The 143,134-nt window shown below is 32.3% G+C and overlaps 15 protein-coding genes across 20 annotated transcripts; 5 read left to right on the top strand and 10 right to left on the bottom strand.

Moving 5' to 3' along the window:
• Nucleotides 1–583: 583 nt before the first annotated feature.
• LOC130803951 (zinc finger BED domain-containing protein DAYSLEEPER-like) lies at nt 584–1,992 on the bottom strand. The gene is made up of 2 exons (XM_057668192.1): nt 921–1,992; nt 584–842 (listed from the first exon to the last, which is right to left on the bottom strand). The coding sequence occupies exon 1, from the start codon at nt 1,580–1,582 to the stop codon at nt 1,022–1,024; it is 561 nt and encodes a 186-aa protein (XP_057524175.1). The 5' UTR covers nt 1,583–1,992; the 3' UTR covers nt 584–842; nt 921–1,021.
• Nucleotides 1,993–2,122: 130 nt separating this feature from the next.
• LOC130803950 (probable magnesium transporter NIPA9) lies at nt 2,123–13,931 on the bottom strand. Of its 2 annotated transcripts, XM_057668191.1 has the most exons (10): nt 13,692–13,931; nt 12,077–12,175; nt 8,532–8,661; nt 7,724–7,812; nt 5,231–5,287; nt 5,069–5,127; nt 4,705–4,825; nt 4,163–4,311; nt 2,458–2,725; nt 2,123–2,371 (listed from the first exon to the last, which is right to left on the bottom strand). In XM_057668191.1, exons 1-9 carry the CDS (start codon nt 13,800–13,802, stop codon nt 2,506–2,508), a joined length of 1,035 nt encoding a protein of 344 aa, XP_057524174.1. In that variant the 5' UTR covers nt 13,803–13,931; the 3' UTR covers nt 2,123–2,371; nt 2,458–2,505. The 2 variants fall into 2 exon arrangements, with proteins under 2 accessions (XP_057524174.1, XP_057524173.1); XM_057668190.1 differs by having other exon boundaries at nt 2,123–2,725.
• A 10,925-nt stretch (nt 13,932–24,856) lies between these two features.
• LOC130804532 (uncharacterized) lies at nt 24,857–25,786 on the top strand. Its single transcript, XM_057669000.1, has one exon. The coding sequence runs from the start codon at nt 25,013–25,015 to the stop codon at nt 25,373–25,375; it is 363 nt and encodes a 120-aa protein (XP_057524983.1). The 5' UTR covers nt 24,857–25,012; the 3' UTR covers nt 25,376–25,786.
• Nucleotides 25,787–30,584: 4,798 nt separating this feature from the next.
• LOC130804130 (eukaryotic initiation factor 4A-9) lies at nt 30,585–36,807 on the top strand. 2 transcript variants are annotated; one of them, XM_057668466.1, is made up of 5 exons: nt 30,585–30,746; nt 32,706–32,775; nt 32,907–33,013; nt 33,096–33,526; nt 35,830–36,807. In XM_057668466.1, exons 2-5 carry the CDS (start codon nt 32,708–32,710, stop codon nt 36,463–36,465), a joined length of 1,242 nt encoding a protein of 413 aa, XP_057524449.1. In that variant the 5' UTR covers nt 30,585–30,746; nt 32,706–32,707; the 3' UTR covers nt 36,466–36,807. The 2 variants fall into 2 exon arrangements, with proteins under 2 accessions (XP_057524449.1, XP_057524448.1); XM_057668465.1 differs by having other exon boundaries at nt 30,585–30,750.
• Nucleotides 36,808–53,338: 16,531 nt separating this feature from the next.
• On the bottom strand, nt 53,339–61,807 carry LOC130804110 (uncharacterized). 2 transcript variants are annotated; one of them, XM_057668440.1, is made up of 12 exons: nt 61,436–61,807; nt 61,296–61,357; nt 58,849–58,899; nt 58,712–58,738; nt 58,381–58,485; nt 58,135–58,242; nt 57,201–57,272; nt 57,039–57,089; nt 56,836–56,916; nt 56,621–56,745; nt 54,529–54,733; nt 53,339–54,138 (listed from the first exon to the last, which is right to left on the bottom strand). In XM_057668440.1, exons 1-12 carry the CDS (start codon nt 61,530–61,532, stop codon nt 53,398–53,400), a joined length of 1,725 nt encoding a protein of 574 aa, XP_057524423.1. In that variant the 5' UTR covers nt 61,533–61,807; the 3' UTR covers nt 53,339–53,397. The 2 variants fall into 2 exon arrangements, with proteins under 2 accessions (XP_057524423.1, XP_057524424.1); XM_057668441.1 differs by having other exon boundaries at nt 56,825–56,887; nt 61,436–61,806.
• A 1,819-nt stretch (nt 61,808–63,626) lies between these two features.
• LOC130804230 (chitin elicitor receptor kinase 1-like) lies at nt 63,627–73,668 on the bottom strand. Its single transcript, XM_057668606.1, has 12 exons — nt 72,743–73,668; nt 72,510–72,549; nt 72,363–72,397; nt 72,098–72,244; nt 68,584–68,765; nt 67,524–67,613; nt 66,160–66,253; nt 65,906–66,057; nt 65,743–65,834; nt 64,488–64,626; nt 64,269–64,364; nt 63,627–64,172 (listed from the first exon to the last, which is right to left on the bottom strand). The coding sequence occupies exons 1-12, from the start codon at nt 73,350–73,352 to the stop codon at nt 64,011–64,013; spliced, it is 1,839 nt and encodes a 612-aa protein (XP_057524589.1). The 5' UTR covers nt 73,353–73,668; the 3' UTR covers nt 63,627–64,010.
• A 1,603-nt stretch (nt 73,669–75,271) lies between these two features.
• Nucleotides 75,272–76,408, bottom strand: LOC130804145 (leucine-rich repeat extensin-like protein 3). Its single transcript, XM_057668481.1, has one exon. The coding sequence runs from the start codon at nt 76,273–76,275 to the stop codon at nt 75,664–75,666; it is 612 nt and encodes a 203-aa protein (XP_057524464.1). The 5' UTR covers nt 76,276–76,408; the 3' UTR covers nt 75,272–75,663.
• A 1,651-nt stretch (nt 76,409–78,059) lies between these two features.
• On the bottom strand, nt 78,060–83,947 carry LOC130804396 (U-box domain-containing protein 52-like). Of its 2 annotated transcripts, none has more exons than XM_057668815.1 (9): nt 83,472–83,947; nt 83,015–83,085; nt 81,945–82,066; nt 81,647–81,859; nt 81,020–81,296; nt 80,851–80,952; nt 80,333–80,761; nt 78,836–79,654; nt 78,060–78,348 (listed from the first exon to the last, which is right to left on the bottom strand). In XM_057668815.1, the coding sequence occupies exons 1-9, from the start codon at nt 83,626–83,628 to the stop codon at nt 78,280–78,282; spliced, it is 2,259 nt and encodes a 752-aa protein (XP_057524798.1). In that variant the 5' UTR covers nt 83,629–83,947; the 3' UTR covers nt 78,060–78,279. The 2 variants fall into 2 exon arrangements, with proteins under 2 accessions (XP_057524798.1, XP_057524799.1); XM_057668816.1 differs by having other exon boundaries at nt 83,468–83,621.
• Nucleotides 83,948–85,588: 1,641 nt separating this feature from the next.
• LOC130804074 (aminopeptidase M1) lies at nt 85,589–93,630 on the bottom strand. The gene is made up of 19 exons (XM_057668397.1): nt 93,251–93,630; nt 93,010–93,155; nt 92,390–92,492; nt 91,717–91,903; nt 91,526–91,619; nt 91,277–91,430; nt 91,071–91,175; nt 90,859–90,975; nt 90,668–90,781; nt 89,935–90,117; nt 89,573–89,828; nt 89,362–89,483; nt 89,184–89,281; nt 87,785–87,962; nt 86,994–87,108; nt 86,835–86,902; nt 86,682–86,756; nt 86,245–86,322; nt 85,589–86,132 (listed from the first exon to the last, which is right to left on the bottom strand). Exons 1-19 carry the CDS (start codon nt 93,476–93,478, stop codon nt 85,950–85,952), a joined length of 2,604 nt encoding a protein of 867 aa, XP_057524380.1. The 5' UTR covers nt 93,479–93,630; the 3' UTR covers nt 85,589–85,949.
• A 1,944-nt stretch (nt 93,631–95,574) lies between these two features.
• On the top strand, nt 95,575–96,832 carry LOC130804248 (uncharacterized). Its single transcript, XM_057668625.1, has 3 exons — nt 95,575–95,962; nt 96,077–96,161; nt 96,331–96,832. The coding sequence occupies exons 1-3, from the start codon at nt 95,583–95,585 to the stop codon at nt 96,421–96,423; spliced, it is 558 nt and encodes a 185-aa protein (XP_057524608.1). The 5' UTR covers nt 95,575–95,582; the 3' UTR covers nt 96,424–96,832.
• A 2,107-nt stretch (nt 96,833–98,939) lies between these two features.
• On the bottom strand, nt 98,940–102,220 carry LOC130804247 ((S)-coclaurine N-methyltransferase). Its single transcript, XM_057668624.1, has 8 exons — nt 101,934–102,220; nt 101,264–101,372; nt 100,946–101,170; nt 100,762–100,861; nt 100,569–100,679; nt 100,407–100,490; nt 99,710–99,768; nt 98,940–99,609 (listed from the first exon to the last, which is right to left on the bottom strand). The coding sequence occupies exons 1-8, from the start codon at nt 102,118–102,120 to the stop codon at nt 99,417–99,419; spliced, it is 1,068 nt and encodes a 355-aa protein (XP_057524607.1). The 5' UTR covers nt 102,121–102,220; the 3' UTR covers nt 98,940–99,416.
• Nucleotides 102,221–104,193: 1,973 nt separating this feature from the next.
• Nucleotides 104,194–110,587, top strand: LOC130804117 (protein PLASTID MOVEMENT IMPAIRED 1-RELATED 1-like). Its single transcript, XM_057668447.1, has 2 exons — nt 104,194–106,697; nt 107,330–110,587. The coding sequence occupies exons 1-2, from the start codon at nt 104,482–104,484 to the stop codon at nt 108,327–108,329; spliced, it is 3,216 nt and encodes a 1,071-aa protein (XP_057524430.1). The 5' UTR covers nt 104,194–104,481; the 3' UTR covers nt 108,330–110,587.
• Nucleotides 110,588–110,948: 361 nt separating this feature from the next.
• LOC130804118 (probable WRKY transcription factor 51) lies at nt 110,949–112,668 on the bottom strand. The gene is made up of 3 exons (XM_057668448.1): nt 112,089–112,668; nt 111,509–111,647; nt 110,949–111,410 (listed from the first exon to the last, which is right to left on the bottom strand). Exons 1-3 carry the CDS (start codon nt 112,420–112,422, stop codon nt 111,287–111,289), a joined length of 597 nt encoding a protein of 198 aa, XP_057524431.1. The 5' UTR covers nt 112,423–112,668; the 3' UTR covers nt 110,949–111,286.
• Nucleotides 112,669–126,674: 14,006 nt separating this feature from the next.
• Nucleotides 126,675–139,027, top strand: LOC130804030 (25S rRNA (cytosine-C(5))-methyltransferase NSUN5). 2 transcript variants are annotated; one of them, XM_057668323.1, is made up of 13 exons: nt 126,675–127,038; nt 130,121–130,179; nt 130,329–130,379; nt 132,171–132,306; nt 132,571–132,656; nt 132,800–132,898; nt 133,000–133,053; nt 135,953–136,097; nt 136,285–136,346; nt 136,884–136,971; nt 137,870–137,950; nt 138,064–138,225; nt 138,405–139,027. In XM_057668323.1, the coding sequence occupies exons 1-13, from the start codon at nt 126,783–126,785 to the stop codon at nt 138,626–138,628; spliced, it is 1,503 nt and encodes a 500-aa protein (XP_057524306.1). In that variant the 5' UTR covers nt 126,675–126,782; the 3' UTR covers nt 138,629–139,027. The 2 variants fall into 2 exon arrangements, with proteins under 2 accessions (XP_057524306.1, XP_057524307.1); XM_057668324.1 differs by lacking the exons at nt 126,675–127,038; nt 130,121–130,179; nt 130,329–130,379 and adding an exon at nt 130,399–131,596 and having other exon boundaries at nt 132,196–132,306.
• Nucleotides 139,028–139,168: 141 nt separating this feature from the next.
• On the bottom strand, nt 139,169–140,134 carry LOC130804031 (17.1 kDa class II heat shock protein-like). Its single transcript, XM_057668325.1, has one exon. It carries the CDS (start codon nt 139,830–139,832, stop codon nt 139,350–139,352), a length of 483 nt encoding a protein of 160 aa, XP_057524308.1. The 5' UTR covers nt 139,833–140,134; the 3' UTR covers nt 139,169–139,349.
• Nucleotides 140,135–143,134: the final 3,000 nt, after the last annotated feature.

Raw genomic sequence — 143,134 nt, 5'->3', positions numbered from 1 at the left:
CCTAATAAATAATAGCTACTCTAATTGATATAAGATTCAATTATTTTTAGCAAAACTTACTTCCATAGACATTAAATTGAACTAAGTGTTGAACAAATTTTTTATTTCTTTTTGCAATAAAAAGATTCAAATAAAGGTTGAAAATTATGGGTTGTCACAATGATTTAAGGATTTCCCTTCCTACTTGGAATAAAAAATTTCATACATAACCTCTTCATTTGCATGCAATTCAATATAACAAGGTGGCATGCACACTCATGCATACTTAGTAGGGATGCAAACGGGGAGGGGTGGGGATTGGAATTCCCATCCCCATCCCCATCCCCATCTGTTAATGCAATACTCATTTTCGTTCCCATCCCCACGGCGGGTATAATTTTTTTCCCCGTCTCCTTCCCGATGGGTTTGTACCTAAAACCATCCTCGCCCCACCACCCATCTGGGTATCCATCACCGTCTAATACCCATTTTTCCCGCCCCACCACCCGTCGAATCCCCGCTTAATACCCATCTGTGCCACATCTTTATATTCAATCATTTGAGCCTTAAAACCCATAATACATATCCAAACTCCAAAGTCTCAAACAAACACACATCCAAAGTCTCAAACAATTACATATCCAAAGTCTCGAACAAACACATATCGAAAGTCTCAAACAAACACATAACCAAAGTCTCAAACAAATATACATGTCTAAAACAAAAGTATTTCAACATCAACTCAAAATCATCCAAAGTAAATCAATCCAGAATAATCTAATCAATATCCAATTCCATTTCGCATTCTTCTTCCAACTCTCAACCAATTTTAGCAAAATTCTTGTCCTTGAATTCTCCACAACCTGCAAATACAAATCGTTTTATAACCAAAATTTATCAATGCATAAAAATTACACAATATTGATAGGATTAATACTTACTTTTGAGGGCAGCCCAAATCCAATTTTGAGAACACATTAAAGCTTCAACGGCTTAAGGTAGTAGTCGATTACGATAAGGATCAAGAACTCTACCACTTGTGCTAAAAGCTGATCCGGATGGAAGAAGGAATACTCAAAATATCCCGTGCTACTTGTTGAAGAACGGGGTATGTGCTTCCATTTGTTTTCCACCAATTTAGAATATCAAAATTATCTTCAAGTGGTATGTTAGCATTTTCCAAATACTTATCCAAATCAGATTTTTCATAAGTTTGATTTTTGTCTCGCTCTAGAAATTGTGCAAACTCTTCCATACCAACATCATCACAAGAACTCCCACCACTTGCTAAATTGGAAGGTAGTTGCCTCTTACTTTGAGTATTCTCACTCCTAGACTCATATTCATCAACTAATCTCCTTAATAGATTGCTAATTCTGCTAACCTCTCTATCATACTCATATTTATCAAATATCTTTGCAAAATAAAATCGTATAAGAGCCATTTTATACCTAGGATCAAGTATAGTTGCAACTCCCATCAAACCATTCATACTATCCCAATATTTCTTATATTTCTCTAACATTACTTTCGCCATCTTTACCACATAATCATATAAAGACGGGATTTCAGAAATCAGAAGGCCCAACTTAGATTTAGGCATTTAACCAAATTTAGGGTTTTGAAAATAATTTTTTTTTTTTAAATATAAACCGGAGTTTCTCAAAATTTGAAAATAAATTCAGGATTTCCCAAAATTTGAAAAAAAAATTTTGAAAAAAAATTTAGAGTTTTCCAAAATTTGTACATATCTTGAGACGGGGCGGGCCGGGGCGGGGATGGGGCGGGTATCACCTAAAACCCATCCCATCCCCGTGGTGGGTATAAATTTTATACCCGTATCCGCCCCATGACCCATCAAACCGGGACCCATCCCCGCCCCGCCTGCATCCCTAATACTTAGCATAGATGGAATGAAAAAATAGTTAAATGAGAAAAGACAATAAAAGAAAAGAGTATCATAGTTAATGTAAGCAAACTGAAACAACAAAAAAATACAGCAAAATCCGAGAACGAAATATTTTAAAACGAATCTCATCTTAATCTAAGCGGCTCTCTCGTCTCTAGCAAGAACAATATTTTAAAACAATTAATGTAAGCAATCTATGAGTCATATGATGATATTATACAGATTTGGACGTTGTATCGATCAGTTGACTATTTTCATGCCAATTTTTTAATGAATTGTCACATGTAAGAACAAGATCTTACAACAACTTATAGCCAACATAAACAATCACGACAATGAAGTTAATAATCATCAATACTATCATAGTTCTCACATGGAAATTAATGGGAATTCAGATGTGATATTGAGACATGCTAAACAAAGGATTCTGAGCCAAGGATCCGAAATGTGAGATTTTAAAAACAGCCTTTAAAGATGGTAAACCTGCCAAGACAAAGACGAGAATTGAACCGCAATAACAATGACGCAAAATTAAGACCATAGTACATGTTAAGGAAGGATCTTCATACATGTGAAATGTCGAGACTAATACTGGAATATACAAGTTTGTCCATTGTTCAAGATTTCTCCTTTGTGGTAGACGTTAACAAATGATGCAAAGTGTTTGTATGAATTACGGCACAAGGGTTCGGATCCCTAGTTCGGATTGATTCCGTTTGCTTGGCACTGAAGCTCTTATCCAACCCACTTCGACCGGACCGTTTCGCTGACCCTGGAAGGAAACGCACCAGCCTAGTAGAGCTTACCAACAGAATCACTCCTAAAATTATAAGTAACCTGCAAATGGACGTTGTAATGTTAAAAAGGGTCAGGACCGAAGGTCAAAAGCAAAGGAAAGGCGATGTCAGAAGGAGATCGACCAAAGAGAAGACAAGTGATGATGGGATCTAATTTTCATTTACTAGGATATAACTCAGTAAGAGGATAATAATGGAGGGTCACCATTGAGGGAGGCTAACTTGAGAATGGTCATGTGTTTTTTCTTCAATTTTTGGGCAAAGAAATCAAATTAAAGAAACAATTGAATTAAAGTCTGCACCCTTTTTAAAGGTTCCTGAAAAAGATTTTTGGACAATAGTGAATGCTCACCATGAATGAAAGCTGGTCCTGAGAAACGTCGGGTGATGTTTCATTAATTTTTGAACAAAAAAGAGAAATAAAATTTAACCTGTTACTTAGGTAAGTCGTAAAACCAAACAATGAAAAACGAATCCCAAGATTCAACCTAGCGAATGCAATTCGCAAAGTTCAATGGCATAGGAAAGAGCTCAACTAAAACAATTTTTTCCTTACCTTTTCTTTTCGCCAAAATTTCACCATTAAAATAATTAAGAAATTATTTTATTCAAGTTATGGAAAAAAAGTATGCTTCCATCGAAAACATTTGTGAAATTACAACCCATAAAATATGTTATTTAGCAAATTACTAACCACTAATTTCATTTTTTATTTTTGTAAATTACAAATAGCACAAATTGTTTCTTCTTTTGCAAATTGCTAGCTTCGTGTCACATAAAGCTCACTTGTAATGCTAAACTTTCAAAAAATTTATTGCGATTTCTGTGAAATGTAAAAGGTCAAGTTATTGCATGGGGTACCAATATTCAAAAAAATGGATATAGGTTAGTAATTTACCAAAATATAAGTATATGTAAAATCATGGGTAGTAGTTTGCCACCCAAATTTAACAGATAATAGTTTAAAAATTAATACCATGGTTTTTTTTAACAGTGTTTCACCAATATATTTCGAAAAAGAAAATGATGGACAACGACCACAAAAAGTGAATGCTATGCTTTACCGTTGAACAAATTCCACATACATCAAAAGCTGCAGAAAGATGAAAAAATAAAAAGTTCTCAAACCAAAGATCTTCACAGGACCAGCAAAGTGATTCTGGATGCTAAATGAATTTGCATCTACTGTGTATAAAGTTAAACTTGTAACCCTCAAAGGTAGGCAAGGTAACTTTTAGTGCAAATTGGTGGTTCCCAGCCACATAATGGACCAATTGACCAAACAGTACAAAACAAACACAAAGTATCAACACTTATCCCCCATATCTCACAAGGTCGAGTGACCTGAATATATTCTAGACAATCAATCAAGATGTGGTGGTCTTACTAAAGCTGACTTTGTCACATGTCATTATTGATTCATTAATGGCCATAGATATGAGACGTAAACAACTAATAAGATGGATAAAAGAATTACCATCCAAGTAACAGTAAGAGGCGAGCTCCAGGAGCTGTAGGCAAGTGCTCACCCAAGGCAAACATGCCTGCAAGTACGCCAGTCACAATTGATGCTACAGCAGCACATGTTGAAACCACAATAGCCCTCCCGTGCTTCAAACCCCTAGTCTGTATCAAACATATCGTTAAATTGAAGAATCAAACAAAAACAAAATAAACAATTCTTCCCATTTCCCCAAGGAAAGTCTAAACTAGCGATAGTACGGAGATAGTTTTACAAGCCAAACAAGTACCATGGCACATTATTAAAGCTATGAAATGCCAAATGGGGAAAGATAACTTAAGGTAACTTCTAGGAAGAATATAATCAGGCATTAATTTAAAATGGTAACGACATAAAATGAATTTCAATGTCAAACTTTCATCAAAGGGGAGAAAAAACACCTCCTGAAGATGTTAAGAAGTGCAGAAAACTGATTACAAAGAAAATAAAGAATGCCATTTGAAGATAAGGAAGTAGTATTTGAAAAGTTTTCTCTGAAGGTTCAATTCTGGGGGTACCTGGTACACAAATCCTGTGCCACTGCAGCATATACTTATTGCTACACTAAGCGGAAGAACCATTGTTGAAAACCCCTGCTCCAAAAGTATAAATCCGAGTTTTGATATGACAGACGCCATCCTGCAGTAATACTCCTATGAAGATCAGCATTCACTACCAGCATTTACATTGAAAAATGGCATAGAAAGTAGATCATCACTATATTTTATTATTCGCATAGCACAAAAAAATTCATGTTAGTTCTAAAAAAAGGATCAAGTAAAACATTGCGAAAGACAACTTGGAAAATCGGTGGAAAAAGGCAAGAAGAGGAAAGTTAAATTCTGCAAACAATGGAAAATTGTAGAGAAATGTTAGGTATACCCAAACAGAATTCCAGACTCCAGCCCGTAAATTATTTCTTCAACAACTTCTGATTGCATCTACAGCAGGAAATTACAAAAACGACAATTGAAAAATCTACAGGACAGATTTTAAGGTTAAACAGAAAGGCAGGGTCAGGCAATAAGATTCAAATAACAATACCAATTCTTGCTCTCTTCGTTGCCGTCTGTAAATACGAAGCCATCCATTCAAAATTATCTGCAAGCAACATAGTCTCAAACAATCAGATCTTACCTACACACACAGAAAACACACACACAAAGCCATTGTGATATAAATTGACTGTAAGAAATAAAAAATATCTATTTGCCAACTATTTTTTAAATGGGGTTTGTGTGGCTACTAACAGTAAAAATACAAATTGTGATTGCCGCCACTTACACTACTTTGTCTCAAATGTTGCGAGTTACAACCCTGAAACTCTTCACCAGATTAGAGAGGTTCTTATCAATCTATGCTCATGTGAACTGTAAGATGGCATTAGATCTGTCAATACAATTGGTAGGATAGATTTCGAGTCGTTTTCGAGTTTGCACCAATTCCGACCTTGTGAGTTCGGTCGCGTTAGATTCAGGTCGGGATCAGGTCAACCCAATGGGTATAAGACTTATAGGTTTTTTCTATCATTATTCATTACATTTAAAAAATATATAAATACCAATTTTTTGTTTTCGTAGAAAAATATATATATGTAAAAAAATCAATATACCAAATTTAGGGCTACAACAAAAAAAGTTGAATCAAATTTAAAGTTGACAAAAACACAGTGGACCCCCAACTAAAAATGATGACACGGAACTAAAAATGCTGACGTGAACCGAAAACGTGTCAAAACAATCGTGTTTGATTTCGGATGTGTTTGATCCTCTTTTTGGTTTTTTTGGTCGGATCATTTTCGGGTCACTGGTTGAATTCCAGGTTATAACGCACTACTTTCCAGTCAGGTTCTGAGTCAATTTCGGATCGGGTCAAAAATTTGACATGTCTAGACGGCATCATCATATAAATTATAATTCCCTAACTATTTTAAAAAATTAACAGGATATACATAAGAAATCAAAAGGGGAATTAGTAAGCAATAAATAACACCAATTGATGTGTGTGTTTGTCATAAATTTTGCAATTGATACCATTTTAGGAACTGCATCTAATAATTGTATAGTACTTATAGCTACAATTATATATTTATCCTTTATTTAAAAGCAAAAACGTATTACTTCTCTTTTACTCTCTCCTATTACTATTTTCTCCTCACTCATTTACCAGCTACAGTACACACCCTGCTAATTTCTTATTCATGTTTACACTCTCTGTTCATTGAGTCAAGAATTCACTTCCATGAAAGTGTAATCACTTATCACCTCCTTCACTTCACAATATAGCGGCTCTTGGTAGTTTAGGTAGTTCAGGCTGCAGTCCTTCATCTTTTGGTTCAAATATTTATCCTAAATCAAGGATCATAATTGTTGATTTTGGGGTTTCATTTGTTATAGCTACCGTCAATTTAGAGTGGAAAATTTGGGTTTTTAGTGGCATAGTAGAAGTTGTGCTATTCTTTTTGTTTGGATAAGAGGAATGAAGAAAAAGGGGAGAAGAATTAGTACCCTCATTTAGAAAAGGGTAGGGAGAAGGAAGGGGAGAAGAGAGCAATACGGGAGAGATTGAAGGGAAAACAGAGCTTGAACTTCCCCAACCTTTCTGTCCACTCTCCTTCCCATTCATTCAATCATGTTGTCCAAACAAACAAAAAAAATCCAATGAAGAATAATAAATTAGACAAATGTATTGCTAAAAATCATAAACTTAAGAAATTAGTAAGCAAAACAAAAAGATGTAAAGGTTATCAACACCAATGGTGATTTAACAAGTCCTCTTTGGCGGTCAAGTATCTAAATGATGGTGCAATGAGAAATGTATCAGATGCTCTAGCAGCACTTTATCATGATTTAACAAAGGTTTTGTATTGCAAGTACTAAAAGAGAAGGCAGAAGAGAAATTATGTCCAAAGAGAAATGAATGAGAAGCCATAGCAGAAATTATGTCCAAAAATCTGACATAACAGACCTGTCCGAGACTCAATCCACCTGATGTGTTTTTTAAAATCTGAAAACTTTTGAGTTGCAAATTAATATTTTGGAGTTATGATCAACTATTTTACTCAAAATTTAAGATTTGGGTTAACATTCCAGAGTTAAGAGCTGAAAACTTTTTTAATCCACTAACATAAAAAGTAATATTCAAATTTTAACAAAAGATTTCAATTAAGTTTTCTAGATGTCAAACAACGATAAGAATAAAAAAAAAATAATAAACTTTCAACGTGTTGGTAGATCTCCCGAAACCGACCAAGTCAATTGGTGGCAGACAAGTGTAGGATACAGATAAGCTAAGAACATGGTTTAGCATACATAAATTGCAAACATGTATAAGTTTCATGTTTAATAGCATGTTTTGAAAGCAACCATACTAGAAGAGTAGAAACCATTGTATCAGCTAAGAAAGTTGTAAACAAATTCAGCTACGTTAAAAGCCAAGTATTTGACAAACTTGTTCAGATGCTTCAGGGAGGAAACAAACAGTATTGAAAAGAAGAATTGAGATAGTATCAGTTAGTGCACAGAGCAAGGTACCTACAAACATGATGACTACAACAAAGGCGAGAAAAGGAAGATGGAAGATAGAGATAGGAGAAGTCTGCTGATCTTCACCTCCAGCACCAATTCCTGCAAGAATAAGCTTATTTAACATGTATGAATGTATTACAATACATCAGCAACGTTAAATCTTTAAACTCAACATAGGGGATAGATCACATAGATCAAAACAAAATCAACATAGATTTTCGGTAATAAGGATTACACTATTTTTGACCAATTTGATATTAATCTATAACTAAAAAAAATAACGTCAATGATCATTCACATATATTGTCCTCATTTCATTCATATCCATTGTCATATACTCATGAATCTCAATTCCTAATTATTTTTCACTCATGTTACCCTCGTCATTTTTGGTTAATCTCTTCCTCCTTTAATCTTCTCAAAGTTCCAAGTATAGTGCAAAATATCGCCCGCATCACAACACTTGTATTGTAAAAGTTTTAAGGTTACTTTTAAGAAGTTTTTTCATGTCTTCATTTTAAATTTTATTGTTAACTTATGCATCTTAATTACCCATTTCCCTACAATAATCAATCATCTCTTTTGAAAACCTAACATTTTGAACTATATTCTTACCATATAGTGTTGTCGGTCTAATGACACACATAAATTTCACCTCAATACAGCTTATATTGAGAGTCGATACAGCTATACCCTTTAAAAAAACATAATTCCTCCCAAAAGAAAGGGTTCCACTCCCAACTTCACATAACTTCACTATGTAAAGGGTCCAAGTGAAAATGACTGCTCAAAATACAGTTTATGTAGACTTACATTACCTATTGTGCCAATTCCAGCCAGTGCAATTCCCATCCAATCTAGAACATTCATTAGCTCCTTCAAGTAAAAGTGAGAGAAAATGGAAAGTATAGCAAGTCCGCAACCAGAAATAGGTTGAATAACAGAGACCTGAGATGATTAAAAGTGATTTATAAGTTGGTTCCAAAGGACAGTATGCATGAACATTATCTAGTACAAAGCATAAGGAAGTTTTTTTAGAAAGAAATTTTTTGAATTAACTGAACATATAATATAATAAAAATTTTGCAGCAAGTGCTAGATACCAAGTTGGCAATATAAAATCCATGGAAAGATGACAAAAAAGGCCTACAAAATCTCATTAGCACTTGGCGTGAACAGTAAGCAAAAGGCAACTACTAAAATTTACTGAAATTTCAATGTAATGTACTCTATGGACTATGTGCTTCCTCTATCTTGTAATACTAGTTGCAATATATCCCTTTCTATGAAATTCCTTACAATCACAATTCACAACATTTTGTCAGATGGTATACTTTTTTGAAGAAAAACTTCCCCCTTGTCCCTTGTATTTATAATATTTGGATTGAAGTGGGAAGCATATCCTCACTTAACCACATGGCAATTTTCTCTGATTAATGCTAAATCATCATTTTTTATGTGCTACTAGCTGTATTTCAACTATAAAAAGACAAAAATTGTACAAAAGAAATTGAATGAATAATCAACCTTTACTACAAAATAATATAACCCATTCGTCTCCACAATGTTGCACTTGTTTCTATTTTGGATTATCCTTAAAAAATCGACCTATTCCCTTTTTGCAAATATTTGCTCTCACACCCATATACTAGCATTCAAAGACAAAGTCCAACACATCCTTGTTAGCTTGAGAGTACACCAAATTTAATTATCAATTTCCATAAAATTGGCACCGTCTATGGGGGATTATGGTATATTCTAGTTTCTACGATTGTTTCCAATTTTTACACTATGAGGGACTATGGTGTTCATAGTCAGTTTCCTATGACTCCATTACATCTAATTTCAAACACCTACTAAGTACTAACCCATGGCAGGTGGGTATGGGGCTGGGCGGGTGGATAAGACCTCATACCCACCACCTACCCACTACCCATGGCGGGTAGGACCATAGTGTAAAAACAAGGCAACATCGCATCATGTCAACCGCAATGTAAAGGTTTTTTAGAACGAACCGAGATTTCCCGCGTGGTAAAGGTGTAAAAAAACTGTGTTTTGGACCCTATCAAGGGATATCTTTAGGTTTTGACCAATATTTAAATGTGATGATAAATGCATCACTCCCGTTACCGCATCACCGTTTTGTTATCGTAATCGCGACCGTTACCGCATTTTTACTCTATGGGCAGGACTTTTCATACCCATACTCAACCACTACCCACTAAAATCATACCCATACCCGGATGCGGTGCGAGACCCGTATAATTATACCCATTTGTCATCCCAACTAAAATACTCAAAAAAAACATTAATGTACTTTTTCTTCATCATTTTCAAAGGTGGGTAAAAATATAGCCATTTTTTCTCTCCTAATGAAATGAATCCGTACAAAACTTCTCTGAAGAATCCTTAGTTTCACTCTATAAGCAAAAGTTCATAGTGCACTTAGCGAGTGATTTGGGAGCCCAATCAACAATTTCTCGCGTCTTTCGGTTCCCAAGTAAAGGCTCTTAGAAAATGGGCGTTTGATTCAATAATTTCTCCGAGCAAATTGGTCCCTAGTATTAATTTTCATCTAGGAATAGGCACCCAGAAATTGCGTCTCCTATAATAAGATAGTAAATATGGGAAAACCCTTCAGCAGATAACGACTTCTTCATTGTTGTGGCCGCATTTTCGAATTTGGACTTTCGGTTGTACATGTCCTTAGAAGGAGATTGATTGCGCATTCTGATATCATGAAAGATTAAATAGATACCAATATACTCTAAAAAGTACTGCTCCAAGGTCTTATGCTTGGTACCGTGTGAAATAGAGTATTCTTTTTGTTACAAATACAAAGCACTCTCCAATGCCAAGAAAGTGAAGCCTTAATAAATGAAGCATGTGATATGAGGTGATGTGTCATAAAGCATGTTAATCACAAACAATTGAAGCATGAGATGCATGTGTCAATAAACAAAAAAAAGGAAGGAATCCTCCAATATGGAAGTCGTTTGAGAAAGTGGATCGTGGATAAGGGACATCGATAGTCGATAGGCCATATATGAGTACCCTATTGCAAAGAGTACCCAATTTAAGAGTATGTAATTGGCGAGTACATGATTGGTGAGTACCTGATTGGCGAGCACTATAAGACTACTTTTCAAACAATGATCGTACAGCTTGCGGTTGGCACACAGTGAATTGAGCTAAGAAAATTTATATATCGTATAAATGTTGCTTATATCATTGCTTTATATTTTATTGGATGACGTAACATATGGCATGAAGTGAATTTAAGTCTAGAAGTATACATCCATTAACTTAATCCCTAAAGCATATTGATATGGGGCATGCATAGGCTTGACCTCCATTTGGAGATAATTAAGATATAGATATTTATCTTTTTGAAGTCACACAGGCATGAAGGATGGGATCAAGACTCTAATCCAAAACCGGTACTAGGTAAAAATTGATACAGAGTCAAACCGGTACTTACTGACACCATGAAATCCAATGCTAAGACGTAGTAAAACCACCCCAAACTAGGAAAAATCAAAACCTATACACAGGGACTTAAGTTCTAGAGCAAGACCCACGAAACAAGAGTACAGGACTAGACAAAGTGTCCTAGGGAAGCCTAGGATTCAGACTTCCAAACCCATCAACTATAGTCTTGCGTCTAGTGAAAAATTTGTTTGTACATAAAATAATAGCCCTATTTTATATGTTTGGGCTGAGTCCAAAGAACATAAAGGCCCATTAAGGTTAAACCCATGTCTCATTATATATACACCCTTAAAGGATTGTACCATGGTAACTGCTATTTTGCCTCTCAAAGGCAATATCACCACTTCTCTTTCTAAACACTATATCACTGCATATATAGGTACTAACTTGAGCGTTAAAGGCACCATCCCTCAAGGCAACCCCAGGGTTTTTAAAGTTTTCTTGCATGAATCTCATAATGTTCGTCCTAACATCATATAATAGCCATTAATGCCACCAAGGTATCCTCTTATATGTTTGTTTCTATTTTTTAACAAGAACATGATGAAGTGATTATTTACGCCAATTATCAATATCATAGTATCTTTGGGCATTGATAAAAATAAAGAGTGTTTGGCAATTGGTTTTTTCCTTGGCGTTTAGCTTTTGGCTTTGAGTTGATCAAATAGTCAAAAAAATGTTTAGTAAATGACTTTTAAGTCAATTAAAAAGTTGGTTTTAAAGCCAAAACCAAAACCAAAAAATTACTAGGACTAGTTTTTAAATTGACATTTAGCTTTTGTTCAGATCAACAACCCAACAAGGCAACAACATCTTTAGCCAACACTTATTTGCCAAACAGACCCAACAATTGCTATAATTAACAACTTACCGGAGCAAGAGATAATGCCCTCAACATCAAAAGTGCACCACCAATATCCATCAAAAATCCTGTGACCCAACGTTTATTGAATGCATAGGTCCTAATCACCTACAAGCATAGACAAGGTAAATAAAGAGTAAGACCAAAATTGATTGAGCCATGACTACAAGGATGTATTCTCAAGTCACATTTTAATCAAACATGGAAAATCAAAAAATACTAGATTAGGGAATGAAAAAGCATTTTTCTTGGTGGGAGCTATAAGAGAAAGGCACATGAAAATTTGATGCAAAGCGCATTGCTGATGCTTATTCTAGGATCAACATTCTTTGAGTGTTTAAAAGTAGAGGGCACGTTTAGTCAAAACAATACTTTCTCATATCATTTATTACCATATCAGTAACACAAAGCGACATCAAAGATGAAACCAAAAAAAATTAAACTCTATATCAATCTAAGCATGATGATAGCACGTTAAAGGACAAAAAATTACACTCTAACACCCTCCCGAAGAATTTAGAGTTTTCGGTTTGTTAGTAGTAATGATTATGAAGAGAAAGGTTCCCATTGGATCAAATAAGTTTTCAAACTTACTTTCTAAGGCATGCTTACAATAGAATTATTAAAAAACATAGTGATATGAGATAATATAAGATGGATAATAAGTCATGAAGGAGGTAATTGAAAGAGGAAGAAGCATCAGGGATTCTTATTCTTCATTTGATATTAATAAATAGTAGATTATGAATTTGATCAAATGATGAGTAGATAATACAAGGGTGAGATTGCAAATTCTCCATGAAGCCACATTTCATCATATTTTGGCTATGGGTTATAGATTTAGAACTATAGTCTAATGGCTCATTAGAAATGGTTTGCGATTTGGCGTTAGAGTAATGGCATATAGATAATACTATTATATTTCCTCAATGGAGATAATTGGTTATCAGATGAAGCATAACACACACTACAGCGAGCACACAGATTTATAACTCATTACACAGGGACTGAGATGCACAAATCACATGGGAGAAGTCTCAATAAGAACCCTAATGGCATGGTAATGAAACAATCCATGGTGTCACTTTTCACGAAATTTACCATGTCATTCCCATGGTATAATACTTTGATCACAAAATATTTTCTTTTTCACAATTATATATTACATCATAACACCACATTTAAAATGATAATACATTGAGATAAATCTTATGAAGAAAATGAGATAATTGAAGTATAACAACCATGAAAATTAGGTTCGTCAAAAGATTTTTCCCACAAAAATTACACCATATAATCATTCCCACCATTTAATGCAAATTCTATTTATTAAAAACTTAATTAGAAGATTTTAATTGAGAAACGAAAAAACACATTATCAAATCAATCTCTGATTATCACGGACAAAGATTAAACTAAAGCCCTAAGACTAGATTCAATCCCAAAAAAACAAAAACAAAAAAAAAAAAAAAAAAAAAAAAAAAAAACTAATAATATCTATACAAATATAACCAATTTGAATCCAAAATTGATTAAATGAACCAACCAAATAGAAATATCAGAATTCATAACAACAATGTTGAAAATGTAGAGACAATAAAGACATTCATATCAAAGTAAAAACCTTGAGCTTGAAAGAGAGAGGGGGTAGAATGAGGGTGCCTTTCTTCTGCAAGACTTTTCCGATGTTGTTTCCGGCCGTTGCCGCTAAGGTAAGAAGCACAGCTTCCCACATCTCTCTCTCTCCCTTTGTGTTCTCTCTCTACGAATGAATTTCTCTCTCCTCTGCAGATGGAGATGGTAGATGGGGCGGTGTGTTTGTTTAATGATGTCGTGTGAAGCTGAACAAGGGAGTATAAGACTGTTACGGGAATGGACGTGTCACAGCTAATTTGATGAAATGTCTTTTTCTTTTGCACTGATACTTATCTCTAATTGAGCCGACTCATTATATATTTTTTTAAAAGTTGTAATTAGTTATTAAAAAGATGTAAGTAGACATTTAAGATATTAAAAATAGATTTAGGACCAACTCTAGATATTTTGGGGCTTGGGCGAAATAACACATTAGGGCCTTTTTCCTTTGTAATTCATCAATTATATGGATCATTCTACAACCATTAACTTTGTTTTTTTGACACAGGGCCCTGGGAGACGGCCCCTCTTGCCCACCCCTAGGGTCGGCCCTGACTGTAGATATTACGAATACGATAAGTAAACATTAAGAATAATGTAAATAGGCATTAAGAATACGATAATTATACATTAAACTTTAATGGGCTAAGCTTAAGACATGTCTCTCAAAGAGACGGTATCTCAAGAGACTAGCGGTTTCTTTTGTTACTCGGTTGCTCGCTATCCTTCCAAAACTTCAGCTAATACTTCGTCTCATTCATTTAGCTCTATTAATAAAAGGGAGATTAAAAAATTGGATATTTATAAATAGGAGTACAAATTAAAATAGGAGTAGAAAAAATAACAAATTGAGTAAGACTAAGAGTAAACACAACTTACTACTCAAAGGCACCTCCTTTAACTCATATAGGGATGACATGCACTTAAAATTTAGGAAAAATTACCCTGAATAATACAAACTTTCACTGATTTTCCTACAATAATACGAACTTTCAATTAACCATGAATAATACGAACTTTGATACATATTTCCCGCTGGCATACCATTTTACCTGTTACCGGTAAACTCATTCATTCCTTTAAAATTTTTTTTTTGGCTAATAAAACTAAGTAAGAAAAATTATCATGAATAATACGAACTTTCACTGATTTTCCTACAATAATACGAACTTTCAATTAACTATAAATAAAATACGAACTTTGATACATATTTCCCGCTAGCATAATGAAGAAATGGGGAATTTACCGTTTCTCCAGGTAAAGAACCGGTTAGGTATGCTAGCGGGAAATATGTATCAAAGTTCGTATTATTCATGGTTAATTGAAAGTTCGTATTATTGTAGGAAAATCAGTGAAAGTTCGTATTATTGAGGGTAATTTTTCCTAAAATTTAATTGATTTTACATTGTATATTGTAGCCTTGTGGGTGGATATTTGTAGGTTATGTAAAATCGGATCCTACTAGAGTTTTATTCCGCAATTTAATTATTTGTAATCCGATTATTAAATGCAATATGTAATTGAAGTCCAATTATTCGGATCGACTTGTTCAATTGATCAGAATGGTGACTTGAAATGATCAATATTCAAATTCAAAAGATGATTGATTGTTGGATAACTAAAACTGATATGAGATCAAGTTATAGTTACACGACTTTGAATTTTATCTTAAGTTAATCTAACTGACCACTAGTTCTGTAACAACCCGACTTATCGTTGATTGAGTAAATAGGTCATCACGGGGTTCATTTCCCAAGAAACTAAAATCACACTTCCAAAACTTGAGCAAAAGGGTTCACCAGCTCTTTAACGTAACTAACTCAGCTAAATCTCAAAACAAACAACTAATTAGAACACAAGATAATCATACAATTCTCTACAAATGCAATATAACCAACACAACCAATTCAAATTTACATTTATCCAAAATCCTAATACAAAACTACAAATTCCTACGTGCTCAGCTCAATGTACATCCTTGGAACCTCTAATCACCTCTGCTAATTACCTCTGTTGAAAGCTTGCAGTATGAGGAAAAGCCCCTGAGGATCCTAGGTCGAGAGGTTAGAAAACTCCGTAGCCGCACGATTCCACTTGTGAAAGTGCTATGGAGTGGACAGGATACCGACAGTGCTACTTGGGAAAAAGAGGACGATATGTTAATTAGATACCCTTACTTATTTGAGTGATGTATTTATAACCATTAGTTTGAGTTAGTTTCGAGGACGAAACTCTTGTAAGAAGGGAAGACTGAAACAGTCGTATTATTAGAAGATTTCATTAGTCGTTTTTAACGCCTAATTTTTCTTATATATTTGTTCGTTACTAATTATAATTTAATTAGTGATGGTAGTAATTTGAAAAATCTCTACGATGATTAGAAACTTGTTAATTCGTAACATGATTATGAATCGAAACAAGTAACGTAAACTTTGGAGGTAAAAACTTAAAATTGAGCAACTACTCATAACAGTTCAAAAAAAAAAATTTTAATTATTACCCAAGCATATTATATAACCATGATGGGAGTAAATTAAATATTTCACACATATACAAGTGATTTTTAAACATGAAGTACAAGTCACATAACTTGTTACATGTACAACAATTTTTACCCAAACTTTAAACTATCTTAGATAAACCTTTATTATACCATAATAGACCAAATTGAGGACAAAAAGCACTCCAAACCAGCCCCAAAACAGCAGCCCCTAGCTGTCATACTAGCCCTCTTTTAGCCCCAAAACTCACTTACACACTCCACCAAACTCTCTACCCAAAGCCCCTATTGTTCTTACCCAAAAACACCATCATAACAAGCATGCAAACATAATAAATCAAGACATATTTGCTGTCCATATTTTCAGCTCCATCAACCTTCTTTCACTCTTCATTTTACTCCTTATTTCATCCATAAGCAAAGTTGAAGTTCAATCTTACAATTTCTAGCAAAAACACCTTATTTTCTCATCAAATCTTCTTCAAAAATCCATCTAAAACTTCTGAAAATTTATGTTTATAAACTCAAATCTCCCATAAAAATAATCTTCATCTTAAGAGCTTTCCATAGACACCAAACTTGAAGAAATCCACCAAGTATAGAGTAAGTTATGTTCATTTCTTTATTCCACTAGTTTTTGTTAAAACTTGTTCATGTAAAATATTTTTTTTACATGAATCTTTCTATAAACTAAGATCATTATAAAATGAATATTTTATCTCTAAACTAAGAAAATCATCATTTATAAATCTATAAAAATAGGCCATAATAGAAAGTAAGAAGATGCATTTCTACAAACATATAAATTTTGTTACTTAAAGGATTCAAGTAAAATTATGGGACTTAACTAATTATGTTGCTCAACATAATAAGTATACTCCAAATATGTTAAAATCATCACAAGTATTAGTCTAACAACTCTAACTAGGAAAAGTTAAGTGCATATTAGAAATCTAAAATTATTATTGATTTTTGGATAAATGCAATAGGTTTAGTTGAAGAGTTGGAGTTGAGACTTGAAGGGCAAGGATCCAAAGTTAGAACCACTTCTAAGAACGCGTAGGAGCTTACGTGGGAGCTTACGGAATAATTATATAGGCTTGGAGTCGAGGTATGTCACATGGGGTGATTTTTAAAGGATTTAAGAACAAGTTGGGAAAGTTTGTGTATAAACTTCTTTTTTAAAAAAAAAAATAAATTCCCAAAGTGAAGTTCTTAAATCTTGAAAAATGATGTGAAAATGATAAATTTGAGTATGGAATAATTTATTACATGTATTATTATTGTGGGCATCATGCATGTTGATTTTATAAATTATTGTATGTTTAAAGGCATGTTTAACACTACTTTGTGAAAGTTATTGTGATGGAAATGATTATATGAATTTGAAAACATTTTAAATTCATTTTAAGAGAAATTTTCAGTAGCCATATGTTAAGAAAATTTCTTGGATACTTTTTGTTGAGATTATTCGTTAAATTGATATTTTAATGGATTTTAAGGTGCTAAATACTCTTATTATAAAACATGGTATTAGATGAACTCTTCATCATCAAAAATAATTAATAAAAACATATTATAATGTCTCCAACAAGATTTGGCCAGAATATATTTAGTTTTGAATTTTTTTTATAATTTTTGAATAATCGTTAAATTGTTTAACGGTAAATTGTAAAATGATAAAATATAAAATAATTACCAAACAAAGACATATGGACTTGAAATTTTTATCACATACTTATATGGATAGTAGGTAAAATTGGTAAAAGTTTGGGAAGATTTCGTTGACATTTAAGGACCTTAATAATTTTTACTCGTTTATTAATAATCGGTAAGTTTGAAAACGGTAAAATATAAAATAAATACTAAATGACGTCTTTTGGACATGAAAATTTTATGAGACACTTATATAATCAGTAGATATATGTTAAAAAATTTATATGGATTTTCGTGACCATATATGGACTTAAATAAATTTTAAATCTTAAAATAGCTTCTGGAATATCATATAATTTTTTTTATAATATTTTAATCGGACTCAAATAATTTTAAAGCTATTTTATTTTATTTATCGATAAAATGTCTATACAAATAATAAAACATCATACATGAGTTTTATAAGTTCAAATGGCCTAATAAACATGTTATATGACTTCTGGGACTTTGGTATAATTTTATAAAATAAATTATTAATTATTTACTAATTTATCAAATTAATAGAAAATGTTTATTTATTAAAAAATGTAATATTGTTAATTAAATTTGGGTAAAAATAAACCTATATAAAAAAATTATATTTATATTAATAACCTACTGCCTCATAGTATAAATTAAGTTTAAATTAGATGGTTTATAAATTTTACGGATTTAAGACACCATTTAAATAACGGTAAATACCCAAATTGTCGAAAATAATTGTAAGATCATTATAAATTCGCATAACCAATTATAATCTGATGGGACAACCTTAAATTCATTTTAAATAAGGTATTATAATGACTTGATTAATTTGGGCCTTGTTGGAGAATTAATATGTACTTTGTAAATCAATTACCGATTTTAATACCTGCAAAACTATCTCGTATTTAAGAAAATAGTGTTTTATGAAATCTTCTGTCGTAAGGATTTTATAGACTTATGAATCATATTCTAGTTGTTTTGAATGAATTTCAAAACCCTTTTAGTTATATTTACTTTGAGAAGGATTGAAACGAAACATTTTAGTGGTTTCCTTAAAAAAAAAAAAAAAAAATCATATTGAACTTTAATTACTTTTTGTTACGATGCATTTCCATACATGCTAGTGATGCCCCAATATAATACAAAGGTTATGTTTAATGATATGATTATGCTAAGCATGTTTTACCCATGTGGGAAATATTATGATTTGATTTTGCTAAGTTGCAAATAAAGTATGTTTTGCTATGTGCAAATAAAAGATGTTTATCATATGGAAAAAGTTAATATTTTTGACTTTCAAATGCTATTAAGATTACAAGATATATAATATGTACAAAAAAATATTTTAGCCTAAATGGCGGGTACATATGCCACAGCAAATGTTGTGTGCATGATTAAACGGCTCACCAATGCTGAGCGCGTATTGTTCACAATACCATTGTGTTACACTTGCCGGACATGTCGCGGACGGTAGACCGACTACCAAACGAGTCACAGGATGACTCACAGAGTACCAATGTAAACTTATGATATGAGTTTGAAATTGATTTGGATCCATTGAGATCTTATGATTTATGATGAAAAATGAGAATTTGAAATGACTATGGAGCCATTGAACTGGATTTGAATCATAATATGATTTATCAAATGAAAAAGCATATTTCAAAATGAATTTACTCAAAAAAAAAAAAGGGTTTCAATAACTTGTTTGACGGACACCAGTGTGTTTATACTCAGCCTTTTTGCTGATACTATACTTTGTATGTTTTTCCAATGGTTTTGTTTTTAGAGTAAACCCCTATGGCACCTCGACGGAGAATGGATATGCGAGCGGAAGATGAACCTGAGTTGGAGTATGACTCCCCTTTGTTTAGATCTCGTTATTTTATTTGAGAGACTGTTAGTTTAGATTTAGACTATTTTAAGGATGTCATTTGAACTTTGGACTTATTTCGATTTGGTTGTAATTTTCCTATATTTTGGACAGTTAAGACTTCCGTTATATTGCTTTGGTTTGGTTCAAGTATTATACTTGAATATTGGTTTGACCTTTAAGTAACCCCTTAATTGTGTTGGCAAAAGTAAGCTTCCGCTTGATTAATACTAAATTCCAGTTAGTGTTTGCCTTCATAATTCGAGGCGGTTACAGTTGCTAATAATTCAAATCATAGGTTTAAAAGCAACATCAGTTTCCTAGATCTATGTGCGCACAGGGAATCTAGTTTGAGAGTTGCCCCATAGCTCTAAGACTATGTCGCTCTCAGGTGAAGCTAGTCAATATCTAAATGACAATTCGCTTCAAAAACAGGGAGCAAGGAACAATGTTCCTTAACTCCGTCAATGACCAGCTCGCAAGCCCGATCCATTGACCATATCATAATATCAACATAAGCATTCACAACAACATTTGTCTCAACAATTTCCAATTCAAAAGAGCTTTAGTAAAAAGTTCATTTTCAAGAATGTAGTCTGGCTAGACCCTTTAAGGAACTGCTACTACTCACCAAGAACGCTTCAAGTAGCTAATTCTGGTTCTCCGCGATCACTAGAAGGGTTCCTCGATGATGTCGCCTCTTGAAGCATAATAAATATAACATCATAACAAAGCATATGATACTACAAACTAGATTCATATAACTCATTGCATCTCCTCCTATGACTACATCTTAGTTCACGCTTCTATTCTAATATTTCTAACTACAAAGATTGCGCAAATTCTAACTCCAACCCCCAAAATCATCAAATGTATAAACCTTGTTTAAGACTAGCTTATATTCTTAAAAGATCATACGTCTCCACAATTCCCTTTGCATTTCCAATTCCAACACTTCTATGTTCATCTAGACTCAAAACCAAGAATATTTAAAAAAATCCAAGAGACCAAAACAAGAATGACAAACCATCTAATTAGAAAATATAGCTAATTCATCCAATCACTAATGATTTCCACACAAACTCTAGATTCTTTCAAAATCATCCAAGAACGCTAACCAATCAAAACCAAATCATTAAAGTAGTCTCCTACTAAAATTATAATTCACAACTAATTTCTCACCATCACATAACTTACTAGTAACACATTTCCCATAAATTGTCAATTAAGAACTCATCCAATTTACTCATACAAATTTTTAAGATTCATCAATATTTTAGGGCTTAATACATGGTAAAGGAATATGCAAGTGAAAGTAAGCCAATGAAATCAACCTCATATGAATAAAAACACAAACATTGAGAAAGAAGAGAAAAGAAGTCAAGAAGGGTTTACCTTCTGTTTTGATGATCAGCAAGGAACACAATAAAACAGGCTTCAAAAATATTGATGTTTGTATTGATTTTCAATGCTTAAACAAACAAGACCAAATTTCACTTGTTTTTCCCCATTTCGGCTGGACAGAGACTTGGGAAAGGAAAGAGTTCAATTTCTATCTTGTTGATTTTTACTTCAATGGAATAAAATCCTACAAGGATGTTGATATTGCAGGAAATTCCAATTAAAGATGGCTAGGGTTCGAATCTTGAGAAGAAAATCAGAATATTAAAGAAAAATAGAATAAAATTACAAATAGGAATTGAAAGATTCAAACCTTAGTTTGTTTACACCAACAATCAACAAGAAGAGTAAGGCATCCATGGAACTTGGTTAACTCGAAAATCAATGGATTGAATGAGGAAAAAGACCAAAAACTCAGCCAATTTCAGAAGGAACGACATGAATGAGGAAGGTGCTCTTGGTTCTTGGGTTTTGATATGCTTATACGAATGGGAGGGAGAAGAAAAATGGTTGTCTGGTTGTTTTGGGTTGGTACACGTGAGGAAGAAGAGAGGAGGTTTTTTTTTTTTATATCAATTTGAAAGAAGAGGAAAAGAGGAGATGAATTAAATTGAAAATATTTTATGTCATATGTTTTTAAGATTATTCTCGCACTAATAATTCTCTTAAACTCACTCGTCTTAAATTATTAATTTCACAAATGTTACAAGTTCAACCAACTAGAATCCCGATTTTAACTAGCATTATTGCATCCCCAAATTGAATTCTAATTGGCTCATCTCGTAATTGACCTATTGGAAAACTGATCGACAAGTTGAAAAACTAAGACATATGATATGACATATGAAATTAAGTATGGTATTAAATCGAGATGAAGATTTACTTGAACTTAATTTTTACTTGGACTATTGTGATAAAATCATCTTCTTGAACTTAAAACGTGACTATTAACTAACCAACATTTGATTAAATTTGAAAGATAAATGACCTACTTTGAGTCTTTTACCAAATGTTAGATTAACTTATATGTAATCAAAATTTTTTTTCGTTTTATTTTATCGTCAAGATGTATCAGTGCTCATGTTTTGAGTTTCAATTTTAGATAAGATTTAGTGATTTGATCCAATATTTAACAAAATTATCTCATTCTTAATTAAATTCAATATAATTAAGATGCAACTTGATTTAAACAATAAATGCAAACTCCAAATAAAACTTTACAAAAGCCAAATTTGACTTTAACCTGTCAAGTTTATCAACCTACCATAACCGCAATGTTTTAAGCGTAACTAACTTTAATATTTAAAAACTAGCCTAATTTTCAACTGAATCGAATTATAATCAACGAAGACCCGGAAACTAACAATTGAATGTGTAACTACACGTATGGTATGAAAAATTACAATGGGTAGTGTGTATGAGGTATTATTCATCCACGCACGTGTATCCATTACACATTTACTCTATCTCAATTCATAAACAAGCGTTAATTATCACTTAAGGCTAAATTGCACTTTGCACTTGTTAGTGGTAGTTTAGACATTCTTATCATTACATTATTTGATACCAATCATTTCTTCCTGCCAAGTCAAATTGAAATTTTGAACAAAACTATTTTATTTTTTTTTTAAAAATGTCAAAGTGAGTTTGGGAAATTTTTATCGTACAAAATAAGTGTTTTCTAGTCCAAGACTGAGGTATGGTAATGTTCATTGTTACTAATAGTAAAAGATGAGTTAAAAAAGTCAGCCTAGGAATTGTCCACTGTTAATAACAGGGGGCAATTACTAGGCTGATTTTTTTTACTCAATTTAAGTAATCGTCTGTTTTTATTAATAACAGGCCATATGCAAACAAAAGCTTAGATTAAGGTATATGGCAAAATATTGTCTGCTGTTACTAATAGCGGGTCATTAACATCCAACGTTAACGACAATCAACTAAGTCAAAAAAGTAGTCCATCAACTGTCCCCTGATAATAACAACGAATGATTTTTAGTTTGACTATTTTACTCCATTTTAATAACCGCCCACTATTTGTAATAACAAACATTAGTACATTGCTAAAACACAAACTTGAATTAAGAGACACTTATTGTGGAAAATAAAATTTTCTAAAACTTATTTTGAAAAATTTTTTAGAAAAAAAAATTATTTTATTTATAGAGTGCACTTTATAAATTTCTACGAAGACTACTCTTATGAAAATTGTCTTTCAAATTTTCTTATAAATTTAAATTAATTGTATTATTAGTTTATTTATAGAGTGCACTTTATAATTAGATCATCTAATACACCAATTTCTAAGAAATGACATCTCAATAGTATCTTAAAAAAATTCTTCACCAGCTTTTGACTTGCTCACATAAAAAACGATGATTAGAAATTGGAATAATTGTAGTAGACGATAGAGTTGAGACCATATAATTTTTCCGACAGACACGCAAATGCTGGAATTAGCTTGCTTTTTATTACTTACAACAACAACTAGTCCTATTATTTATTACATATTTACATTAACCAAATTTTTTTCTAAAACAAAGACCAAACAAACATGACGAGATGGACTTTTTTTTTTCCAATATTTTTTTCGATTTGGTAACTCAAAGTATAAATATTGACTAGCTTTATAATTAAATTCTGACTAAAGATAATGACATGTTTTGCGTATGCATTATAATCTGATTTGACCTATTTTTTTCGATATTTTAGGGTTGAGACATTTTTAAATCACATGTCAAAGTTTTTGGATTATAATCTATTCTATTCCATGAAAATAATTAATTTTCCTTTAAATTAATCTTATTTTTATTTTTTCATCATGACCCGCCTTCTTTCATTAATTTTGATTCAAACATTTAATTTACTTTTTTTATTCCATCAACATATTTCTTCCACTATCCACAATATTCTATTTTACCTTAATTATTTAATTTCTCACCAAATACCTAAAATCTCAAATCTAGGGGGACAAGGGAATAATAATTTACGTTTACCTTTGGGTTGAACTTTGCCCTACTTTCTTTTTTAGTCAATTCTATTTAATTTGTCTTATTTTTATTTTTAAATTTTAATCATGACTCATATTAATTTTTTGAATTCTCATCCATTCATTTAACTTACTATTTCATCTCATCAACATATTTCTTTTACTATCCCACAATATTTATTTATATCTCAATTTTTTAGTTTCCCCTCCAAATATTTATAAGAAAAATTTAGTGGGACATAAAAAGTACTAATTTATGTTCAGCTTTGAGTCAAAATTTGACGGGATTACTTCCAATATAAGTTTTGTATAGACTAAATTCACACAATTTTAATATGCATTAGCGTAAAAATAATAAATAATTTCCAATCATCATCCTTATCAAGTAAAAACATGGACTATTTTAATACTCCCTCCATACCAATATAATTGTCACATTTCCTTATTTGACAAAACCGTATCAATTGTCACATTTCTATTTTTGTCAATCTTTTTTATCTAAATATCCTTAGTTCACACAAGTAATTACGAATATACCCCCATATACCTTATTTATCCAACTACCCTTCACTACTTACCCTTAACTAATTACCCTTAACTAATTACCCTTCACTACTTATCCAACTACTACCTTTTTAATGGACCCCACACCACTCTTAATATCCGTGTCCAAGTAAATGGGACATTTCTATTGCGTGGAGGGAGTAACTTTTAAAGCTAGTGTACGCTAAATAGTGCAAAGACTTTCTCCTAACCAAACTCTTTAAACACGTTAAAACCCATGTAAACAAAGACTAAACAAACAAAAGGAGAAAGACTTTTCTTCCTCTTTGTTTTATTCAACCCAAAAGAAAACCCATCAAAATTATGGCTGAATTCAATGGTAGATCATCATCATATGGGCAAACTAGAAACAATTTGCAGCTTGATTTTTACTATGGAAGCAACAACCCCAAGAATTATTGGAGTGATCAAAGGAGTTACAGTTTAGATACATATCATCATGATCATCAATCTCAATTTAATCAAATTCCCAATAATTTTGATAATAAATTGAAGAAATCCAAAACAATATCAACTTCCAAAGTTTGGTGTTTTAGTGATCCAGAATTCAAGAGGAAGAAAAGGGTTGCTAGCTACAGAGCTTATACTGTTGAAGGTAAAGTCAAAAGATCTTTCAGGAAGAGTTTTTCATGGATTAAGGAGAAATTAATTTATGGGATTTGGTGACAATTCTGTCTTTGTTTCAGTTGGAGCATGTATGACTTTTCTTGGGTAAGATATTGAATTTCATTGTCAGCCAACCTTGTATTAAAAGTAGCTATTCTGAAATACTTGCAACTGATTATCATATTCTGTGCGAGAAAGTATCAAAATTAGTTGCATATATAATAGAAGGAAGGAAATATAATTAGGGTTGTTAAAATTATTCTTTTTCATGTTTAATTGTTTGACTTTTGGGTGAATGATGGGTTTCTCCTAATGTAATGCAATTTGCAATGAATATTGTGTGTATTCCTTTTTTTTTCACATAATTATAATTAATTATAATAATTATACTTATACCATGTATAAATGAATACCTTTTTAAAGAACCATAATTGTATTCATCATAAATATGAATATTGAGGTCTTACATTAATCTGAGTTTTCCTAGTTTCTCATATAGTCTAGTGAAGTTTACAATTTGATTAAAATGGTTAAAAGATAACACAAATTCTATGATATTTGATTTACAATTTATGAGAAGGTTAACAAATCATGTGATACTGATATAAATCATGTAATACTGATATAATTAGTTCTATATATACTTCTTGTGTCTTCATGATTATGATTTTTAAGCATTAAATTGTAGGAAATACAATGAAGAGATAATTACTATGTATAACCAGAAGTTATAGTATGAATTGTAAATGAATTCTAATTAAGCAAGCTTTGACATGGTCAAAACTCAAAATTCAAAAAATGTCATCTTTGATTAAGATGTTTATTACCAATTACACCCAAGATGGATATTGGATATGCTTTATCTACTCAATATTTATTCAATGTGATTCATAAACTTCATTTTCATACCAAAGATTTGTACTTGTTGCTTGCTCTATTGTAAATTTGAGAATTTATGGGGATTAAGTCTTTAGTTTAGTTTTTCTCATCCTTAAAGAGTTATAGACTAATTGTAGTCTTTAGGTATGTACCTTTTCTTGATTATCAAGCATCAATGACTTTCTTTGTCCTTTTGAATTTACTATTAATAATGACATTTTACCTTTTAATATATCATTTTAGTGGCAAACTCAAAAAAATAGATACATACTTGTTAAGTAATCTCTCACCCTCTTCACACGAGAATCTGTTCGGATATTAGTGTGGAATACTATGAACACAAGCCAAATGTTGCTCATACTTTAAAGTTAACCCTAATAATTCCACTTGAAAAGAAGGAGGCATGAAATTAAAAACCCATGAGTGACCTAAGAATTTAATAGTATGGGGTTGGCGATTGGATGTTAGTTTCAATTGACCTTTTGACTAGTTAGTAGCATTGCCTTTTTGTTAGTTCAGTTGTCAATCCAAACTTGTAAGTCAATTTTTGTGAAGATGAATGGTAAAATTTAATCGTTGACTATTGGTTGTTGGTTGTTTGTTAGAGAAAAGTAGGCCAAAAAGAACCAATAAAAAAGCTACTCTAGGTAGCCTTTTGGTTTTCGCTTAAAATTAACTTTTCAATTGGACATTTACCAAATACATTTTTGGCTATTTGAATAATAAACAAGTGCAAAAGCCAAAAGCCGATCAATACAAAAGGCTCTCGCTAATAACCTATTTGCCAAACACACTTATATCAAGCAATGCAACCATATGATCAACAATATTATACAATAGCAAATCATCATACCCAATTTTCGTTTAGTTGCAGGGTTTGAGGGGAGCGAAAACAAACAAACTATACTCGTACTCTCTCTAAAGAGAGAGCATGAGGAATACGATCAAAACAAGCCCTCCAAATAAAGTTGTGAGTGAATCTAATAATGCATAAAATATGCTATCTGATTCCAACACAAACCTATTGGGGTTATATTGTTACAATAAATAACCAAATATATAAGTGAGCATAAATAAAATGAGTAATAAATAATGAATATATAATGGTCAACGATAATATGGTAGTGAAAGGTTGACATCTCCAGCTATTCATGTTTTTAGTCAGATTCTTAGTTTGGTGCAACTCGTTCAAGTCAGTTTTAATATGCCCTTTTATGTTCTCCTAAAGTCTTTTATGACTTATCTTCCCTTTTACTATGATATTTTTTACTATTCTCACGGAAGTTTCAAAAATATATTATATAAGTAATATATTGTGGTTAATACTATCTTGTACCAATCGTATCACTATTGTGCCCTTAGACCTTAGTCCAACCTTTGGATTGATAGGAAAAATCAACATTTAGACGTCTTGTTTGAGTTATGGTGTTGCTAGAATTCTAAAGTCTCCCTAGTTATGGAGGGCGCTGTTGACGAATGATATTAGTGGGGACGTGCTGTATAGTAGTACTATATTGTCTACATATATATTCCCGTAACTTAGCTGCATTGATTTTTAATACGAAAATTAATAAATTAATTATTGTGAGTTAAAGCGATGAATATCAATAATAAAATAGAAATTATAAAATAAAAATGTAATACAATTATATAAAAAATAAAAAATTAAATAAATTCATTAAAACAGATTAAAATAAAAATTTTGATAAATTGAACGTGACCGACAAAGTACTACGTTCCAAAAACGTGATGTTGGTCTTTGGACAAACCGTGTGGTTTGAACTTCAGAGAAAGAACTTTTGTCTTATAAATGGACTGTGGACCCATTGATAAGATTCATTGGTTCAACATGTTTGGAATTGCTCGTCGTATAAAATTCATTATATATTTCTTTTAATCCGTCTTACAAATTTTGTTACACTTTATTTTTTATCTTGTTACACTTATTTTTCTAATTTTTATTTATACCTTTAATTTATTTTTTCAGTATAGCTACATTGATCTTATGACTTGTGAAAAAACAATGCTATATTAGAGTTCAAACAAAGTATTTCAAACTCTAATATCACTAAGATCAAGTGTATGAAGTCTTGTGATGAATAAATTACATTTTCAATGAAAGCGATGTTTGTAAGAGAAAATAAAAGACACAAAGATTTAACGAGGTTACCAAATTTAGGCTACATTGGTGTGTAGTATCTCGCTTATATTATCAAAGGAGTTCAAAGAACTCTCAAATATGGAGAATTACAATTGAGAATAGATTAGGCAAGTGTTTAGGCTTGGGGTGTATTTTTGTGGATGTATTTATAATGACATATGAAACCTCTATTTATAGAGGATTATACATGTAATGACTTAGCATACTTAATACAAGGAATTAACTAATAAACAACTCCAAAGAAATACCAAGAGTCAAAAACCGAATTCAATGCTTGATCAAGGCAATGCTTCATTTCTTGGATGCCTCGTACAAGAATCTTCACTCTTTAGTCTTCTCATTAACTACCATTCATCATACCATAATTCTTATGTTTAAGTCACTCTTTAATTCCTCCATAACTTCATGAATTAATTCTAGCACTTAAACACCATCATCAATCATACATTAAGTTACATACTTAACTCACTCATTTAATCCATTCATAGGATTCCCTCTCTATGCTCTTACTAATGCATAGAATTGATTTGATGAATTCAAGATACCATTTAACACTAACAACTTGTTATACTTGCTAAAATAGCTTATAATTAACCAAGAATTGCATTTTATTGTGAAGGTATGATACAATTTTTGCTTACAATAACCAAGCTTCAAAATAAAACATTTATCATATAAAAGTATTTGTTTATTTGAATCACAATCTATAAAATTTTATTGAAGCAAAATCATCAATAATATAATAGACACTAAATATATCAATTAATTTCCTTTCTATAAATAGTAGGAGTACTAGAAAATCATCTTTCATTTCACTCCTCAACTCAATCTTATAAAACAAAGAAAGTATTATTTTTCTTTATTAACTTGTCAATAATATAAATAAACACTAAATATTAAGACGAATCTAACAAACTTCACATAAATATATTATATGTTCTATCTATGTCTAAGAAAACTATAGTTAAACTTCTCTATTCATGAAGTATTTTAGATGAAAAGAATATTCGAAAATAGAGAAAGTATTATTTTTCTTTATTAACTTGTCATTTGTTTTAAGAAAAATTTATCTAGAATAATTCAACCTTTTCATGATTTTCCTACAATAATCTCACCTATTGATTAACTATGAATAATCCCAACTTTAGGGGTATTTGCCTAGAGTAAACATAGACAATCCGTTGACCTGCTATAGTAGGTACTTCATCAAAAACTAAACTGAAAATTGATTTAAATTTAGAGAAAAATTTGAAAAATTTTCATAAAGAAATTTTAAATAGTAAGTCATCCGGTTACCGGGTTAACTCTTGGAAAATACCCATTAAAGTTGGGATTATTCATAGTTAATCAATAGGAATAGGTGAAATTATTATAGGAAAATCATGAATAGATTGGATTATTCTAGGTAATTTTTTCATCTTTTAATATAGAATTTGATTATGAACATGATGATGGCGGATTTGATTATGATCACTGCTTGATTATGTATTTGTGAAAGAAATCTCTCATTGTTAGAAAAAGTAGGCGATTCTTTGCCTATTGATTTTTTTACCAATTTTTAAATTTTCCTCTATTAATTACTAATAACTAATTATTTCTTTCTCAAGCTCATTTTACCCAAGCCTTTAATTATTTTATTAAATCAAACTTATTTATTTCAAAATTTCCTAAATATATTCCACGTTTGCCTTACATCTATCTGATCTAGTTGATAAAAAAATAGCAAATCTTTTGTGAGACCACGATATCTATGTAGCTCATAAATGGATGGTTTACATCCATGCAACAATTGTATATAAGTGTAACAAATTCTTTATTAGGATCGTCTTATCGTGAGTCAGCTTAATATGGGTTGACCTAATTCTATTTATAAAAAATAAAGAAAATTATTTAGAGTAAATCACGATAATTATCTGTCGTTTAAATTTTACTAATTTTTTACTTTTTTTTTAATATAAAGAATTGGGGCTGCTTGTCGCTCGCCTCACAATAAAATGGTTTCATACAAGACTTGCTGATTAAATTTTTGAGTAAAAAAACATAAATTTGTTGAAAAAAATAGATCATGTATGTTCTCATTAATTGCTGATTAAAACAAGAAGTTTATAAGCTAAAATTTCTATTATTAAGCTATTTGTTGACATTAATTTGTTGAAAAAAAACGGAGACTCCTCAAAAGCCCAAACCGACTTTGAAACTAATCTCATTACAAAAACCCAGTATTATAGGGCTGGACATCGGCAATTGGGTAATTAATTTGGAATTACACTTACAACCCTTTTGCCTTTTCTCTCTCCTCAAATCCCTGTTACTTGTTAGAGCTCCTCCACAGCTCTAACTCATCGCATTCTCTCTTCAATTTTTCTCGGTTTATCTCAACACCAATTTTAAGTAGGTAATAATTCTTTTTTTTTTCCATCTGATTAATTCTTTTATGCATCTAAAATATTGTAGATTCAGCGGCGTAGGTTTTTCGTTTTGAGATCTGTTTATGTTTGATTTTCTATGTTTTTGATTTTGGATTTGGTGTGAAATTTGTGATTTTGATGATTATTTAACCAAATAATTAGAAATTTTTGAGTTGTATTGTGTTTTTCTGTTGTACTTACGATCTTTATCGATTCCTTGATGATAGATACTGTGCATTATTTTTATTTTTGTTCTACAATGCTGTGTTTAATTTACATAGATTAAATTATTAATTTTTACAATGAATTTTGCATTACAATGAATAGCCTCCGCTTTGCTTTAGATCATAGTTCTGTTATTATAACTGTGATTCGGATCTACGATTGAATTACGCCAATTCAGTTGTATTAGTGTAAGGATCGTTCCTTAGTAGAATCGCTCATAGGTTCATTAGAATCGTTTAGAGTCGGTAGGATCCGATCATGCTGTTTGCGGTTCTCTGATTGGCGCAATGAATTTCAAATGACTTGTCGTTTCTTGCTTGAATATCGGGATGGAGCTTGTAAGGTGGCGTTGGAAAGCTAACATCTTGAAGTCTCATATGCCGCTTAAATTGCTGCAAATGTATTTGTATATTGGGAGATAAAGGCCTTTCAATTTGACTCTATGTTTTACATAATGAACATGTATTTCAAATCAACTTAGAACTTACGCAATATCTTCTCTAGCTTTATTACTCCTAAACATCGCTACAAATCATACCTTAGGACACTCATTTATTATCACATGTTTTAAATATACCAACATTAAATAGAATCAATGTTTCACTTTAAAGTACATGTCGGATAAAAACATACTAAAACAAGTCCAAAATGCTTGCGAATTCCCTAAAAAAGGATAATCTCACTCATCTACTCACTCAAACATAAATCAAATTAGAAGATTCACATAGGAATCAAATGAGTGATATCGGGTGATCTTGTTCATTATTTTGATCATCAACCTTCATTGAGAACCACTACATTTTTAAGCTTATAAATTCGCATATTTATGGCTGATTAATATATGAATGGTGCGTATTTTATACACTTGCTTTATCTATATATGATACTTTAATTTTAATTAATCTATACCTGATTAATCTTTATTAAACACTTTTTATGTTTATTTTTGATTAAGATATAATTAATACACATTTTATGTATAACATCCTTTAAGAAAATATAAGAAAAGACAATAAACTATAAGTTAAAATAGGTAGTTTAAAAGGTATTGTGAACGCTTTAGGTAATTAATAAATAGTCATTTTTTTTTCTTACATTAAAATGCCTAAAAAATCTCATCAAGCAAGTATAACTTGTTTTTTATGCAAAATTTGTAGGATCGTGCATTATATGATTTGATCCTGAGGCATCTTTTTGATTCAAAGTAGAATCCCATTTCTGATAACCTTATATGTGTGAAATAGTGAAAGTAATTACATTCAAACCTGTAAAAGACTGCACGCTCTTGAATTATATTTCTAATTGTTCATAATTAAAATTATTAAATGTCAATATTAGTAAAATTTACATGACACTAATCAAACGAAATGTATGACCAATGGTACAAGTAGTAGGAATAGGAGGGAGTAAAATATGCTTGTTGGTGTGTTAGTTAGTTGGATGTATTTACGCGATATATGATTAGCTATTAGACTACTTAAATGTTATGTTGAACATGCACTTGATTGGTATTTGGGAGGTTAATGGAAAGTATGTTGGTTATCCTAAATGTGAAGGTTTATGTAATTGTGTGATTGTAGTGGTAGATGTGTCTTGGTTTGCAGATTCATGCTGTTTTTAAATTATGTTGGGACTTGGAATCAATATTTTGTTTCTTTGAGGTTACTGCGTTAAATTGTGTATATTTTGGAGTGTAATAGTTCTTTGATCAATGTAGTCATGGCCGGAAATGCTCCTGAAGGATCACAGTTTGATGCCCGTCAGTATGACAACAAAATGAGCGAATTGTAAGTTCTTGTATCACCGTATATGGAGTTAAAAGAAAATTATCATTCTCTTTACGTTCGATCCTCGAGTTTGGAAGATTATTGAAAGTCATATTATAGTAATTGACACTTTGCTTTGTGATTCAATGTAGACTTTCTGAAGAAGGAAGTGATTTTTTCACCTCTTATGATGAGGTTTATGAAAGCTTTGATAAGATGGGTTTGCATGAGAATCTTCTCAGAGGAATTTATGCTTATGGTAATATTAATCATACATTGTATTTGTTTCTGCAAATTTTAATTTGTATTCAAGCTTAGGTTATTTCTAATTTTTCTGTCAGGTTTTGAGAAACCCTCTGCTATTCAACAAAGGGGAATTGTTCCTTTTTGCAAAGGTCTTGATGTGATTCAGCAAGCACAATCTGGTACTGGAAAGACAGCTACTTTCTGTTCTGGTATCCTGCAGCAGTTGGACTATGAGTTAGTGGATTGCCAAGCTCTTGTTTTGGCTCCTACCAGAGAGCTTGCTCAACAAATTGAGAAGGTCATGCGTGCTCTTGGTGATTATTTGAATGTTAAGGTTCATGCTTGCGTCGGAGGAACAAGTGTTCGGGAGGATCAAAGAATCCTTGCTGCTGGAGTACATGTTGTTGTTGGTACTCCTGGACGTGTTTTTGACATGTTGCGTAGACAATCTCTTCGAGCTAATAATATCAAAATGTTTGTTCTTGATGAGGCTGATGAGATGCTTTCTCGAGGTTTTAAGGACCAGGTATAGTGCACATTATCATGCAAATTGGCTTATCTGCTTTATGTATTTGCAACTTGGCATTGCATCTCTTTTTTCCTCACTTTGAATTTTTGACCTCTGTCTTGTATTTTATTTGCATTTCAATATCTCAATGAATTTGGTACATTTTCCTCTTCCATGTGATAGAATTTTTTGGGAAAATGTAGCAATTTTATTGGATGGAGGAGCGTATGTGTCATTGAGAGTGTCTAAGTTTTTTTCGGTCCTTCTGAGACCCTAACCGTCGCTTTAAAGATGATTTACCCTTACTTTGATTAAAGTTTTCATAGTATATTATGCAAATGTTCTATGCTGGACCTTGTAATTTGTTAGTTATTGTTGTGTAGAAACTCAAATATCTTCCTTTTCTCTGCTATTTATTTCTTTTTAGGTTATTTGTACAACAATAATTGTCATCACGTGGATTTTTTTCCATTTATTTTGGTTTCTTACCATCTTGACTTTGAATTTAATTTTTTTTATATCCTTTTTCACTAATGCCTTTAAAGTCATCTTTGTTCCTTCCCATCCTTGTTTTAAACGTCCTTGGTTCCAATTTTCTAATTTCCTTAACATTTTTCCAGTATTTCATTGTTGCACCTGGCCAAATGATCTTAGGTGTTTCTCTTTCATTCTATCCTCAATAGTTGTGAAAATAGTGTTAAAACTTGGTCGTATCGCATTGCGTCGGCCGCGTTGTAAAGGCTTTCAAAAATAACAAACTGATATTTCCTGCGTTCTAACGGTGTAAAAAAACCATGATTTGGGTTGTATCAAGGGATTCTGTTGATCGATATTTAGGCGTCACCATAACCGCATTATTCCCTTTACTGCATTACCATTCTGTAGCTACTTGCTAAGATCGCGATCATTATCACATTTTTACACCATGGTTGTGACTTGTGAGATCTAAATCTTTTCTTAAATATTTGTTTCTAATTATATCCTTCAAAGTATGTCTACTCATTCATTTGAGTATTCACATTTACTCTACTCGTATCTTCCTACAATGACCTTTTCTAAAAGTCCAACACTCGAAAATTCCAATTCCCTGTTATGTACCGTTGATTTAAAATCATGGAGTATAACCATTAGAAGTTGTTAATTTGACATGTTGGCCATTATTATCTTTTTTTCGAAAGTGTAAGTTCTAAAAGATCTATTATAAGTTTTAATTTAGATATGTTTTCTAGAAATTTTGAATTACTATCATAATATGATTTTTTTTACTTAGCCAACAATGCACATCACGATGCTATTGATAGACGTCGTAACACCGCGATGTGCAGCGTCTGTTAACACAAACGTCTGCGATTTTTTTGCTCTGAATAATTCCTTAGTGACCGCTCTCCTTTTTTGCTACCCGCACTTAAACCTGTACACACATTATTACGGGAAATATATTGAACTGTGAAATAGTAGCTACTATTGCAAAAACACTTAGCGTATACAGTAAATCTAATGTGCACCAAACTATGAAGTGACCCTTTTATTCAAGAGTCACCCCTTTCAAAATGTGGTAATTTGTAGGTGACCTTTGTTATTTAGTGTCCCTGTTCATTTTCTAAGTTACCGTTATTAGAGTAACCCCTTTTGACATAACTAAGGTACCCTCTTTTCTTAATAGCACGCAGTTTTAGTGTCTCATTTCTTACTTTTCAAGTAACCCCTTTTAATGCAAGTGTAACCTATTTCTTGTGTTGGAGTTATCCTAGGAAAATGGGTGCACAAAAGCATTGTTGTGCACCCGATTCATTCTTGACTACACACTAGCACTATTTTTTTAATCATCCTTGAATCTGCTATTAGCATACTTGATGACATTTTCAATTTTATTTTATCCACACCTTTCACCCCTCTTGTGTAGATCCAACCAATTCAGGTCAAATCTGTTTTTTGTTGTCTCATAGTCCTGCTCACTTAATTCCGTTGCTGTTATTGATTCATGATGGCAAGGTGAAACTGTTGTGTTTCTAGAAATTATTTTGCTATTTTTCTTGTGCTTCTTGCTGCATTTATATGTTACTAATTGTCACCGGAGGGTGGAGGCTGTGATGGTGGGCCTTTTTGTTTGCAAGATTTGTATGGGAGTGAGGCAGAAGTAAGTTGATTGGGGGGTTAGGAGTTTTTATGAAGCTCGTCCTGCTTGTATGAGGCCAATAGATACTACATGGTGAGGTAGCAGTCATTTGTGCTAGGTGTTGTAACGTGCTCAAGTTTTTGCATCTCTTTAGGTCTGTTATCACTCGTCACTGAACTAAAAACTATTTCTGACTCTTCAACAGATTTACGACATTTTCCAGCAACTACCGCCAAAAATCCAAGTCGGAGTATTTTCTGCTACTATGCCTCCTGAGGCCCTTGAGATTACCAGAAAGTTCATGAATAAGCCTGTTAGAATTCTAGTGAAGCGAGATGAGCTCACCCTCGAGGGTATCAAGCAATTCTATGTGAATGTTGACAAGGAAGAGTGGAAGCTCGACACTCTTTGTGACCTTTATGAAACCTTGGCAATCACCCAAAGTGTCATCTTTGTGAACACTAGAAGAAAGGTTGACTGGTTGACCGATCAAATGAGAAGCCGTGATCACACAGTATCAGCCACACATGGTGACATGGACCAGAACACTAGAGACATCATTATGCGTGAGTTCCGTTCTGGGTCATCTCGTGTCCTCATTACCACTGACCTCCTTGCTCGTGGTATAGATGTGCAACAAGTATCATTGGTTATCAACTACGATCTGCCTACCCAACCAGAGAACTATTTGCATAGGATAGGACGTAGTGGTCGATTTGGAAGGAAGGGTGTTTCAATCAATTTTGTTACCCGTGAGGATGAGAAGATGCTTTTTGATATCCAGAAATTCTACAATGTCGTCATTGAGGAACTCCCCGCCAATGTTGCTGATCTTATATGATGATTGCTGGTCGTCTTTTGTTTATGCTTCTTAGCAAGAAAGTCGTTTTGTCTGTCCGAGTAGTAAAGTATCAATTATAGTTACCAGTCTTAATTGTTATGTGTTCTCGTATTATTTCTCCTTTCTGGGAATATCTGCAACCTTTCTCTGACTTATGTGGTTTTTCAACTAATTTTTGTAGGATATTTGAGACATTTTAGTTGTACTCTTGGTATTTTAGGTACAGGGAGATTATTACTACCTTTTCTTGTTGGGTTATATCTTTTCTGCTTTTCAAGTGGATTTGTTTTTGAATATTAACTCTATAATTTTTAATTATGTTAAATTTGACGGCTTGAATAAGTTCATTGACATGTATATCAAACTAAATGGGACACTTTGGATGGAATGGAAGGAGCATTTGTTACCTTCACATTTGTTTATTTTGTCTTTGAGCGAATTTGTTACTTTTTTTTCTGGGACATGGAATGCATAATTCTCTTCTAAGTTTTGTTCATAAACTCTTATGTTTTTATTGATTAAATGAAAACATTTTTCTGCCTTAACCCCTCCATATCTTTGCAAGTGTTATATTGGTTTTTTTCGATATTTATCCAATTTATAAGTTAAAATATGATTAGAATTTGTTTAATTCATTTCAATATCAATTTTATTAATATTAAATTTTTATATGCGAAATTAGAATCAAACATAATAAAATATAAAACTAAATGAGACATTTATAGTATACTAGAGGCAATAGTTCTCTACCAAAATTAAATTTTAATAATTTACTAGTATTCATTTACATTTGTAAATTGTAACAAATTGTGGGGGATGGAGTATGTGTTGGTATTTTGAATCCCAAATATCATATTTGCGTATTGCTCAATGCTCCATCCTATTTTTGGCGAAGATGTACATTACTATTAGTTAATTCACACATTCTTATTCAAGATGGTCTTACCCGAGATACTTATAAATTAGAGTAAATAACCTAATTAAAATTTTTTAAAACGAACACTTTGATACTTAAATATTTACTTTAGTTATTTAATGTTTCTCACGTCATTTTACATGAATATTAAAACATACGATCACTTACCATAGTTGTTAAGCCACATTAAATGTTAATTGAGCGTCTTGTATGGACGCGTATCTTGAAACAATGTCATACAAGAGTTACTCTAGTAAATTAGTTCTATTTATATTTGTATAGTAGTCAATAGTCACAACTCATCAAATGATTCTCAATTTAATGTAAATCTTTCATTTCATTATGCTTGCAACTCGACATTCAAGTATGCACTTTAAGAAAGTAATTATATATGATAAAAAATGAATTAAGCTATAATAAACTCATCTTTCTCTAATTGGAAACTAAGGTTCTTTCAAACAAATTTAAATAAATTTAACTATAAGAACCTTATAATTCTTTTTTTAGAAATTAAAACTAATATAATAATTATAATAAACAAAAAAAGCATAAAAGCAAAACGGAAACAGACTAAGAGGAGCAAGACTCAAAAACCCTCAAAACTACTCAACCAACACTACTAGACAAGGCCACAATTAGGGCCCATCTCAAGTCTTTCTCCTCTTCAAATCTTGCCTATTCATGGGTGTACTTGGGAAGAAAGTATTCAAATCCTTCATTGCACATAGATCGCCAGTAATTGAGGCCTAATAAATAAGATGTAGAATAAAATATAAAACCCTAAATATATTAAATGGGTAAAAATCAAATCGACTTGATCAGAGATCAAGTCAGAGCTATGATTTTCGATCCAATTAACTAAATATATTAGGATTGGGAAGGTCAAGGAAGCTAAAATGTTTGACGATTAAAATTCTTATAATTTAGTAAGGAAATTAAAACTCCCAAGTCTGTGAACTACTGTATTATGTGAAGTAGGTGTTTTTGATATGTAAAGTAGGTGTTTATGATATGTGAAATAAATATTTATGATGTGTCAGCCTATCATGTAGGTGTTTACGAAAACAGATAAACACAATTGACATACCTTAAACACCTACTTCAAAAAATCATAAACACCAACTAGTATACACATACCATAAACACGTACTTCACATAACATAATCACCTATATAATAAAAGCGAATGCAACAAGTGAGTTGTTTTTAAATCTATTGGGCCGCTTGTGAGAAGACTGTTTGCCTATCTTTTAAAGAGAGAATTTCTCACAAAAGTTGTAGTAAGTCTCCTGAGAGACTGTCTCTTTGAGAAATAGCTCTCATGAGCCTCAAACCACAAAAATTAATTAATAAAAAAAAAGCTAACTAATTATCTTTTGAACATCACTATGGTGGAGATTTAGGGCATAGAAGTAAGAATTTAGGATATACCAAGTAAGTTTTTTGGGAATACTAAGTAGGTATTGGGGGTTGTCAATAGATGTCTGAGGTATACCAAATACATATTTATGATATACCAATCTGGTATTTAGACCAATTAGGTGTTTGAGGTATATCAGGTAAGGATTTGAGATATAACAAGTAGTATTTAGGGTATACTAAAAAGGTATTTGGGGTTGTTTAGTGGGTGTTTTAGATATATTAAGTGTGGGTTTAGGTATGTAAAGTAGGTATTTGAGATATGTCAAGTAGTTATTATATGATGTATGTTAAATAGTTGTTTTGAAATATATCAATTAGGTGTTTGAGGTTTATAAGAATCAAGCGATTCAAAACACCTACATGACAACTTCAACATGCTAAAAACACTTATTTGACATACTGTAAATCCCTATATAGCGTATCACAAATACCTACTTGAGGTATCCTAAAACCTTACAAAATAAGTGTGCAGTTACACTATATTTTCCTTTTTTACAAAAAATATAATAGACCACTCCAATTAAAGACAATCTTTTCTCATAACAATTTGTGCAAAAATTATTGTTTAAATTTTTAAATGTGAGCTTTTTAAAGTAAAATTTTCAAATTATTAACGTATTTTCCCAAACAACTAAACAACTTTTATGCTGTGTGCATTTGTTCAAGTAAGAAACTCAAAATAACATTAGTATGAGTATTATTCTTCTAGAAGGGGAAAGTCCGTTCATCAAAATTAATGCCTTTCCAAAAAGGGAAGGTCGCATATGTGTCTTTTATTTAGCCAACCAATTGTCATGATTAGTGTAAAAGCCTTGTATTATGGAAAGATTAACAAATTAATCTGGATTATTCTAAATGTCTTTGTCAATGATGCGTGATGAATATATACCCTACTAAACTTTTTACGTTACCTATCTCATTCAGTGTTCTTCAATTGTTTTGTTTTACATTTATATGCTCCAAAAAAAATATGCAAAATCATCATTGTGGGAGGAGAATAACCTCTTATATTCATTCAAATGCATTATCATTTTGTTTTTTTTTTTTAAAAAATTCTAATAAAAGGGTCAAGTTGTTTTAGACTGGAACTTAATTGTCTAATAATTTTAAAGAAAAGATTCTCTTTTACCGTGTTGGATCTTAATTCTTAATGGTCGAAAAGGATTCCATGCAAATTTTAAATCATTTTATAAAATCATTATATTTTTTATATTTTATAATAATGGTTAGGAATATTAATTTCAAATAAGAGGTTGAGAGTTTAACTTTAGCACCTCCTTTTTTATTATTAACATTAGCCCCTCATCTAATATATGACTTAAGATTTGCCACAAATGTTTTACTATCATCATCGGTAATATTTAGCATCCTCGTATCTACTGTATCTCGTTAATAAAAATTATGATCAAGATTTGTGAATGAAAGAAAGACGATAACTCTTTCCCATAAAAAAGAATGTGGCTAAAAAGTCCTTCAATTCGAAAGAGATCCTCAAAAAAAAGTTCTAGTAGCGAAAAAGACCGACGACACTACAAATAAAAAAAACTCAAATTTGACATGTTACATTGAACTGTAGATGTAATTAACTACACCCTGTGTTAGAATTTGTGGTCCATGAAACTAGCTATAAAACATGCAATCCTTGAAGCTCCATACTACTTTACTCAAAAGAATTTTTTTTGGAATGGAGAGATTCCTAACTTGGTTCAATCACCCTTCGTAAGACTTTAGCAAATGAAAGACATTTTGAAAATTGTCTTGTCTCGATTAAAATAAATGTTTTTTTATCACAGAGAAGGTTTAAAAATCAAATTCTCAATTAGTCCTCACCTTTTATCGGCCTATTTTGTAATAAAAAAGTTTGTTATATTTATAATTTTTATATAAATATTTTTTCATATTTTGAGGCTAGTTAAAGTGAATCAAAAACAATATAAACTATCCCATAAAAAAAACATTAAAAAAATTGATATTTGATGCCCCTCAGTCTAGGTTGCCTAATACAGTCAAACACCTTGCATATGTTCAGAATCACTTCTAATTTTTCGGATGGTGAGGAGAAGTATAAAGTTATCGGGAACATAGAATCGATCAAAGGGTAGAATGTAATCGTACTATCCTACAAATAAGCTTAGATATGCATATTTAGTTTCTAGCTATAATTACTCATTTCAAAAGTGTAACAATATTTCTCGAACTTTATGTTTTTAGGAATAAGACGGAAAAATAATCAAAAATTAGTTTAATGGCGCTCAATATCAATAAAGAACTTTTTTTTTTTTATCAAAATTGTAAGTAACTAATATATATATATATATATATATATATATATATATATATATATATATATATATATATATATATATATATATATATTGAATAAATTAGTGAAAGATAATGAATAACAAAAGTAATTCATAGTTGAGATTAAAGTTGCTAGAACAGATCTTAGGATTATCATATTTGCGTAGAATTTTATATTGATAATCTTACCGTTTAGAATTTTATTTCAATTAGGATAGTAAGATCCTATATTACATTGCGATTTTAATCATGATCTAGATCATTCCTCCGTTAACTTTTGAATCGTAGAATCATAAAATTGTAGATTAATATCACAATTCTTGTGCGTAGGGATTGTGAAAATTGACTGTTATGATGTGTAGTGATTGTATTGGCATTTGGTATGAGTTTTAGTCAATGATTATTCGCTATTATATCATGATTTGCTTTTTGATTGGTACAATAATCCTAATATTAGAAATTCCATGATTAATTAATTTGATTTAATAATATAATATAAAGCATACATACTTTATGCTGCTTTAGCGCCGCATTAGATCTCAGCGTGCCTTAGACAACTGGGCAGATTTATACAAAACATGGTATTTAATTATTTTCTTTTTTAAAAAAATATTGTATATTTGAAGTTATAATTAATTTACATTAATTAAAAATAATTAGAACATCTTTATCTATCTTTTTAAACCCGGCTACTTTATTCCAAAAAAGTTAAAGGGGACTTGACATATTTTGATCTTGCAACTTAATTATAAGGTGATTTATTGCAATGAATTATATTTCTATACTTATTTTCCATCCGTAAAACTCCTAATAATTTTTAGTTATATGGGGTAATAATTCATAATCGATGATTTTCATCGCTTTTTTGGCAGAGTTCTAATTGTTTGGGGTCTAATTGATCACATTCTTTCTACCCACTCTTATGAGGGAGTACGGATTTAGTTTGTATTATCTATCAACCCTGATTTTATAAGCATGGTTTACTGGTAGGGGTGTTCTGTTTATTTTTGGGCCCAAGAGCAAAAAAACAAAAAAAGGGCCCTGAAGACTTAAGGCATAACAAAAAATATAATACACTTTTTGTTTTTTATTGTTGATATTTAAATTGCTTTATAAAAAAGCACTAAGAACTCACATTAAAAGGAATATCATGTACATACATAAAAATACGTGTTTTGGGCCCTGATAATTCAGGGCCCTGGGCAGTAGTCCGCTTTGTTCATCCTAATCAACGGGCATGTTTATTGGGTATGATGGTATGATACTATGATATGGTATAATAAGTAGGAATAATATTAAAAGAAATACAGAGAATTATGAGTTAGTGTACTGGTCGGTGACTTTTTTTTTTTTTCACTCTAACTTGTTATAAAAGTTCAATTCTTACGGACTAAACGAAATTTTAAATTCATGCATTTTCTCAAAATTTTAAATTCATGCATTTTCTCAAAATAAGTTTTTACATTGTTTGCAGGTTGTACTCTGTAAAGTGGTTTATGAGTTTGCATTTAGAACATGTGATATAAAAAGGTTATGAGTTTTAAATCAATTGAATTTCTTCCTTTCTAATGATAAAACAGTGGGAGACATACCTAAGCAAATGGATTTGTCATACTTTACAATAATATTTAAACAAGTGTGAGTTATAAGTAAAGTGAGCAGTTATTAAAAATTGCTCTACTTAATTTTAAAAGATTTCACTATATATTATTTCAATAAATTTCTATATTATTGGTATTATTATTAATATCTAAAAAGTTAATTGTTTAATAAATTATTTTCATATAAATTATTTGATATAGTTACTAAACACATAGGATTGAAAATAAATATGTTTTGTAGTTTTATTGTATCTATGTTTAATATTTTGCATAGAATTCAACATTATAGAGCTTTAAATTCATTTATATATTTAGTTGAATTTTGAGTCGGATTGTAGCCAATTTGGATTTTGTTGATTTTAAATTTTTTCGGTCTTGTTATTATTGATATGAATTGGATTTAAATTGAGTGCGAATCTATATCGGGTCAATAGCACATTGAATTCAATTCAATTTTGAATCGAGTCAAATTCCACTCGTTTTTATATTGGATCAGGTTAATATAGTTCGGGTCCAAGTTAGTTATATGTAAGGTCAAATCGAGTATAATTAAATAATAAGTCAAATTGTATTTCAATATCTTTTTTAATTGACTTAATAAGACTAAAGGTTAGGTCTGGTGAAATCGAATTCAATTAAGAATGAGTTATGTTGATTGATTTGGATTAGCTAGGAATTAGGATTTAGCTTTCAAATGTGTTGATGTGAATGGTTGCATTTGTTGCTTGGTTGTTTTTGACTTAGAGGCTATTTGAATTGATCTTTTTCTTTTTTTCTCTTATCTTTCTTTCATATATCATAGGGTTTATACCTTGGATCTTGTTGCACACTTTTGATCATTGTACACTATGGACTGCTTTTGTAACAACGAACTTACTAACAATGATGACATCTCTTTGCATTTTACTTAGTGGAGGCTGTGAGTTATGGATGATCCTTAGTGGTTGATGGTATTTTATTATGCCTTTCTGATGCAAGTTTAATTTTCACCGTCTATTGAAAAAATTGATTTTATCTTTTTTTGTCCGTAGAAATTTTATAGTCTATCTCCAAGTAAAAAAATAGGGGTAATGATATTTACAACCCTTAATGCTATAAATAAAAATTAACTAATTTACTTTATCATTAATAATTTTAAATTTTCAAGAGAATTCAATCTAGATATTGAAAAACAATTAATATTTTATATAATAATTTTAACTTCTCAAAAAAAAATAAATATTAAAATAATTAAATATAATCAAATATTTATTAAAGCAAAAATAATATTAAATTATATAAATTAAATATATTGTTTTTTTTATATACAACCCTAAAGGCTGTATATATTATTTTCCAAAATTTGGGGAAAATCATAGAATTTTTTTCACATTGGTAGTTTTTGCAGGTCTATAATGTCATTGCCATCACATCGAATTCCAAGGTAAAATTTGTAAATTTTAGTGTTTGGACCATTTAATTTGCACGTATTTTTTATATATTTGTGGATATCATATTTACTTTACAATATTTTTTTTCTTTTACTAATGGTTTCTATAATATTTTCTTATCTCATCAATAATTTTATTGTCTTGTAATTTCATCCATTTATATCTTAACCTACTTGTTATTTATGCTATTCATCACCAATAAATTAATATGCATTTAAGGGAATCTAAACTCGTGTCTCTATGACTAATTAATTTAATTAAAAATCTGTTTATATTTTTTGTTAGCATTTCTATCAAGAGGGTACAATGCAAATTCAATATGATACAAATGCAATACATTGCAATGATGAATATTCAATTTACCCTAAACAACTATCCTAAGTTCGTCCTTGTTTACATTTCTATCAAGAGGGTACAAATTCAATATGATAGAGTGAGTATTTTTGTATAATAATGATGCATTCAAAATGATCATTGTATAATAATTATATAAAGATAGATCATTTATGGCCCGTTTGGTTGTCAATTTAAATGGCGGAAATAATAATACAAAGTTAGTGTAATTTTAGTTGGAAATCTCTTGTCAAGTTAGATCATGGTCATACTTGTCTCACTTCAAAAATCTCATTTTCTTCTCAAAATACATTCCATTGCATTATTAATTGCGGATGTGGTATTAAGTGCATGGCAATGGACATTTGTGAACAATAAACATTTTTTTATCAAAATAAAGTTCCTTTGCCGTTAAAATGACATAGTACATTTCACAAAAATTTACACTACAAACTCATTATTATTATTATTATTATTCATTATTTAATACAAACAGCCAAACAAACCGTTAATGTCTAACACTAAAGTCCATTATTCCCTACCATGACCATACCCACACCATTCCTATTGTGTGGTGATTCCCTGCAGTTTGGGGAGTGCTCCCCAAGGCTCCACCTTATCCCACAAAAATGGTTAGTGTTAATCATGATGTATGTATGTATATTTTTTGGATCCATAATAATATAAATTGATGAATTATCCTCCTACCACTTGGAAGAAGATAATAGTAAAAAAATAAAAAGGAGATGAGGAAGAAGGCAGCAAATTTATTCCAGATGTCATGTTGCCCACTAGCTTTGCTCTATATAAACAACACAACCAGCATGCCTTGTCTTCAAAACAACAAAACATTTCACTGTTTCCAATCTAATTAACACTCAATACTGCCCTTTATTTGACTCTTTTTTTAGGGTTTTTTTTTTCTCTTCTTCGTTTGCCCTAATTAGCTTCTCTTTCCTCTTTTTCCTCATTTTTAATATTGATCTCCTATGGAAATTTTAGATCTGTAAGAGATCACTATTTAGGGGTGATTCTGAGCATGTACCTGTTTTTAGGGTCTAAAATATTGAAATCTTTAAAATAAACGGAGGTTGGAAGGTTGTTGTGTATTTTTACTCCCTGTGCGAAAAGAATGGTAATAGGAGGTGACAGAAGAGAGTGAGCACACATGGTGTTTTCTTGCATGATGATTTATGCTTGAAGCTTTGTGTGCTCACTCTCTATCTGTCACCCCCTTTCTTCTCTTTACTCCTTTAAATCTTGTTTAATTTTTTGTTTTATGTGCATGAAAAATTGATATATGTATGTGTTATATCTGAAATTTCATTAGACTATGTGTAATTTAAAAAATTATGATATATTTTTAATAATTCTTTTTATATCTTTAAACACTTAATATATATACTAACGTAATTTAATATTGAAACTTTAATTATTTTTGGAGTCTCGTGCGGTCGAGTATGTTGAACATGGTCAGAAACTCATCCTGTTTTAGTTTCTGCTAGTTGTTTCATTAACAGATCTTATGACTGGAAAGATTGTTGATCTGATTGATTAACCACATGAAACTAATCTTTTTCATTTTTTATAGGGTGAATATTCATGAAAACTCTTCAGTAATTCGGATAAACCAAATTATGTTTAGCTTGATCTGATAAATTCTGATAATTTAATGTTTCTTTAGACAAGATTTGATTTGGGTATTGGTAACTTTACCAACTTAATTAGTTCCATTCATAATTAATTAAAATTCAAGCATAGCCAATACACATATATATGATCTACATATGACCTAAGGCGGGAGACGGATTATAAATTGGCAAATTAATTTTATGAATATGTGCGCTTTTCATATATTTGTCAGGGATGGTTGAGATCCGAGATATCTTATATACTCTAACACGTCCCTTCATACAGACTAAAAGTGTGGATGCGCATAGACGCTGAATATTTCACTTCAAATGAGGGTGGTTGAAATTTGAACCCGTGACCTTTTATCACATTGGCTCTGATACTATGTCAAGGAATCAACTCAACCAAAAGTTTAAGCTGATGGTTGAGGCCCAAGATATATTATATGCTCTAACAATATTAGGTTTTATATGAAAACCTTTTACTTACTCTATTTTGATATACTGAACTATATTACAGATCCGTCAATTAATACTCAAGTATCTTAATAAACTCGCCAAAAGCTTAAGCTGACTGTTGTAGTATTAAAATATATTATGTACTTTATCACGGACCATTTTGAAAGGGGTACAAGTATGATTTATCCGCTATCCTCCTCCTCTGAATTCTGGCTTGTGAGGAATACTACCATACTGGGTTGATGACTCTGACTCTGATTCTAAATATATCACGAACAAGATATATAGATCATGTGGAGTATGATTGTACTCACAATTTTTTTTAGCACAATCTGAAGATTAAAGAGCAGATGAATTAAGATGGATGAGGTGATAATTAACCAAAATTAAAGCATAGTTTTAGATGATAATTGTTTCTGGTCAAAGAAAAGAAGTGTTTACAGTCAAGGAGTTGTCTAGAAGTTGTCAACTTGTCATGGACCATCAACTACTTGTAATCTTTTTAATGGGTGTATGCTTCATTTAGCGTCTAGCTCATTAATACTATCATAAATTAAATTTTCTATTTTTTCCCCTAATTTTTTATGAATATTTTTTTAGATTGAATAAGACTTTTATTTTATTTATCAAAGGTAAGATTAGAGAATTCCTATGTGTAATATTAATTGTCGATAATCGTGAGAATCGAATTTTTGTTATAAGGATGAAAGAGAAAACATTCGACCATTTGGCTAACATGTAACTATGATTTAATATTGGATAAAACCATTAAAATTGTATCATTAGGTACAGATTTATTCATGATGACATGAAATAACCTCCAATAATATGATATTAATTAAACATTCGTATTTTTTTTAATTAGACTTCTGACTTATGTTCATTAAATTTTTTATTAGTTGTGTAATTAATTTAATTTATCTTTTGTGGGATTTATGTTTTCTTGTTGGCTTGCTTTTAAGTTTGTAATTAATGTTTCATCTTTCCCAAAAAAAATAAAATTACATAAACTAACTTAAAGAAAAATTAGCCCTACAAAAAAAACCCTTTTATACTGCAGTCTTCCCCTCTGCGCGCATACTTGGATGAGCAAAACCCTAGATGTTGACTATATAAATGTCAAATAAAAACTTCCTTTGTCCCCCTCAAGTATTTAACATTCATTAATAAGAAAATCATTATTTTTTAATGAGAAAGTCTTACGATGAGATCATCTCTATTAATTTTAAAGTAATTATTTTTATATTTAAATTGATCATCTATAATTTTAAAGTGAACAACTATAACTTTAGAGTAATTACTTGCAATCTTAAAGTGATTACTATTTAAATTCTAAAGTGATCACTATTTGTAGTTTTAAAGTAATCATTTATAATCTTAAATTGACTATTTATATTATAAATTGATCAATTAGAAAAATGAGTTGATTGTATAAGCCCGTCTCAATACGATCTCATATAAAACTTGCTGTAAATAAACAAAGGCAGAGTAAAAATTGACAATTCTTTTAAGGTCCTGTGTGTAATTTCAAAAATTATGATACTTTTCTAGCAGTTTTGTATCTTTAAACACTTAGTATATACAATGCAATTTAATATTGAGACACATAATTTTTTAGGCTCTACACAGTTGAAGATATTGAATATGTTCAAATATTGCCATGTTAATAAAATGTTGATAAATGCGGAGGGAGTATGAGATGATTCGGTCAAAGAAGGAAGAGATTTAACTTAATCTATGGATTGTTATTAGTACTAATCAAAATACATTAACCTAAGTGCAGGTCGAATTTGTTCTCTCCCCCAATAAATTATCAGCACTTTACTTTTTTTTTTTTTTTTTGGAAAATAATTATGGATTGGTACTTTACAAAAATGCATTTTATATTGGAAAATTGATGATGTCATAACCTTTGATACTTTATTGAAAAATATATTTTTCAAGAAACATAGTAGTTGTTAATGGCATAATAAAATTAAAATATTAATAAATTCTTTTATTTTCTTGAAGGATCAATTACAAAGATATAATTCGACATAGTACTATAAATAAGAAATGATAATAGAAAATAAGTAAAAATAATTTTACTTGATATGTTAAGTTCAAATTAGTGAGAAAAAACCTTAGTAAAAATTAAATTTGGTTGAGCATAATACATGTAATAAATAGTTCACGAAAAAATAATGCCATAAATAGAATTAATATTCTCCCTCAACACATCTTAATTTAGATATTGATCATGCAACTTGAAAACAACTTAACAAGCATCATGATCTTGATCACAATATGAACTCCAATAACTTCTAGTAAAGATTTCATTTTCTAGGATTCCAACCTTATTTTATTAATTTATAGCTGGATAATAAGAGAAAATACTAATTTTTATGAAAGAAATGAGGGGTTGAGATGAAAAGAAAAAAATATGTTCATGTATGATTAAAAGAAAGGAAATGAGATTATTGTTAAAAAAAATTGCAAAATAAATGAGATAAACTAAAATAGAAAGTAGGTGTAATTTCATATGGACAAAAGGAGTATCTTCAACTTTTTCTGTATATTTTAGTTGCACTCCTGTTTTTTATTAAACTTCATAAAAAATAAAATTAATATTATGAAAATATGTTTTAAAACAAATAAAACAAAATCACACTGATTATATTTTACATCATACATAAATAAGTATACGCAAAACAAGGTCAATTGATGAACAATGAGTAATTTAAACAGTAACTGTAGCAACTAAACATATCGAAAGTATTAAATTATAAAGCCTAAATGTGAAAAGTATATATGCAAACATGTCCAAACAACTTTATGGTTTGTTTGAACTCTTCGATTGAAGAAGAAAGCTAAAGTGGTCCAGGAGCTATTTCATCCAGTTTTCATTAATTCATGGTTAAGGGTACCTATAATACATGCTTTAACATAAATTATTTATTTATTTAGCTTATAAACTAATGAAAAAGGTGTAAAAAAATTACCCCCAATTTTATTTATTTTTTCCTTTAAATTGCTCATCATATGTGAAAGAAATCTTAAGTTTAGCATGTTTTAACAACATTGATTAATTACCACATTCCTTAGATAAAGGTCTTGAAATAGATTCTCATATAATCTTCTCCTTTTCTCGACCTAACATGTAATTTTAAAAAAATGTTGATTAATTAAACTCCTTACACCCTTTAACATTTGTGGTGGTAATTATTGGAATTAATGAATTATTATATTGCATTCCATTAAAGGCGGATTCAAAATAAAATTAAATGATGTCAATACATTAAGTAGTGTTTTTAAAATATGTTGATTGTAAGGCTTGATTATAAGTAAATCATAAATTCTTATATGAGATCATCTCACTGTGAAAAATGCATTATATTTGGATTAAATAGCCCAATAATAAAAACTTTTAACTTTTGAGCATCTTGTTTTGAGGCTATCTCACCGTGAGACGGTCTCCTACAAAACGGGCTGAAGTATACTATTACGTGTCAAGTTATTAATTCCCTATTTCTATATAGGCAAAATTGTAATAAGTGGGATTATGAGGATCTTTGTTCGCAATTAATTGGAATATTTGTATGTACCATGTATGGAATCTGTTACCTTGCCTGTCGAACTTACAATTGCTTGGAGTCTAATTTTGAAGAATCTAAGTACCTTCTTTAGTTGTTTGTCCTAAATAAAAAGCCTAAAGCAAGGTATCATACTTCAAATAATATTACATTATATATATATATATATATATATATATATATATATATATATATATATATATATATATATATATATATATATATATATATATATATATATATATATATATATATATACATATATATATATATATATATATATATATATATATATATATATATATATATATATATATATACTTTTATTGGAAAAGTTATATCATACATAATCTAATAGGTCTATATTATTCATCTATAAGTAGAGCTTTAACCGTCCCGAACTGCAAAATCGATTGGTACCGACATGTATTTTGACTACTTGAGTCTTGATTTCCCATAATCAACATAGCACGACTTGATATTGACCTGTTATCATCATTCGTTATATAGACTGTTTTTCTCTATGTTTATCCATCTTTTAAACTTTATTATTCAAGACTATATTTCTTATGTTTATATTTATAATATAATTACTGAAATATATTATTTGAACCAAATATCATTATCTTAAGTTTTTTGGATGTAATTATTACGTTAAGTTAATAATTAAAGAATTAGTCATAAATTTAATATGCAAAAATAATGAATTTTATTGTTTCAAAGTATGTATTTGACTTAAAGTATATATACATTTTCCCAATTGGCTGCTTCACCAAAGTGTTAATTATGTATGTTTTTGATTTTAATGTATTATTCTTTTTGAATATTAATTAATACCAATATATACATTTTTACGAAATTTAATTTACTCAACCACATATTATTTTATGAATCTTGACTTATTTTTGGTAATATAATGTTTATTAAAATAAGGAGAATATTGCCTAAGAGGCCAAGGCAAAATCTAGAAGCATGAAAGAATCAAAACAATTCTTTACTTTTTCTAAAGCTTTTTTCTCATCCAATCAAAAAGTTACTACATATTTTCTTCAACTAAATATAAGAAGCATAAACACAGGGAATACCTTGTGATTTATGTTAAGTAATGCCTAATTAAATTAACAAACTAAATCTCCAACCTTACCCTGATAAAAATTCTCTATTTGTTTATTTTGATGGTTACATTCTCTTTTTACATTGTTTTCATGCATAATTCGAGTTTTAGTATCTATAAATACATCTTATAGAAATTATAAAAAATATATTAAAATTCTACATATTAAGACGAACCTAATAAAATTCCTCATGAATACATTTTAAATTCAAATCATGTTTAAATTTGTTTTTCCTTAAATATGAAATATTTCTATTGTAACTTTTAAGACGGAGTAACCAACTATATTATATGAGTACTATTTATTAAAAAATTACTCTTGTGAGAGATCTTTTATCGTTGAGATGACCTCAAAATAAAGAATTTATATCATCATAACTTTATACTTTACTTTATGATAATTCGGCTATTCAATCAACATATAAAGCGCGTTTCATAATAAAACTATCTCGTACAATTAGGTGGATCAAAATGGGTAAGTGGGGATTAAAAGCAATAAAATGAGCGCTTAATAAAAGTAAAAAATGCATGCATGCGTAGGTAGCTTACCAAATAGTATGACATGAATGCATAGGAAATAGGAAGGAATATGGGAATATATACGAAATAGATCATAAATTGTGGACATTCTCTTCTTAGGAAGATATGTAGGCATTTAAAATTATAAGAAACCAAATCTAGCTTATTTTTTAATTGATCATCATGTTGGGTTTGTGTTTCACTTTCTCCATCAAATTATCGACCAGCTTCTATAATGGGAATCATTTTTACAAACTTGAGAATTGGAATGCAACCATTAGAGCACCTAGCTAGCCACCTACACTTTCATACTTTTAGTCTTTTTCTATTATTTTCTTTAGTAATTTTGGGATCTTTCCTTTTATACATTCTAGCAAATTATATGTTTTCTATAGAATTAATAATGTTGGATAATTATGCTTAACACTAATTTTATTCTAATTAACACGAATTCGATAACACAATATCATGGTTGTATCATTATAATTCTTTGCACAAAATATATAACATAACAACATTTCAATATGATGCTGAAAAGCTTGAAAATCGAAAAATTTTCTCTAGTTTTCCGTAATAAAGCTTCAAAATTTATAAAAAAGATGTAGATTCGAAATTCCAAATCAAGTTAAAATTAGGAAAATTCGATTTTAAAGGTACGAACTTTAACTCATTTGCTTTTAAAGGTTTGAACTTTTGTTTGTTTTTTAAAGGCTCGAACTTTGGGGTGTCTCTGCTTTTAAAGGTTCGACTTACCTTTTACTGGTTGAAATGGTATTTTTCATCCTTTTTTTCCCTTCTTTCTTCTTCCATCTTGTACTGGTGATCCCCTCCTTTCTTCACCATTTTTCAATCCCTAAACTCTCTATTTCTTCACCATCTTTCTTCAATTGGGTATTTGTTTGTCATCTTTCTACAATTGGCTATTTGTTAATTTTGAAGATTTTGAAGATTGCTTTTTTATGGATTTTTTTTACCTTGGTTTGTTCATCTTTCTTTCCTTTCCTTTCCTTTCCTCTCTTTTATAACTTCAATTGGTTATTCGTCATCTTTTTTTCCTTTCCTTTCCTCTCTTTTAAAACTTCAAGATTTTAAAGATTGCAGTTTTAGAATTGGGTTTTTACTGATTTTATTGTACCCATGTAAGGTTCTTTACTTTCTGGGTTTTTTTTAAGTTCTCCCATCTTTTATCCAGGTTTGCTCAATTTCGGTTCCTATTCTTTAATTTTGAATAATCTTGAGCTTCACAAAGTCTATTTCTCAGAATTGTTGTTGCTTGCTATTGTTACTGATTGTTTTTTAATCCTGTTTTGTGGGTGTTGTTGCAATTTCATGTTTTTGAAGAATTCGTTTTAAAAATATCATTCTTATGGTGAAGGTGCCATTATTGAGGGATGAAGAAGACTTGGATGAGTAGAAAAATCAGATAAAAAAAACAAAGGGAAGAAAAAGGTAATATGATATTCCAGGTTACCAAAACATGAGGAACGTTTAAAAACGAAGCACCCCAAAGTTCGAGCCTTTAAAAAATAAACGAAAGTTCAAACTTTTAAAAGTAAATGAGCTAAAATTCGTACCTTTAAAATTAAATTTTCCTTAAAATTATCAATGATTTCCCAAAAATTGTTGATGAACTTAAATTATACTAGAACATGAATCGGACTTGGCTCTTTGGAAATACAGGATGCTTAATGCAGTACTTGGGATCTTATCCTTCGAGTTAATCCTGGAGAACCAGGAAGTCATAATGCTTCGGCTAGGGCTTGGACTTTCGCCAAATGGCCATCTATCAACTAGCGTAAACCCAAACTGAGACGCTGCAGAAATTATGGATGGCTCATCCACTCTACGCAAGACATGACAGAGAATTAGAGCGGGCTCAGGCAACTCTCCACTGGCAGAATCAGTCGAAATAAGCTTTGCAGCGGTAGAAAACAATGGTAAAATAGCATCAGAAACGTAGGTTACATCTGTACCGATGATGACATCAAAACCGGTATTATTCTCTTTTTTTATGGCGTCAATTTGTTCCTGATTACCCCAGTTCAGACTTCTAACCAATAATTTGTCGGCATTTCGTGATGAGAGATTTACGGACACATTATGCTCCAACAAGTCGAGTGCTCTTGCATCCCCATCTGTGGAAACGACGAGATTGGCGGATTGAGCAGCAACCATTGAGCATACGCCTGAACAACCACTACCAAGTTCCAAAATCCTTTTTCCTGCGGTGATAGATGAATTTTCTGCGAGGATGGAAGCCATTAGGCGGGCAGATTCCCACAGCATCAAGCCAGTTGATTTGCATGTATGTTGATTCTCTTTGGACAGAGCCTTTATCTTGAAATTGAAGTCCCCGAAACTAACATCGATAACCTAGAACAATATTTATAGAGCAGAAATGATAAGAAGCAACACGAGTTCTACAAACAGTTTACGGATCATCAATTCGGATGGCCAAGAGTGTCCAAGAACACATGAAGTGGAAGAACGTAGAACTCTCTGAATTTGCAACATTTTATCTAAGAAGTTTACTTTTATTTGTGCAATATAGCAAATTCAAAGGGGCAGGGAAATAAGATTTATTTATCACTCATTTCATTTTTTCTATATGGTAATATTTGAATTGTTGATGGCAAGGGAAGATAATTATCATAATAAAGAAAACTTAATAGTAAAGCAATTTGTTCCTTAGAATATTATCAACTGTTTGTGAATGAGACGGTATCGCATATATCAAGCATTATGCATACAATCTAGGCTTACCTCATGATCACAAGTTGAAATATCAAACATTTGTGCAGCCAAGCCAACTGACATATCGTCTTCTCCAACAGCGAGAGGCAGCCCTGCAACGCTCTCCTTGACTTCATTTTTGTTTACACCATCAAGGGTTTTGTTATTTAGATCCTTTTTAAGATCAAAGCCAGTCTTCGCTATTGGGATACGGAACACACCTTGTATCCAGCGCCTAGAATGAGACAAACAGACAAGGATCCAATGAGATTTTACAAGCAGATCAATTGATGTATTGGAACTTAATTACTGTATGGGATTTTTCTGTGACAGCTACAATATAAAAATAATTTATACACAAAAAATGAACAATGCTATTTACATTCATCCAACATTTGAATTCATGGCTGGATAATTAATTTCAAAATTCCATGTAATCAAAACTAGTCAAATGATGTAGATAACAAATAAAAAGACTTTCTCTTTCGTCCTTGTAACAAGGGTTCAATTCTCATCGCCTACACAAAGCATTGATTTCCTCTTCCCACTTGCCCGTACGAGATTCTCTTGCCTTGCTCCCGATTAAAAAAGTTTTTTTATGGCGTCATCAAGGAAGGAGAGTACATGTAGCCTAATTTTATGTAACACACTAGAACTGCATTATCCCCTAACTCCTAAAGACGGGCAAAGAAGTCTATCCAAGCAGTATAAAGATTTTACAGAAGAAAGATCTGTTTGAATTTTTTTTAAGTGTTATGTAGAGAAAATAATCAATGAAGTGGAGCAAAGAGGAAGGACAGAAGCACAAAAGATAATGACAGGGAGGAAATAAGGCTTCCTTTCCATAAAAAAAAAAAAGTTCATCCTTTGAAGAGCTATCTTTCACCTTTAGAAAACATGTTTTCCACCCTTGAAAGGAAAAAAAAAAAAAAAAGAATAACAACGACATTTCGTTATCCAAATGTCATTAAGTGGCTTCCACCTACAGTGAAGTTTGAGAGTGTCGGATGTACGCAATCTTACCCTTATTAACGATACAACTAACCTTAATTTTAAAAAGCATTCCTCGCTTTGCGCCATGCGCGCCACGAGCTCAGACTTGATTGAAAACACCTATGCTAGGTAACGCAAAGCCCACTACATATGCATGTCACACCTTGTGCACCTCTTTGATGGGCTGGGTAGTTAACTAGAACTTGTTTGTTTGAAAAAGAAATCAAACTCAAAATCGAAATTTACTTTAATATGAAGTTCGAGAAATAGTAGCTTCTTTATGAAAAACAAAAAGTGAAGAAAATAGCTTTGGCTATTCTTCATATTCTCATTATAATAGTTATGTGCTTTGTTACTTGGACTTGTGTACTGATGTTGAATACTGGTACTTATCCAAGTGTCGGATACGTTTAAATATTCAATTTTACGCCTAAAATGAAGTGTCTAAGTATCATACCAATGTTCGAGTATCAAGGATCGGACACGAGTATGTGAAGCAAAATGAAGAGTCCGAATAACATAAGTTATGTGCTAAAGTGGTGTTTGCCGAAAGAATAATGAATGTTTTTAAGATTGTTGATACTAAAATATGAATGTCATATTGTTTATGGTATTGTATATATTTGTGTTTTTAAAATTGATTTTTAAACTTTTTAGAGAAAAAATAGGCCTCGCCTACAAAAGTCTCCTGCCTTCTCCATGCGTTTTGCGCCTAGGCTCTAAGGACCTGTCGTGCTTCAGAGCGCCTTGCGCTTTTTAAAACTAAGAAACTAACGAAAAGGTTGTTTCTAATTGACCCTTGATAGCAAACGTCATGTGCAACTCTACATAAAAATGAGTCATTTTACTTTAGTCCATTATGATCCAAAACCAAAGAACTATAGATTTTTGGCCCTAATCTCCATCGAGATAATGGATTTAAAGTTAAAAAAATGGATAATATGAGAAAATCAGATTTGCTGAAATATGTATTGTCACAATTAAGCACTAATCACTATCAAAGTGATATCCAAACAACTACCGATTGATTTCAAAATCAAGCTGCATCCATACAATAGCTAAGCAAGACTTATAGTAGACTAAGAGTAACTACGATTGCATTCTGATAATAAACTAATGGAAATCATACCGATTCATAATCAGTTCACGAGATCGATTCTCTACTTGTTTGCAACACAACTCAATCTCTTCAGTAGCAAATCCATTTTCTTCATATAGATGTTTCAGATACTCCTCAGAAAAGTAGAAAGCTCGCTGAAATTTGTTTATAACAAAAAAATTGTCATTGCACGTTTTGATTGAGATCCAAAGCGTAAGTATGAATAGAACTTACAGTTCCATCACCTCTGACATAGAAATTCTCACTGATCTTTTGATCCTTGCAAGTAAATCTCTCCTGCCACGATTGAAGACAAGTCCATTGAACTGTAAACGCAGCATAAAATAGTTCCCAATTGCAAAAGAACATGCATACAAAAAAGAATGACAATGTAATGGAATCTAAGCAAGATTTGAGAGAATGCACATAAATCAGAAGAAAAAAAAACCTGAGCAAGATCACCAGTGGCATAATCGCGGAAAAGTATAAGGCCATTTGGCTGGAAATGAAAATCAAGCATGTTTCAGATTATAGAGGTATGTTCCGAAATATTAAATCTTGAAATATACTAAAGGAAAACTCTAGAATGTAAAGTCCAGAAAAATTTTACCTTAAGAATGTTTTTGATATTATGCAATACTAGTGACATTTTCTCAGGCGACACTGCAGACAGGACAAAAATCTACTTAAACGGTCAGTTGATTGAGTAGAATATCAGAAAATCGCAACAAAGATATATTCTTTATGCAAGTATTCCCAATTTGGCAAACAAATTTTAGCTCCCAATTTCTGATTGACTAGAAAACTGACTGATACATCAACATCATTGAGATCAGAACTGAAACAAAGGGTACCACAGCTGAAACAAAGGACCATTGTTCAAGCAGCTTACTACTCTCTCCGTTCTGTTTGATGTTCTCATTTGCTACTTGGGTAGTTTCAATTGATGTTCTGGGTATGATTAGCCTTGATCATTCTAACTTCAATATTTTTTAAATGCTTATAGTCCCATTTCCACCAACTTTATTTTAACATTTTCGCAAGGCTTATGTCCCCACAATCCACATAAATTCCACCAACTTTATTTAATGGTTTTTTAGCTTGTGGTCCCTATATTTTTCCTACCAACTTTATTGTAATACTTCCTCTATCCCACTAGCACCTTTCCATTTCTATGGTGTATTTCATTAACATCTTTCCATTTCTATTTAAAGCCATACTTATTTACTTTTTAAGTGCACTCCAATGGTTGCTTTTACCTTTTAAAGTAGTCTTCAACAGTTGCTTTTACCTGTTTAAGTAGTCACCGATTAATCCTACCTATTAAATATCCATCATATGCACACGGGGGTCACTATTTAAGTGATTCTCAATGTTTTCTTGAAACCGTACATATGGTAATGGGAAGTACGCAATGTGATGGAGGGAAACGATTGTTGTCTCCACATTTTATACTAAGCATTTTATCGAATATGTACACAGGAAACATCAAAGACATTAGAGTCCCAAGAGCCAACAAGAGAAATATAAGATTATGTCTATACCATAGTTACAATGTCCACTGAAGAAGGAGCTATCTGTTTGCTCAGATCATCACTTGTAAGATCGCAAACAAATGCATTTATGCATGTCTCTGTGTATTCTCGGTGCGACTGCCAAAGGAAAAGAGAAACAAGTTCCTTCAGCGACAGAAATATAGATTGATATATGTTCGATTGAATTAATTATTGCACTTATAAGTCACATTTGAACTGAAGTCATCAATAACTTTGGATAGCAGTTCAACAAACCTTCACTAAGCTTATGGCTCGCTGAGAAAAGTCACAAGCGTGTACAAAAACATCTTGGTATGTAGCACGTAACGGGAAAATGGTATTTCCAGCCCCACATCCAACCTGTTTGCCAGTCCATTATCATCAAGGTTATCTAGAATGGATGGTAGAAAAAATTCAACAGATTGCTTTATAGCTTTATTTAAGCAACCTATATTTTGCTCAAATAAAAAGCCAAAAAGCACCAACTTATGAAATCATAGGACATATGTAACGAAAAAATTACAAAGCTGCATTCAGAATTTAGTCAGTCAAATCAAATAACAATTGCCGAGAGAGGACAACAAACCTCAAGAAGAACTTTTCCTCCAGGTACCTGTGTTGTGTTGCATACAGACAACATCAAGAACATCAGTAACATGGTTTTTAAAGGAAAATATGTCATAGATGTCAAGCAAATAGTAATATACAGCTACTAGATCTTACGGTAAAGTAACGACCCCATTCTTTATCCAAGTAATGCCGATCCTTGAAGAACTGATGCAATGATAGACAGATTGTTATTATAAAATGTCTAATTATTACAAATGAAGTTTTAATAAAAGCACATAAATATCCATCACATTTCATTTCTTATTGTGACGGCTTGAATATACAAAAAAAATTATGAGAGAATCAACTTCCGATAACGTAGATGCTTGAATATACAAAACCACTCTTGCGAAAAACGAAATTCGACTCGATACGAGCAACGGAAAAACAAACGAGATAAGTTTCGAAAACACTGGAAATGAAACGTTATCCCAAGTTGCACAAATAAATGCAATATTATGTAAAAGCACATAAGCCAAAATATCAAATTTTAAAGCACCAAACTCAAGTATATAATAATAAATAATCATAAACTAATAAAGATAAAATACAATCAATAGCAAGAAATATGAAAAATCTAAGTCCATGGTGTAGCCTATTTCAAACCTCAATTCCTCCAATCTTCAACTTTCAAGTCTTCCAACCTTATAGTAAAATCATCAAGTAGATGCCTTCGAGGTTGATATCCCATTTTTATAAGGACCTTCCACATATATTTGAATGAATAAAGACCAATTTAGTGGCACGAGTAGCATTTAACTGATTCCTATTGATCAATGTTACTTGGAACGCGGAGCACATGGACATTTTCGATGTCCGAACCAGAACGCAGAACGAGACCGTATTGGATCGCCTAAGGACGCGTACAAAATCTTCAAAGAGTGCAACTCATAAACGTCTGCCACCATTGTTAAATTAATTGAGAAGAGGAGGAAAATCAAGGGAAAAGAAAGCTTATGCTTAGCTTTTGTTCATTGTCGCCATTGTAATCACTTCTGTTGTTGATAAATGTTAAGGGTTTCCTACAAATCCTTTAGTGGGCTTGACCCATCTCTTCTTTTTTCCTTATGAAAGATGAGTAAACACATTACACGTGTTCCAATTTTTAAATTTATTTTGATCTTTTTCATTGCTCTTTCTCCATGTTTTTATTTTTCTTTTGGTCCTTCTTCTTATCTTATTCCCCCCTTTTCTTTTCTTTTATTTTTCATCTCTAATCCTCCCCCCCCTCTTTATTTTCTAATGTTTATTACATTTAAACCAAGGAGGAAGCTTGTGGACCGGTGATATAGAATCATAGAATGTAGAAGCTAAAAAGATTGTTTTTATATTCACTATATGATTGTATTATATACTTTAGGTGTAGTAGTTATACTTTACGTTTAGCGGTTATACTATTAAATTCTACTTAATTGGTAGACTATTGAATTTTTTTTTTCAAATCAGAATAGTTGCAATACTAGTGGCTTGCTTCTTGACATCGTGATAACCTTTACACAAAATATGTAATCTATAGCTATGATCAACAGTACGTTCATACGATCAAATAAGATTTAAAAGATTTCCATATAAACACACGAACTCAAATTGACCCATTCGAAATACCACACTTGAAATTCAATGAACACCTGAACACTAGAAATATCAAACATTGCATTAGCTGCGAAGGTTATCACGGTGTCAAGAAACCCTAGCCACTACAGCAATTCTTAGGACTTGTAAAAATTGGATGGATTCCGGGGACAAGTACAAAAGAGCAAATTTTGCCAAGGATCAACCATAATGTAGAGCTAAAGCCTCTATTTGGAAAGAGAAGAACTATTCAAGAGGCAATAGCCCAATAAAATCCAAAACAAAGAAATGGCTGATAATGAAAAAAAAAAACAGAAATAATGGCACTTGAAGGACTCTTCCTCTATTCACTTAAAGCATGCTTATATCGAGAGTAAATATTAAAGGGGAAAATAAAAGTCAAACTATACAAATGAAGGTAAGTAGAGGGTGACTTTGAAAGGGGAGATGAAGGTTAAAAAATATGAAGGTAGAAAGAAGAAGGAAAAAGAAGATAATCAACCTTATTTTGGGATGAACAAGGGAAACATTTACTCTCCATCCTACTAGGGTAAATATTTACCCCAAAATAAGGGGATTCATTCTATATTTCTTATTCTCAATCACTTTACAACTATTTCATACCTTTGACAACAATCTTCTACTCTAATTTCGCCATCTCAAGAAACAACAAGATTTTAACCAAATGTTATGAAGTGTATCCCACCTAGCTAAGGTTTAGGGATTGAATGCAACCCTACCTTTGTTAGTGATAACAAACAAAGGGTTGTCGGTAATAACAAAAAGGTTGCTTCCTATTGACTCTTGTTACCAAACAATTGCAACTTCACCATAACACTAAAATCATATTTCCATAATTCTGAACCATAACTACAATTAGCACAAACAACTACCAATATCAATTACAGCACTTAGTTAACCAAAAATAAAGTACATTATTAGTATAAGTTAGTATCAAACGAACAGATAACAAAAATTAAAGAGCTTACTTTGTCTTGGTGACGCTTATAAAAAATATCCCAGTACTTTTTAGCATCTCTTTCATATTTATCTGCAAAAAGCCCAAATTTAGATCGAAAAAAGGATGCAAAGTTTATAGAAATTGCAAAGAAAGTAGATTGAAAGAAACCTTTCCAAAAGGAAGAAATTCCAGAATTAGCAGTTGGGTATATTTGAATCTTCGTAGTTGGTTGCTGCTCTGCTGATTCAGTAGACTTGGAAGCCATTATTAATTACTATTTGAATTCCAAAAATAATTCCGCAATTGTAAAATGTATTAAAAACCCTAAATTACGAACTGAAAATCAAGATTATGAAGGAATGTTGATGATTTGAGTTGAATATTAAAATTTATACGGCTATTAAAAGGAATGAACTTTGGTCTTTGAGCACCACAATAGACAGAGTAGTTACTAGAACGGGTTGTTGGGTGCTGGCTGCAAATGAGAAATGTTAGAGAGAAGTCACAGCAATCCAACTCCAAAACTGGACATAAAAGATATTTTTAGGTTTTTATTACTTTCAAGCTTGAGTGATTTAAAAAAAAAATTACTTTAACGAGTCGAATTTTGACAAAAATAATTAATTAATGTTGTTACTTGCTGACGTGTTTGACAACATGTGTTGTCATATGTACAGTCACTTCAAAAAAAGTTATCAGTGTGTACAATCACATCAAAAAGATCATGTAGGTCAGTGACAGAAGCTTAGAGTGGGGCCCGACCACAGACCGTAGATTAGGGTGGTATTGTGCTTTTGTTGTTTGAAAACAGCTTGAGGATTTTCGAAGGTGAAAGTATTGTTTGAAAATCGCGTGAATGGAGTTATGGAGAGGAAAATTATGGGTGTCACCGTGTCAGAACTAGGTATTAAGTAAAATATGGATGAATTTGACCAATTTTTTACAAACTACCACACTTATTAGCTTTTTTTTATGAATATGAGCTGTAGGATTTAGGAAATGGAGTTTACGAAAAAAGGAGCTGGCTAGGGTTTTTTAATAGATGCTCGCCCATTTTTATTATTTAGTTTTGAGCCAGCTGAAATCATCTAACAATTTCAACTATTAAGGTTCAGTTTTATTTGGATTCAACTCGGTAGGTGATTAGTTGAATGCAGCTATTTTCCGTTTTATGCTGCTTTCACTAATTGTTCACATATTTAATAGAGCGTATTATAGTGGTGATTACTTGAACAGCTAGTCTTTTGAAAGATTGTCTTTTTGAGAGACATATCTCAAGTCCAACCCATTAAAGATTAATGTTATTTTTAATGCCTACTTATATTATCATTATAGTTTATTTAGTGTATCCTTAATGTCTACTTTTAATATTTTAAATATTTATTTACATCATTCTAAATGTTTACTTAAAACATTTTAAAAAATATATAATGAGCTAGCCCAATTAGAGACTGTCTCTCACAAGAATTTATGTTATTTGAATGCTTGAATTTAAAATCAACTAACTATACACTAACCAGTATTAGTGAGATGTTAGGGGTTAAATCAACTTCTCTTAGTCACTACTTAAATGCTCAAATGAATATTGAAGAAACCTTAAATAAAACCCAAATAAACTAACTTAGTACAAATATCACTCCAATAAGCTTGCCAAAAACTAAGTATTGTTTCTCTTTCAAAAAATTACACTACCCATTGCAATTACAATCCAAATGCTAAGCTAGAAGATGACCACTTTGAAACCCTAGAAATTATGAAGAACAAATGAAGTACAAAGGAAGTATGGGGAAAGAAAGAGCATCAAAATCAATTAAAGTACATCTTTAAGTAGAGGATGGTGAGCTCAAGCGATGCCTCACCAGTCACCACTTTCCAACAAAACACGAGTAGAGAATTGATCAACAGTGCTTAAAAAAACAAATTCGACAATTTACTATCAACGTGTGACATTGCAAGAACATGAGACCAAAATGTCTATTCCTAAGTTGGACAATTTGTTACCTATTAAAATATCAAATCATTTTTTAAAAAGGCGCCTAGATTATAAAAATTTCACCAATTTTTTATAGAATAACGGCCCGTTTGGTACATGATATTAGGGGCGGTAATGGTAATAAAATTAAGTAATAAAAAATTTGATTGTTTGGATGCCTTCAATGGTAATGGATTGTAATAAAATAAGATAATGAAATTACCAAAAATGGCCATTTTTATTACCATCAAACAACCTGGTATTAGGCTGTAATGGTAATAAAGTATTACTGTGGTAATAAAATAAGGTAATGTTGTTTCGAGCTGAAGAAAAAAAAATAATGAAAAAAAAAGGTAATGTATGTAATTATCTAAAAAAATATTATTATTAAAAAAAAATCATTAGATAGAATAATTTAGATACAATAATGCTTTTAGATACAAATATACAATAATGAAACTAAGAGTCATTACCATTTTTTATTACAAACAACCAAATGCAATCAATGGAATATTATCTTTCATTACCATTCTTTAGTCATGCACACCAAACAAAAGAATCTTCATTACCAATTCTCATATCCGTTCCTTCATTACTATTGCCATTATAACATTTCGTTCTCATTACTTCATTACCATCAACCAAACGGGCCATAAATGTACAACATAAACAAAAAGAAAAAAATAAACGGGCTTTTATCTACAATCATCATTCACCTATATCTAAAATGAATAGGTTAGTCATGGTAGCAATAGCATCGCCGGTAATTAACTATCTACCGGAGACACGGCTTCCAAGGCTATGCTCATCTAAGAAGCCTATATCCCAATTTCTTGTGGTTGACGTAAAGGACATTAAAGCAACCACAACTGATCTCATGCTCGGCCGATTCTCAGGATTCTCTTGAGTGCATGACCTTGCAAGTTCTACCATCTGCATACAAACTTCGCATTAAACCAAATATCGATAAAGAAATTCGTCTTTTGGACGTAAAATTTCATTGATGTATGTTAACGTTGGATCAATCACCTTGAGAACAGAGTCGAGAGGGTAGTCTTCCCCAAGACGAGGATCCACTAGTTTGCATATGCTGTTTGGATCCGACTCACTAAGAACTTCCTCAAACTGTTGTAAATAAGAAGATATAAATGATAAACACATTGTATTATTAGACGGATTGATTGAACAAGAAACGAGATACAGAAATGGCGAAAAGTGAATGATAAGCAACATATAGCAATTGTTTACCAAAGCAGCAAGACCCTGTGGTTGAAGAGTTGATCTGTTTTCTTTAACGACAGCTTCCTTGCCTGAAATGAGTTCAAAGAGAACAACGCCGAAAGCATATACATCCACTTTTGGAGAGACATCACCCAACTGCGCATACCTGCATGAAACACAGCCTTAGAATCTCAAGTCATTGATAGTAATGGACTTGAATAGAAATGAGGTCATTACATTACATAATAGTTTGTGGATGGTTGGAGAATAAGAAAAAAGCAAATGAATGATAGAAATGAATGGTTAAGATGGAGAGAGATAATAAGTTTGTGGATGAGATTTTTAAAGAAAGAAAGTGGGGCCATTGCCAAAAAGAGAAAGGGTGCAAAATGAGTGGCACAAACAAGAATAGAAAGAGGTGCAAATTAAAAGGGACAGAGGAAGTATTATCTTTTTTAAAAGTGTATTTAGCTTTAAAAAACCTATAAGCTTTAATTTGGATAAAAGCATAAATTCACATGACGATGTCTACAAAACGAGTCACAACATCGCAAGGCACCGTGTCCACGACATCGTGGCTGTTACCGCAATCATAACGACTTCCTTAATTTTTTCCTCTAAGTATAACACATACATATAGAGTGAAAATATATATCAATTGATGATACAATAACCCTGGAGACACACTAGCACCACTAACCAAAGAAGGTCAAGAAATTATTCAATTAGATCTTCAACTGGTAGTACGACATGAAAAGAACTAACCTCTTGATGGGAAAACCATATATTCATATATTCACCTCCACATGAAATCCCAACAAACCAAAACCTTTTATAGCTAGAGGGTTAAAATAATCAATGGCATAAAGAAAGAGCAAAGTGTGCCATGCATACAAAACATCAACGACATTCAAATCTCTAGGAGAAGGACTTTCAGAGATGTCAAACAAGAGTAAAAGGCGCCTTAATTCATTATTTCCGTATTTACTTGCATTAGACCCAAGATAGATCGGGATCTGTATCACTCAATAACCTACCAAGAAAATAGCTTATGTGACCATAAGAGGAAGTTCACAATTTGTGTTGTTCCTAAACTTCTTTAACTTCTAAAACTTCAATCCGCAAGGTTTGAATTGCCATTATAAAACAAAATTTTAATTGCTCCGCCTGTTACCTTGATGCGTCTAACTATGAAAACTACTAATGAAGAGGCAAAGTTTCAGAGGAAAAGGATGGAAAGCATTCTATTATCCACTAGATACTGAACTAATAAAAAACTTACTCCGGTGGCATGTATCCAAATGTTCCCACCAAACGAGTAGGTAAAGATGCGTTCCCAACCTCTAACAGTTTTGTCAATCCAAAATCTGCAACCTACACAAATAGGACATTGTGAGAAGGTATACTCATGAATAAACAAAAAATGATGCGTTCATTTAAAATACCTTCGCATGGAAATTATTATCAATCAATATGTTAGGAGATTTGATATCACGATGAATGTAGACAGGTACAGTGTGTTCGTGAATATATTCCAGACCTCTTGCTGAATCAAGAGCGATTTGTACTCTAGCATGCCATGGAAGAACAGCTCGTTCTGAGGAACAAAGAAACAAACATGTTGGCGCTTGTACAGATACATTGTTCATGCCTAACGGAAGAAAAATAGGAAGTAAGATTTGCTAAGACGGAAACCCACCAGAACCACGCAAATGTTGACTTAAGTTACCATTTTCAATATATTCATACACCAGAAAAAGAGAACCCTCAACACAATATCCAATCAAGCGGACCTGCACAGTGGCGGATCTAGAACTCAAAATCATGGGTAACACCAACGTGTTGAAGTAAATTAATAAAAAAAATTTGACACAGTTCTGTTTATAAAATGATTAATGAACAGCCCAAAATTTTTTCATTACTCCAAATTGACCTGTACAAGTAAAATATCGCAATAATAATCTCATCTCGCTGCCAGTATAAAATGAAAAGAGCCATAAATGTCATATGCACCGCATTGTACAAAGTTACAAGCTACAAATTACAACGAGATCAAAGTTTGACATAGTGAAATACTTTATCATTCTGAAATACTAGCTACATCACGGTTATTGACACTATTCATCGTTTAAGCTTATTTTATATATTATGGCTTATATGTAAGAAAAAATATAGGCAAGTTGAATTTTGATTGAATCATCTAGTCGCATACTTTCATAAAATTAAAATAATATATTGCATTGCGTAAAAAAATCAAATGTAACCAGTATAATAGAACCAAGGAAGTACAAGGTAAAGATAAAAGGAAAATTATCACAAAAAACATGGGTAGCCTATGCTACCCAATGTTATTGTATACATCCGCCTATGGAAGTGCACTCAATTTAATTTAATGCACAAGTGAATGAAGGAAAATCTAATTAACTTCCTAATAAGTTTCAGAAAAAATTATATTATATGTCGATTGAGAAGCATTTTGTACAAGTGCACACAAAAATATTTGATTACATTTTATAAATAGGATCAAACGGAAAAAAATAAGCCAGAAAGAAACATCTACTATAGTACTATCATAGTAGCCAATACAGCAATGGAGAAAGGATTGGGCTTTGTTCATCCATTAATTGTAAGTATATTTCGAAACAATCGTTCAGTCAATTAATTTTAACATCCAAACATCTCTCTTGAGTAAGACTTAGTCTCATACACAATTCTTACAGCTTATGACTAGTGACTACCTATGACGTTCGGAAAAAATAGAACATGTGATCCTTGAGGAAAGCAGTATTCTGTGCCTGGATATTTTTTTCACTTCTAAAGGTTTTGTATTATTTGAAAATGTGTTTTATGGGATTGGGTGGGCTAAGAAGAAAATAATGCGGGAAAATCAAGTAACTCAGTATTCAAACAAACGGACTAAATTTGTAATAGTGTTATTATTTGGAAACATCACATCCTCTTTTTCAATACTCTTGGTCTACAGGCAATATAGACATAGTCTTCTCTTTATCAAACTGTATTAAAAAAAACTTCAACGTTATTACAGTACACGATAGTGCATACCAAGTTCAAGTGATGAACATGTGCCAAGACCTTAAGTTCAGCAAGAAACTCCCTTGTTGCTTGCATATCCATCTTCTTGATAGCTGCTTTCTGCAGATACAAACGAGCCGCACATGATTAGGACTTCGTAAACTATACACACACACACGCACAAACACACATGGTGGACAAAAAGCTATGCGCCCAAGCCAACTAACAGAAGTCTTAGTCCATCAGCACAAGATAAATATCAATATATATAAATTTCCTTAAAGTAGACACCATTGTCCTAAATAGAACCAATTTAATTTGCATGAGACTGTTGCATTGATAGAACAATACTTTTATAGCTAGTGCAACCTTTTCTTGTGTTGAAGTTAGCAGCTTACTGCTTTAATAATCTTTCTTTTTTTCCCCTGAATTAACTAGCAAAAAATCACCAGGCCAATAGAATGAACTCAACTAAGATAACTGAATTGAATATTGGCACACCTTATATAGCACATGAAAAATGATATACCAAGGGAGGCAAGGAGGAAGAGAGCAAAACAAGGGGAAAGGCAAACAGATTCATACTAGGAAGCCCACATAGAAACATTGACAGCTAACCAGATCAAAAAAATTTTTTTGTTGCTTTTGATAAATTTGCTTCAATCCACTCCTTCATCAGTGCGTTCTTGGTTAAAGCAAGAATTAATCTTAGACGCAACTAGGAATCGCACTACATTTGTCCAAATCTATGTTACTCAAACTTTTTATTTTGCTCCACGTACCCGTGTACGATCCTTGATGCTCGGGGTCTTGGACATTGGTATGTCACTTAGACACTTCATTTTAGGCATAAAATTGAATATTTAGACGTATTCAACACTTGAAAACGGTATCCGACATTAGTACTCAAGTCCAAGTAACATAGGTCCAGATGAATTATTATGACAGGTGAAAAAGCAATCCCTAACATCCAGTTATTATATTACTTCAATTTAAAGAATATTCAAGGAAGGAAGACTTGATAATAATTTTCACAACACTGAAATGTTGACCTAGCAAATAGTAAGTGAAGGTAAATGTAACCATTTACCTCGCCTCTTAATTCCCCATAGTAAACAGCTCCAAAACCACCTTGACCAATTTTGTTAGCCAAGCTGAAATTATCAGTCACATTTGCCAGTTCCTCATAAGAAAACTCCACTAACTTGTCAACTGCTACGCCAAGATGCTTAGGATTGCTTGTCACAGCTTCAGGTTGAACAGGCACATCTTCTACTTAAAATGACGATATGATATTATAAGGATGTTACTTATATGCAAACAAATTAAATTCACTACAAGTATCACATTTCTTGCTCTCATACAAAAGTAATAAAATAGTAGTAATAAACAAGAAAAAAAAGAGAATAGCACATTCAGAGATTTAATAAATATATATCTTACTGCTCAGAATTTGGTTAGTCAGCCAAGGGAAGAGAATTTTGGATTTTAGCAACATGTTGTTTGAAAGCAATTCTGTGGGGGTTCCCTATGGCAACTTACGTTTTTTGGAACATGTTAATCAATAGTAAATTCTGCCTTCAGTCTACACACAAAACGGCTGGGCTGTTTCAGCCACTGTAGTAGTACCTAAGCAAATAAATGTATATCTTGGAGGTGACCAATTCATTTGTTCCCTGGTCAAATTATTTGGTGGGTATTGTGTCCAATATTACACTGAATTCATTCTCACTTCTCAGTTCTCACTCACACATGCATATTACATTTAGTTAGCAAGAGGTAACGAGTCAGCGCCTCAACGGTTTGTTTTGGTTGAATTTTCAAACTAAATTGCAGTTTGGCCTGCAGAGTTAGCAAGAGAAGCCAACCAAGCATGAGGAGAGTGAGTGTGTACTTACAGACAATGAGTCAGTGGTTTATTTTGGTTGCTATAGAGTGTGCACCGATTTGCATGGTGCATGGAAAGAGGGTGAGCACGAAGTATGCGGTCAGTCTCTACAAGGTATGGGTGATCGGATTTGGGTGTGGCCTAATTTACACATTAAATTGAGTGGTGAACTCTTGTTTGATGGCTGGATGGAGAGCGGAGTTGGGTTTGAGCTAGGAAAAGCCACACATGGAGTTCTTTGTTGCCAAGCACACGTGAAAGATAGAAGATAGCTGGCCATGCATACATAAAAATATGCATGATGAAAGAACTATGACTATAAGTGACTATATGTACGATGGAAGATAGATGACCATGCATACATAAAAATGCATGAAGGGTCATGCACATTGACGAGTACAAGTGCAGCAATATATAAAGCTACGGCACGCAAGGTGGATGAAGGTGTGAGGAAAGGCATAATCAAACACCGAGTCAATGCCTGAGAAGTGCTTGGCTAGTGTCATCCATAATGAAACATTTCACCCACATCACCATGATGCGACCATATTGTAAACGTTTTTGAACTAGCTTACACCAAAATACCCAGTCATGGCAACGGAAGCCATTTAAATTGACCAAAAAAGTTGTTTCATAACCATTATAACCATGAATGAAACCATATTTTTATACTAAAAAACAAACATGGAGTGTTTGTTTATTATTGGTAATGTAATTAAACATAATATTTAACTTGTGTTTCTAGGTTATAAGAGTTACTCTCATTGAGATAGCAATTTTTGCACGAGTGAATTCCATTTACACCTTTGAGAGTTGGTGAGTGAGTCGTAGAGTTGTTTGAGAGACGAGTTATTCCTTTTTGCCTACTAGTTTGTGTCCAACTTTACAAGAGAGGAATGAGTTGGGTCCTTTTAACCAATCAAAAAATAAAATAAAATCTAATTTAATCTAAGTGATTCTAGCAAATTCTTTAAACACCTTTAATACGACTATATCAATTGAATTGCCCGAATTTTCAAAGATCTAGAATGATTTAGGATTGAGAGGCTTGTCTTTGCTATCTTGTTCAAATTGAAATAAGATCACTTCGATAATCGGGTTCTACGACGTTAGAGGGGCCCTGAAGGATTCTTCGAGGACTTCAGTGAGAATATAGGATGAGTACTTACTACCTAGGAAGCCCGATTCCAAGTGCACTGTGGCCTTAGCTAAGAGAAGCTTTGCTAGGGTTTGTTTATAGCGTGAGGTCTAAAAAAATGTTCTTCTTACAAGTGTAAATGCAAGGGAATTAATTCACGAATGATTGAGAGCAGAGTTTGCAATAAAATTAGTTGGTTACCTCAGATGTGGAGAATGTCGAAGTATTTATATCCCATAATTAACTTGAAGCAGTTTCCTTCCAATCATGCTAGGGAATGTCCCTTTTGACCCTCGTACATTACCGTTAACATTCTTTATGTGATCTTCACTTTTTCCTAGTTTTTCGTGTAGAGTCAGCTACAACTATGTACTTGGAAACCTCTCGTTGGTACTTAGTTGTGCAATGGAGCATTGAATACTAGGTTTTTCTTTTGCCCGTTTTGTGGAAAATCCCATACTTTAACAGCAAAATCATACCTCTACCACATCACACGAGAATACTAGGCTATATAGTTGCATTGTTCTCTTCTCAATTTTGCATTTAACACCACATATTTTAAGAGATTTTATAGGGATTTCCTAATTAAGTGTCCAGGGTCCTGATCCAGAGACACACCATTTTAATTGCGCGCACTAGCTATGTGTATGAACTAAATCCTAAAACTAGTACCAATATGAACTTTCGTTTTGCTGCTTATAATCGCATGCTCGTCCCCTCTTGACACCTAGTTTGTGCCTACCTCCGTGCCTATTGGTGCCTTTGCTTTACTCCCCAGATTAAACATAAAAGAACCAAATAAAGATAGGTTGTTGGACATTGCCTAATCTCAATAAAATATGTACAAGTGAGGACTCCAATTTTAATGCAAGTGCGCTATTTGTATGGGTTCTTTGGAAAATAAAGCAACCTTTATCCTTTCCATTCCTCTCACTTTCATCCCTTAGCCTGTCAAACAAAGGAGCAAAATAGAACTACAGCCCAGAATATAGTGTAATGTATTAGGACTACAGCCCCTAATATAGTGTAATGTATTAGGACTACAGCCCCTAATATAGTGTAATGTATTATAAAGGAGCAAAATTTGACCCTAGTCTCATCCTTCACTGCAAAGTGGATAATACTTTGTGGCATCGACTTTTTAAATTAAAAAAATGTGGAAATTTAATGTGCTCTGCTTCTTTGATTGGTGGAAACACAGATGAGATGGATTGGTAACAAAAGCAGAGGAAGGTAATCTAGGAAAAATTGGGTGCTTAGGTTGGACTGTTGGAGCATAAATACCACATCTAGTTCTTCAATAACGTTAATAGTGAGGACGAGAGATCAATCCATGTTTGAGCTTATATGCAGTTTGTCACATAAAATTGTTCTCTTATACAATCACCTGACCTTCTTCTATTATTTAAAAAAACCGTGAAGGTATAGGCACCTAGTTGTCTTGTTTTAATGGCTTTGCGCATAGTAACAATTAGCCTCCTTATTTAAGCTAAACTTCAATAATAAAGAAAAAAAGAACACAATATAATTGAAAAAGAAGTTATACATGTAAGTGTAACTGTACAAAATGGAGAGTACCTGCTAGTCTTGACTTCAATTCCGACTGATTTGAAAGTAAGGCTTCTTTCTTCTTCTTTCTTCTTATGTAGACAAGATACCAACTAACTAAAGATACACTAACTCCAATAGCCATGCATATACCCACTATGACTCCAGGAGAAATTCCTGCAATGGCAGATGAGAGTTTTCATGAAGTACCATAAACATTGAGATTTTCAACACAAAAAAATCAAGAATATATGAATACACGGAATGCAGGAATAAAGATAATGAAGATAATTACCTCTGGAGGTCGGTTTTCGACTGGAGCCATTTGGACTGCAAATGTTCACAAAAACAAACAGAATAAAATTATAAACATATGACACATGAATGGTAAGATATTACACATATAAAAGTCATTTAGACTTAAGAAAAGACTACAAGTTACCTTGAGCCTGAACTCAGCGGAGGGTACTTTCCATTTCTATCTGCAGAAAACAGTGCATTTCAAACAAAAGTAAAGCACATAATGATATAGCAATTTCAAATTTTAATAGTCAGCAAGTAAACATTCAATAAACCACATTCATCAAACACAAAAAACCAAAATAATGCCAAATTGCTACAACTCAATAATAGTAGTAACAAAGAGTGTAAAAAGGGAAAGTTTTCGATTTTCACCTCGACCGGGTATAAAAACAATCCCATTTCCAGCACCAAAGTTGACACCAGGATTGTATTGCTGCAACAAACTTGCACTCACATTCGTCTGCCGAGCAATAGAATTCAAACTATCACCAACACGAAGCGGATAAGTAACAAACAAACCATACTCCTTAGACACACTACTATCCCCACAAGAACAATTAACCGGCACATTAACGTCACGACCAACAGGTAAATTTGTTGAAGGGTAATCATTAGAACTCTTAAGCCTATCCACAGATGTAAGATTAGCATAATCAGTTCCAGCAATGCTAATATATGTATCTCCAGACTCAATTTGGTAACTAAAACTATGACCTAAATAATCCCCATTTATACAATCACAAGAAAAGGGTATATTAATTCTAGAACCACTATCAATACTATTTTCATTTGGGATTTGGGGATTATAGTTCATAATATTTGGAGGTGTAGTATGTAGCTTAATTGCTATATCAAGAAGGGTTGCACCTGGATATATATAGTAAGAAGCTAAAGCCAAATCACAACCTTTTTTACAGGTTGATTCAACTAATCCCAAATAGATAATCAAAACAGTAAACAGAAATTCTATTTTTTTCTCCATTAAACCCCAAACAAAACCCTAATCAAAATTAAAATGGGTAAAGACGGCAGACGAAGTAGAAGAATGTTTTATTTTCCATTGATCATGATATTATAACATTGACTTTAATGGTGGGTTTTTACATTAGATGGTCAAATGTCAACGATTAACAGAATAATTGGAAGTTTCGTTGAAAAAATAATAGGAAAGGGAGAATGAAAATTAGTCTAAAATTGAAGCTGACATTGGTAAGGTTTAAAAATGTCGACCTCCATGATGATCACAATCAAGATGATTTGATGTGATCATAAACAAGTAAACTGCGTGATCACTTACATCAATCACTCCTTGTCGACAAAGAGACGGTATTGTGGGACCTTCTATTTTAGTCCGTCTACTAAATTTTAATTTTATCATTTTTGGATAATCCATTAACATATTTTAATCTTTTATTTTTTCTAATTAAAAAGAGGTCCACGAACATGTATATTTGATTGACTACTACTTTTAATATCAATTAGTTTTAGGATGGAACCTCATCAAATATGTCGGTATAGTTCGTGTGTAGTTAACTTTCCTCTTGTGTAGATTTAAAGTACAAGCCTAAATTTATTTATTAACTCATAAAAAGAGAAAAAATAATTTACTTAATCTATTTTTTATTTCCATATCATTTCATGAGCTGAACGAGTAGCCTAAACTTCTAACCCAAACTATGAAATTCTCATTGTAGGCCCCAATGCCCCCCGAAATTTAATATTCACAAAATACCGTCATGTAAGCTCATTATTATACTTTAAGAGCTAAAGTAGAAGCAGCTAATCTCTTGAGAGATGTATTTTAAATCTAGCTTATTAGAGATTAATGTTTACTTATTATATTTTTAATATCTATTTACATTATCATTAATGTTTATTTAGCTATCCTTAATGCCTGCTTTTAATATCTTAAATGTCTACTTACATCATTCTTAATGCTTACCTATAATCTATTAAAAAATATATAATGGATCGGCCTAAACAGATATGGTCTCTCAAAGAGACTGTTTCTCACAAAAATTTGTGAAGTAGAAGATGAAGGAGGTGAGAAAGAGAGAGAAAGGGTGGGGCCAAGTTTAAGAAGAATTTACTTTCTCTGATTTTTAATAGTTGCTACACTTCTGTTTTTCACACTATCCTATATACAATTGCAATATTTTATATTTTTAATTTCATATGATTAAAAATTCTAAAAAGTTAATATTATGATCATACGTATTAAGTCAAATCAAACAAGATTCCACTTGACTATGTTTTACATTATACACGGAGAAATATAGAAAGTGTAGCAACTAATAAAATTCAGAGGAAATATTAATTACAACAACAATGCAAAAATCTTAATCCCAACAAATTAGGATAACATATATAAGAATTTATTCAAAAATAAAAATAATAATTAATAATTTTTCATTTCACAATCTAAAATGGTCCTTAGATAAAACTATTTTAAATTATAATCCACCATTTAAAATAACAAAAGAACAAACTTATGACTATTAGAAAACATAAAATTAGACCCAACCAAAATAATTTTTCCAACCCTATAAAGGGATAGGTTAACATTCTTATTCCCTCCGTTCTTTTTTATCTTCCATTTTGGGTTTTTTTTCACATATTAATAAAGATAGAATCTTTGGGTTGTAGTGGGTATTATTTTAATTAAATAGTAGTGTGAAGTAATGATTGTATTGGAAGTATGAGATTGTAGTGGGTATTATTTTAATTTAATAGTAGTGTGAAGTAATGATTGTATTGAAAGTATGAGAGAGAAAATAATTATAAATAAAAGAAAAGGGGTACATTAAAAGAAAAGGGGTTTTGAGAGGTAAAAGTGGGATAAAAACTTTCTAAACATAGAAAGTATTCTAAAGTGAAAGAACTTTTAAAACTATCCGTTATAGTAACGTGGAAGATCAAAAAAGAACGGAGGGATAATAATTATTGACATTCTATCACCACAATCTAAAGCACCATGATGAAAGCAAATTACATCAATCAATAAATTATTAGCTCCATAATGAAGTAAATTACACATTCATCCCACTTCTATAAACAAAAAATGTGAAAAATAATACAAAACTATGATCAAAGTTCCCAATCACGTCAACTACATACATGTCTATAGTATACTTTCACCATTAATTATACTTTCTACTGATAGTGACATTTTTCTACATAAAATATGTAACAATTGTACCAGTTATACTTGCTATTAATAGTGATATTTTTCTACACAAAATATGTCACAATCGGGTGTGAGTATTTCAGACGAAGTACTTAGAAAAGACACATCATATGAAGGCAAATATTACAATAACAGAAAGGTAAGCTGGCAGAGGAAGTATAGAGAATGCAGCACTTGACTCATAGAAGTAGTAGTATGGCACAGGAGGAGAAGGGCCAGCTGGATTTATCACAAGTGGAAATGCAGCTGGTGAGCTAGGTGGAGGATGATTATATCCACCTTTGTGGGGTCCACTCGATGGCGATGACGGTGTTGGTGGTGGTGGAGGCGGAGGCGGTGTGTGGGACACCTTTGGTTCGGGTGGTGGTGGAAGTAATGGCAGTAGTGGTGGGAGAAACGGTTGGATGGTTTCGGGTGGTGGATGTGGATGTGGTGGTGGTGGTGGAAGCTGCGGTGCAGCCAGAGGCGACAATGGCAGTATCGGGGTGGTGGTTGATGGTGGCGGCGATGGTGGTGATGGTGGTGATGATGAGCATATGACAGGGCAAGTGCCACACTCACTAATGCAGAGTTGTCCTGCTATTGAACTTGATGATGGAAGTGGGAGTATGTTTTGATCTTGACATGAGACTTTTGTGACACAATTTATTGTCAAAATTAGTGCTAATGTAGAAATTTTAGCCCAATTGTGATGATATATGCATTTTATGAGACTCATGGTTGGTGTATTATGTGTTCTAAGGCATGAAAAATGTAGCAAAAATGGTTGAAAATGGAGGGTTCTAACTTCCAAGGTAATAAAATGATGTTAAGAGAAGTGAATATATTTGAGAAAAGAGGGATAAAGTGTTTTGGGTGTATTGCAAGGGTGTAAGTGGTGCTTAATAAAGTTTAGATTTTTAGATGCTTCTTGGAAGAAAGGTATAAGGTATGTTTGTCTCAACTTTTTTTAAGAAATCATGAATTAAGGAATATGGTTGGATTAGATTAATTTTTGTTATTTTAGCTCTTCATTTTAACTCAAGTATCTGTGTTAGAATCTAAACCTTAAATATAGTTTGGACACTTTAATTTCGTTTAAAATTTATTATTAACATAGTCAAGTCAGACACTTAGACACGTATCTGAGTCGAATATACGTACCACCATACGAAGAGTATTAACACCTTCCAAAAATAGCAACTAAAACCCTTAAAAACATTAGCATGTTTGAAAAAAGCAATCAATATTTACCCAATTACACGTACAAATCTACAAATACCAAATAGGTGAAATTACACTTATTGAATATCTAACTCGTTAGTTGTTCTTGTACATAGGTTCTTTCAATAATATATCAATAAACGTATTATATCACTATTGTTACAGTTTGGTTTTAAATTGAAATTCAAGTATTCTATATTTCCATTAGATATTATATGAAAATGGACCTACAATTACGTTAATTTCGTCTACCAACTCAATTTCACGCGTCATCTCATCTTAATATATATCTTTATCCATCTATTTTTTGTTTTATTCTCCCATAAATTGTCAATCAAAATTAAAACCCAACAAGAATTTAAACATAAAGAAGCATACATAATTATTATACCTCAATCTTCAAGACAATAATGAGTATAATTCATACTTAAACCACACGATCATAACTCTAATAACAGGTTTAAGCGAATCCAAAGTTACTTATGTGGCTTAATTAAAGTATTAATCTAATTGGTTTAAGATTAAAAAAACACAGCATTACAATTTACAGGTATTCTTTTCCCCACTAAGTTGCCTTAGGCTTTCAACTTTATGCTTTCTTCTGGCTTTAGTTATACTTTTCTTGCTGCACATAAGTGAAAATCCCTAGGATTTTGACTATATCACCCTCTTCTGATGCAACTTTCTAGCATTTAGGTTTAAATTATTATATTGGCTTTTTGTTTTCACGCTATTTAATATATTATTTTGACTTTAAATATTTTTAATTACACATTATTAAAAATTATAAAAATTGATTTAACAAATATATTCATCAAGACGAGTTAATTGATTAAATTTTTTCTTATACATTAAGAACAAAAAGTGAAATAATATCGATCGACAAATAGTACTTCAGTTACTAAGTTTTTATGTAGCAAATAGTTCCAACTAAAGGTTTTATGACCAACACATCATTTGTAGCACTCATTTATTAAATTAAAAAAACTTGTATAATAAATGGCTTTCACATTTTGTTTATAAAGGATCAATTAGAAATAACATCTTTTTAGTGTTATCAATATGGGTACAGTTGCATACATCTGACCCTTTAAATTCATTTTGGGATCCATTTAATGGTGTTTGAGGTAATGGAATATTGTAGGCTGTTGTTCTATGAGTTTACTCTAACACGCCCCCTCACACAAGGGCCATTTGGACTGCACTGTGGGTGCAATACAAACCCTCCTCATATTTAACACGGAATATTCCAGTTCAAATGAAGGGTGGTTGAGGTTCAATACTATCTCAAAGATCAACTTAGAAACTGATCTAAAAAATTTCATTTTCCTTAACTGTGGAACAAAAAACAGAATCCCATGTACATGAAGCCTTAACTTCCATTTAAGGATCAAGATATACACACCAAGCATGAAAATATACACACGCAAGTACTATACAGACTTTCACAGCATTGCTGAAGCAGCCTCCTACAGATTTTCTGCGTCCTTATTGTGAGCCCTGTGGAAGTTCTGCACCCTTAACCTGAGCCCTGTGAAGGTGTCCAGGAAGGATTCGTTCTCAATGGACTGGTTCTCGAAGGACCACCCTGGTCATCAACAATATAAAAATGTTAGCACGTCGATATTTTCCCTGTTTTGATTTCTTTCTTGACAATAAAACAATGCTAAGCGACTTCTGTACCCCGAATGCAATTAAGTGGCTCCCACCTTAGTTAAATACTACTAAAAAAACTAGAAGGCAATCAAATCACAACATTTTAGTACCCCGTATGCTATTGAGTGGCTCCCACCTTAGCAGGGTTCAAGGGTCAGTTGTACACAACATGACCCTCGTTAGTGATAGCAAAGGGGTTGTTTTCTATTGACCCTCGGCAGCAAATATCATCTACAACTTTTTATAAATAAAAAAACAATCAGATCACAAGTATTAGTTGCAATGGCCCATTTAAGAATGCAGGAAAACTAATGATTTAAAACATGAGCAAAGATGAATCCTTCATAAATACACAAAACCCCACAAGATGGATATCATGTTGTTGCAGGAAGAGGATGGCGGATTAAGAGCTCAAGTACCTGGCCTGGATATGGAGATCGTTGGTGTGAACTTGATGATGTGTTAGAGTTTCCTTGGCCCATTGATGATCTTGGGCGTGGAATTGGTATATGATTTACTGGCTGATAAGCGTAGAAATTGTTTGGATCTTCTGTCATCCCAAAATCTCTTAGTCGACAGAGTTCTGGCAACACAACAGTACTAAGATCAGGGCGATCTCGTTTCCTTAACTCGCAACATTTTAAGGCCATTTGTGCAAACGATAGAGCTTCTTCAATAGGCCAGTCATGCACAGCAGGATCCAGCATTTCAGGAAAAGTGCCGGTCTCAATGGACCGTTGAACATAATGGCTGAGACCCATTGCAGGCTTTGCAGTAATTATCTGAAGCAACATAATCCCCAACGAGTACACATCAGATTTCGTGGTCAACATCCCAGTTTGCTGATACTCCGGATCAATGTAACAGAATGTTCCTGCTGCAGAAGTCATGTGATATTGTGTGACACTATTTGCTACAGAAGGCGGAACCAATCGAGCTAGACCTACATCACTAATTTTGCTCACATAGTTGCGGTCTAGGAGGATGTTAGCTGGCTTCAGATCACGGTGTACCAGGGGTTCAGGCTTTGCCTGATGAAGAAATGCAAGGGCAATCGAAATCTCAGCTGCAATTTTGAACCGAATTCTCCAAGGAATAGGAGGGGTACCATTTTTCCGTAGAAGCCTATCCTCCAAGCTTCCATAGTTCATGTACTCATAAACCAAGCAACCATACTCAGGGCATGCTCCTAGGAGAAGTACCATATGCGGATGTCTCATACAGCTTAAGACCTCTACCTGCATCAATTTGGAAAGCAATGAACTAAACTAACCTAAGTATATTCAATCTATCGTAAAATTAATTATGCTAATTCACGTTTGCTACTAAATTTCGACATTTATAACCATTGTTATCAAAATCACGATTTTGATCTATGATTCTACGATTTTACGATCCAAAAACATGTGAGCGATTCGAATCGTATGTAGAATCGTAAGTTAGTTAATCTTACAATTCTAATTAAAATAAAATTTTTAAAGGTAGAATCATAACACGATTCGACGATTTGATTCTACAAATTTATTCTTAATTTTATTAATTTTTCTCATGAAACTCTCATTAATTTTTCATACCTTTTTAATGATCCATAATCATAATTTTTAAAAAATAAACTTCTTCATAAGTATGAAGATTTGAACTAATTATTAAATATATTTCTATTCTTATAAATGAAGTGAATGAAACTTTATTAATAAACTTAAAATTTTGAGATTAATAATTATGACTAGAAGGCAAATTTATGTTTATTGTAGAATCTTACGATCCTACGATTCGATTCTACGGGTCTGAATGATTCCAAGTAGAATCCCAATTTTAACAATTTTGTTTATAACTAAATACACAATGTTAGCCTAGTGACATTTAATGCAAGTACATAATCATTAATATGATAAAGAACAGTGGAATTATGTTACCTCCTGTTGGAATTGCCTCCTTCCTTGTGCTGCATCTGGTCTTAATACTTTGATTGCAACCGGTGTATGATCTAGTCTACCTTTGTAAACGGGTCCATAACCACCTTCACCAACTTTAAAATGGGGGGAAAATTTTTCAGTTGCAACTTCTATCTCATCTATGGTGTATTTCCTGTACCTTACATCATTCTGAGCTAGCGCACTTAGTGCCCTGTTCTTCTCGTCTGCTTCTTGCTTAGCCTTAATTTCAGCAAACTTCCTTTTCTGTGCTTCTTTCTCGGCTAACTTCTGTGCTGCTTCAGCAGCTTCTACAGCAGCTTTACACCTAGCCTTCTCCATTTCAACCATTGCAAAAGCCGACTCCTCAGAATACCTTGTTTGCTCAAACTTCCGGAGTTCCTCCGTCTTCCAATCAGTTAGCTCTTTAGCCTGTTTAACAGTAATTAAGCTATTATATCCCAAGTTTTCGGTAAAATAAATATTATATGCAAAGCAACACCGACAAGTGAAACAACCACCTTCTGCTTTGCAGTGATTGCTTCTTTGCAAGCCGAGCTGTACATATCCATAGTTTGCTTCAGCTCAAGCCTTAAGCGTCTCATTTCTGCTTCTAGATTATTCTACAGCACAAAATAAACAGTTACAATTAATTTTACTAATTGATGTGTTGACTAACTTTGTACTTACCGGTGAGTGAGTATCTTCCCTTCTTGGAACACCACCAACAAAAGAAAAGTCCAACTCTTTGGCTGGCACATCATGCATATTACAGAATGGAAAATGGTCCAAATGATCATCATCCGATAAGGAACTTCGATTGCTTACGCTGCCACCAGAAATGTCAATGTTTTCCATTGACACTGAACCCTTCCAAGAACCGCCCAACATGGCCTGCCGTCCTCCCCTGCTGCTATCATTGTTTCTTTCAGCTGGGTTGGAGTTTGATCCTCGAAGAGAAGGTGTTCTGATTTCAGTAAAGGAAAGAAGTTTACCAAAATAAACGAATGCAAACATTTTATGTTAACTCTAGTCTTTGGACTTGAATAGAAGCTGAAAGATAGACACGGTCCTCTGAACCTCATTCCACCTCCAAAAGCTCGTTCTTTCAAACAAAGACTTCGGTTTGGGGCATAGTCTGATCTAGTTAAACTAGGAACACTCTCAGAAGTTAGGCCCCCTAATTCAACATTAGATCGAACTTTTAATACAAAGTCAGCAATAACATTGTACGAAGTTTGTACTAGAGTCACTATTACTAAGGACTGATCAAGAATGTTAAAGATGTGACCCGAAATAGTAGCACATACAATTTACCTTGAGTGGAGATCATCGAAAGATGCATGTTCAACGGAATGTTGATGAGTTAATACTACTGAAGGTGAAAGCTTAAGAGGAATAGGAGTATTAACAACAGGACGTTGAGCTGATCGTACACTAAGCACTTTTGCCTTCGCAATCACATACACCGAACAGAACTCTGGCGCACATTTGGTCACATGGCTTGGCACATCAAGTTTTTTGAAGGTTCTGTAATTGACAACAACATAGTTTAAGAAACTAGGATTGTAAACATACTTTTCTTGCTTATATAGAGATAAGAACTCCAACTGACTTCACAAGAGCATTTCGTGTAGATGCACCGATAACAATGTTAGTGATGAAGTTGCTGTTGACATAGTCCAGTATAGCCTTAGCTACGTCAGAATCATCAAGAATAACCTCTTTCACTTGAACCTGATAACGATAATTATAAGTGAAATTCATGTTTGTTTTGTTTCGATATCACAACAATGTCAAACCTTTAATTGTTTCAACGCGTGAATTAATTTTAACAGATAAACATAAACATGTATTGAAGATACACAACCACACTAGAGTTTTCTACATGCAAGTATACAACAGATTTATTTGGCAACTATACCCAATAAATTTTAAGTGTATATGATTGCCAAAAAAGAAATGAATTCAAGTGTATGCCATCTCCCTTCTACCTTGCACAGACTGGTCAAACATCGTTATCATCATACCCAATATCCCGCTCGAAAGCAGGGTCACAGACTGGTCAAATGATGATGCCAAATTGCCAATGAATGTGTATACAAAATTATCGAAGATAATCTATAGACAAAAAGCTAGAAACACACTTTCAGCTTGAGGTATGTCATAAGTGATGTTTTGAGTTTTTACTTGAACATGTCGGCAACATATTGTTAAGGCACCAACTTAACCAAAAGTTTAAGCTTATGATCGAGGCCCTGAGATACGTTGTATACTCTATCACGCCCCCTCATATAAGAACCCTTTGGGCTAGAAGTGTGGACGCAGCACATGCAGGGTTATCCATATATGTTTTCCCAAAGATGCTCTATTTCTCTCAAATTCTCAATAAGTATATATATCTCCATTCGCACAATACGAGTCAAAAGGTCTCTAGGAGTTGCTAGAGACGTCTAATAACTACTACCTGTATTTGATCATGTAGTTTTTCTAGCTAAATCATATTAAACAACCAAACAGACCGTAAGAATTATAAACAACAAACTTGATGAGTTGTACATAACTTTGATAGAATACTCTTTTTGTATTTTCTAACAAATGAATACCTCATACTTCTATATAGACAAAGCTATGATATAATCCTAATAACAAAACATAATATAACAAAGCTTGTCGATTAATTACCGATTTGCGAGCACAATATCCACGATAAGGGATGAAAATATGTTGAGGATCAAAATCCAAACTTCCGTCAGCTACAAACATACAAAACACAAAACAAAAATAAGCCCCCGAAGTGAAATTTCATACAACATATAACAAAAACAAGATATTTCAATACTTTTTAATTAATTAGAATTGCAATTGAAAAAACGGGTTTCCTATAGGAAAATTTGTTGGAAATTACATATAAAAATAATTCTTTTTGTTAAAAACTAGCTAGAAAAATATATTTGTTTTCCAAAAGCCACCATTTATTGGAAACTATTCGTTTGAGCGTTAAATGTAATTTTTTTAACCAAAAAATCCAGGTAATTTTTGACAAAAAGTAATTTTTTCAATAATAGTTTCGGAAAATTGTCCTTTTCTATATCATAATGCTTTCTCAATCAATTTACCACAAAGAGGGAGGGATACCTACGATTTCTCTGTCTAACATGGACCAAAATGAGGAAATTATTCCCGGACAAAAGATGATCAATTGCCCATTTCACTGCAAATTGGCTGTGTTTATCCTTGTCAATGGCGACGGCAGTAGAGTTGATGGGCAGCGTCCCCATGTCTTCTGAAAAAGACATTGCCCACCAACTGTTTGTTGAAATGTCCCTGAGAATCCAAAAATAATAGAGGATAATCAGAGATTCGAAGAGAAAGAAAGAGAGAAAAAGAAAAAGGAGAGGAGAATCCAAATTAATCCTCTTTCTCTCTCTTGAATCTTGTCCAATGAATTCTTTTTCCCTGTTCAGATTATTTGTCCGTCTCAAGATTTCTTCTCCATTTTTGCTGCTCACAAAAGCTTTTCACGCGGGAAACGGGGGATCAACTAACTTTCATGTTTTTATTTTGTGGTTTAAACTAACTTTTGAGTTTTAACCAAACAAATTTTGCTTTTTTAGGAAATACTCCTATTTGTTAATTTTTTTTGTACTTGTTAATCTTTAACCTCCCCTTAAATACCTACCTGCCTTATAAAAATGGAACTAGGTTAATTTGTCAAATTTTTTAAAATATAGCTACTCCTACTCATTTACTATAATTTAGTAAAATATATTTTAGTTTGGCTAATTTAAAAATAATGCCTTTTTAATTTACCTACATAATTTATTAAAATTTAAAGCTTATAGCATTAATTGAAACTAGAACAAAATTAACAATTTTCAATTAATATTAATCTAAGTAATATTAGTCTAAAACTAACATTAGTAAAAAAAAATGATCTTTTACCTAACTTTTATTAATCATTTAAGAAGAGACAATCTAGTTCTAGTAGTAGAATATTTAGTTTTGATATAATTAACATTTTATTAGTACTTTATTAAGTTTTGGAAGAATAAATTGGGATAATTATTTTATCAGGACTAATGAGATTAAGTTGGTTAATTAGCATCTTAAGGAAATATGGAACAAACAATATTAAAAAAAATAAAAGGATAATTAATGTACTATTAATCTAAAAAACAAAGGGGATGTGCATGAGGTTTCTAACTATAAGAAAATTATAAAGTAAATAATAATCATATTGATTTGAAGAAAAGAGAAAAATACTAAAAGAAGTATTTTAGTGGGTTATAGAAAAATAGTTAGGCTTATGCCATATAAATTTTAAAAAGGGTAGTCCAATTTAAATAAAAGGAAGATCAAACCAATGTTAGAATATGTGAAACAGAAATTTAAAGATTTTTCTATCAGGATAATTTTATATCAAGTATTTGTTTCGTGAACTAGTCTGTGTGCGACGGTTCTTTCTAGGATAATAAGATTCTATTTAGAGAAATGTTTCGTGGTGCATGTTGTTCGTTGATATCATTATACTAGTAAATGAAACTCGGAACGGATCAATGCTAAGATAGAGATGTGAAGGCAAGTATACCAAAAGGATTTAAACTAATTCAAAGTAATACAAAGTATAAAAACATACCAATTAAGATGTTAAGAAAGAAGTTAGTGTGGGTGTCTTGCAATTGCATAACAATAAAACAAATGAGTATGTAGCAAATTTGAAGCACATTTATACTTCCAAGTTCCTCTTTAAAATTTTGATATTTTGTTACAAATGTTACAAGGATCGTTTGCAGTCTCCACAGTTCAAATCAGTAACTAGAAACTGCCACTAGAGAAGGCATTTCACTACTAAAAATTCTGAAATAAGACAGTGTCATGGTGAGATGATCATTATCGGATTAACTCATGTGTATTTAATGCGTTAAAGTAATCAACCCCTCTTGTATGAGACCGTCTCACTGTGAGACGAGTTCATACAAAAGGCCTATTATGCTAAAAGTGTCATTATTGGATCATTTAACTCAAGTATGAGACACGTCTCCCGGTGAGACCGTCTCATACAAGAATTTGTGAAGTAGTAATAGGATAAGTGACAATCCGAGAAGTCCTCGTGTTGTACCCATTTTATGGTCCATAAAAACCATGTAAAGAAAATCAGCTTGTAAAATTCTTCTGTCGTCGTCAGTTTTATCCAAACCCGAACGATTTATGCTGACTGCTGCTGGTAAAGAAAATTCGATATGCAAATCTGGAAAATTAGACACAATCAAACATTGAACATTAACAAGTTGACCAGTTTTTCAAAAGCGTGCAGTGTCTACCATGGACAATAAACTCAAATAAGTGTAGGAAGACCACATAACGAAAACGTCCAAACACACAAACAACAGCTCGAGATTCTGAAACAATCATACAGCATAGTTTATCGTACATCAACGGATTTCTACCAGAAGGCATTAAAAAAAATAGCAACGTTCTAACGATCAGACCATGTTCAAACAAACTCGAACCAAGCTCAAACCGTCACAGAGGTTCTCTCTTTTATTTGGGTATCTAACAGCTAGTTCCTATCGTGAATCATTTCTGTGAAAGCGGAAAAGCAGGATCCCGTTTTCCATCAATTTCTCTGTGACAAATTCTGCACAAGTGTTGCAAGTTGGTTGTCCTTCTGAATGGCCTGTACCCATCTTGCGTTGATTTGAACTCTCTCAAGACTCTGCTTCAACGTTCTCGCAATTGTAGGTTTCATTCGACTTGCGAAAAATTCCTCGACCTCTTTTGCCTTTTCAATTGACGAAAACTGGGGACACCAATGAAAAGCTAGTCAGCACTAACAAAAAACACAAGGTGAAGCAAAGCACAAATATAAATGCCCTTGATTGAGCGCTTCCACAAAGCTGAGTGAGACGTACTGGTGACACAATCGCACTGATAAAGCGGGTGATTAGATAACCAGAACCCCATGTTTTCGAAATGTAATCCCACTTATCCTGCAAGCATTGAAAATGAAAATTTATCCATACAGTTTTATCACGTTTGTATGATCCCTTGAATCAATAGGCCAAAGATATTATAACTTATAATGGACTACATTAAAATGACTCATTAAATTATGTGCACTTCTTATTTATGTGAACCTGTAGATAATGTTTGTTACCGAGAGTCGTTATCACTTACAAGACTAAGGTTGTGCACACATGCGCTCCAAATCCCACCTTGGTGGGAGGCATTGGAGTAAAGGAATTATAGTTGTAGGTTATCACGTTTCTAACCATATTAAGCTGAGCTATTTTTATAGGTAAAAACATACTGGTGGTGCTACGAATAGGAGATATGAAATGAAATTTACCTGAAGCCATTTCCAAGCAGTTTCACGCCCCTGAGAGCTGACTGACAATCCAAAAATCGCATCTTGACTTCGAACCTTTTCAAGATAATCAACAATCAAGTTATTGCATGATTAAAAATTAGGACGTGAAGACATTTGGTAGGTTAGGCCTACCTCAGAAGACAATAAAAAGTTGAGGACTTCGAGAACAACTTCTGGGTCTGGACAGGATGCCAGTGAACCTATAAATCACCAGAAAAGTATGGCAAAAATTAGAATTCGAACTCATGAGTTTTCTTGCAGATAATTAAATGCAATAGATGATACTATTACCTATTATGCGTCCCTTCTCCTGGCTCAGATCACACTCTCTGTATACTTTTAGAAGAGCTTCATAGCCTGATCTATTTGATGCAGTGACTTTTTGCATCACAGCAGTATATGTAGCCTGAACAATATGAAACACACATGAATATTTTGATAAGATCGACAGAATTATAATAGCAAAAGGAAGGCCAATGTCATTGAAAAAATGACGAATTACACCCTAAAAAACTTGTTTACCAGAAGCCACCACAAGAAAATGCATGAGCACTAGGCTTCCGGTGCACATATTCAATACTGAACATAAATGCATATGTATAGTAAGGAAAGACGCACAATTAGAATAATGTGATGCAAAATAAAATATCAGCTGTAGAAAGTGCTGGAGAAGATGCATGTGTGCAGCTCAAGAATGATAACATAATTCACTATACTTGGATTACAGCAAGTAAATTACTATTCCCTCTATTTCATTTTAAAGTTCACCTTTGAATATTCCATACAAGGAGAAATTGAAACATGGTTTTTCATGGATATATAAAAGTTGAATATATCCATATGGAATCTTAATAGATTTATCTCGATGTGTGAAATTTTAAAATATAATTTTTCATAAAACTATATATAGACTCAAATTATATTTGAAAACCGTGCAAAAAGTCAAGGCAACCAACAAAATGGAACGGTGGGAGTACTTGATGGGGCAATGTGACGTATTTTCAGGGTGTAGAGAGTTTATTGTGCGAGTTTGTGTAAAGCACACACATACAAGAATAAGTCAGTTTCATAAGTTACAACACCTTTCTGGTATCAGGTGGTAGAAGTGGTGAATTCCTGTCAGCACAGAATGCTTCAAAACGCCTGATAGCTTCATTGAGAGTACCCTCATGACCAAGCTCAGCAAGCACAGTCAGTAGCTCTCCTCTCAACAAGGCATCCAAGTGGCTCTCGCCTGGCTTGGGCTCCCAGCCAAGTTTTCTACATTTTTTGAAAAGAAAATAGTGATCAAGACAAAAGAAGCAAATAAGCAAAAGCCTTGGTTCTGAAATAACAAATAACAGTCAAAATCAGCTGCTAGAACTTCCGCAGTGATGAATTCACTTTTTATGAGTATGACTTAAGTGATAACAAATACAAACAAAAGAAATGCCGAAAGGCAAACATGTGCGTCCTTTGGTTTTATTTCACTGCAACATGGGCCAAACAGTTTCTATCACTGAATAGTGGGTCCCTGTTGTAAGTATACCGAACCGGAGGGAGTAAATCACTAAACTAACAGAAACATAATTCATCTTGAACTATCCCTCAACTCAATGTTCCACTATATTCCCACGCAAACTGGAGGGATAAAAAAAACTTCAGAAGAATGGTTGGGAAGGAAAAATCTTCTCTACAATGATTGCTCAAAAAAGCCATCTGAACAGGCTAATTCTCTACACAAGGTTTCAAGTCAAGTATAAAAGGCCGCTCACTGCTGACAAGAATTTATCACCAAATGCTCCATATGGAGTTCAATATAAATTTACTGTGGATATAGCATTAGACTTGCAAGCACAGAGAATGATGCTCCCTCCGTCTTGCACTTCTGAGCAATGCAACTATATACTTTTCTTTCGACAGCCCTATCTTAAACGGCTATGAGGTAGCAACCTTACAGTGTCATTGATAAAGCTCCTTAACTTAGTTAGTATTTCATAATGTAAGGAACTACTTTTTCACCACTTTACCATTTATGAAATATAAAATAACACCAAGGTCTATTATAGCACGACAACATCCACCTGTTTTGCATTTTGGTATATTTCAGATCAATTAGCAATAAATTTTATCAAATAATAAAATGGTCACCTAAACACCAGTTTATCTTCTCTTTAGCACCTTTACTATTCTCTACACTCGAAATTCACAGAAAATTCTGTCTCTACTCTCCAGGAAATCCCCAATGAACAAACTTTAGGGAAGAGCAAGGAAATTTAGAAGTACAACAGTTGAAGTGACTTCAAAAGCCGTGATTACAATTATAAATGCAAATGTTGTTCCCAAACTACTAAAACACGCTAATAACAAAAACAAAAAACAGATATATGAATACATCTGCATTTGATACCTTCAAACATTTGCATTAGCTAGACTGCCATAGATGTGACCTATACCAAATACACCTATTTAAATTGCTCATTGGTATAAAGTAATACATACCCAGCAGGATGTTCAAAAAGACTAATGAAGAACTTTTTGAGGCCATCAACTAATTCAGGCGTAGCATCAGCCACTATCCTCATAACTTTGTAGCTAATCTACGGAAACATAAGGCATAACAAAATTAGGATATCATATAATTAAAGATAACTTCAATTATGAATAGAGACGAGATTACATTTATTAAATTGGAGAGAACAGTATAGTCAGTTTCCTCTCTGAATGAAGCTACCAAAGTCAACAAAGATGTCAGAGATTGTTGACCACTCGTACAGAGGGCAAATGTATCATCCAAAACACCTGCAGTGAGAATTAAAAAGTCAAACAAGGACTTAAATTTTCAATAATGGTGAATAAAATATCAAGCACACACTCAATATTCATCTTACCGAATCTATCAGTTGCAGACAATTGACCTCTCTCTATAGCATCCCTAAGTTTGGCTTCCAGTATGTTATCATATTTCACTCTATAAAATCCTGTTTGGTCCACGTTAAACTTAATCCAAGAAGACCCGACAATATCAAGACTTCCAGATTTTTCTTTCAGGAGAAAACTATGATGATTATCATAAGATCCGCAGCATAATGTTATTGGGACAATCCACTGGCTATCACTAGGGGAACCACTCAACAAAAAGTGTGCCTGCAATCAATAGCACAATGTTACATTGCGACTGAAAGTGAGTTGAAAACAGTAATATCCTGTTTCTAGCACCAGATAGAAACAAGAAATCAATGAAGTGCATTACCTGCTCTAACTCCAGCTTTTCGTCTCTGACGCTCACAGATATAACAGGATAACCTTTCTGCTGTGTCCATGAATTCATTAATTCCTTTACTGGTTCACCAGATACTTCCTCAAGAACAGCCCATAAGTCTTCTGTCTTGGCATTAGAGCAAGCATATTTCTTTATATAGCATGCTAGAGCTCTCTGATTGCAAACGTTAAGTAACAATAAGTGAAAGCAAAGGATGCCTAAGCATGTTAGTGGAAGCAAAGGAAACTTGTGATATACAAAGGTAAATGCATAATTTTACAAAGAACTGAACAGAGCTTCAGGGTGGAGCTTCAGGCCCGCCTACCACTCCAGGCAAAATATTAACTCCTAAATCAAGTTTCTTGAAGCTGACTAACAAACGAGAACATAAGAACTGCCTAAATTCTAGGAGACTAACTGCATTAATGATTTGTGTCGATATAAAATTATAAATTGTACTAGTATGCCAATAGATGCAACTGTATATTATTACGAGAGCCTTGGTATCAGTCGATAAAAAAAGATATAACTACATTCTGTTAAAGTGAAAAGTGCCATCAAGATCAGATTCTGTAAGCGGATGCCCAGAATCCAAACTCCAAAGGCATAAAAATATAAACTATCTTGGAAATCTAGCCGCGGAAATCAACATGCATCTTTAAAAAGAAACTAAACAAAAATTCAAGAACCGTTTGCAAATTGTGAAATCATTCAACATAAAAACCTGAAAAGGATCAGCGCCAAGATAGCTTTGAAGCATCCTAATGAGAGAAGCACCTTTCCTGTAGCTGATGGCATCAAATATTTCATCAATTTCACTTGCATGGTTAATCTCCACCTGAAAGTATGAAAAGACTTTAGCATACATTGAAGTGATGATTCTCCTATCAACAAAACAGTACTGGTGACCCAAACCTCTATAGGATGAGATTCCGAAAGACCATCCAGCCTAAGTCCATCAGTAGTCTGGTCAAGAAACTGAGTCCAAATTTTCCATTCGGGAAATAAAGCATCAGCTGCTAAATAAGATACCTGAAGACAACCAATAGAAGTTTATTAGTTCCATATTTAAAAGCCTAATTTTTGAATATTGCACAAAGAAATTCTTTTAGTATAATTATAGATACCCATGTCGCAAATCCCTCATTCAGCCATAAATGTGTCCACCATTCCATTGTCACAAGATTGCCAAACCATTGATGAGCCAATTCATGAGCAACCACAATAGCAACCTTAATGAACAATATATCTATTAGTAATAGTAGTATAAATAAGAAATGAAACAGTAAATAATATAAAGCAGTTGAACACATTCAGCTCACAAATAAACTACCCTTTGCTTGTAAGCAGCAGCCGAGTTCTTCTCATCATATAGCAAAGCACTTTCACGATATGTAACCAAACCATAGTTTTCCATGGCTCCAGCAGCAAAATCAGGAATAGCAATCATATCCAATTTGGGTAGGGCATAAGGCACATCAAAATACCTTTCACAATTTTAAAAAATAAATCGACAATGCATCAGTAAATCATTTCAAACTACAAGGAGAAAATGTTACTGATGATGGTTTCAGTAAGTTACTTTTCATATAATTCAAGAGTCTTAACGGCAACCTCCAAAGCAAACTTTCCTTGTTCTGTCTTGCCAACTTGACAATAGCATCTAACTTTAATACCTACACAGCATAAAAATACAGTCACGTATAAAAGTCCATTGAGCCATCTCTCATCAACGAGTTACATTAGAGCGAAATGTCAGGTATGGGAGGATACCATCAGAGGTGTGACTTTCCACAAAATCAAATAAACCCACAACTACAGCAACCAGATATGTTGACATTATTGGAGACTCCTGGAAATAAACTGTCTTAATATCCCCTTCTTTCTTTTCTTCAATGACAGGCATATTCGAGAGTGCCACAAGATCGGAAGGCACATCTAAAGTAATCTTGAATGTAGCCTGACCAGAAGAGAAACACATAAACACAACTATAACAACCCAAACTCCAGAAAAGTTGGAAACCATAAGCAAATAGCTATTGATCAAAGGAAGACAAGAATCTTAATTTATACTTCCTCTGTAACATGGGGCTAGCTAAAAGCACACAAATACACAATTGGTGTCTACCAAAGAAAGGGGTAAAAGAGTATGCTTTATGGGGAGGTCGGAGAAATGTGAGATGAGATAAAACGATATGTGTTGATGAGAATTAAAGAAAAATTGTAAATCATGACCAAAAATAGAAATGTAGCAATTCTTATAAAACGGACTTAAATGGAAAATGAAGCAATTCTCATGGGACGGAGGGAGCAAGACGAATCATATTTAACAACTTCTAGCCTACCCATCTATATCAATCCTGGTACTCAAATTATAGTTTTACAACATAATCATGAACAATTAAACAACTCCTTCACTCAACGGAAAGTGTGAGCACTGTCTAACCTTAGCAGCTGGTTCATCCCAGCAAGGAAAACACCGTCGTGCATCAGCTGGTTCGAATTGAGTGGTCGCCATGTTCTTTTTCTCGCCATTAATCTCATATACACTGAACATAATTTAACCAATTCCAAAGAAAAAGTTGAAAATCAGAGAACATAAAGGAAATTGGAACACAAATATCAACAGTTTAGGAAGATTGCAACCTTTAGAAATAAAGGCTTAAGCATTGTTGTTATAGAAGGTGAGAATGCAGAGTCAATTTAAGCACCAAGAAACAAGATAAATTCCAATCTTGGATTCTTATTTCAAGTCCATGCAATAAGGTATTAGGGCCATTTATAAAAAAATCTCCCCCATCTCCATAAAATCAAACAATGAGTGATTCACCAATACAACAATTAAATACCACAAAGTCAAAAAATAAATTAATTGGATAGTTTCCAGACAGATGCTCTAAACATGATTTCAAATATTGTCAAGAAAAAGAAATTATAGCATGCATGATTCAAGTTCAAGTTACAGATCAATAAACCAAACTTTTCCCATACTTCCAAAAACCAGAAAAAAATAATTAACATCAGCTTATCTTACAAAAAGATTTTTTGAAAAATAACAAAACCCACCTCCTGTAAAATCCTTTCATTTGATCATTTAGGGTTCCTTGAAAAGAAATATTCAAAATCCCGATTCCGACAGGGAGTTCTTGTCCGAATTCAACAACTAATATCTCATCTGCTTCAATCAATCCCACTCCAGATGCTCGGATTTCCTACATAAAAACAAGAAACACGAAATCTTTATCATCCAGCAAAGTCGAAACCCAAATTTTCTATCAAGAAAGATTCATTGAAAAGATATGATCACCAGAGAAGTTGACTTGAGTTTGAAGAAAACAGAAGACGAATCAACACTGAGATCAGCAGCATTGAGGACGAGGTATTTGGTGGGCGAAACAACATCAACATCAATGGCAACGACACCATCAAATATGCAGGCAACAAGGTCGGGTTTGAGGCGGATGTCGTAACGTTTTGGAGAAGCGAATTTGGGAAGACGAGGTTGGCCTTTAAATTCTGAGTAAGAAGACGCCATTGTTGTTGCTTTGCTAATACACTAATACTGATACTTATGTTGATTTTGGGTTTTCTCTCTTTGTTTTAAGGTGGTAGTGATGACGGATGAGGTTTATTTGTTTCCCCTCCCACAAGTAACTCGGATTTACTCCACCAAATTTTAGAGTGCACGTATTAAAATAATATTTTAAGTATTTTTACTTTTAAGTAAATTAGAAATAATATGGATCAAGTTTATATAAGACTTTATACTGATAATGACAAGTACGAGCTGACTCTTATTACTTATTATGCGTGTTTTAAACGGATTAGATCTTAAATACGTCGTGCTTCATAAACCCTCTAATAGCATAGTTAAAGATGGTTGTAACAAACAACTCTTAAACGAGCTTTTGTTATTTGGTGATCGCTATTGTTTTGCATGAGATCAAAGAAGGGGTAAATATTATGTTAGATGAGACAAGAGTTGGAGTGACGAGGTTTCAAATTAAGTCAGAGTAAGAGAGAAATACATAACGTGTAACTTTGGTACAAAAAAGATAACGAGGGGCACTATTTAGGTAGGAGATAAAGAAATTTCTCAAAGTAGATGCTTTAAATATCTTGAGTTTATATTTCAGATTAGGAAAGACATCGAACAATATGTGACCCAATAGAATTATCTGCTGGTATGGCAAAAAATGAAAAGTAGTTACTGAAATGTTATGTGATTGAGGTGAGCCTAAGCTAAAAGACAAGTTTTATCAAACAATCATTACTACTATTTCAATCCAAATGTTAGGCTTTTAGAAATGATTGTAGTAAGAATATACACAGGGTTTAGAATTGAAAACAAAAATACAAGGATCTGGAAGTTTCAAATATTGAGGAAAAGATGAAATAAAATCGTTAAAGAATATTTGGGCATGAGTAAAGATGGAATATTAAGAAATCGATTAAAAAGAAAAAGTTAGCTCGATAGACTTATAGAAGGTGAGAAAGACTAAAGATAACTCAGAGGACATGAGTAGAAAAAGATACAAATAATCTAAACTTCTATGCATAGTCCACCCCTATGCTGCATTTTGACTTTTTTGTAACAACTCTCTCTTTCCCCTTTATTAAATTACGCGTGATAGATGAATTGTTACATGCATATATTCCAGGTATTCTCTTACATACTACTAGTCGATTCTCCTTCATAAAGTCATTTTATTAGAAAGGACATTGTGTCTTAGAAATATTACATTACCTATAAAAATTCAATGAATCTATATGGAAAATTAACTCATTTGTAGAAGAACTGACATGGACAACGGACGAGAGTCCATCTCCTAAGCTAGATTTGTCTTAGACTCTCACGTAATCAATGAATATATTCTCACAATAACGGACTAATGAGTCATTCAAAAGACATGAAACAGTACGCACATAAACAACATACGATGATTGGGTCTGACTCAATAGATAGTTGGAATCAGCATCCACAATAATCATCATCATGATACACATAAACATCATCATCATCGTTATATTTTGTGTATTATACTTAAGTGAAGGTCAATAGTATTTAGTTATTGAATTTAATCAATTTATTGTTAAAATTGATGATGAATTTATATATTGCACTATTTGATAAACCTTTGACACTAATTTCTTTCTTTGTAAATATTTTAAATTGATTAGCATATTGGTTGAAAACTATGGAGATTATTACTCAAAGACAATTGGTGAAAATTAAGAAACTTTTTTTTACAGTAAATAACACTAAGTTTCATTGATTTTCTAAAATAATAACAACTTTTGATTAATCATGAATAATATTAATTTAGGGGCGTAATACCAACTTTAGTCTATAGTATACAGTATACTATTTGACATAAAAACAAAGGTAAGCTAGTGGTTAAACAAAATATGATATTATTCCAAAAAACACACTCTAAACATTAATTAGACTCATTAAAATGGTATTCCTATAGAAAAATTAGTAAAATTTGTATGAAAATAAGAAAATATATATAAATTAAGAAAATATATATAAATGAGATGAAAAAGTAAATTAAATATATAAATTGTAGTAATAAAACAGAGTATTTAGGCCAAAAATAAAGATTAAACAAATTTAATAGAAAGACTTTAAAAAAATGAGGCAAATTCCGTATAAAAGCGACTCTATATTTTATAAAATTCGGGTGGATACAAGAAACCGGTATCAAATCCGTGCTCCTTGTCATAGAACTACTATCAGCCCGTGTCGGCCGTTGCAACCCGGGGACTCGCCGAAAAGCGACGGGGGGAATAGATGGTTCGGCGCGGTTCTCAATTCTCATCCATTGGATTTAATTTCAACGGTCAACGGGGGTTTCCCCAAATTTGATAAGCCTAGAAAAAGATTACTGAATAATATGGGTATTCTTAGAGATAAGCAAATCTCTACATCTCCAACCTCACCTTCTTCAACTTCTCTAATTTCCACTTCTCCTTGTGCTGATCTTAAAATTGCTTATAATAATTGCTTCAACAGGTTTGTTCTTCATTTCTTTCTTCTATCTTTGTTCATTTCCATCAAATTATACAAGAAATTTGTTGCAATTTAATCAAGAATTAACTTTATGATGTGGGTATGTAAAAATTTCAGGTGGTATGCTGAAAAATTTGTAAAAGGTCAGTGGGAAAAGGAAGAATGTGTTACCGAGTGGGAAAAATACAGAGGATGCCTTGCTGTATGTTTAATTTACCAATTTTAATGTGATCTTTTATTGGGTTTTTCTGTGCTAATTTGTTCTTAATGTAAAGCATTATTGCCTTAAAATCATATTTTTGTAATATTGTTGCTGTTAATGTATTAATATATTGGTATAAGGGTTTGATGGTACTAATGTTAATTGACAGAAACACTTAAAAGATAAACAATTAAGAAGATTTCTGGAAGCTGAAGCTTCTGGAATGCCTCCCGCAGCTGATCGAGTCGATGCGAAAAGTTGACTTGATGATTTGGTGCTTCCAAGTTATGTAAGAGGAACTGGAGTTTTATGTTGATGGTGATGCTAACATTGATTAATGATAGTCTATTTTCACTTTTTATAATCATTGGAATTGGATTAATCAAGTTCTTTTATGAGGAAGTAGAAGTGTTTAACTTTTAACTTTACTAGTATGAAGTATGAACTTCTGGTTGCTCTTGACCAGTATGAAATTCTTATATAATCCTGTCTCCCATAGATTTTGCATCATTTAAGGTAAAAAAACCTCAGATCGCAATTCAAAATGATACAAAATGAGTGAGACAGAGGAGTATGTATTTGTTTTTGTTGTTCTTCCAATTTCTTATTGATGTTATTTAAGTGGTTAGAGCTACAATTGGATGAACAAGTTATCCTGCTATTTGCTACAAGTATTGCGTGAATATGAAGAAAATTGATGGTTTATAGAAACGTGGGAGAAATATGTGGATGAGATGAAAAGGTAAATTGAATGTGTGAATGAGAATTATTCATCTTAATATACACATTTCAATTACCGCATATTCCTACAATATTTTCTTCAAAACCCTAACGAACTAACCCATATTGCGTGGTGTTGGTCTTATGACATTGTTCGTTGGATGATAATTGAATTTCGAAGCCTTGAAAAAACAAAGTCGCGGTAAAAATGATGCATCAGTATATAAGATCATGTGCATTAAGCTAAAGTAGAATTGGTGGAATGTGTACTTTTTGTTCATCCTGTTTAGTAGTCCACACTCCACTCTTTTCCTATGGTAGAGTTGCTCTTGCATAGACTTAGTGCACCTTTAAGTAGTGCGTGGCAACTTTGAATTTAAGGAGTGTGAGTTAGGGAATGTAAGTAAGTGGACAGGAGAGTATGGAGTGTGGACTTGTGAATAAAAGATTAAGAAATGTGCACACTAAAATATTATAGATTCCATTTTAGACTTACACCCATTGGTATCTGTCTCTAAGATCATTTCTAAGCTACGCTATTGGAAGACAAAATTTGTGTGTATAGAACCTTGTACTTCGTCCAATACTCGCCTTTGAGCTTTGACATGAACATGTTGCTTTACACTCTTTGTTCATTTCATTGGTGGAAGCATGTTTTTCTTGCTGCTCCAGCCAGCCTGCTATTCACTTTAGGACTCCAATACACTAGATTTTGGTGGTTCTGGTGTGTTTTGGTTTAGTATGTCACTGCTGTTGCACATTTTTTCTTTGTACATTGAACCCTTGGATTTGGGATTAGGATGTGAATGATTCTATCTTGAAATTTATGTCATCAGCTTAGCATGTTACTTGAGAGTCATTTGTAAGATCAAGATGATTTTCAATTCCATACTTCCATTTTCACATCATTGCTTAGCCTGTAAAGGAGCAGCGTGGTTGACACAATCATGCTTTCTCTCATAGGTTATCTTCTCGACAGGGATGGCAATGGGTCGGACTCGTCTCGAATTATACATACTCCGACTTTGCTCTGAATTTTAATCGAACTTTTTTTTTCAGTCCACCTCCACTCGGAGTCGGATTATGCATACTCCAAGTTTGCTCCGACTTGGACTCTCGGACCTCCAACAGAGTCGGATATGGAGTCGGATTATTATCAAACTTTATCGTTGTGATCTTGTACTAATGATTTAAAGCATACGAAGTTAACAAAATATATTTTTCAAATACAATTTAACAAAAAAAAATGTACTTTAAATTCAAGTTTAACATGAAAAATATTCCTAATACTACAATTTAACAAAATATTCTCGCATTTTGATTTGGCGTGTTTTATTTCTATTGATCTAATTTGTCGTATTTTGATTGATTGATCTAAATAAAAGTACAAGTAGTTTTTCAAAATCGAAAATTACAATTAGTATGAGAGAGAGCTTGAATTAGTCACGTCTAGAGTTTTAAGGGAAATAAAATATTGGGTTAAAAGTCAAATTCAAAGTCGGATTTCCTTTAGGGTCGGAGTCAGGTCGGAGTGTCGGATTTTTAATAAGGTCCAACTCTGGTCCGTCTCTAACTCGGATTCGGATCGTGAAATTGAAATTGGAGTCGGATAACCTTTTCCTCGGACTCGAATTGAATTATTTTCCTCGGATCGAGTCGGACTAGGGTCGGATTCGGACTGAATTGCCATCCCTACTTCTCGAGCTTAGTTTCTTGTAAGTTAGGAAGGACGGATGGGAGGCTTGAGTGAAAGGTATTCTAAAAATCTATGCTAAAAGAAACATGATCAGGTATGTGGCTCCTCAGTGAGTAGAACTGAAATTATGCCAAGACAGAAGTTAAGATATACGAGTATCGTTACCGTGATTCTTATTATCCTTTTCTTCCCTTTATATGGGTTGAAGGTCTAAAGGATTTGTTCTCGAAGATGAAAACTACTGAACTTATGAATAAATAAAATGTGAGTAAATGCAGTATGTTTAACTGAACAAAATTCGACCGAGTTTTTCAACAGTTGGAGGAGCAGGCGCAAGTATATCATTGTCGGATGCCTAGAGAAACCGTTAAGACTTCTTTATTGTGTTTTGTTTGCACAAGCAAGGGATCACAGTTAATCAAGTGCATAAACTAAATTTAACATATTATATAGACTAAAACCCTTCCTCTACGGAGACACTCAGACTGTTCAAGTTGCATACACACAACACAGTGGTTCAGTTCATTATAAATCAAAACCATGTCACATTGACAGAATCAAAAATCAGGCTTGCAGTACAAATCTGTGCAGTAATTCTTACCATAATCTTCTTTAACTTCAAGGTAGATTTGCACATCCTCAGGCCTCTAAGTATTCTTCTCCGATATGGGATAAAGTGATAAACTCTATAAATAGTTGAAAATTTTCTAGGAACGAGGAAATGTAAGTACAAATGGTTTAAAACGCAGTGCAGGGCATAGTTTTGCATTTTTTCGATCTTATTATACATCTGGTGTTGATGCTGATTGGATGGAAGAGAATACACTGCACAAGAAGCCTTATTTCTTCTTAAATAGGAAGTGAGCCACCATCCATTCTTCTCCATCATTGTACCCAAATAACTCGGCTACTGCGATGAAGAAGGTTCTCCAATATACTATCCACTTTACGGCTGAGTCCTTGCCGTAAGTTGACTCCATTATTGGCCGTATGTAAGCTAAGTTACGGTCCATCCGTTTAAGCCACTCTTCACTGAAAGGATCGCAAAAACAATGTTAACAAAAACGCTTCTCTCTACTTCAAGGTTCACATAAGCTTGACGTGATTTAATAAGGATAATCTTGTGTCTCACCTAGTTTGTGCATAATGTTTCCCGTTCACAAGCCAATGGTTCACAACAGAGACATCATCCTGCAATGTATTCACCTATTAAGAACTAGAAGTAATTGATACATAGCAACATTTATAAGATGGTGTGTTGGGTCATTTGTAAAACATGGGCCATACTGTGTTTGTTGTTGCTGTTGCTAAAGCCAGGGCGATAGATGTCAATTATAGTCAATAGAGATGTTCATTCAGGTCATCGGGTTGATTTCGGATTGAGTGTTTCAGTTCGGTTTAGAAATTGGATTTTGGGTCCATATTGTTTTTACATAATTGTAAATCATTTTTGAAGTCGAGTCAAATCGCGTTCGGTTTCAAGGTCGGGTAAATTTTGAGTCATTGGGTCTGTTTTGAACACCTTTAATAAGCAGTTCATGTTTTCATGTTCGAGAGAGGGGGTTCGCACTAAAATGGTTAGTTGTTGCGTGACCTCCTCGTGATGAGGGTTCCACCTTTCCTAGACCCTACCTTGGCGGGATGTATTGGAATGATGATGATGATGAATCCGATAATTGAATTCAGGCAGAGGTAGTATATCAGTATTCAGGACTAACTAACTAGGTATAACCAGAAAACGATCAATCTAGTATTGTTACGAATTACAATCAGAACCTAATCGATTTAGCAGCTAAGAAACATAGTGCTGTCATCACAAGCTTGCTTACCTGAAAGTACAGGAGTAGATTTGCTGCTGGCATTGTTCCTCCAGTGAAGAAGTACCGAGTGATCCAGTCATCATCGTCAACATCCTGCACAATACCGGAACAAATTCCTTATATCTGCAATCCATCGGACTCAGAAATCGTTTGTTTACGAGAAGTAAGTACCTCAAAGTGGTATGCAAAGGCTTTATGACAGAAATAATGAACAAACAGAAGACCGTTAGGTTTCATCCAATTCGATATTTTCTTCAGAAGATCTCCATAATTCTTCATGTGCTGCAGAACAACAATAATAGATCTTATCAAATCCTGAACAATGATACTTCCTCGTAAGCAGATAATCTACTGTTAGACATGCCTCGAACATTTCAATCGACAGAATTCGATCATAAGACCCCTCCATTTCGAATTTACTGATGTCTGCTACAACGATCTGCACGTTCTTCAGCTGAAGATCCCTGAGTTACGTTCATTTACACATCTTAGAAACTTTTCGAAGTTATCTGCCTTGTTATGAAGCATGAAAGTCAAAAGACACTGACCTACAGCGATCCTCAATGTGCGCTTTTTGTGTTACCGAATTGCATATTCCGGTGACACTACAGTTAGTGTACTTCTGTGCAATGTACAAAGTGAGTGAACCCCAACCACATCCAACATCAAGAACAGAATGCCCATCTTGAATACTCGACCTCTCGCAATATAAATCTAGCATTGCTTTCTCTGCATCGTCTAGGGTCGTCTGCGTATCAGGAAAGTAACAGCAACTGAACCCACAAAGCACACATCGTTAAAAGATCTAATTTCATCAGTAATCAGCCAAGAATCAACGATTAATTTGTAAATAACATTTTTGTTACCTATACTTGAGATGCTTTCCTAGAACAAGCTTGAAGAAGGAAGTAGGAAGCTCATAGTGTTGAGATTTTGCCATCTCAGTTTGTATGGCTATTGGCATTTCTCTTAATGCTGCAAAAAGGTGTGATTTCTTATTACATGTAGTTCATGCATAATGTCTTAAATTCTCCCGGCTATTGGAGTTTGAGATGTAGATATACTTATTAGAGATAATAAAGGGGTTGTTTTAGATTAATTGACCCTTAACAGTAAATATCATCTGCAACTTCACGGAAATGAAAAGTGTAGATGATTCAATCTTATTACAAGGATAGGTTGAGTATATCCGTTAATGACAAAAAAAAAAAGTAAAGCATAGAGGTGTTTAAAACAAATCTGATGATCTAATATTCACTCTACCTATAATCGAATCTGATTTGACCCGATTTAAAAATAAGTACATTAATGTAAAAAATTAATATGGATACAAGTGACAAGATTCAATTTTAAACCGACTCGAAACATTTAACTTGAAATGGACTTGAAGAACTGGATGAATAGCTCAACTAATATGATTATTAACATACGGACTCCTTATTTTGAGCTCGTGTTTCACCGAGGGATGTTTCTCATAAGAGTAGTTCTAAATAAATAAAAAAATAAAAAATATAATAAAGAGAAAAAGAAAATTACAGTGAACAAACTTGAGAAGATGGGAGAGTTGAAGCTGAGCAGATGGGTAATAGGAAGAATGAAGACGATTGGCCAAGAGAATACGGGTAAGACGTCTGATAATAAAATCAGGTAAGAAATTCCTTTCAAGTGCACCCAACATTAGCTTAACTGTTCCTTTGTATGCCATTTCCTTCACTCCTTCCATTTTCTTCTTCTTTCTTCTTCTTTCTTCTTTTTTTTTTTTTTATTTTTTATTCTGTATCTTATCTTTAATATTGTAATCAAGTACTATGTCTTACTTCATATTCCATCCAAAATGCAACATCTATACTAGTATCTTCTATTCAACCCGTTTTCATTTAGTTTTTCAATTACTTTTTTATTGAGGTACTATTTTAATATTTAATATTTTTAATTAAAAATTATAAAAATTGATATTAATAATCTTTGTATTAAAATGAATTAAATAAGGTCTATGTTTTAACTTATATAGTAAGAATAAGAGGGAATATTTTCTAAATAATACAAAAGCTTATGGGAGATAGACAATTGGGACAACTACGTTAAAAAAATAAAAAAAATAAAATAATAATAATAATACTAATAATAATAATAATAATAATAATAACAAAATATTTTTAAAAAAAATTAAAGGGGTGAGTGGCACAAAATCCGTGACTCGGCCGCCGCTCAGCCGCACAAAACGTGCGACTGAGCCGCGGCCGAGTCGCGGGTTTTGTGCGACTCACCACTTTAAATTTAATTTATTTTTTCTTAAAATTTTTTAAAAATATTATTATTATTATTCTTATTATTATTTTTATTTTATTTTATTTTTTTAAATATTGTTATTATTATTATTATTGTTGTTGTTGTTGTTGCTGCTGTTGTTATTTTAAGTCCAGAGACATTTTCATCATTTAATTAATATAGAGATGAGATAAAATGAAAAGGGTGGTTATGTTTAGCAATATCTCCAAAAAGGTCTTTAAAAAGTTTGTGTTCTTGTGGTACTTTCTTTGATTTTCACGTGAGCAAACTCAAAAATTTGGATTGGTATTTGATATTCTATTATTCTTACCGGATATTCAATTTAAATTTAATTTTCGAATCAGATCAGATATCCTAAAAAACGGATTAAAGAAAGTATATAACCTTCCATCAAACAAGTAAAATTATTTTTATTAGAAATAATTTCAATACATGGTCATTCGCTTCAATTACCTTTGAGTTGTATATTAGGAGTATAATCTAAAACTTTTAATTATTACCATATATAATTATTAAATTGAGTTCGTCTTACATGAGAGATAATATCCCACAAAAGAAGCTCATTAGACTAAGCATAATTTCCTAAACATAATCACCAAATAACATTAGAGCTTTGCACCGGACCATATGCCCATAATCAATCCTTTAAATATACGGGCTTTAAATAAATTCTTTATTTACAAAAAGGAAACGTATTAAGAATGAGCATTTATTTTTTTAAAAAAAATTATGATACATTACAATAAATTTATAATTATCAATACTCTAATTATAACTAGAAAAGCAAGTTATCAAGTTATAAAACATTCAGTCTGAAATGCTTATTTTAATGGAAATTTAGAAATCAAAATCATAAAATGGGTCGGACTTATCTTATTTCAGCTCGTTTTAACTTTTTTATTTGAGGTTAATCCAACCCAACTCTTATCCAGCTCGTGACATAGGTATAAAGAAACATTTGAAATAAATAAGCTTATTGTTAAAAAGATATCCAAACTAAGCTCCAAAAAAAAGTATTTTCCAAATAAGGTATTTAGGAAAATGACTGTCAAAAACACCAATTTCAAGTTCTATTAGGCTGGAGGTTGAGTTTCAAAAAGAGCTTAAAATCGTTGTCCAGGACAATGATTTTTAACTCTAAAACAGACTTGCCATAATCATCAAAACAACAACTTCATAATCATTATAAAGGATAATTTTTTTATTTAAGTGAAATATTTGTTACTAATAGCGATTTTCAGCTTTTTAGAAATCCATCCTTCAGCCCATAACGTTTAATTTGAAGAATACTTTTTTCAGAACTTTATTTGAGAATTTTTGTAAATAATAACTTTACTTATTTCAGCTATTTTTAAAAGAGACCGTCTTTTGCTGAAATGACCTCAATACAAGTTCATAAGCTATAATTTTTTAATATTAGATTATTTAATCCAAATATAAGGCACGGGACACCATCTTAAAAAATGTGTGTACTTATTTATGGTCTAAACAAGAGATAATAGGCTTAATAGCCCACAATTACATAATAACCTCGAAAACTACGGCCTACAAGAATGAGAACCTTCCCACCAAGTCATCAACCTTCCAACTTCAAAAAAGTGTCTCTCTCACAAGTCACAACCCCAATTCTAGACCCAATTCAAGTAAGCATCTCTATCTTTCTCTTTCTCTAATAATCTAAATTAATCAACTGTTTCTGTATACTTTTAAGTTGTACTATGTAGATTTTGTTTGAAAATGGTACATATATAAATGCTTTGTTAGGTAGTGGATAAGCCTGTACTGAAAGAAAATCATGTTTTCCAAGTTTAAATCTGGGTTGTTCCCGGATCAAAATGATTCTAGTGATGGTGAATTGTTGCGTGATATTGAAGATATTAGTAAAGCCCTTTATGTTGAGAACAAAACCCATGCAACTTCTTTGATTTCTTACTCTAAATTTGGCCATAAATCAACAAAATCTAGTTTTGAAAAAGATGAGTGGTTGAAGGAGGAACAAAAGCATTCTTCAATTTGGAGTTGGAAAGCCTTTAAGGCTTTGACCCACATTAGGCAGAAGAAGTTTAATTGTTATTTCTTTTGTCATGTTCATTGTATTGAGAATTTGATGGGGGATTTTAATGATATTAGTATGGTTGTGAATTGGAAGAGGAAGGATGTCGTGCTCAAGACTCTGCCGTCGCGAGTCTCAAATGGGATTGTTGAGTTTGAGGAAACATTGATGAGTAAATGTTGTGTATATGGTGCTAAAAATGGGTCTGGGGACTTTGTGAAGTATGAACCTAAGCATTTTCTGCTATATGCATCTGTAATTGGGGGGGAAGGGCTTGAAATTGGGAAGCATTGGGTTGAACTTACTAGGTTGCTTCCTCTTACGTCTGAGGAATTGGAGCAAGATAATTGCTCCGGGAAATGGTCGACAAGTTTTAAGCTTGTGGGTAAGGCTAAAGGTGCTACATTGCATGTTAGTTTTGGGTTTTTGATTACAAAGGATGGTTTATTTGAATCTTGTAGTAGTGTAAAACCACCTCTTCTTCTTAGCTTAGAGCAAAATGGGTTGAGCAGGATGAGCTCTGCTGATGCTGGCTCTGTTGGGGAAAGTAGCACACTTAGGCGGGTTGGTAGTGTTCCCAATAGCGTGACTAATTTGTCTAGTTCAGCCCAACACTTGGATACGAAGCTAAGTTTGCAAAAGGACGCACATGATTTATCAAATTCCATTAGTATGCTTTATGGAAAGCTTGAGGAAGGGGGTGTTAATAATCTGAGTAAGATTGACATGGATCTTAAGCATTTGGAACCCCTTCATATAGTTTCGAACACGTTATCTGGTTCTGCAAAAGATTTCAGTGGTGTTAATGATGATGATTCTGAGTTAACAGTGGTTGATAAAGGGGTAGAACCAAATTATATGTCCACGGAAATGAATGAGTGTAATGAATGTAATGCTGAAGACTTGAAAGCTTCAACTGTTGAAATAATAGATGTAGCTGAAATTTTCAAGGGTGAAGGGATATACTCAGATGAAGACATAAAGATTGATAGATTGGATGAAGCCTCTGAGTGTGTTGCAAAAGATGCCCCAATACATAAATACAGTCTTTTGGACACCGAAGAGTCTAATCTTGAGGAGGGTGGTTTAGATTTAAGTAAATCGTTCTTGTTACAGTCTCCGGAGTTAGAAATACCGGAGGATGAGATGTCTGTTGAGGTCAAGGTTAAGCATAAGGCTAGTAATCTTGTCGATTTATTGAGCTTAGATGATTTTGATAACAATGTGGTTAATGATTTCTGTAACCTGCTGCAAGATATGCATTCTCCGTCAAGCGGAAAATCTAATTTCAATCTTGAATCTCCTAGAGAACGTCTTTTAAGACAATTTGAAGAAGAGATGATGACGTCTGGCGGCCTTCTCCTGGATGTTGAACAATACGATGAATGTGAAGCTCCTAGTGTCCCCTCTTCCGACTATGTCGAAAGTGTGGAATTGTCTCCTATCTTTGATACCGCGAACTTAGCAGGCGAAAGTGCGCAACTTTCATTAAGACATAAACTCAAGGCAAGTAGCCTTGAACGATTGGAGACTCAGACGTTAATGCAAAGATGGGGTTTGGACGAGGAAGACTTCCTAAACTCCCCTCTCTATAGCAGTGGTGGGTTTGGGAGTCCTATTTTTTTTCCTCCCGAGGAACCAGTTGTATTGCCTCCCCTTGCAGAAGGATTGGAGCCATTGCTTCATTTAAAGGATGGAGGTTATCTGCGGTCTATGAGCCCTTTGCATTTCAGAAGTGCGAAGAATTGTGGACGCTTGATCCTTCAAACTTCAAAAACTCTTGTGCTACCAACAGAGTTGGGTTCTGATATTATCGATATATTGCATTGCTTGGCTTTGGTTGGCGGTGAGAAGCTGTCCAAGAAAGTGCGGAGTTTAATGCCTCTTGATGATATTTCTGGAAAGATTATGCAGCAACTAGCATGGGAGGCTTCATATGAAGCAGAGGTGCTTGAAAGGTTTGTGAGTTGATGATACATGCTTTGTTTGCCCCTAAATTCTATCTCTTGTTTGGTTGGTTCACTTCACTGTGGTAAATTAAGCTTTTATGGTGCTTCAAGTGTTGTTTACTCCACATTTTCGAATCTTTCAAATTCAAATGATGTTAGCTAACTTATATGTGTATTCTTGTTTCGTTGGGTGTTATTTTGTGGAAATTGTTTAACTAAGTACACTAGTCTACTTATTTAACAGACTTTTATAAACCATGCTTGATGCTGCATACAAAGTTAAGTAGTATTATACTAATTTCAGAAATTGGTAACTGTGAATAATCTTTTTCATCATTCAACATCTCTAATCCATATGGACGACCATTGAAACTGATATATTGGTTCATGTAGCCGACCTCAATCTTTGGGACTAAGACTCTAGCATTGTTGTTGTATAATCAACATTTCTTATATGGAAAAATGCACTGGGACTCGTACTATTCACGTCTACTTCCTTTTATATGAATAATTAAATAATGAACGAGATTAGTCATTGCAAGCATGTCCAATCTTTGACATTAATATAAAACCATTTTATGAATTTCGATTTCTATAGACTTAGCTTGTTTCAATCTTTAATTTTGTCTATCCTATTACAGCCACAGGCAAGCGTCTTCACAGTATGAATCCGAAATTGTTGGGGTTGAGGGGGGTCCACATGTTCATGGGTCTAATTGCTTTAGTTCAAGTCTGATAGGTTGCAACATTGGGTCAGCATACATGGCTGCGAAAGATCTGGTCTTGTTGGGACTTGACAATATAGAACCCCTCTTGATTGAAGGGTTGAAAATACAGTCAGGCATGCCGAATCATGATGCACCTTCCAGCATCAGGGTAAAATCTGTAAAGGAAGACAGCACTACTCAACACAAAATTGACTATTTTGATGACTCTTCTGATTTCATGGGTGTTGAAGGTACAGCCGAATATGCTGATGAATTATTGGAACTTTCTATTTCGCTAGATGAGTGGTTAAGGCTGGATACAGGACTGTCGGGTGATAAAAATCAGGTTGATAAGCGTACCTTGAGGGTGCTAAGAGCTCATCATGGTAAAGCAAGCTATGTGAATAACTACTTGGGAGGAGGAGAACATACGCTAAATGATTCAAGAAAGTGCGGATTTTTGGGTGATGTTCTTACTCTCATATTAATGTTACAGCTCAGAGATCCGCTCCGAAACTATGAACCAGTTGGTGGGCCAATGTTGGGTCTAATTCAAGCAAAGAGACTTTTCAAACCTGTGACTCAACCAATGGAGGATGATAAACAGGGAGAAGAAACGGTGAGGTTTTTGTTGAAGGATGTTCATGTTGCAAGTTTGAATACGGAATCTGAGAATGCTGAAACATGGTCTTCTAAAAGACAACAAGAGGCAGGATCGCGGTGGTTGCTTGCTAGTGGGTTGACCAAGACCGAGAATAAGCCTCGCATTTCAAAGTCACGGTCAATAATGAGAATGCATACCCATGTGCTTAGAAAACTATGGACTAAATCCTTTATTTGGAGCATATCTCGCACCATTCATGGAGTTGAAGCTGACCCTCAAAACCCACTCACTCGAAACCCTGACGTAATATTTCCTTCAGAGACTATTTGATGCACTTGGTAAGAAACATGTTACTTATAGATTGGATGAATGTTTTTATGTCATATTTCTGTTTTGGTGCACTGTTTTTTTCCCTTCTTGTAAGTATGATTCTAATACTTCTGGATAATGATATGTAATTAGTCACTTTTCAACGAAGCTTCAGTGGTATATATTTGAGTATAAGTTGAAATCCTTTTTGTGATGATAAATGACATAGGGTTCTTTTTGAGTGGACATAAATAATTGTACCCCACAAATTATATGACGTAGTTGTTGATGATGAAACAATGCTAGTGCAATATTGTTCTGTTTTTTGAGTCATATTTTGTATTTTATTTATTTAATTTTTTTTATTGATTTGCCATTTTCAAAGTTGACTTACAATTAAGGCATTTAGGAGTTTTGGAGTTTTAGCTGCCCTTCCTTGTCAAAATGACCCTACCCCTTGAAAAAAAAGGAAAAGAAAAGATGAGGTTTGCAATCAAAAGGGACCCAAGTGACCTTTGTTGTTATCCCTCAAGTTTCAAGCAAGATTCATGGTTGGTTCAAGTAATAACCCCTCCATCTTTCATGGAAAGAAAACTTGCTTCTCCATTGTACTTTCTCGCCCTATGATTTTGTTACACTTTTCGATTTAAGTCGTATTTATATTTTTTGTATATTTCTATATTTGTTTGTGATTTTACGTACTCTCTTCTAATCTCACCTGCAAACAAATTTCCTCCTTTCGTCTCTTTTTTTTCACCCCCGTTTTCTACGGATACAAATTAATAAAGTTACTTTGCCCTATTACAGCAAAATTAAAAGAACCGAGGAAGTATTAGTTAAGCATTCAATACTCATGCGAGTATGTGAGGTTGCATATTTTTACCTACTACAACCGACTTGGTGTGTTGCGCCGATTCTTTTGAGTATTATAACTGGAAACACCTCTTGATCCCTTATTAACACTCTTTTACATTTCAAAATAACTTTACTTGAACATATTTACCCTTAGCCATGAACCTCCTTTGTATATTTAATTCAAGCAACTTTTCTGTTTTTTTTTTCGTTTCCTTCTTTCAAGAAAAATAGAGAAGTTGCAAAAATAGAAGTCGCTAACTCGAATTATTAATCACATTAGTTTCATTCAAGTATCTTGGACGATATGCTTATCCTAGACCCACATTTTCGTTCCCATTCGAGCCTGAGCGTCACGTTGAATCCAATCTCTTCTTTACTCAACTAATCCTACTTCGTTTTTAATAATAAAAAGAGAAGAGGGATTAGTCACAGATTGTAGATTCTAGCTCTAATCTAAGTTAACCCCTTACCCGTCTCAATAACTAGAATCAAAACAAGGGGAATGTCAACGCATCTGGGAAAAAAACGATTGATTTCTATTAATAGACGGCTAAAGACCCAAACCAAGTCTGACTCAGCTCATCCCTTTATTGACCATTATTATTCTTGAGGTTTTTTTTTTTTGTAAGATAGGTGGCTCGGCTTGATGTCCATGTATTCATCCCCAAAAAAGATTATACATGTTGCGCGTTTTAGCTCACCTAAAGTTTCCTAAAATTGCAAATGAAAGCCATGTATAAGTTGATTACATTGTTGAACAAAGTTTGTCACTTTTCCTAAAATTGCAGTAATCAAACAATGGTTTTCCCAACACATCGTTGTGTCTAAATGATTCGTTAAAATATGTTCGCATTCATTTTGATTTTTGAGACAAGATAGTTTTCGAATTGAAAACTTAACTTGAATTTCTGTGTTCATAAAATGATTTGAACTGGTTTGAATTCTGCAAATAAGTCTTTCTAGGACCTAAATTTTAGCACTTTGCTATCAGTTTTTAGCATGTCATTCTTTTAAGATTGGACCCATCTTATTTGCAGTGTGAATAAACAGACTTCCCTTTTTGTTTGGTAGATTGATCCTATCACCTTCAGATTACTTGTGATATGTGAAACCTTACTACTACCAAGTACTACCCCATTGCACACTCTAGAAGATGTAATTCATATTCAAAAGAATAGATACTGCTTCTCCTTGGTCTTCGGTGTGAATTAGGTTACAATATTTCCTGATTTCTGATGTTCAGTCATCTGTCACACTGCAGATAGCATTTCTTTTGTATATGTTTCGTGTTCTGAACGTCAAGAGTCAAGACCTATTCGAATAGGTCAAATTCGTACTCGTTCTCCTACATTCAATCTTTTGATTGTCTGGAGAATTATGTGTTGGCTTGATCGTTGAAGGCTTTTCCTTTCGCTATAGTGATAGAAGTTTGATTTTCACCACCTACAGACTACAAAAAGATCAATACTCGCCCCACCTCTTATGTGTAGGGAATTATCATTCGCCCAAACTTACAAAAAATTCTGTTAATTATCTGAATGTCCGACTTTATTCTATTGAATTATCTTAGAATTTGCTCGTAGATTTACCTTCATGGCGTAATGGATAGAGATTTTATTACCCCAATGTCATTAAGTGGTTCCTACCTACGGTGAGGTTTGGGAGGGTCAGATACTCGGGTGTATGCAACTTTACCCTTGTTAATGATAAAACTAACAAAGAGGTTATTTCCGATTGACCCTGGTAACAAACCCTTGTCCATCGGTATGGATATATGAAGTCAGTAAATTGTTCTTGTCCTTGTCCATTTCCTTTTATAGTCTGAACATTGAACACCACCACCATTGTTTACTTATAAAAGCTTATGCAATAAAGTATATTCTTTATATACTAATGGTGTTAAAAAAGTACATATGATACTACATGTGTTTCTGATAAACCTAAAAGAAACTAGTTTTTATTGTGCTCAACTGTATTACTGCATATTGATCCACCAGAAAAAGTAGAAACACATAATATTATGTGCAAAAAAACTTCCTGGTCCTTTGTCTACCACACGCCCTTTATCCTATGAACGTCATTGCAGCTGAAAGCTGCTCGGATTGAGAAACATACTTATTCCGTTACTTAGGCGATTGATGGTTATGATTGCCTTCATACGTTGTGATTACGTATCTCATGTCGTCCCTGTCCCTTTCTACTCGCTTCTTCACCGGGCAACCATCTGCTGCACACCTGTAGTAGTTCCTGTCATGAATAGTTGAACAATATCTGTTAGTATAGAATTTGGTAATGTGTTACTTTATAGAAATAGTATCCTTTTTTGCTTGTGGGTTTTGTTATACCTTGGATTTGGGCTATTTTTGACCATTTTCTTGCCATATTTTCGCCATTTGTAGCCGTCGTCTACTACATCAATCTCTGATTTCATTCTGAATGCAACTCTTTCCTTCTTTTCTTTTCTGCTTCTCATGCTTTCTCCTACTAACAATCAGTAAGAAGCTTGCACAATGAGATTTTGTATGTCATTTTAGCATTCATAATCATATTGATAACATCATTGTCCTGTTAATTATATCCTGCTCGTAGAAACTATAATCTCAGTTTGGAGAGGCTCGAATAACGTCTAATCATACCCTTATTGAAAGAAATAAGGAAGTTGCGGCAAGTGAGACTCTCAAATCGAGAATATTATCATATTGATAACATCGTCATTTTGTTTAGTATATCCTGCTTATAGAAGTTGCAATCACAGTCTGGAGAGGGTCGTATGACGTCAGACCATACCCTTATTGGAAAAAATAAGGAGGTTGCGGCAAGTCAGACTCTCGAATCGAGAATATTATCATATTGATAACACAGGTATTAACATGCTATCTTTTATTAAATCTACTATTACATGATGCAACAATTATAAGAGCTTACAGTTAGTATTCCCTCCTTCATTCTGAATATTGCTATTTTCTCCTACATGGAAAAACTCGGTTCCATGACACCCGAAACCCTGAATCTGTTCAAAACCCATCGATTGTTGCTCGTTCCCATAGTCGTGAAATGAGAAGTAATCAGAAACCTCGAGACCATTTCCATCGAAATACTGATCACTCCCAGAAGAGTCTAAGGGGCTAAAACTGGTAACATTACAACTCATTTGTGTGTTGTTCGTGTAATTCGCCTCCATTAATTGAATCAAGAAAGGAGAAGAAGAAGGATCAAAATCGAATAACGATGTGTTTGTTGTTGTTGTTGTTGTTGCCATTTGTCATTTACAGGAGCAGCAAAAACAACATACATATAATGCAAAGAAAAGCTCACATCACAGAAACCTTCCAAGGAGTTTCCATTGATATTAAGGGAAATTTCATAGGGTGGTTCTAATTGTGGTGCTGGCTTTATAGAAAATTAAACTTAGGAGGACTGTTTTAGTGTACAAAGGTAAAACATTTGAAAGGGATAGCAAAGGGAATCATAGCTGGGACTACCCTTTTGCTAAGGATGACTTGGGAGAAGACTTTGCTTTATTTTGTGAGTTTAATTAATTTTTTAAAATTTTTGAAAACTTTTTTTAGTAATATTCTTTTTTGGAAAATATTTTGGATTAACTCTGCATGTGAGTGCTTATCGCTAGGTTTGGAAAATATTGTGGGTTAACTATGGGTGATATGAGGTGTACTTTTGGATGTTCGAGTATGATATATCAGGTCGGGTTAATATTAATTCTTGTGCTTACGTAAATATTTTGACAATCTTATTTGGTTTTTTATGCGGGAATTTTGGATCGTGTTGAGTCATTCTCGTTTTGGATATTTAGGTTAATTTTAGCGATATGCTTGTGTTGTGACAATCCTCTTTCAGTTAAATTTAGTTTTTTTTATGACTTTTAATTAATATAGCATAGCACGTTTATGTTTTATCTAGTGTTATCGGGTTGGGCTAATTTTGATTCTTGCGCGCACATAAATACTTTGACCATATTTTTTATGTGTGGGAATTTTAAATTGAGTTGAGTCATTCTCAGTTTGGCTAATTAGGTTGATTTTAGTGATATGCTTGTGACAATCATGTTTCCCTAGTCAGTTAAATTTAGTTTTTTCATGACTTTTAATTAATATAGAATAGCACGCTTATCTAATGTGTCGTATTTTATCCTATTCATCTTAAGTGTCCTATTTACTTTATGCGCTCTATTTAATGTACTTATTCGATCTTTAATATATCAAGTTATGTATAATTAAAAATTATAAAAAGTTGATATTAATAATCTTTAGATCAAAACGAATCAAATAAGATCCCATATAACTATGTTTTAACTTATAGATTAATAATAAAATACAATTTAAGAGTGATAGAAGAATAATGTTCTAAAAGTAAATGAGAAACCTAAGATAAATAGAAGGGAGTATTACTTATTACAAGTTGTGTTTATTTTTGGTTTAAATTAAGTAATTGGATGTGGTTAGACCAGTTACCCGTCCCCCATGGCAGGAAGACTAGTCAAATTGTTTGATTCTGATATTATTAACTACACTTCTAGTATACTTCTTTTAAGTAAAAGAGTAATCAGCTTCAGGCGATGGTTGTAATTAAAAATGCTTTTTTCAATATAAAATAGGTTAAAGGAAGAAAATTGTTAAGTATGAATCAAAATTAGAATTTTATCTAAATAAAATAACAATTACTCTAATTCTCGCCTCAAGACATGTCATATATCTATACTCTATCAGTAGAATTATCAATGAAGATAATTAAATTTTCTTGAGAATTAAATTTTATTTCAATTAAAGCATAATCACTAATTTAAAAAATATTTTAGATTTGATTTTCATCTATTATTTTTATTTTTTTTCTATCGGTCTATTTTATAATAAAAAATAATTATATATCATTTCATTTATTAAAAGAGGGTTCAAAAAGCAAACTGCCTTTTTGGTTTAGGGTCATCATACAGCTATTACACTTACAAAAGGTGCATAAACTGATCTGGGTTTGTTTGACTGGTACACTAAATCTATTGCTAGAACTAGGGGTTGAAGCGTTGACTTACAGTTGACCTGGCTTTATATTTCTGTCATACTCTCATAAGCCATTATTAGTGATATATGCCAATTTAAAATATTATGTATAATTTAATGTTGTGATTTTAACTTGAATTCAAAATAATTTTAAGAATCAAATTGAAAAACAAAATGATTTTATAATTTTGCAAAAATAAAGAGTTGTAGTTGCTTCTATATATTGTTTAGTCTTTTTTATTGTAATAGAATACTTGCATAATTCATCAGAAGTATTATTTTAAAAGCTTTGTTATTATTCATATAAAAATATATATAGAAGTATTACTTATTTGTTGCATTTTTTTTTTCTTATTGTTATGTATGAATTGATAAATATAATATAAGATGTACACTAATCATATAATAATCAATATATTACTAACACAAACATGCCAACTCGCCAAGTAGATATAGTAACAATAATTAGGGATGCAAACGGGGTGGGGCGGGGCGGGTATTGGAATTCTCATTCCCGTCCCCATCCCTATTTGTTAATGCAATAACCATTTTCGTCTCCATCTCCGCGACAGGTATAATTTTTTTTCCCGTCCCCGCCCCGATGGGTTTGTACCTAAAGCCATCCCTGCCCTACCACCCATCTAAAGTCTCAAACAATTATATATCCAAAATCTCAAACAAATATATAACCAAAGTCTCAAACAAAAATATATGTCTAAAACAAAAGTATTTCAACATCAACTCAAAATAATCCAAAGTAAATCAATTCAGAATAATCTCATCACTATCCAATTCCATTTCGCATTCCCATCCCATCCCTATCCCCATCCCCCCGGGTATCACCTAAAATCCATCCCCATCCCCATCCCCGTGGTGGGTATGAATTTTATACCCGTACCCGGCCCATGACCCATCAAACCGGGTTCCATCCCCGCCCCAATGGGACAGGGATGGGGCGGGTCTCCTATTAGATCCGCCCCACCTGCATCCCTAACAATAATCCTTGATAAATTAAGCAATATCAAGTAGAGTGATTTGATCATGTAATAGGTTTATTAAAGCCGCATTGTATTGTAACAGTTTCAAAGCTATAACAATTTCATAACACCAAACGAAAAACCTCAATATTATTCTAATCAATAATGCACAAATTGTCAATAATGAACACCAACTCAATGTTAATAATACATCAAATGAAACCAGGTCTTATCTGATAATCTGAAATGAAAAAACAGTTTCACAATAGCAAGAATTTTCATTAAAAATATAAGAGTCTTAATTTTTGCATGTGTTGTTCATAAAACAACCATATTATAATCAAGAGTCTCTATTTAATATTAAAAAGCAAAAAAATTGCAATTAGGGTCTAGAAATTTAGTTGATTGGGTGAGCTAAAACCAATTTAGCATTTTCGCAGAATACTACAATCTTGAAATTTTTTAAAATAGATAGTGTAAAACACGAGTATTTAGCAACTAATTTAGAACAAATGAATATTATTTTAGTACTAATGATGTCTTTAAAATTATAACTAATATATATATATATATATATATATATATATATATATATATATATATATATATATATATATATATATATATATATATATATATATATATATATATATATATGATTTTTTATATAATTTGATTTTTGATAATTGCAATGATTACACATTATCATGATATTTTGAAATAATCATGAGTAGCCAAACTAAAGAAGCATTAGGGGAATCCTCAATTATATACTCCGCCCATCACACATGTGTGAAGTTAATTTTTTTTATTCGCTTAATGTGATTTGTTATATTTATATTTTTGGTCATGATTCATATTTTTTTTAATATATATTCTTATTCACATATTAAATTTATCTTTTTATTTTATTTATTTATTTTTTTCTACTTTCTATAAATCATAATACGGAGTAGTATTTTTTTACCAATTTATATTCTTATTTTAATTTGCTTAAATTTTATCCTTCTAGTGACGGGAGTGCTTCATGTCGTCTCCAAGATTCATTGTGTGTTGTGTGCTCTTTGATTGTTATGAAAATGAACGACATTTATTTTGCTTTTTCAAAAGAATATGACCTGAAGCTTTCATTCAGCTCATTTAGTCATATTTTAAAGCCATACTCCAAATATTCATTGGTCATATTTGTCATTGTCATTTAATACCAATCAAAAGCTGAAAATTTGAAATGAATAAGATAAATTATCAATAAAATGCACGAAATAAATTAAATTTTTAATTATTTCCAAAAGTAAGCGTATAATTTCCAAATCTGTGGTTTGGGCTGTTCGCAGTTAGTAACTACGAACAGGTTAAAGAAAAACAAACTAGTAACTGCTTTTGACTTTTTTTTGACCTGTTCGCTGCAAACATCTACCTCCACAAATACGCACAGCAGCTCCCTTCGTTCTCATTTTTCCTAATTCTCAAAACCCTATCTTATACTACTCCCACTATTAGACCAGCTGCAATCCATCAATTCTTGCATTCCTCTTTCAATTTGACACTTTAAAATTAGTCTGGGATACTCTAACTTGCACAAAGGTAAATTTTTATGCGCTTTTTTGAGTATATATATCGTTTTTTAGGGTTTTGATGAAGTTTGGTTATTTTGTCAAATGTAGGTTACTAGTTTTTAAATCAACACTCTTCTTAATCATCCATAACTATTTAAGGTAATGTTTAATTGTTTTCATAGCTTTATGTAGTTTTTTGAAGTATTGTTGTTGATGAGAATATTGAATTAGTTGAATTTGATGTACATTATATATTATTAGAAATGTTGATGTTGGTATTAGAAATATCATTTATGAACTTATTAATTGATTTATTATTTGAATTTTATGTGCATTATATATGTATGAACTTAGTTACATTATAGACTTTATTAATTTCTGAACCAAAAAGATTATAATCAAGTGAATATAATGTACTTGTATGGGCATGAAGTTGATGATGATGTTGATTTTGTTTGTATTCATGTAGAAATGGTATCATTTCGCGTCACTATAGTATGTTTTTGGAATGGTTGTATTCGAGAAAGTAGTGGCAAAGTTCATTATGTTGGGGAAGACGTAGGTTGTTTGCATGCAACTCAAACATGGATTTGAATCAGTTTAAACGTTTTATATGTTCTAACATTGGATTGGACCCCACTAGAAGTACTGTAAATATAAGCTTTAAATATGACATGAGTGGAGAATTTCTAACCTTTCCTGTTGAGGATGATGAGGCTATAGATGCTATGTGGGAGCATTCAAAGTCCACCCAAATTCCCTCTTTGAAGTTATACATAGAAAAAGTACCCTTAAGAATGTAGTTGCTTCTAATCCTACTCCTACCCCTATGCCTATATCAACTCAGAAAACTGTAAATCTTTTCGTTCCTTCCGCATCTTGTACTCTTTCTCAACCCCCTCTAAATCAATTTCTAATTGATTCAATGGTTAGCTTAGGAGAAAGTAATGAGATGAGATCTTGGGATGATGGAAATGAGAGTAATGAACTCATTGATGATCCTTCTGAGGAGATGTGAATAATGTCGATGAGGATGCGCTAGCAAATGAGCTCATTAACATTACTGCAATTTAATTAACACATCATTTACATTTTCGTAACATATATTATAGTTTTTATGGGATCAGTACACTGCCGAAGCCTACGCAGCTGTTCCCAAGCACTAGGGGATTCAGTCAGGTGCATGGAGGGCTTCTGTGCCACTCATATGCTTCGACATTGTCGAAGTACATCTACGGAGCGCGTACTGTGCCAATATGGGTTGGTACAGGGCATTCCACCGCCTTGCGACACTGAACCTGAGTTGCACCTGATTTCGTGCAAGAATCAGGGTACGGCGAACTGGATGGAGATCAACTTGGCGCCACATCGCTCCTTGGGATCGAAGACTTGAGCTGCTGGCCCAAGGTGCGCCGATCGATGTTCATGGCGCACCTATTACACCAGACTACATGTCGTGGTTCTTCTCCATCACTCGCCGATGGATGAAACCACGTGGCATCATCGCAGCATCACATTATGCTCCTGCTGCGCCTACGATGACCCAATTTGTAAGTCGTCATTTACATTTAAATGATTAAGTTGCCGATTACATAATATAATATCACATTAACTAAATATTAATTGCAGGCACAAGGTGCGGCAGCAGTGATGCGGTACAGCCACGAGAAGCCGGTGAGGGAGATTGCGCAAGGCATGCTCGTCGGCACGCAGTTCCAGCACTTTATACCGGAAGTCGCCTGCGGAGTCCTCACCAGCTTCTGCCGATGCGCACGTCTCATCTCCTGCTTATGACTATCATTTGGAGGAGATGGACCTTTCATACCCCGTTGACATTGCGGCCTTTGCGGGGACCTCGCAGGCTAGGCCATCCCAACCATCACAGTACTAGTTCCCTCCTCAGCCAGAGCAACACACAAACGCCTCTTGCTACCGTAGGAGGCGTAGGAGACCAACTCAGTTGGATAGGGTAGATGAGGGTCATGAGCGTTAGCGTTTCGTTTTTGTGTATTTGGATTGCCCCCCCCACCCCCCCCCCCCCCCCCCCCACACACACACACACACACACACACACACACACACACACACACACATATATATATATATATATATATATATATATATATATATATATATATATTTACTATACACACACACACACATATATATATATGTGTGTGTGTGTATATATGTGTGTGTGTACACACACACACACACACATATATATATATAGTTGTATATTTCACACATTTGTATATATTTAGTTGTATATATGTTTACTTACTTTATCATAGTCTCCAAGCTTTGATTTACGAATGTTCGGACTTTTGGCGATGAATCATCCCTCCTGAAATATACATTGACTTGTAATAACTTATTCTAATGTCTCTAGTGCAAATACAACAAATAACAACTCAATAATTAGGAAAAAATAAATAAATAAAGTAGTTGTTTGCAGTTACTAACTGCGAACAGCTCAAAAAAAAGTCAATAGCTGTTCGTAGTTAGTAACTACAAACAGCTATTTTACTTTTTTTTGACTAACTGCAAACAGCTCCAAACCACAAGTTTGGGAATTGCACGCTTACTTTTGAAAATAAGTTGAAATTTATCTTATTTTGTTCATTTTGTTGACAATTTGTATCGTCGTCAAATTAGTGGTGTTTAAGGGCCGACTTTCATTATGAGCTCTTATTCAGTCTATTTTTAGGTGGATTTTGTAAGGACTGATTTAAAATTGATCGGGCTGAAAAAAAAGCTCTACTATAATTAAAATAGGGTGGGTTATATAAGGGCCAGAAATGGGCCTTATAAATAGTAGCATAATTGATAAATAATTTAATTATTATAAATGACAATGTCAATGAAAATTATTAATGTTTCTACAATTTAAGTATTAAATTAATCAATGGAATTATAATAATTTCTAGCAATAAAAACGGGCCGGGTGTGCTTGAAAGCCCGACCCATATAAAACCAATATTAAGTTTATAAAGCCCTTATCCGATTCAACCCATATTTACTTAAATCCGACCCGACAGGCCCATTAAACATCTCCATTGTCAATATAACTTAAACCAATATTATAGTACGATTATATTTATTTAGTTGCCTAATTGATAAAGTAATTAATACACGTTGCATACTCTAATTAGAAGTAAAAGGAGTTTTCTAGTTGGACCAATATCCATGTCAAGCAGCCTGAAATGACAAATTAAATTGAATCAAGACTTCAAACAAAGAAAGTTGGATGTAGTACTTGTGTTATAAATTAATAAATAATCAGCTTTATTTTCTTTTACAATTTCTTAAATAAGAGGGTTATATGGTGAGATAATCTCTATTGGACTAACTCATATATATTTAATTTATTAAAGTGGTCACTTATAATATTAGAATGATTAATAATTGACTAATTATATCAGTTCATCTCATGGTGAGACGGTTTCATATAAGACGAGCTAATTTTCTTATTAGTTCATTCTATTGAATTTACCCAAATTCTATTTCTTTAGCCATGATTCACATTACTTTTTATATTTATTTTATTTCTCATCGACACATTTTCTTACCTTTTCTTGTCATTCACACATTTATCTCATTTACCCATAAAATATACTCCCTTCCATTCTGATAATATGTCCTATTTGTTTTTTTTACATTATTCACCAATCACTATTAGTTTACATTTTATTTTCAATTAACAAGTTAAAACATAGTCAAGTGGATTTTGCCCATTTATATTTGAGAGTATTTGTTGAATTATAACAATATATTTTTGATAGTGGGGTTAGACCAAAATGTTGGATTGGTGGTGGAAAATACCCCAAAGGTGTACTAAATTCAAGTAAAGGAAAATAGTATGTACCTTCCTAATCCTTAGTTTTCAACTTCTCTTTATTAACACTAAATCATTATTAGTCCACTATTTCACTCACCAAAATTTACTTACACTCTCTTTTGATGACAAGAATATAGGACCACTAATATCATAAGCTCCTTTCCTCTTTTATCAATTTTAGCTAAAACTACCTTAATTCTTTATGAAAATACACCATGCTCTCTATATTCTTATCTGCATTTTAAATTTTTTATACTATCCAATATACTGAATTAATTATTAATATTTTTAGTTATCTATAATAAAAATTATAAAAATTTAATATTAATAATTCTTGTACTAAGACGAATCAAATAAAATTCCACTTAACTATGTTTTAACTTATAGATTAAGAATAAGATATAAATTAAGACCGATTGATAAACAACCCCCAAAAAGCAAGTGTTGCAAAATATTATATATATATATATATATATATATATATATATATATATATATATATATATATATATATATATATATATATATATATATATATATATATATATATATATGGCAAAATGTTAAAAAACTACCTAGTATATACCCCATTTTGCAAAAAACTACCTTATATAATACAATTGTTTGCAAAACACTACTTTAACCGTTAAATACAGTAATGCATCACGTGCGTCTCACATGCGGGTCAACGGTTAAAGATAACGGTCAAAGGCCACAATCCGTTATAAGGTAGTGTTTTGCAAACAATTGTATTATATAAGGTAGTTTTTTGCAAAATTTTTTATTTAAGGTAGTTTTTTGCAAAATGGGATATATACTAGGTAGTTTTTTAACATTTTGCCTATATATAATATGGTAAAAAACAAATTTGAGACATTTTGAAGAAAATATAGTCGCAAAATTTTGCCTGTTATAATAGTCATATAAATCATATTATATAGCATAAGTATTATAATTGGATTGTTGGATTCCGATGGCTTGTTTGAATTTGATTTCACCTTTGAGTTTGGCTAGGCAAAAGTGACCTTTGATTTTTTTTTAAAAAAATTAAGCAATATAATTATTTAATTTGAATTTATATACTTATCTATCTTAGTATATATTAATTTTATTTTAATATTTTAAAATTAATGTTAAATTATATTTTTTTTTAAAAGTCATTGCAATGGGTACTTTATTATTTTTTAATTCGCGTTACACAAATCGATTGCATCGTCTGTATTTTTGGAAATAAAAAAATGTCAACATCGGTAAAAATGACGATTTTATCAGGGTTAACAATTTGGTTACCCAAAAAGAAAAACCACGACCATTCTTATGAAAGGCCTAGTTTTAAAATCCGGTCAAAATAAGTACTCGCATACTAATTTTGTTGACACGCAAATTTAAAAAAAATTAACGTGGGTTCTGGTGCTTATGGTGCCTACGTTAATGACAAAGAATTAATTGAAACCAAATGGTCAATCATGGGATCATAAAAATCTATGACTCTAATTCTAGTGAGTCTTTTGTCTTGAATAGTCCAATAGAGGGTGTGGGTAATCCAAATCCACTGGTGTATAAACTTAGTTGTCTTACTATATGATCAATCATATTTGTTTAGTATAGGACTATAGGTGGTAATAGTATATATTATTAGTCGTATAAGTATATTATGTATTCGTTTTATTTCTTTTTAAATGTTTTATTTGCTTTTTATATATTTATTAATGTATTAATTTATTTTTTAATATCTCTAATTTTGCATAATTAAACATTATAATTAATACATCTTATGTTGTGATAAATTAAACAAAATCTCATTTAACTATATTTTAATTTATAAATTACAAATTAAGAGTGGTTGATGAATAGTACTTACAAAGCAAATGTAACGTTAGAAAAAAAACATATGGAGTACTATAATATTAGTCGTATTGGTTTTATATTAGTCGTATGACTCGTCTTGTATTTGTTTAATATTAGTCAATTTAGTTTATTATTAGTCGTATTTGTGTAGTATTAGACATATTTGTATACCATTAGTCGAAAAAGTTTATATTAGTCGTATTAGTATAGTTTTAATATATTATTAGTCGTATTAACATTATTTTAGTGGGATTAGTTTAGTATTAGTCGTATTAGTATAGTATATGATTAGTTTAGTTAGTGAACTACTAGTCATATCAGTGAAGTATTAGTCGTATTAATATTATATTAGTCATATTAAATTCTTGGTGAAAATTCTCTCCATTTTTAATTATAAATAGAACCAAAATATTAAAATAATTTATTGTTAATTAAAAAAAAAGATCTTAAACAAAAAAAGAATAATGACTTAATGAGTATGTCTTGTGTATTGTTTATAGACGTAAGCATGTGAACAAAAAATTCCCTCTATTTTCATTTTTAGTTTACCAATAATTTGCGACCAATCAACAATTAATACCAAAAGACAAAAAAAAAAACAAAAAATGAAAAAGAAATTAAAGGATGGTTGCTATTTAGTTGCGACCAACTGTATTTGGTCGCATTATCCGATGGTCAATGGCGATTAAAATATGGTGGTGGTGGTGAATTTTTATTCGCCGTTTCTTTTTTTTTTTAGTGTTTATTTCTTGCTAATTTTCAGTGTTCTTGGCCTTTAATTCATCGCTTCCGCTACATTATTAGATTCATAACTTATAACAAATATAGTATGCTAATTTTCAATCTTCTTAGCCTTTAATTCATCGCTTCCGCTACATTATTAGATTCATAACTTATAACAAATACAGTATGCTAATTTTCAATCTTCTTAGCCTTTAATTCATCGCTTCCGCTACATTATTAGATTCATAACTTATAACAAATACAGTATGCTAATTTTCAATCTTCTTAGCCTTTAATTCATCGCTTCCGCTACATTATTAGATTCATAACTTATAACAAATACAGTATGCTAATTTTCAATCTTCTTAGCCTTTAATTCATCGCTTCCGCTACATTATTAGATTCATAACTTATAACAAATACAGTATGCTAATTTTCAATCTTCTTAGCCTTTAATTCATCGCTTCCGCTACATTATTAGATTCATAACTTATAACAAATACAGTATGCTAATTTTCAATCTTCTTAGCCTTTAATTCATCGCTTCCGCTACATTATTAGATTCATAACTTATAACAAATACAATATGCTAATTTTCAATCTTCTTAGCCTTTAATTCATCGCTTCCACTACATTATTAGATTCATAAGTTACTAGGTATTTTATAACATATGTATAATATATTTTTAAACAATCTTGCTAAATTACTAAGAAGAGGTTTAATGAAGTTATGAGCGGGCTTAAACAATAACGACATATGTATGCATATTACTATATAAGTAACAATACATATTTAAATTTAAAATATTATATTGTAAAATTTTATTATTCCACCAAAACATATATTTTTCATTTAATTATTATACAAATAATTTTACAAAGATAATAAAAGTAAATAAACAAAATGGTTGTATGTGTATATTAACTTAATGTAAAAATGATAACAAAATTCACATGCACGAAAGATAAAAAAAATAATTTTTCTCATTTGATTTTTTGAAATTATTTACTAATTACTTTTTTTATATTTTATTTCTGATCTAGGTGTTAAAATATAATTAAGTGGGATATTGTTTGATTTGTCTCAATGTAAAATTTATTAATAATTTTTATAATTTTTAATTCTGTGCAATTATAAATATTTAGGATTGAATTAGTATATTGAATAGAGTGTAATCTTTACACAAAAAGGCAAACAAGACCTCTATGAATGACCAATAAATAGTCAATAAGCATACTATATTATATTACAATCTCATTCAAGCAAGTTTTGAATATTCTCTGATAAATACTCCTAATACGATCATTAATATAATATAAAATGAAAAGACTCATGTTCATTACCTTATAAGTACAAAGTATATGTATGAATATATTTCTTCGAAAGATAACTTTATTTGCAAAACATCCTAACAATAGATATGACCATAAATAAGGTTGCTTTAAGAACAACTTCATCTTTGTGGTATGAGAGATCATACATCAAGAAGATTATTGACTTAATTAGCTACACATTAATCCGAAGAATAAGAATGTGTTTTATCATATAAATTTGGATTATTTATGTTAATTAATTGGTTGAATTATTGTAGGAAAATCATGAAAAATGTTGGATTATTCTAGGTAATTTTTCCATATATATATATATATATATGTGTGTGTGTGTGTGTGTGTGTATGTGTGTGTAAATGTATGATCAAATAAAAAGGATTTTAAAATAAGAATGATTTGAAAAAGTATGTATGTACTATAATTTTTTCCATATATTATGTTTTATGGCATTATAAATTTGATGTATTATTAATTTTAATGTTATGTAAATTACTCCTAACATATTGAAAAATAATAATTAACTTATAGTACATAATTTAAACATTAAAATATGAAATAACTATGCCCATAAATATCATAGAACAATAAATAGCTTAAAAATATTATGATTGAATAAACACTATTATAATTCAATGAATAAAATTAATTTTATATCATATTTAATTTTACAAAACCAAATACAAAATCACCAATTTAGTAAATATAAAAAATTAGGTTATGAGTAATTTCATAAAATAAATTCCAATGATTAAAAAAATGCAGTTTCATGATATTATTTTAGATGTATTTTATTGCATTCTAATTCCTACATCAAGTATTTAAGTGCATTCCAAAAAATTGTATCAATCTGCAAATTAATTAATCTCAATCAAACAACTGGTATATTAAAGTAAGAAGAACAATGTAAAAAAAAAAGTACCACTTAAAAACAAACAAATATAATAACCAAACCCATGATTTCTTTATTTTCATATAAACACGGAAACCAGATCTAGTAAGCCAAGGGGCATATTATTAAAATCACTAATGTTCTTTCTTCTTATCTTGAAACTTGATACTCCTAATATATAGTAGAGTTTGAATTTAATAGAGGTAACCAAAAGACTTATATATTTAAATATGGGAATAGCCTTCCAATGTTATTTTATAATTAATAAAAATAATACTTTTAAACTTAAAATAATAACTACGTTTAATGAAAACCATATCTTATCAAGTCTAGGAAGTTGATCAAGAGTCACAAAAGACTTTCATTTATAAATGAAATATAAAATAATTAATTAAATCTGAAAATTCAGCATTAATGACAATGATAATGAAATGAGCAAAACATAAAATAAGCGCCAAAAACACTCTTTGATAATGTGATGTGGACAAACTTTTCCTATATTATAATATATATATATATATATATATATATATATATATATATATATATATATATATATATATATATATATATATATATATATATATATATATATATATATATATATATATATATATGATAATAACAAATACTTTATGGTGTTTTTTAATTTTTTATATGAAGAAGTGGAATCAATTTGCATACTTTAGGTAAACCTTTTCATATTATTGCTCATTAGAACATGTCATTAGAATATGTTTGTACACAATTTACAGCTCAAAATTGTGAATCTTATTATTAATAACAAACATGCCCAACACAATAAATCAATACAATTGTGTAGCATATATCCCCTCCCTTAATTTAGTCTATCTGTTTGTTAAAATAGCTGTTTCATTTTTTATTTCCTTAAAAAATCTTTGTATTTCTATAATAAATTTTAAACATAATTAATCTTGTTTATTTTTATTATAATATTTTATTAATTTTTATGAGAAAAAATTACTTAGAATAATCCAATCTTTTCATGATTTTTCTATAATAATTTCACCTATTGTCGGATGGTTTTATAGTTTGATTTTCCCAGAATGAACCCGATAACCGGTAGACTTGCAATAACTAATTTTATTTTTTTTAAAAAGTTAAATAAAATAAAATGTCAAAAAAGATATTAAAAAAAGTTTTATTTTTTTATTATTTGAAACTTTATTTAAATATTTTTTTACTAATTATAATCTTCATATTTTTTCCACTAAATTTTTATTTTAATATTTATTAATACTTAAAATTCATATTTTTTTTATTTGATTTATTATTTAATAAAATAATACGGAGTAACTTTGAAATGCTTAGCATTTGGCACTTGAGGTTTTTACTCATACCAGTTAGCACCGGAAAAGGGCTTCTAAGTTCTAATTTCTAAACCTCCACCGTAAAAAATTGTAGAAATTCAAAATCCGAAATGGGACGGCGGAAGAATCAAACTATAAAACCATCCGACAAGAAGAAACCCTTGCCGGCGCCCAAAACTGAGCAACGTCCAAGCAAAGCCGAAAGGTCGGCATACTTTGGACGGAGAGAAGCCGCAAAAGTCCTTCGAACTGTTCTTCAAGGCGACGCCCGTCGTCGAGCAGTCGGCTCCATTAAAACTCTCGTCTACAGCCCTTCAATTCGTAATAAGAAGGCTACTTTCGCGCTCGTTTGCCAAACTCTCAAATGTATGTTTTATCTATCGCTTCATCTTTATTATTTACTTCGATTGTTGATGGAGGAAACTGTAGATTGATTGATACTTTTTGAGTTTTTTTTTTTTGATTTAATTTGATTAAATTTTATGAATTTTTTTTTTTGGAATTTTGGGAATTTTTCACTATTGCTTTTTGAAAATTCAACTTAATTAACAATCAACAATGTAGTTGTAATAATGTGCTATGAACCTATGTATATTGTGACGTGCCGTAGCTCTCCATTAGTTCTTCAAGTTAGGTGGTTTGCCATCATGTTGGTGTTATGATGATTACAGTGTTGCTGGATTCCAAATTCCAATATATATGTAAGTTTGTCTCCTTGAAATACAACATCCATTAGTGAGTTAATCTCGCAAAGACTTCAAACTTTACAATAGGAAGTTGTTTCTAAGAATTAGAGTCACTCGTATCTTGTTTATATATCTTGTTTTTAGAATTCACTTATAGGATATTTACTTTTAGTTTCCCTCAATATGATGAATTGATTCAGGTATATGCTCTTCAATTTGATTTTGCTTTTGAACTAGGATTAGAAACTAAGACTTCATGAACTTATTAGTGGAGAAAGAATTTATTTGAATCTGTAACTGTAAGTACTAAAAATGAGTAAGAATAAGACAAGTTGTCCTGGGCTTATTCTTATGTGATACTTATAATGAACTTAACTAAAATTATTTTAATTTGGAAGTACTGAAATGAAAATGAGTGATCATAAGGACCTATTTACACTTGTACTGGGTTTATTCCAGCTGAACTGAAGTGAACTTTAACGTATTTGTTAAGTAGTTAAATTTGAGAGTGGAAGTTATGGGAAAAGTTATTGGAATTGCTCCAAACTTGGCATTCTTGTATCAAGGTAAATATCTAAGAGGAAAATAAAAGTCAAATTATAGAAATAGAGGTAATTAGAGGTGAAGTTGAAAGGGGAGATGAAGGAAAAAGATTAAATTAATATGAGGAAGATGAAGGAGAGGGAGATTATCACTATTTTTTTGGGGAGAAGGGAAAAATAATACCCCTCATTCTACTATAGTAAATATTTACCCAAAATGAGAGGACTAATTCCTCTATTCCTTCTCTATTAACTTTTTTTAACTTTTACATAAATTATTTCCTTGTAATTTCTATATTCTAATTGTTTTGTTTTCTCACTTTGACTTTTATTTCTCTTGTAAATATTTACTAATTCAAGCGTGGCCTTAACAATGTTGAAAAGGACATTAATAGGTCTTGGAGAAAAGTCATAAGCACTTATAAGATATGATACTTAATAGAATTATTGGTGCTGCACTTAACTAATGCTTAAGGTAAATATAAATGAGTTCAACAAAGCATACCCCATCTAGTCGTTGCTGCCCTATCTAGTCTTGGGCGTAGCATTTGGCATATGCGAAATGAGGCAAGTTGGCACCTCAAAATGAGTACAATTGACAGACTTATACGTGTGTTAAATCAGAAACCAAGATTTGATTTTTTTCCTTTCACTACAAGGCTTCTTTTCCAGACTCCTTATGGATTAGGAATCTCAGTTTCTTGTTGAGGCCTTTGCCTTATTTTGATGCAAGTATATGTTGGCTTTGGATTAATGAAATCAAAGATTTTTTTCTGAAAAATAAAACAACACATACTCTCGTCTCATAGGGAGTACATGGCTGATTAGAAGTATACTGTGAAAGGTCCTATAATTTACGATGTGTATTGGATAATGTCCCTTCTTTGAAATTATTTATTGTTTGTCTAATATGTTTATTGGTCATACCAATTAAATTGTCATAAAATGAGATAAACCTATATTAGTACACGTCATATACGTGAACCCTTAGAGATATCTTCCCTTAGGCCGTGTTTGCTTTGGTGGGTACTATTTTTATTAAAACACGAATAGCCATGGTTCAATGGATAGCAATTTTTTCACACTCCATTGTTCTATTTATTTCGTTTGTTAGGTTATGTGTTAGAGAAGTATGAGATAAAAGGGGTCATAAAGAATAAGAGAAGGCCTAGTAGTAAAGTAAGAGGTAGGGAGTAATTTTTTTAATTTTTATTTATTTATTTATTTTTTTTTCGCTTTAGGAATATGCCTTCCTTGAGAAAACTATTTTTTGCATACCAAACAAATAGGCGGGCTCCAAAATTTGAAACATGGCGTTGTAAAGTTTAATTAATTTTTAAAAGTTTGATTTTTGTGATTTTGCTTTAAGATCAACGATGTAAACTTCAACAAAATAATAATGGTGATATAAAAGATAGTTAATATATTCATTAATTTAATCTTGTAGCATAATATAAGCATTGAAATCAAAAAATCATAATATTTACTATTATAGTCTATTAATTTACAAAACTTAAGATTCTTAATACAATAATCAAACACAAGTACAACAATTGAGTCCAAATGTCAAATATGGAACTCAAGATACACGTTTATAAACAATACCCCCACAAGTTCACAACACAAATACCAAATATGAAAATCTAAGATTCTCTACTCATAATACTTTGAGTGGATGGAGTATAGTTGAGTTTATTGATTTCACAATTTTTTAATAGAAAATAAAAAAATTTAATTTATAATTTTGAACCAAAATAAAAATTATACACAAAATCATGATTTTGTTTTATTGATCAACAATTAATATTAATTTTGAGTTTCCTTGAAAAATCATTACATAAATTTATCAACATTAAATTATTCTCAACTTCCATTGATCTCCCATGTAAGCAATAACTTTCTGAAACTTGATCTGCCGCATATATTTAGATCTATGTACATTTAAGTTAACAATTTGTTAGTGGATTATTTGTAGCCCAACGGTAATGATTTTCGGTTAATATGCAACCCCTTTTATGCTAGTTTCGCAATTGCAAACAAAGAGCGATAGGGAAATCACTTTTCCTTGGTAATGTTTTTCTTCCAACCAAAACTCTTTGTGACTGAAGCGCTCCAATCGGAGGAATAGATGTGTTTTAGAAAATTGATATCATATAAAGAAAAGAATGTATGACATTATTTTAAGTTTCTAATAAATCTTTCGACCTTGTTTGCTTTCAGATCTTTCAATAATCAAAGATGTCTTAGATACTTCTTGTGTTCTAAACAACAAGTGGAAGGTAAACACATTACTCTTAATACCATGCTAAATCTTGTAATTGTGTTGCACACTTGTGACTAGATCTAACCTTATAACATGATTTCTAAGCTATTACTAATGCAAATTAATTCTTTTTTTTAATCGTGTTCTTTTTTTTTTTTGTTGTAGAGACAAGAGGAGCTAATGTATATAGTAACGTATGATTTGCTTTTTGGCAAGGTATTTTCTCAACCAAATGTTTCAGTATTTAGTTCTTGTTAAAATTGAAACTTGAATATGAATTTTACATGCGTGACTTCAAATTGATGAATGAGCGAAATTAAAGTGAACTATGAAGGCATTTATAATTTGAAATGGTTATCTTTAGGTTTAAATATGAGAGAGAATCTAACTTGGCGGTCTTGGTAGCATACTCAAAATTGGTTACACTTTAGAGTTCATACGAAAGTCTATGTCCCAAGCTAAACTTATGGTAATTTGTAGTGGATTGGCATGGTTAAGAAATTATGAAATGAAAAAGTTATGATATAAATAGTGATGAACTAAATTTGAAGGTAAATAGGTACAAGTTAAATGGGTTTAGAGAGGCCAAATTCTCTCCCATGAAAGCTTTATACGAAACACTCAACAAATTGTTCGATGCCTTCATCGCTCTATTCTTCTCTATTTCATGGACTTTCTCCTAATTCATTTCCCTCTTTTTCCTGTAACTAATGTTAATATCTTCATATGCAAAGGCATAAAATCTGCTGTTGGTGTTTCTATGTTTTAGTTGGTGGGACCCATCTTTCACAGTTGTGACTGTTAGCTTTTATATAAATTAGGGTGAAATGACTCAAATGACATCTAATCTGTTGATTAAAACAAAATAAGTAATTGATTTTAAAAATATTTTGAATGGTTAAGTGCTATCCATTTGGGATTTCGCGGATGAAATAAGGGAAGACTATTAGAATAACACAAAAGGGTAAGAGCTAGAAGGAGAAGGAAATTTAGTGAGGCAAAAAACATCAAGGGTTTAGGAATTTTTGGATCAAATCATTAGAAATTTTTTTTTTTGAAGTAGTAGGTTGACAAGAAGAAGGAGGTAAGTAACAATTTTGCGTTGGTTTGTAGGGTCAGGGGACTTTTTCCAAAAAAATTTTGGGGCAAAAATTGGAAAACATGGAATAAATGGTTTGAGAAGGAAAATGACCTCTAAACAATTTGCTAGATTAGTAGTGAAATGCACGTAGTGTTTAGGCTATTTAGGATTTTTGATAAAATGGGCCATTTTTAGAAAGTTGTTGATAGGTTGGGCCGTTTGTGTAAATTTTATTGTCATAATGTGCATAAGAATTTGAATACTAACTTTTTATTTAACAGAAAGAAAATGAGTCCTCAAGGTTTGAGGCTCAAAGGATTGGCTTCCTTCATGTCTCCTTGTGGTAGTTCAGGTAGTTAAAGTTTTTGATTGGATTGAAAAATAATGTGTTCCGGTGTTTCCATTATTTTCAATTGAAAATTGATAGTATTGTTGAGATAAATAATATCTATAGCTCTTATTATAACATCATGCACACTTCTATTTTCTATCTTATTCATTGGCTCTATAAACCTTGTTACTTCTATATATGTCTTGTGCCTTTACAAAGTATAAGTGCAAAATGGCTAGAATATAGGCTCTTTTGGACGAAGTTGAATTTGTTATTTCCTTGTGCACACTTTTTATTTGGGTGAAGCGGCACATGATATTTGCTACCAATGGTCAATCTGAAACAAGCTCTTTGTTAGTGTTATCACTTATCACTAACAAGGCTAAGTTTGTTGATATCCGACCCCCAATAATTGAATGTTGTTGTTGTTGCCCATTGTACTTATCTTGTTATCTATAATATAAGTGATAAAACAGGTTTTGTTGTGCTTGTGCCATTCCTTCACTTCTCCTAAATTTCCCTTTAATTTAGAAGTCATATGCATTGTCTTGTTTCCTTTTTCTTGATATGCTGGATGTAAAAAACTTTTGTTCAGGAAGTTTCATCATTTGGCATCGCAGAAAAATATCTATTTCTACGTAAACCTGCTCTTGAGTCTGCTTTGGCAAAGATACTAGTTAAAAAGAAGGTCAAACGAGTTGAAGAACTGCTGGCACAGTATGAGACCCTAGGTTTGTTTTGGCCTTTTAATATGCTCTATAAATAATTGATGGAATCTTTTATATGACTTTTTTTTGAACTAGTACTCATCATTTTTAGAAAATGATTTTGAGCTCTTTGATTTTGTAACTTCCAATTGTCAATGGAAGTAACCCTTTAATTTTTTTTGTTAATTTTTTTTATTTTGATTCGACTTCCTCCTGATAATTTCTCATCTGCATGAAATCATGGGCGCTTATTGGAATCATTGAGTAATGTTTGCATTTATTTACCAGATTCTCCAAAACCTCGATATGTTCGTGTAAATACTTTGAAACTGGATGTTGACTCTGCTGTCAAAGAACTCGAAAAGCATTGCACAGTAAGTGTGCTATATTACTTTTGTTGTTTTCTTCTCGGGTGAGCACGGGGTTGACGTATGGATTTCTTAAAATTTTGAGATACTTGGAATGCATTTTAATAAGTGTGCTATTTTAATGTTAGTTGCTATTGTACTCTTAATAGGTTCTCAAGGATGATTTAGTTCCAGATCTATTGATTCTTCCACCTGGTGTAGACTTGCATGACCACCCTCTAGTCACAGGTGGAGGTGTCTTTCTTCAGGTATGTACTTTATTGAATTATGCTTTTAGCATCTAATTTAATCAATAAGTGATTTAGTGTAACCATAACATAAAACTATTAATTTTACTTGATTTTGCTAGGGCAAGGCAAGTTCTATGGTAGCAGCTGCCCTTGGACCCCAGCCAGGTTGGAAGGTTAGTTTATGATTTGATTATCTATCACCTGTACCAATCCACAAATTTGCTTATACTTTGGTGCTGGAATTGTATTCACGTGAAATGTTTGGCTGCATGGTCTACATATGATTGTAGTTAATAAGATAAAAATACTAAGAATAAATGTCATGATGGAAGTTAAGCGACCTATTTTTTTGTCAATAAGGTAGAGTTTGCCGGCATAGTGCAAAAATACGGTTTCAGTTATCGGTCGCGTAATTCATTTCACGTTCAATGCTGATGAAGTGATGATTTTGTGGTCAATGTGCGGCAAACCCGAAAATCTTTACGATGCGGTTGCCATACGGTGATGCGACCTTGTTTTTGTAGTAGATTTGCCAATCTTCAAATAATAGAACTAGTACTATGAATTTTTTTATTGACGACATGTGGTTGCATATCCATGTCGTTGCTGTCTTTAGGTGTACTAACCTCATAAATAGGTTTCTTGTTTTTAAAGCTTTTTTTTGTTTGTTTGCAATTTAATAATAGTAAGAATGTAGGACTGTTCTGAAGATCTCATTTTAGGAAGATTGGGGTTATTAAGGTGTTCATACTGAGACGGATGAGGGAGCATACCCTAGAGGTTGAAGTTCAGAATGAAGTCATATGAAATGGTTTCATAGATATTGAAGATAACGAGAATAAGATGTTTACGTGTCACTTAGCAAAGCGGAGATCAAGAGTGAAGAATAACTTGAAGAATTGAGATTTGTTGAAGCATATAAAAATAGATAGGAAAAAATGGTGGAGAATATACGTGGTTGATTAATAGAATTGATTTTGTTACTTGTACATTAGTATTGATAGGCTGATTAAAATATGATCTTTATTACCGAAATCCCTAATGTCGATTTGTTTTGTTTTATGTATTCAAATCTATATCATTGAAATTAAGGCTTTGTCATTGTTGTTGTGGTTGTAAATAATTGATAGTATGCTTTAGGAGTTTGATAACTTACATATCTTTCAAGTGTTTTTTTTTTTAAATTAAGCATTTAAATAGCTGTTATCTTAAATTATTAACTTTCAAGCTGTTAATTAGCTGTAAATGTTTTAGTAGATCCTGAATTTGTTTCCCTGTGAGCTATGTGACATGAAAATTAGTTGTGGAATGACTTAGTGAAATACTGTAAAAAAGGTGTTTGTGGAAGCAAAACTGATGTAATAATGGCATTTTCACTACACTTTCTTGTTCTATTTCCAATGAATTGCTATAGAACTATTTAGCAGCGACCTCCCATATGCTGTGGAAGCTGAAAAGGATTGATATAGGACTTTTCCGAATTCTTGAGCTAAGCATATTAGTATCAATATGGACTAGCAATTTACATTCTAAGGGAAAATTAGAGTACGTAATTGTGACTTATACAAGAGAAATGGTGTTTGTTCCCTAAGGCTTTAGTATATTATAAAAAACTGAAACAAAAGGAACTAAAGGAAAATATAATTTCCCCCTCTTTTCTCCAACGCAGCCTGTTATCTTCAAGCGCACAACCATCGACCACTTGTACCGACTACTACCTGCATTTACCTTTGCAATAAACTCTGGCTGGCGATGTCACCTCATATAACTTCACCTTTCCCTTCCCACATCCTTCTCAGTCCTTACTCCTCATAGTGAAAAAACAAGGCCGCGATGTATTGTATTGACCGGGTTGTAAAGTTTTTCAAATTTATGAACTGATATTACCCACATCACTCGTATCACCGCATCGTTATACTGTCAGTGCGGATCTAGGAAAAAACAAATGATGCTGATTACAACGTTGAGTATGTTTATTGTCCATCTCGAATATTCATATTTCGAAAGTGGTGTATAATGTCATTTATTACATTTAAACTATCAAACTAATCATATACATTAAATAGGCATTGTTAAATGTAATATTGTGTAGGGTTAATTTGATTATTAGATCTTTTCCCTTTTTCCCACCCTTAATAATATTATATCTCACCTGTTATATTGATGTAAGTTTATTTGGAGTGAGAGATGAAGCATGGTGGTAGTTTTTGGTGAGCAATGGTGACATTGGTGTAGGGTTGAGTGATGTTTGTTGTGGTGAGAGGGAAAAAGGGTGGACATATGGTGGTTGGTGGTGGGATGTTTGTGTTAGTGTTAGTGTTGTGGCGGTAGTGGGATCAGGGATAGCGAGAAGTCACAGGATAGAAATTTCTTATTGTAAATTTCATTCATTTGAGCCTTATATTTATTTTGCTAACTTTATACTTCATTCTTAACACTATGTTTAGATAATAACTACAGGGAGAAAAGAAAGGAAGGGAAAGGGAAAGGGAAAGGAGGATAGAAGAATGAAAGGAAAATAACTCTTATTTGTTTAGGAGGGAAAGGAAGAGAAATGAAAAGAGACGAGAATTTTGCTGTTTTGCCTCGTTCCAACATTGGAGGGATTAAGACCTTAACATAAGTATTCATCTAATCCCTCCGAATCCCTTCTCTCTCATTTTGTTATCCAAACATGAGATCCTTCATCTCTCCCCCTCCTTTCTCTCCATTCCCTTCCATCCAAACAAACTCTAAAAGTATTCAACATATAATGTTAATGGTGAGCATTGAAATTGTAGAAAGTGCATGTCTTTTGGTGTTACTTTCTTGTCGCTTATCCACACTGCTAGTACTTCAATTTGCGCTAGCCCTTTCTCCTTTTTATTAACTTGTAAAACTTGATGAAATTAGGTGAGCATCAGTGTGTGACCAACTAATTGGTAGAGCTAGTATGTGATTGATTACTAATATAACATACTGGGGAGTTCCAGATGGAGAGATTTTGTTGCATGTCTTGCTGTAAGTAGACCTTTTATAGTGTGGCATCTGTCTCCCTCATTTTTTCCTCTAATAATTTGTTGCATTTTTAAGGTCCTTGATGCATGCTCAGCTCCAGGGAACAAAACTGTTCATCTTTCTGCTCTCATGAAAGGGAAGGGAAAGATTGTGGCATGTGAGTTGAATAAGGATAGGGTGAATCTTCTCCGAAATACAATCCAAGTTGCTGGAGCAAATAGTATCCTATGTTTTCAGTTCCATCGGCTTACTTCTATGCATTTGATTACTTCATCTGTGTATTTCGTAAATTGTTAATTGTTTATTTTGATTCTAAAAATGGATGAACTCTATTGTAAATTTCAGTGGGATGCTATCATAAGATTTTATGGTATATAGTACACTTGTAACCTTGACCTGGAGAACAGATGTGGAAGTCCATCATGGGGATTTTCTAATCATCAACCCAGACGATCCAGCCTTCTCAGAGGTGACAGTTTATTTATCTATGTTACTTAGTTATTGAACGCTGCAAGGAGATTCTAAGTTACACTGCTAAGTAGGGAAAGCTCAAATCTGTTTGATGTGAATTTTCGCATTAGATGAAGGATATTACGTGCTCAGAAGTTCATGATTATTTCCTGATCCTCTGGAATATCTTTAATAATCAATCAATTCAAACCCCCCCCCCCCCCCCCCCCCAACCCCCTCCCCAAAAAAATACATTTGTTAGTAAGATTTTACTCATGCCATCCCTGATTCCTGTAAATTGGTAGTAAAACTTTTGTGCTTCGCAATTATCAGGAAAGTCTTGGCTTTGGTAGCTTGTTGCTAATTTCTGTTTAGGCTGAGAAATGGTGTGAACATTGTTCCCTGATGTAATATGCTATTACTTCAAAGACATCTTTGTATTTTTAGTCGTGTATCAAAGGGAAGTCTTTTTATTCAACTGTGGTTTCATCACCTAGTGAGATGGCCATATTCTCCCTGCTTCTGCCTAATACTTGTAGAAATTCTTTTTTTACAGCTTCGTGCTATACTCTTAGATCCCTCCTGCTCAGGATCTGGGACTGCCGCTGATAGACTGGACCATTTGCTCCCTTCACATATGACTAGTAAGTGAGAGTTCTATATTCACCTTTTCGTTATCCCTCTCACTGCAGTGTGGATACTAAAGGCATTTTGTGAGGAAAAAAATGCAGGTCCTGCTATCTGCAAAGCTTTTCTCTTAAGTGAGGTGGTGTGAAGGATTTTGATGTATCATTTTCTTTCAAGACGCCACTTTAATTGAAGTATTCTACCTTTTTAATATAACTATTAGTGGTGCAGACAACTGATAGCGTGTCAATCTTCATTCCTGAGTCCTGACCTCTCAGTTCCTCATCCTTATGTGATTTTTCTTTGAGAATGCAACTGATAGACATGGGCCTGACTCCATCTGTACCTTGTTTGTCCCAACAGAAGGCATGCATTTCGTGCTGCGTGCACGAATCGAAAAATAGCTAGTGGATCCCCTCGGGCAGGCTTTTTTCCAACCAAAAAACTAATGGACAGCCCTGCATGCTTTTTACCTATGGGAACTTTATGAAGTGTTTGTGTTCTTGATTTTTTAATACTAAACTGTTCTATACCAAAAACAAGATTGTCGGTACAAATGCATTCAGAATATTGCTAAACCTGCTGAGGCCCATCTTTCGCAACCGCCTTCTATGACAGATTGCTGATGAGTGAGTTGAGTTATTTTTTGGGTTGCCTATGATCGCAAAGACGAATTTGGTTTAATCCATGTCTTATTATTTGTAAATTGAGGTTGTAACATGTTTTACTGATTGCTGATACACATAGAGGATGAGTTTATGATAAATACTTCTAAGAGAAAAGTGATGTTTCTGAGTGGTGTTAGCTATTTTGGTCTCCATTGAGAAGAAGTTTGCATGGAAGCTTTTATGAAAAATAGCAATATTAAGAGAAGCACTTCTGTATTGACTCATTTATCGGAAATTCATTGTGTAGATCAGGAAACTGACTCGAATGCAAATCGGTTGACAAGACTTGCAGCTTTCCAGAAGAAGGCTTTAGAGCATGCACTATCTTGTAAGAATTTGTGATGCTACTTGATTATACTTTTCTATTGCTTCGGTTATTGAGCTTACAAATTTGAACTCCTTTTGAAAAATCACAAGTTGTTTTCTCTGTAAATTTGGTAGTTCCATCTGTTGAGAGGATTGTTTACAGCACATGCTCAATCCATCAAATTGAAAACGAAGATGTAATAAAATCTGTTCTGCCGCTAGCTTTAAAGAATGGGTTTGAGCTGGAAACACCCTTCCCTAAATGGCCTCGTCGAGGTTTTCCAGTGTTTGAAGGCTGTAAGTGCTTTTTGAGATGACATACTTTCCATGACCTGAACAGTTGAAATCATATTTCTTATAGCAGTAAAACTTATGATTGAACTTTTCTCAAATGAGACGGTCTTCTGATAAATTCATGTATATTTAGTGAGTTTAAGCGATCAAATTGATTTGATTGTTATTTGCTTCTTTGGCAGCTGAACACTTGCTTCGAATGGATCCCATTGAGGACAAAGAAGGCTTCTTCATCGCCTTATTCGTGAGGAAAAGCGGAAACCAAAGACAGCCTGATCCTTGCAAAGGAGATTGCTGCGCAAACCATAGCAGCACACAACCATTGCCTTTTACTAGGCTTTCAAAGATGTGGCTACTCTCCATGATTTCGTCTCAGAAGCAGACGCATAGAAAAAGAATGAAATGAAATGCAACATAATAAGATAAGTTAAAGGCACCCCAGATATCGTATTAGTATTAACATTTGGGGCCATTTTCTGGAAACGAAATCCTACGTAATGGAGAAGGTCAAGGCAACCCAGAAATTGTATTTGTATGAAAATTTTATGCCACAATTTGGTAATGAAGTCCTACATAATAGAGAAGCTAAACAGACAATCCATTAAATGTGCTAGCGTCATTTTCTGAAATTGAGGCTCCACATAATAGAGATGCTAATTGCTAACCCAGAAATTTTTTAGCAATTTCTGGAGATAAAACACTGCATGATATATAAATGTTCAATGCAACCCAGAAATTGTACTTTGATAAAATTCTTTCGTTAATTAATTTTGATTTTAACACGTTCTGTTTTTTGTGTTCTTTTCTTTACCTCGAGTTTTGGAATTGTTGGTGTAACTCGGTTTTGAGCTCGTTGTAGCTCGATATGGCACATTCACTAGTTGTAGTAGATTTTCCAACATTGGCAAAAACAACATAAAGAAATAACAAAAAAATTACTCAAATAAGAACCAAATTACTCATACTCATATTAAAATAAACGCCATTAAACGCCATTACAAAACATATAGTATTAAGATATAATATACCCTTGAAATCCTAACATCACATACACAACATACATTATTATTAAAAAAGATAGCAGATGCAGCAGCACAAAACACCCAGCAGGAATCCCAAGAAGATGATCAAGCAACCTTAACTTCAATGGTCTTAGGTTTCTTAGGTTCAGGAGGAGGCAGTTTCTCAACACTTACAGTCAATACACCATCCTGACAAACAGCGCTGATCTTCTCCGTATTCGCATTCTCCGGCAACACAAATTTCCTCATAAACTTTCCGATTCTCCTCTCCATTCTTATGTACTTCACTCCTTCTTTCTCCTCTTCTCTCTTTCTTTCTCCACTGATCACCAGCACATTATCATCTTCCACCTGCACTTTTATGTCTGCACTCCTTAATCCTGGCATATCGATAATGAACTGGTACGAGTTCGGGTACTCCTTCACATCTGCCGGAGTACGAGCCATTGCACGAGCGTCTCGGACGTATGCGTTGGATGGTGCGGAAGATTTTTCGGTGGTTGTTTGAGGAGTGAAATCGTCGTGATCGAGGAAGTGAGATAAGGCATTGAAGACTGGAGAATCGAATCCTGTGAATCGGAAATCCATCTTTCGTTTTCTTGTGAGCGGAATTTTTGAAATTGTTTACAAGATTCTGAGAATGTTTTGAGTGAATTTTTATGATTTTGCTGATGAAGATTGTGACGAAGGGGAGAAATTTATAAAGGTGGTGAGGCGAAGATTCTAGAGGAAGAATGTAAGGATAAGGAAGGTAGATGACATTTCTAGGAGTTTCTTGAAGGTTTAGGAGGGAGTTTTTTGGTGCAATGATGGACGTGTCAAGTTTTGAAATCCTCCAGAAGATGGTAGAATAATGTGGAATATTCTTCTCCCTAAAATTGGGTTAGACAGTGAAGTGAATATGGAAATGAATTTGATATTTGTTGGGGTCCAGATTATAAATTTTATTTTTGGATTTTTCTCACTCATATCCATGTATTTTAAAAAATTCTTAACTGTATCCAATAAATTTATCAATTCTCAATTGTACCCAATAATTAGTAGGGTTTTTCTCACTTATACCTACGTACTTTTAAAAATTCTCAAATTTACTCAATAAATTTACCAATTCTCAATTGTACCCAATAATTAGTAGGATTTTTCTCACTTATACCCACGTACTTTTAAAAATTCTCAGCTGTATCCAATAAATTTACCAATTCTCAATTGTACCCAACAATTAGTATTAATTTAGCAACAATAACCATTTTTTAATGACAACTTAACAACAGTTAGTTAGATTTATTTAAGGCGCTAGTAATATTTTTTGAATTTTTTTTTTAGAATTACCAGTAGCCTGGAATACACGGACACGCCACTGAACCTGCGTGTCACACGGACACACAACGGACACACGAAAATCCGTGTCCGACACGCCAAATGAAGTGTCCGATATTTTAATATTTTTCCGGACACGCAGACACGACAAGAACACGGAAGGGATACGGCAAGGAGTCAAGGACACGTTTTTTAAAAAAAATAATTATTTTTTATTTGTACATGGTGTTGCCCCACCTCCATTCCCATTTTTTTGTATATCCTCTTTGAATATTTGTTAATTGTTATTTGTTAATGTTAAATTGTTAATGTGTTGTTTGTTAATCTTAAATTCTTAGTCTTAGTGTTTATAATTTGAATTTTAAAAAGTTAAAAAATTGTCAGTTTTATGTTTTTAAAGTGTTTATTTACATATATCAAATGAAAGATTGTAAAATTATCTTTAATTTGATATATTTATTATATTACCATATTCGTGTCCCCGTGTCCGCCATTTTTAAATTTGCGTTTTCCCGTACCCATGTCGTGTCCGTGTCCGTGTCCGTGTCTGTTTTAGTGCAACCTAGCCAGTAGCATTATAATGTGAATATGGCTTATATCAACTCTTTTTTTTTTTTTAGAATTACTCTTTGAACAATAACCATTTTAGAATTGCTCAGTGAAGAAGGAAATTGAAAATGATGAAGGAAGGTGGAAATGAAGTGTTGGGATTATAGTCACGTGACATTTGGAGGGAAATTTCCCACCAAAACCGAAAGATAACTGTTGTTAAGTTGTGGGTAAATTTATTGGGTACAGCTGAGAATTTTTAAAAGTACGGGGGTAAAAGTGAGCTGATTGCACACAAGTGCGATGAATTTTCATCCTAAAATCAATTAATAAAGCGAGTAATCCATTAAGTTTATATATGCTTGTCTAATCCTCTCTAATTCTTCGATATGAGATCACATGTGGTTACTATTTTCCCATAAATATTTTACTGAATTTTATTAAAAAAAATAATTACTAAAGAGTAAGACAAGTATGATCAATAGCCTTCACGTGTTTTTTTCTTGCAAATTTAGCTTAAATTTTCATTATCATTTACACGTTCTAATACCAATAATTAAACGAAACGTAAAAGTTATTAGTTCAAAAAATAAGATTAATTACCTTTTGATGTAATAATAACAAAAGTCAGCCAAGATCAAAGTTTGAACAACTTCAGCTACCAACATGAGTACATGGGTATAAGTGAGAAAAACCCTACTAATTATTGAGTACAATTGAGAATTGGTAAATTTATTGAGTACAACTGAGAATTTTTAAAAGTACGTGGGTATAAGTGAGAAAAACCCTACTAATTATTGGGTACAATTGAGAATTGGTAAATTTATTGGGTACAGCTGAGAATTTTTAAAAGTACGTGGGTATAAGTGAGAAAAACCCTTCATTTATTGTTCTATGATGATACTTTTTTGTATTTTGAAATATTTGTTACATTGTAATTATTGATAATATTTATTGTTTAAGTTTATTTTTATATTTTGTTGTAATTATTGATAATATTTATTGTTTAAGTTTATTTTTATATTTTATGGATGTGTAAGAAAAATATATAATCAAGTGAGATTTTATTTAAATCGTCTAATTGTATACTTTTATAATATTAACTTTTTATAATTTTTAGATGTACATAGTTTAATATATAGATGAGTAAAATAACATTAAATTGTATAAAAAGTCAAATGTAACAAGTATTAAAACAAAGGAAGTATAAATTAAGATGAATTTTTGTTAAGGACTGAATTATCTTGAGACTTAATATAGGCTGGCCCGATATTTAGTTTTTAAAAAAATTGATAAAAAAATTCATTTACTTGATTTTTTTTTTTAAAATATTATTTGAATTGCTTTATGGTGAGACGGTCTCATACGTTCACTATACCACTCAACCAGCTAAAAACATGTAACAGTGCCTTACTTAGCAAATCTCTATTAAAATACAATTTGTCATTTCACAATTTTGTGTATGATACAATTAATTAATACATATAAGAAAAACAGTAAAATGTATTTTATGATCACACCTAACAATTTAAAAGAATAATATAATTACTTTATTAAATTGTCATGTGCAATGTAATAATAAAATTAACACCTACAGCTAGGGTTTAGACATTGAATGACTTCGTCTAAATCAAAACTATAAGTTAGTTACCAAAACTAAATGATATGATAATAATATCAAAAATTAACAATTGTGTTTTTTTTAATATGATTATTTTTATGAAAAATCGTCTTTTAAAAATTATTATAATATGCATAATTGAGGACAAAGTACCTCAAATTAAGATTTAAATTAGTTTTTTGGCATAAGTTTATTGGTCGCTCTATAAATAATCAACATTTACGTTATTTATTTATATCACTCCTCTATTTAAGTTTATTCCATTTTTATAATTAATCATAGCATGAATCATCAATATTGTAAGACATATCCCATGTCATTTGGTAAAAGAAAAAAAAAACACCCGAGGGGAATATTACTTGGGACCAAAATAAAAAGATAGAATATCAGTTGAATTTAGTAA

This window comes from Amaranthus tricolor, chromosome 17 (genome assembly GCF_026212465.1).
Source record: "Amaranthus tricolor cultivar Red isolate AtriRed21 chromosome 17, ASM2621246v1, whole genome shotgun sequence".
In the NCBI taxonomy this organism is placed as follows: domain Eukaryota; kingdom Viridiplantae; phylum Streptophyta; class Magnoliopsida; order Caryophyllales; family Amaranthaceae; genus Amaranthus; species Amaranthus tricolor.
The sequence above is the reverse complement of the archived record's forward strand: the minus strand, read 5'-3'. Positions and strand labels throughout refer to the sequence as shown.

Excerpts from the sequence above, each read along its gene's own strand:
- LOC130803951 (XM_057668192.1), bottom strand. The coding sequence starts at position 1,582 with ATGCCTAAATCTAAGTTGGGCCTTCTGATTTCTGAAATCCCGTCTTTA.
- LOC130803950 (XM_057668190.1), bottom strand. The coding sequence starts at position 13,802 with ATGTGGGAAGCTGTGCTTCTTACCTTAGCGGCAACGGCCGGAAACAAC. Across the intron at positions 5,128-5,230 it reads AACGAAGAGAGCAAGAATTG|ATGCAATCAGAAGTTGTTGA; the intron begins GTATTGTTATTT and ends TTCCTGCTGTAG. Across the intron at positions 4,312-4,704 it reads GCACAGGATTTGTGTACCAG|ACTAGGGGTTTGAAGCACGG; the intron begins GTACCCCCAGAA and ends TGTTTGATACAG.
- LOC130804532 (XM_057669000.1), top strand. The coding sequence starts at position 25,013 with ATGGCTGAATTCAATGGTAGATCATCATCATATGGGCAAACTAGAAAC.
- LOC130804130 (XM_057668466.1), top strand. The coding sequence starts at position 32,708 with ATGGCCGGAAATGCTCCTGAAGGATCACAGTTTGATGCCCGTCAGTAT. Across the intron at positions 32,776-32,906 it reads GACAACAAAATGAGCGAATT|ACTTTCTGAAGAAGGAAGTG; the intron begins GTAAGTTCTTGT and ends GATTCAATGTAG. Across the intron at positions 33,014-33,095 it reads CAGAGGAATTTATGCTTATG|GTTTTGAGAAACCCTCTGCT; the intron begins GTAATATTAATC and ends TTTTTCTGTCAG.
- LOC130804110 (XM_057668440.1), bottom strand. The coding sequence starts at position 61,532 with ATGGCTTCCAAGTCTACTGAATCAGCAGAGCAGCAACCAACTACGAAG. Across the intron at positions 58,243-58,380 it reads GAGCCATAAGCTTAGTGAAG|TCGCACCGAGAATACACAGA; the intron begins GTTTGTTGAACT and ends TTCCTTTGGCAG. Across the intron at positions 56,746-56,835 it reads TGAGAATTTCTATGTCAGAG|CGAGCTTTCTACTTTTCTGA; the intron begins GTGATGGAACTG and ends AACAAATTTCAG.
- LOC130804230 (XM_057668606.1), bottom strand. The coding sequence starts at position 73,352 with ATGGAGAAAAAAATAGAATTTCTGTTTACTGTTTTGATTATCTATTTG. Across the intron at positions 68,766-72,097 it reads ATTGAAGTCAAGACTAGCAG|AAGATGTGCCTGTTCAACCT; the intron begins GTACTCTCCATT and ends CATTTTAAGTAG. Across the intron at positions 64,173-64,268 it reads CTCTCGACTCTGTTCTCAAG|ATGGTAGAACTTGCAAGGTC; the intron begins GTGATTGATCCA and ends GTTTGTATGCAG.
- LOC130804145 (XM_057668481.1), bottom strand. The coding sequence starts at position 76,275 with ATGAGTCTCATAAAATGCATATATCATCACAATTGGGCTAAAATTTCT.
- LOC130804396 (XM_057668815.1), bottom strand. The coding sequence starts at position 83,628 with ATGTCTTTTTCAGAAGACATGGGGACGCTGCCCATCAACTCTACTGCC. Across the intron at positions 81,860-81,944 it reads ACACGAAATGCTCTTGTGAA|AACCTTCAAAAAACTTGATG; the intron begins GTCAGTTGGAGT and ends TGTCAATTACAG. Across the intron at positions 79,655-80,332 it reads GGAGGCAATTCCAACAGGAG|GTAGAGGTCTTAAGCTGTAT; the intron begins GTAACATAATTC and ends AAATTGATGCAG.
- LOC130804074 (XM_057668397.1), bottom strand. The coding sequence starts at position 93,478 with ATGGCGTCTTCTTACTCAGAATTTAAAGGCCAACCTCGTCTTCCCAAA. Across the intron at positions 93,156-93,250 it reads AACTCAAGTCAACTTCTCTG|GAAATCCGAGCATCTGGAGT; the intron begins GTGATCATATCT and ends GTTTTTATGTAG. Across the intron at positions 91,431-91,525 it reads ACTCTTGAATTATATGAAAA|GTATTTTGATGTGCCTTATG; the intron begins GTAACTTACTGA and ends AAATTGTGAAAG.
- LOC130804248 (XM_057668625.1), top strand. The coding sequence starts at position 95,583 with ATGAGGCAAATTCCGTATAAAAGCGACTCTATATTTTATAAAATTCGG. Across the intron at positions 95,963-96,076 it reads TATAATAATTGCTTCAACAG|GTGGTATGCTGAAAAATTTG; the intron begins GTTTGTTCTTCA and ends TAAAAATTTCAG. Across the intron at positions 96,162-96,330 it reads AATACAGAGGATGCCTTGCT|AAACACTTAAAAGATAAACA; the intron begins GTATGTTTAATT and ends GTTAATTGACAG.
- LOC130804247 (XM_057668624.1), bottom strand. The coding sequence starts at position 102,120 with ATGGAAGGAGTGAAGGAAATGGCATACAAAGGAACAGTTAAGCTAATG. Across the intron at positions 100,491-100,568 it reads CCTTTGCATACCACTTTGAG|GATGTTGACGATGATGACTG; the intron begins GTACTTACTTCT and ends GGTATTGTGCAG. Across the intron at positions 99,769-100,406 it reads ATCTACTCCTGTACTTTCAG|GATGATGTCTCTGTTGTGAA; the intron begins GTAAGCAAGCTT and ends AATACATTGCAG.
- LOC130804117 (XM_057668447.1), top strand. The coding sequence starts at position 104,482 with ATGTTTTCCAAGTTTAAATCTGGGTTGTTCCCGGATCAAAATGATTCT. Across the intron at positions 106,698-107,329 it reads GAAGCAGAGGTGCTTGAAAG|CCACAGGCAAGCGTCTTCAC; the intron begins GTTTGTGAGTTG and ends ATCCTATTACAG.
- LOC130804118 (XM_057668448.1), bottom strand. The coding sequence starts at position 112,422 with ATGGCAACAACAACAACAACAACAAACACATCGTTATTCGATTTTGAT. Across the intron at positions 111,648-112,088 it reads TGAAGGAGGGAATACTAACT|TAGGAGAAAGCATGAGAAGC; the intron begins GTAAGCTCTTAT and ends ACTGATTGTTAG. Across the intron at positions 111,411-111,508 it reads AAAAATAGCCCAAATCCAAG|GAACTACTACAGGTGTGCAG; the intron begins GTATAACAAAAC and ends TATTCATGACAG.
- LOC130804030 (XM_057668323.1), top strand. The coding sequence starts at position 126,783 with ATGGGACGGCGGAAGAATCAAACTATAAAACCATCCGACAAGAAGAAA. Across the intron at positions 130,180-130,328 it reads TTCTAAACAACAAGTGGAAG|AGACAAGAGGAGCTAATGTA; the intron begins GTAAACACATTA and ends TTTTTGTTGTAG. Across the intron at positions 137,951-138,063 it reads TTTAGAGCATGCACTATCTT|TTCCATCTGTTGAGAGGATT; the intron begins GTAAGAATTTGT and ends TAAATTTGGTAG.
- LOC130804031 (XM_057668325.1), bottom strand. The coding sequence starts at position 139,832 with ATGGATTTCCGATTCACAGGATTCGATTCTCCAGTCTTCAATGCCTTA.